Here is a 102,923-nt window from a genome sequence, read left to right as displayed (position 1 = left end):
TCCCTAATCACTCAAGACTCACTGGTCAGAAGGGAGGAAGCATAAGTCCTCCCAACCATAACTACCCACAATTCTGCCTAGGTGCCAGTCTCCCTCTGTCTCCTCAACCTTCCTCCAAGACTCTGTAAAGGAAGGTGCCTTCACCTCACCTGTGGCACTAGATGGAGAAATTTTCAGCCATGTCTTTCTTTGGCCACGGAACTAAAAGCTCTCACTCCCAGGGCTTTAGCAAAAACCACGCGCGAAAGAAAAGAAGATTCTACAATAGTTGATATTGCAAATTAAACAAGGCTGGGTCCATCTTTGAGGTGATCTCTCGATCTCTCTCTCGATCTCTCTCTTTCTCTCTCTCTCTCTCTCTCTCTCTCTCTCTCTTTCTCTCTCTCCCTCTCCCTCTCTCTCTTTCCCTCTCTCTCTCTCCCTACCTTCCGCCATCTCTCCTCTCTCCTTTATGAAGGGGAGGAAAAGAACGAAGGCTTCTATTTGTCCTTAATTTGAATGCGTATGAATAGTAGTAACCAATTGAACGATATTAGTGACCATTTGATTTGTATTATCTTTTCATCCTTGAAGATGGCATTCGGTGAGCCTGCAGAAAGGTAGACTGAGGGACTCATGACTGAGTTAATCTCTGATTATCTGCTACTCCATTTCAAGACTCTTGGGCTCAGCGGGATATTAAAAACTGAGGGCCTAGAAATCTACTCAGTTCCGGTACATCGAGTTTTGCGTCAAGGAGATGACTTCAGCACCGAGGACAGCGTCCGTCGTTAGGGGCTTTACAGGGTGTCCTCTGCAGGTGCTGGGCCAATCCTCCTGCCCCGCCCCAGGCTGCGCCCCACCTTCTTTCCCCTTTGCAAAAAGTGCTGTTTATTTTGCGTGGTGGGGATTGTGGGGTGGAGCCTCTCGCCCACTCCTTTCTTCCCTCCTAAGAATTTGGATGGAAGACAGTTGTCCCTGTCATTTGGATCTTTGGCTTTTGACTCTTCAGAAACAGTATTTGGAACCTATATTTTTGTTTGGGGTTTTCACTGTTTTTAATCTTTATACTCTCAGCGGGGTGGTGTTTAGGAGAATGGGGGTGGAAAAAAGACATCCTCTCTAGGGAATCGAACCGGTGGTAAGGGGTGACCCGGAAAGGTGTGGTATCCGGCCAGCTGTTTCATTCATATTTTGATCTAAGAATTAACGCTTTGAAGACATGGGAAAACAATGCTCTAAGGCACAAAAGGGCGGAGAAATACCCACGGTCGCGTTCTTTCTCCCTCCTCCGGGCGTTGCGGGTGGCAGGCCGCCTGCTCTCTTATTCTGTCTACCAAGGACAAAGTTCCCTAGGTCAACAGTGACAGACACTGACAAACATACTCCGTCCACTGTGCCCTTTCCTCAGGACATTTCAAGATACTCAGAACGTGTGCCGGGGGCCCTGGCTTTTTCGAAAAAGAAAAAAAAAATCTGGTGGGAGGAGCGTTAGGCGTTGAAGAGGTGCCCCAACCGGCTTCCGGGATTCCACCCCCCTTTTTGCTTAAAATATTTTCGGTCAAGGTGAGTACATAAGAAACGTCAACTGATTTTTGACGCACGTCGCCTTGTTAGCTTCCAGGAATAGTGATTTAGAACCGTGATTTTTAGTTCATTTTGCTGGGTCATAAGGGTCTATTTAAAGTATTTACATTATGATTTTTAAAAAAGACTAAGAAAGGAAAAGGAAAAATGGCAGTGCTCGCCTTTAAATGGTTCTTTCAGAAGGAGGGTAGGGAAGCGGTTTTTTGTTTGTTTGTTTGTTTTTGTTTGTTTGTTTTTTTTTTTGAGTCAGACTGCCAGTGCCTTCGCTGTGTGTCCATACTTTAAAGACAGATCTCCGAATCTTTCCGGCTTTCTTTGGAGGGTCCGAGTACACACCCCATCCTAACAGAGAGCAGGCTGGAAAGGGTTAAAAGGGTGCCGGGTAAGCAGAGCTCTAGAGAGGATTCTGGAAATTGCAATGATTTCTCATGCAGATCTGTTTTCTTCAAATAATGCCATTGGCCGTTTCCTTTTTTTGATAATCTGAAACTGAAATCGAACATAAATCGAGCAATCAAGCAGTAGTGGGGGATTTGTATTTTTTTGTGTAAATCTAGAAACGCCCAATTCTCGCCACTCCAAGCAGGCACACTGTGACCAGCAGGGGGCAATAGATCACAATTCCTGAGAACAACAGCCCCAAACAGCTGGGCTTCGAGGAAGCCTGCCAGGCTGTTTCCATTTCTGCCATTTTTTTTTTTTTTTTTTTTTTTAAAAACAAAGCAGAACCTCTTTAAACGCTGAGAAATGCCCCAGATGTGACCCAAAACACCCAGGGCCGTTTGTCCCTTTGATGAAAGAGGACAGACAGCGTGGCACCCGTTTCTTTTCCTTGCCACTGTATCCTAAAGCTGGCCTTAAGGAATCCTTTGATTGTAACCTACAAACAGCTTCGCTGTAAAGCAGATAACACAGAAATCACAGACCCGAATACCGATGGGAAAGAGAGGATTTTATTGTAACCCGAGTTAGTGAAAGGAGACTAAGAAATATTTCATCCATCTCTTTTTATGTTTAAAATATGAGTCATAATCCGTATTTCCAGATTTGCCGGGTCTGGGACTGTTTATGAAGGTTCTGAAATGTTGTGACTTAGTTATGGAGAATCTGGTCATTCAGACTTGTGGGGTCAGGTGTGGCTTCTTCCCAGGCATTGACCAGTACTCAAGGGGAGAGAGAGCCTTAATGGAAGGATTTGTCCCAACTCCAGAAGCTGTCAGTCCCTTTTATGTAAAGGGCTTATATTTAACAGCTCACCCGGCTTACGACGATCATATTGTAGGTTTTCCTAACATAGAAAGGGGGATCCGCCATAGTTCCATTTGGAAGACCAAAATCCTGTTCTCTTCGACCAGGTTAGCCAGGGATCTTTATATCCATTTAGACTGAATTTTTTCGGAGCTCACAAATACAAGGATTAAATAAGAATCATTACCTTCTTACTGGGATTATAGACTTGTTTCAGCTCTATGGTTAAGAACCAAGCCCTGAATGGGAGGAAACTTCAAAGTACTTCACCTCTCCCCCCTGCCTTGGTGTTGGGTTTAGCTTAGGACGTTGGTAACTGACCTTCAAACTTGTGAGTAGTGGGGCTGTGCTATGCCGGTCAGTGTTATGGCTACAGAGGACAGCTATAGTGTTTTACATCAAGAAGGTTAAGGGGAACCAACCTGGGATTTAGAAAAATTTGGCCGGGGTTGAGACAGAAAGGACTGAATTCTCCCTGAGGGTGTTTGGCTAGAGGTTAATCATTATTGATGTTTCTTGAAGAAAATGTTAATTTTGTGGCAAGATCTTTGTCAACACATCTTAATGGTTTTCCATTTTGAAATGCCTAAAGCTGATTTCCCCGAGTCCCAGTACACCCAAAAACATACGGGTTTTCAATGGATTTAAAAGAGGACAGGGAGTGAGGACACAGGCAGGAGTTGTGGCCTTCTCCCCTCTTCAGAGGGCAGCCGGAACAGAAGCTGTGTCTGAGGAGGTTGGACGGAAACCCTGTGTTGACTCCTCAGTTCCCAAGCCCAGCAGGGCTGTGGAAGATTTTGTCTGATCTTGGAGAACAGGCCAGCAGCAACCAGTTTTAGTCATCTTCACTGTAGGGAGAGGAGACCCTTGGGAGAGTCAATGGTGACAGCCCCCACCACTTTACACCTCTCAAGCCCTAGCAGAGAAACTGATTTTCCATCCCCCACTCCCCACCCTCACCACATTGGGATTTCAAAGAGATTTCCTTTCAGTGGGAAGAAACAAAGATCACAGAAGCTGCTGACCTCTAGGGGGTCTTTGCTCTGGTCACAGCACATTCACAAACCCCCAAAGAGCTGCTAAGGGGCCTCACTTTTACCACAATTTCTGATGATCCAGGGCCATTCCACCCACAGTTACAATGGGAGGTCTCTGCAGGTCCTCAATCTAGCCAGGGAGGAGCGCCTCATTCATCAGTGGCACCGGAGTGGGCGGGTCTAGAGGTTTCAGCTCCGGACTGCATACCTAAGCAGAAAGACTGGTTTCTAGAAGTGATATAAGTAGCCCTCTTCTCATTCTGCTCTGAGTAGGTGAATGGCATCATCTGGGCCTCATCCAGGTCACTGTTCACCGTGTGTACTAGGTCCCAATTAACCCCCTTTTGTGTCTACTGACTACTGACTTGTGTCAGGTTTGAGCTGGTTACGGAAGGACAACACCTTAGACTCCCTGCCCAGCACAGCTCTAGGCCTGTAGACAAGACAACATGTGCACACGTTGAAGAGACAGGTGGAGAGCTACAGCTGCACGTGGCAATGGCTGGTGAGCACTGAGGCTCAGACACTAGGGGCTGAGTTCCAGAAGGCTGGCCGTAAGGAGCTATAGCACTAGGGGCAGAGGATCCCAACACTCTCAGAGATGCACACCACTGGCTGGTGCTGGGCCATTACTATTTAAAGCCTAGAGCTGAAGAGTTCTAGATCCCAACAGCAGAAGCAGAGAGACAAGGACACTGAGGAGAGTTGCTTTTTATCTGTGGTTTCTGTCGAAACAGAGCAAAAGATTCCCCCCCCCAACCCCCCTGCTGATTGGTAACAGACTGCCAGGATTGCTTCTGCTTGTTGGCCTGATGGTGGTGAGTAGAGACCTGTGTCTGTCTGTCTGTCCTTCAGTCAGTATGAATGTGAGAATTGCAGTCCTTACATTATAGATGATAAGTCTCACAGAGATTGTGTTCACTGTTTTCACGTTTATTTTTATCTGTTTGAAGCTTGGCCTACCTGTATGTATGTGTACTACATGCATGGCTATTGCCCACAGGATCAGAAGAGCATTTTATCTCATTTAACTAGGGTGTTGGAGACTGAACCTAGGCCTCTGAACATCTCTCCAGCCCCGTTTGTGTGTGTGTGTGTGTGTGTGTGTGTGTGTGTGTGTGTGTGTGATATAGATTCTCATTTAATTACAAAATGTCCTCTGCTTTATACATGAGACAGTTCAAGGCTAGAGAGGTTCTAGGTCTTAGCAGAAAACATACTGGGGGAGAAGTGGGAAGGCAGTTCTCTTTTCCTGCAACCCCAGTGCCCATTCCAGTTCTGTCACTCATAACAATTTGGCCTGGAAAGACTGTTCTCTCAGAGGCTCTGTAAGTAGAGAGTTGCGGTATCAGAGTACACACACGGTTTCATTGATGTGAAATAAACTGTTATGTTTTTGTATATCTTTCCCCCGGGGTAATATTCTCATGTTGTAAAAGTTATTGTCTCTAAGACCTGTTGGGGATCTTAAGGTAACTTCATCTGGAGAGAAAGTCCCTCCCGCAACAAACAAACATAAAATCTCTTTTGTAGCCAGACTTTTGGCTACTTTGTGGGTTCCTTTTTCCCCCCACCATTTTCTACCTCTCTTCCACCATTTCAACCCTCTTACACTTGGAGAGGAAAGAAAGGATAGAGAAGGAAGGGGGAGATGACATCTTTAGATTACTTCCTGCTGATTAGGGGGCCTCTCGAGTTCCTTGGGGGCAAGTTGGATCTTCTTAGTCAGGATATCTATTTTCTTCCTCTCATTTCTTTGCACTTGTGTATGACTGCTTCACAAACTACAATAAACTGTATTCAACTACCAGCCAGTCAACAAGCCTCTTCTTCTATGGGGCTCTAGCATTTATATATCTCTAAAAAGTTCCCAGATGTCACTCACTAGCAAAAGCTTTCTGCAACTGGCAAAATCACTCCCCTGCCAGAGCACAAGGCAAATCATAGTCACCCACTGTGAGGCAACCCCATATCCCACACCTGGGATTAAAACAAAAATACATTTCCATAACATTTCTGTCTTTTTAGGAAACCAAATTTCTCAGCATATTTACTTATATGTGCGTGTGTGTGTGTGTGTGTGTGTGTGTGTACCTGTGGATGCACACACATTTCAGCTCACACATAAAGGTCAGATGACAGAGGACAACTTTTTTGTCCTTTGAGACTGAGTCTCTCTATACAGCCCTGGCTGTCCTTGAACTCTCCATGTCAACCAGGCTGACCTTAAGCTCAGATATCCTCTTGCCTCTGCCTCCTGAGTTCTAGGATTAAAGGCCAACAGACCAACTTTTGATAGTTGTTTCTTTCCTTCATTTATTGTGGGTCCATCTTGGTGGCAAGTATAAGCCATTGTCAGACCTAAAAGTTAAACTTGTAAGCCCCACTCACCCGAGCCGCAGGTAACTTCCTGGAATGCTGGGAGTTGTAGTTGTAAGCCCCACCCACCCAAGGATCAGGTAACTTCCTGGAATGCTGGGAGTTGTGGTTCTTGGAAAATAATAAAGCCACATGGGAAAATATGGTAGCCATATGAGTTTGTCCTTAAAAGTCTCAGCAACACATGTCTTAGGCTACTCAACCAGGAATCCAGGGAGTGGTCCTGACCAAAGCCCATCCTGCTCAGAATTTAATTAAAGCTTGCTCCAAAGTTGGTTCAAAATGGTAGATCTCGTTTTTCTCTGGCAAATTTCAGGCTTAATCCCACTTCACTGGCCTTTGCCTTTGAATCTTGAATTATGTCTTAGCTGCCATTTAATTGCTGTAAGTTGTCTCATCAGTAAACCAGAGGCTAACATCAGTTGCGTGGGCTTCGCTCAGCTGAAGTCGATACACCCCTCTGTCAGTTCGGCAATGCCTGGTTGGTAGCGTTCCTTCGGGCTGATTGCTGCTGCTCCGTCTTTAGTCCGGACTGCATGGCGACCGCTGATGTTTGACAACGTTCCAGATCACAATTCTCCAGCATCCTTTTGCTTTCATTTTTGATGATTATTCCCTGTGTTTCCTTATGCCTTTTTCCTTTGGAAAATTTTTGTATGGGCTTTGGTGGACAATGTGAACGTATACAATGGGAGTCTCTTCCAACAAAATCCTTGAAAAGAATCTCCACCACCGTGGAACCACATAGCATAACTCTGCCTTCTCCTACACAAGAGTCCCCCTATTGTGTCCTCCTGTTTGCACCAAGAATAGAGAACTTAAAGATTTATTAATTGAAAGATGGTGCCAGGAACTCTTAGGCACTTCACACCCGGCGCAGGGATGGAAATACACAACTGAGACAAACAAAGGGGCCGGACTCAGAGTCTGAGGCCTTGGCAGTGGAGGGAAAGAGTTCGGTTAGTAAGTGTAGAACAGTGCCCACGATGGGCTCCCTGGGCATGAGACTTGCAGGACGAGTGGCAAGATCTAATATGCTCCACAAGTGTAGATTCCGTTGAGAAGGTAGAATGTCTTGATCCCCTCTGCCATAAACAGGAGCACACACTGAAGGAATTAGGGTGGCACAGCAGACTGGAGAAGGAGTACGATATCAGGGCCTTCCCTTTGGGGAGTATAGGGTAAGACCAAGCCACACTGGAACACGAAGAGCAAACAGCTCAGTGCTCGTGATGTCACGAGGCGCAAAGGCCGAGTCGTGCCCCTGGAGGAGTGAAAATTGCTCTTACAGGTTTGCTTCTCAGGACTCAATGTCTGTCACCTCCTGAGAGGAGACGTAAAGGGACACGTGGTGGGGCTGCTGAACCTTAGAAAACAGTAAGGACTTAGATGCTCGTGGAACTCATTGCTTCTGTTTCAAAGAAGAACACTGTAATAAAGCGAATGACCTCTAACATTCAGGATGTTGAAAACTAGGGCTAAAATGGGTTTAAAACAATCTGAGAAAAGATCATATGTCTCTTGGAGTCATCAAGTCTGATTTCAATATCACCCATGATTAAGCCACTACGTAAATGTGGAGTATAAAGGTGTAGCCTTTTATCAATAAACACACAAACTGTCCTGATTCACCCTCAGATCCCATCTGTCTCCTTCCCTCTATAATTTTGTACCTCCCCTTTGGGACTTGAACAGGCTGGAGCTGAGCTTGGGCACATTTTGGTTCAAGAGTGGGGTTGATGAACCTCGACACCTCCATCCCTGTCCTCTAAATTTGCCAGCTAAGCTCGTCAGCTACCTTCCAAATTTCAGCAGAGTTGTTGATCATCCACGGATGGTCTGGGCTCCTCTGCTTAGTGATGTAAAGGTTGTGTGACTCACACAGACTTGATTCCTGGAGAAGGCAATATTCTGATGGGGAATCCAGACTCATGTGGGAGGAGAAGGGAGTCCCTAGGAGGAGCTGACACTGTGTAGTTCCAATGCTCCTCCTGCGATTTCATCTAGTCACGTGACTAAATGCTGTTCCCATTTATGAGTATTTATACCTTTGCCCAACATCACAGGTCCATATGCTTCGTGGAGTTTTTCCACTTAGATTTTTAATTACAGGCACTCTAAAGTAGTCCGTTCTTCCCCCAAACGGATTATGACTTTCTGCACCTCAGCAAATAAGAGATATCTCCATCTTTCTAGCTGGCATGAGCAAACATCTTGGAGTTATCCCTGTCTTTGCCCTTTTGAAGGACCCTAGTTCTTACTAAAGTGTAAGAGCTATTAAGAGGCTTGGCCTGGTAGGAAGTAGGTAGGTTATGGGGACACTAGGGTCTTTCGCCAGTTTTACACCCACTGCCTCAGGTCAAGATTAGGCCAAGTACCAGGTCCCTGCCTTGGGTCAAGGATAGGGCAAGTACCATTCTCCACTCACAATTCTCGGGAGGAGCAGGGACATTCTTGAAAATCCTCAGAATGTACTGACTTGTAGTCACCTGCCCTCTGGTCCCAGATAGAGTTTGAATGCATGTCGTATGCTTGCTGGTCAATAGATTCAAAGGTCAATATGCTTAGACAGTAAGTTTAAATAAACTGTAAACTTGCTGATGTAACCTGTACCCCTAAAATGTATAAAAATGCTTGTGATAGCCATTCAGGGTTGCCTTCCAGTCACTCGCTACAAGGGGCTGATTGAAGGTGGACCCTGAGGCGCCAGAAAATAAACTTCTTGTGTTTGCATCGAACTCCATTCTCATGTCTCACTTGGGGAGGGGGGGAGGCTCCCAGTAGTTAAGACTCACTTGGAGCCTTACACTTTCATTTGTGGTAAATCACTGGATCTACCTTTAAACTTCATCCACATCAGATTCTGCTCCTACTGCCCTCATTCTCCTCCCCACAGCCAGCACACTAGGATCCGTGATGGATTTCCTCTATGTGGTGCTCTCTGAGGTCCTTATCTACAGTTTAGGCCCAGGTCTTTGCCTGCCACTGTTCTACTCAAAGCACTTCTAGGGCCCAGTCTTAGTGAAGCCCAGGTCTTCACAGTGCTCCTGTTGTGAGGTATCCATCAGAGAAGACCGCTCGGACATGGGTTCAAGACAATAGAAGGTCTTTATTAGTTGGCCAGTGACTGAACCGGGTGTTCGGGACCAGAGTGCAGTCCCGAGCCTTTCTCAGAGTGAGCTTTTAAATGTAAAAATCACACTCTGGGTTGACATAGCTCAGTTAACAAGAACAGTTAGCCAGAAGTAGAACTACTTAAAAGTAAAAAGGCAAGGTTAGTACACTTAGGGACTTCCCTAGAACTATGGATTTGAATGATTGGGTTTTTGTTTTCATTTTTGGCAGGGCAGTTATGGTATCAGTCATAGGCTCTGTTACATTCCCACTGCTCAGGCACCCCGGATCCTGGACTTACATCTGGAAATGCTGTTTCATGCTGCTCTTTTTGCTGTTTTCCTGACTATTCTAGGGATCCTTCCATCTCAGGGGCTTTGCAATTACCATCGGATTGGAAAGTCCCCCCTCTTATGCACAAAGTTAGTTCCTTCACTGTCATGGTGATATTTAATATTAATGAGGGTTTCTACCCTGCCCTGGATCATTCAGTTCCCAGATAAAAGACACAAACCATTTATATTTACAATAAGCCTTTAAAGCACTAGATCTGGGCAGACACCAACCCTCTGTGCTATTTTGTCTACTTCTTTATCAATAACTCTGTGATATAATTTGCCATGTTCCACCTGGGACGCTCTTCCTCCAACTGGCCAGCCCTCATGGCCATATTTTCATGATTCACTTACCCCATGGCGTCTTTTCCTATTTCCACCTTCTCTCCTCTCCCTCGTGGTCCTGCCTAAGACACCAAGCTCAGGAGTTGAAAACCCACCTACCTCTCTTTTGCCCAGCTACAGGCTGTAGGCATCTTTATTGGCCAATCAGAGATGACTTGGGGGACAAGGATACATAGCACCACCTGGTGTACTTGAGGGTCTCCTTGTCCCTGGGCAATGCCAGGGCTAGTGTTCACATTCACTGCACAGCCAGAGACCAAGCCTCAGCCCTTCACATTCTAGTCTTTTCTCTCATGTGCGTTCCTCAGTGAGACCTCCCACCTTCTATTTAACACCAAGATTCTCCAGGACACTTCTTTCCCCAACCCTTCATACCTCTTAAAAATGTGTTTATTTACATTTTTTAGTATTTGTTCTTCCCACAAAGATAAGCTCTGGGACTAGAGAGTTGGTAAATCAGAAAGACCTGAATTCAAATCCTTAAACTTCACATGGAAAGCTATGGCTGTGTGCACCTGCAACCCTACTACTGACATCGGCACCTCGATGGCCAGACAGTCTAATCAGTTGGTGACCACTGGGTTAAGTCCTGTCTCAAAGAACAAGGTGGGAAGCAATAGAAGAAACCACCCAATATCTACATCTGGCCTACACACACACACACACACACACACACACACACACACACAGACACACACACACACACATTCACAGAGACACACACACACAAACACAGACACACTCACACAAACACACAGGCACACACAGATACACACAGACACACACACAAACACAGATGGAGACACACACAAACAGACACACACAGACAGACACACACACAGACACATACACAGACAGAGACACACACACACAGACACACAGACAGACACACACACAGACACATACACAGACAGACACACACACAGACACATACACAGACAGAGACACACACACAGACACACACACAGACACAGACACAGACAGACACACACACACACACACACACACACACAGTTCTGAGAAACTGACTTATTACTGTCTTGCCATTCTGTCCCAGCACAGAACATTCCTAAAGCACTGTTAACTACTCAATTCCTGTTTTGTTGTTTTGTTTTGTACAACTGAATAGACACATTCCTAAAATCTCCCAGCAGACATCTGTGATTTTGATCAGGGAGGGAAGGCACCTGGTGACTACAGAATGAGTGTGACTGCTTCCTATTGGGCTGTTTATTTTTCTTCTGGATTCTAATGAGAAGGCAGAGGAAGGGAGAGCAAGGAGCTAAGTCCTCCCTCCTAGACCAAAGCCTCCTGGAAGAATCTAAGGGCCATAGTGGACTGCAACATTGTCTAAGCATTGTCTTAGCAGTTGGAAAGAGAGCAAGGTTTAGTAGATTTGGTTTGAGACAAATCTCAGTGCCTTCTTAATTTCACCTAGCAACTTGTTTATTAAATTGCGTTTTTCAAGACATGGTTTCTCTGTGTAGCCTTGGCTATCCTGGAACTTGCTCTGTAGACCTATAGTGTGCCTGCCTCTGCCTCCTGCATGCTGGGATCAAAGGTGTACACTTGCCACCACCGGCTTTAACATTGGATTTTAATGCTTTCACTTTCCCTGGTGGATTTTGACTTAAGAGAAAGTATTTTTGGGATGGTAAAGGGAGTTTATTGTTCCACGTTTGGTTAAATTCTCTCAACACTAAAGGAAACTGATCGTGGTACTTGTTCTGATGGTCAAGATTGCCCTTTGAGCACACTGTGTGGTGGTACATAAGTTAGTCTGAAATGTGTCACCCTAACAGAATGGTAGTTTCCAAGTGATTTGTTTCTTGCAGAGTAATTTTTATTACATAGATGCCTTGTTACAAAATAGATAAAATGTTAAACAGGAGTAAGGAACTCATGAACGTTAACAATTGAAATATACAATTGAAATGAGTGTCTCAGGAGGTAAAGGAAGGAGGATTGATGTAAGTTCAAGACCAGCCTGGACTACAGACTGAGAGGCCTTGCCTCAAAAAAACAACCCCCCCCACATATATGCACATGTTTACACAGTTGACTTTTGACTTCTGTTTGTGGTATGTAATGTATATGTATATGTGTATGTATATGTGTATGTATGCATATATGTATGTGTGCATGTGTGTTTTCACTGCAGAAGTCTTTTATATGTTTATTTCTAAGCATCTTATTTATTTTTGACAAGGTCTCATGTACTTGAGGCTGTTCTCAAACTCCTCACCCCACTACCCTCACCTCCTGAGGACTTAAGGCTGCACCATAATGCCAACAATACCCAGTGTTTTTAAAATGTATGTTAATTTTTGTTTATTCTTCTTTCATACATCCCAGCTGCAGCTTCCCCTCCCCCACTCTTCTCAGTTCACCCCACACCTTCCATCTTCCCCAGATCCATCCCTACCTTGTCTTCCTCTAGGAAAGAGCAGGCCTCCCAGGGACATGAACTCCACATGGTACAAGAAGACACAATAAAAACAGGCCAAACCTTCACATCAAATCTAGGCGAGGTAACCCAGTAGGTGTGAAAGGATTCTAAGAGCCCACAAAAGGATCAGATACACTCCCAATCCACTGTCAGGAGTCCCACCAAACCCCAGGCCAACACCCATAACATATATGCAAAGGGCCTAGCACAGGCTCCTTGATAGCTGCTTTAGTCTCTGTGAGGCCTCACGAGCCTTGCTTTGTTGATTCCATTGGGACATTCTCTTCTCTGTCTTCCCTCTGGCTCCCACGGTTCATCCTTGCCCTCCTTCTCGGGGTTTCCTGAGCTCCAACTGGAGGGACCCAATGGAGAACTCCAACCTGGACTCTCTTTCAGCCTAATGTTTGGCTGTGGCCTCAGCATCCTCTACCAACAGCTGCTGAACTAGGCACCAATCTATGAATATAGATCCCCTTTTTTTACCAGTCATGTTTGGTCCCACCCTTGGTCTCTGGACTATCCAACCTCCAGTTCCCGGTCGTCCAGGCAGTGAAGTCATTGGTGCGCACTCCCACACGTTCTGCACCACTACTGCCCAGCACACCTGGCAGGCAGGACAGATTGTAGGCTGAAATTTGTGTGTCTGGGTTGGTGTCCCAGTCCCATCACCAGAAGGATTGTCTGGTTACAGAACATTGGCTACTACTGTGACAGTGAAACACCATGACTGCCGGTCTGTATATAGGATCCTGTTTGAGGAGCTCTGGTCTGGCAGGGGCAGTCAAGGGGGTTTGAAGGGGAGAGGGGAGTCAGTGTAAAGTGGTGAAATGCTGCACAGAGCCCGTGTGTGCTGGGGGGAGGGCAGGTGGTACAGCTAGGTTGGAGAGGTGATAGGTAGCCCAGGCAGCTTCCAGTTGTGAAAGCCGGGAAGTAAGTACTGTAGCTTATATGACAGAAGATCTCAGATGATCCAAAATGAAGTAGTTCTCACACCTTTATTCCTTCTGGATAGGATCTTATGTACATTATGGGATGGTTGGTGTCTGAAAAAGATGCTTTCTACTGGCTTGCTCTGAGTTGTCAGGGATGCCTCATCTGTATGTGGAGGGGCTTGGGGTGCTGCCCCTATACGACTGTCAGGATCCTCTCCATGGGGTGCTGTGGTCCAGGAGCAGGAGAAGCTCCTACCATCCTCTGGTATGAGCTGCCCGGGCTTCCGAGCACACTCATCCTTACCAAGTTTCCTGGCATAGTCTACAGCCCCATGTATGACAAAAAACAACTCGGGGAGGAAAGGTTGATTTTGCTTTTAAGTTCACTACTAAGAACGTCAGCCATGGGGGAGTCTGCTTATTGGCTTGCTTTGTCTTGCTCAGCCCGTAGCACACAGGCAGGGCTCTCTCTACCCACAGTGATCAAAGGCTCCCACATCACCTATGAGAAAAACGCCCTACAGGCCTGTCAATGGCCAAGGCTATTTTTTTTTTTTCTTTTCTATTTTTCGGGAGCTGGGGACCGAACCCAGGGCCTTGCACTTGCTAGGCAAGCGCTCTACCACTGAGCTAAATCCCCAACCCCCCAAGGTAATTTTTCAATGGAGGTTTCATGCCCTTAGATGACAATAGCTGTGTCAACTTGACATAAAATTAGCTAGCATAGGTCCCCAGAAACTGGAGTTATAGACAGCTGGAAGCTTACCATGTGGGTGCTTGGTACTGAACCTGGGTCCTGTGGAAGAGCAGTCATTTCTCTTAACTGAAGAGATATTGCTCCAGCTTCCATTTAAAAAAATACATTTAAAATAAAATATAACTACTAATTACTTCACACCCCCCCTCCCAGTTGTCCTTACAATACCTCCCATGTACTCTGTCTGCTTTTCTCTCAAAAGTCATGGACTGCCCCCTCGAGTCTCTCTCTCTCTCTCTCTCTCTCTCTCTCTCTCTCTCTCTCTCTCACACACACACACACACACACACACACACACACACACACGTGCAAATGCCTAAATATGTAAATACGACCTGCTCAGCCTTTTTAGAGTTACTTGCTAATAGGCTTGCAGGACTGACCAGTTAGGGAGATTATCCTAAGGGGGAAAAAAATCAGCCTTCCCAATGCTGTGACCCTTTAATACAGTTCCTCAGGTTGTGGTGACCCCCGACCGTAAAGCTATTTTCATTGCTACTTCTTAACTGTCATTTTGTTAGTTATGAAGCGTAAGTATCTGATATGCAGGATGTCTATGAATCCTTTGAAAAAGCTGTTCTAGTCCCTGAAGGGGTCATGACCCGCAGGTTGAGGGCCACTAGGTTGCTCGCACTTCTGCCTACAGGTGAGATGCTGTGAGCCCCGTTCCATGTTGGCACGTCTCACTGCTGGTGACCTCTTCAGGTCTTGTTTAGGCAGCCATATTGCTGAAGCATCATGGGAGTTTCCCTGTCATTTCTGGAAGACACGATCTCATAGCTGATTTCCGGGTCGCCTGGGTCTTACAATCTGTCCCCTCTTCCTCAGGTACAAGCTATTAAAGTTATTGTGAATGAATTTTCCTAATTTCTGTTACAGCATAGTACTAGTATATAAAAAGCTACTCGTTTTGTATATATAGATTTTTAATCCTGCTACTTTGCTGAAAGTGCTCGTAAGACCTGCTTTCTTGTGGAGTCTAATTTGGAGTCTTTTAAGTGGGATCATGTCATCTTAAATTCTGATTTTTTTCTTTCTATTTACCGTCATGACTAAGAATTTAAAAGGAATTAATCAGAGTGGAGAGAGTGTGTACCCATGTCTTCTTCTGGATTTAATACCTTCAGTTTATTCCACATTTGCAAGAGAATTGCCGCTTATAACTTTATTGTGTGGAGGCATGCTCCTTCCACGACTAGCTAATTATCTTCAGGCACTGGAGAAGATGATGAATCTTGTCAAAGTTTTTATCTCTATCTCTCACTACAACCATGGGATCATTATTTGTTCTTGATTCTATTTATATGCCTACTAAATTTATAGATTTGCCCATATTGACTTTTTCTTCCATCATTGGAATGAAATCAAGTTGATGATCTGGCTGTCCTGGAACTTGTTTGACAAGTTGCTTACTTAATTGGTTTTGGTATTACTAAAAAGGTGATCAAATAGTTTTATGAACTACCCCGCTAAGGCTAGTGAGAGTTTGTGGTTATTTTGATATTTACCACAACAGGAAGCTCATATTCTCTTACCATGGGCTCCATGGGAATTTTGGGATAATTTCCTGTTATGACAGATAGAAAAGTCTAAACGAGCTCTTACACTATTGTTTAGCTTCTTTCTAAAAAATTGTTTTAATTTTCATAATGGGTGTGACTTTTGAGTCTTGTTATATTATTTCTCTGGGAGACAATGAAAGATTCAAGCTTTTCTGATTGCAGACTAAAGTACACGGTATTTTGGGAGAAAGGTGTTTTTTTTTTAGAAAAGATGATTAGGCTCTGGACACTGTCCAGAGTCATATGGATAGATTTGATAAAGGGAGATTGCCTGAAGAAGTAGATCCAAAAGAATAAAACAATAACAAAAAACAAAATTTCATCCTAACCAGTCTGTACACCTTATACAGTCTGATTCAATCCATACAGATATCTTGATGATACTAAGGCTTTGTTTGAGATTTGTATGTTACAGAATGTACAGCTTTGGTGAGTTTCATGGTCAGACCTGCTTGAACTCCTGATCCTTAGGATCCAGTCCAAGACAGACATCAAGACTACAACAGTTGCTGGTGTGGCCAGTTTCCTTATCACCCCCCCCCCCCAGATATCTCAATGCCCGTGTACAGCTTGAAGAAGCCATTGAGGAGTTGTCGCCTCAATTCCCTGGACTTTGGGGGGCTGAAGGTGGTTATTCTAAGGCTGTTTTTCTGAGGAATTTAGAAATGGTCATTATTTAGCAGGGAGGAATTATCCCATGATCTCATTATTTAGCAGGGACGAACAGCCATGATCTCATTTGGTAGAAATCCTTGTATTTGTTACTAAGCTAAAGTTATAATCTTTTATAAAGATTATAATCTTTTACATTGGTAAAGAATTTATTTGATACAAGTTTAGATTTTCTTTGATATAAATTTCTAACTGATTTAACATTAATATTGTTACTCTCATGTACAGGCATTGTCCCTATACAGCACATTTAAGCATACAAGGCTTAGACTCAGTCCTTTACTGCTATTAAAAAACTAATCTGACATGATTCAGCATGTGAGTTAAGGGCTAAATAGCAAATTCATAGCTCTAAGTTTATTGTTAGAGTGCTTTCAAGATAATTTATTAAGATAATTAACAGACAACAGTCCAGATTACTTACATAGTTAGATGGCTTTCAAAAACGTCAGAAATCCACAAAATCTACATTTAACGTTATTTACCTTTTGTTGAGACATGTCTGTGTCTAACAGCCCCCCTTTGGTGGATTCAAAGAAGAAATTGAACATCTCTACCTCCAGGTGAGGTGATGTATTGTGGTGAGACAGCCACTAGGTAAGAATTGCCTCAATTCATCTGCAGACTCAATACTGTCCAGAAAAGGACACATTACAGATTGAGTTGATTGATAATTTCTGCCAAGCTAGAGTGATCAGCCCTTCAAAATTCTGTGTTTCAAAAGTCTGTCAGATGATCCTAGGCCAGAAGGCTGAAGGTCTGCTCTCACTTGTTGCTGACAGGGGGCTGTGCAAGTAGAAAATTGTCTCTATAACCTGTCTCAGTTCTAGAAACCATGTTAGGCTTCCTGTCATGCCTATGACATGATATATGTCATGATATATTGGTCATTCTCAGATTTTTGATGGGGTTGAAGACTGATTATAGTCTCATAGCCTACTCAGGCTGTTTAACTTTAAGAATACATATTTAATTATATAGTTATCAAATAGTATACAAACTAGCCAGGGCATAACATAGGTTTTAAGCCTTTCTTAAGCTAAAATAGATAACTAAATGTTCTGTTTAACTGATAAATGTTGGACTGGGTGTTAGGTATATCTTATACTTTTAAATTACAAAATGATAATAGTTGTGCTCAGCTTATATTTGAGAGAAAAGTTTTTTGTTTAATTAGTCAGAAAGGGTGAAGTGTAGGTTCATTATGCAGGTGAAGGTAGACAAGTTAGGTCAAGGCCGTGATTGGACAGTGAAAAAAATAAGGCAGGGACAAAGCTTTTGTAAGGTGGGAGAGGAGGCGGAGAGAGGGGAGTCAAGGTGGAGACAACAGAGTGGGATGATCCAGATCCAGGTGGACTAGGTCAATTTTATCTTGTCTAGGTGGGTGGCTTATATCTTTAGTAATTGGCAGTGAATTTATTGTGTGGATGTATTGCGGATTGATAATTGAACATATAAATCTGATTGTTGGCTTGCAGTTTGTTGAGTCTTGATTTTACCGGGTAGTTGGGAGTTTATATTTTAACTACCAGGGGGAGGTTGCTGGGAGTGTGGGCAGAGTCCGTGTCAGGGAGCCTTGATAGGCCAGCTGCTGCTGGACTTCTAGAACCATGGTTTTACTGGGTAGCTGGAACCAGAGGGTTAATGGCTAGCAGAGAGCCACTGGGGGAGGTGCTAATTTGAGATAAATTAGCTCTAGTTCCAATGGCCCATTGGAGCTGGGATTAGCGACTGCCAGGGTAGGCACAGGAACCAGTTCTGACGTTTTTATTTTTTTACTGTAACATATCACTATTTAATGAATAAGTACTTATAATGGTGGTATCTTCATAGACTGTTTCCCTTTATTTATAGTAGCCTTAAAAATCTCGTTTAATTCCTTTTGGTTTAAAGACTGCTTTGTCAAACATGGGTAGAACTATTCTTTGATTTGGTTTCTGTTTGCTTGAAATACTCTCCATCCTTCCATTTCTATTGTGTTTTTAATCATTAAGTGAATTTCTTGCAGACAGCAAATAGTTGGATTTTGTTTTTTAAACCATTCAACCAGTCTGCATCATTTAATTGGAGAATTAAGACCATTTATTTTTAGGGCTGTTGGACTAAGGATGTAGCTCAGTTGGTAGAATGCTTGCCCAGCATGTACAAAGCCCTGGGGTTGACAACCAGAACTACATAAAACTGGACATGGTAGTACATGCTTGAAATTTTAACACTTGAGAACGTCAGAGTTTAGAGATAATATCCTCCTATATAGTGTGTACACTTTGAGGATAGCCTGGGCAAGAAATTTTGCCTTGAAAATGTATTTCATATGTAATATATATGTATATTTAAGGTTATTATTTAAAGGTGTGTGCTTCCTATTAATCATTTTATAGGTTTGCTGATTTGCCTAATGTTTTCATAATTTCTCTACTCGTCCAGTGAGATTCTTTCCCTAGCTCTGTCTTTCTCTGTGTTGTATTCCCTTGAGTCTCTTTGGTAAAGCTGCTTTAGTGTGAACTGTGCATGTCTGTGAGCTGGTAAAGAGGCTGAGTGGGTAAAGGCACTGACAACATCAAGTTCCATGCCTGGAACACTTGTAAAGGAGAGAACTGATTTCACTAAGTTGTCCTCTGACCTATATGTGTACACCGTGGCAAAATGTGTGTACAGGCATACACATGTGCACCTACATAAATCAAACTTAGTCTTCAGTAACAATTTTGGAGTATTTTGTGAACTATGCTGTATTTTAGATATACCATGGCACTGTAATATCTGAAAAGTTAAAAAAAAAAAGATCTTGCCCTCAATTCAGATTGGCATATTCATGAAGAAATTATTTTGGAATGATTTTTAAAATTTTCTTAATTATCTCACCGCCAATTTAAAAGTGGCAGAAAAATTTCAGACAATACTGAATCCTGGATTTGGAGAGATGGCTCAATGGTTAAGAGCATTGGCTACTCTTGCAAATGACTCCAGTTTGGTTCCCACCACTCATATCAGGTGGTTCATAATCACCTGTAACTCAAGCTCCAGGGGACTCAATGTCCCCTCTGGCCTTCAGAGGCACATATACACACACCTTCAGACATACATGCACACACACATAAACAAAAGAATTGAGAGATCTACCTACCTCTGTTAAACATAGATAATAAACTAGCTGGGTGGGACCCCGACCTGGAATTACCATTCTAATGGTGCCTGGACCTATTCACTCTGTCCAGGGCCGACCTTGAACTCGGGGATCTGCCTGTATTTGTATCTGCCTGCCTTTGTATCTTTCTGACAAGCTGGCTCATAGTGCAGTCACCTCTGTTCCTTTAGGTCTGTGAAGTTCCTTATACAATTCATATCACATCTTTCATTTTTGCATAGTTGAGACATTATATACTTTTGAACTCATGCTCTTAATATTCTTTCCAACATCCTTAAGGGCTATCCTAAAGGTCCCAGTGTTTACTATTTTGCTGAGACATTAGCCACACCTTTGCCTCCCGGACTGATGTTGTCTCTGACTATCATGGAGTCATTAATGTTAACAGGGAGGACAAGGACAATCCTTGGAGGAATGTGAAAATATGTACATTATTATACAAACAAGCCTTACTCCCATAGCAGCCATCGACACTCATGGAGGCCCATACCTGCTGGCCTGTCCCAGGGGCAGAAACCATCATTCTGTCCCTACCAAGGCCATACACACATGCACACACACACACACACACACACACACACACACACACACACACACACAAAACACACATACAAACACACACACACACACTCACACTCACACTAAGAGAGAGACACTCACGCAAAGAGAGATGCACGCACACCAATCTTTATTTTCCAGTTACTTCCGGGTTGCTAGGGATACAATCATGAAGAACACCAAAGTCCTGCTTGAGGAACACAGAGGTTATGTTCTCGGCCAGGGAGGAGAAACTGAACACCACATATACTGACACATGCTACATGAACAGTGAGTTCCATTTTGTTTTAAGGCTTGATGTGGTCATTGAAAGGGGACTGGAAGAACAGATGTTGAGCCATGATGTTACAGAGGCAAATCTAGACACTACAAATAGGAGAAAACTATTTACCCTCACCACCTTGCTTTTCTCACCTGTAAAATGGGGATAGAGCATACTTACTACATAGTGTTGTAAGGCTGTATGAAGTACGTAGAGCGCACTTTATGTTCTACTGTTCTGTGTTCCTGGCACATTCTATCTCCTCCATGCTTCCCTACATGGTCAGCCTTAAACGTGAGCAAGGAGCTCAAACTAGGAATGCGGAACGCTTGAACTCAGCACCGAAGAAGCCACAGTTACGCCACGCGGCAGCTCTCTACGTTATATTTGGATTTGCATGGCATATACTCTGGAAAATAACTCTTGTGATGGCAGCACCCGCTAGGACCCGTCCTCACACTCGTCCGAGCTGTCCTCGCTGCCGTCCTCACTGCTGTCCACCTCGCTCTCGCTGCTGGAGTCCTCGTCACTTTCCTCTTCCTCCTCCTCCTCCTGAGCTTTCTCTGCCACAGAGAGGAGAGAGATGCTAACCATTGCCCCCAGGGCCCCCTCTCTTCCAAAGCTCTTAGATATCTGCTCCCTTTACCACCAAATGTGCATTTTCAGGACTGTGAAAACTGAAATGAACTTGGGGTGGAATTAAAATAGAACAAGGACATCAATGTAGTTATCTTGACTAGATGTTTTGTAGGTTCAAAATTAACTTAAAGCACAGGTCTATAAAAAATGACTCTTACTATTAGCAATGAAATCTTTAAAAAGGCTGGCATGATGTTACATAATCCCAGAACTCAAGAAGCTGAGGCAAGAGGATCATTTCAGGGCTGGCTTTGATAGTCTGTCTTAAAAACAAACTAACCAAAGTTTGTAAAAGGGAAAGGAAAATCTGAAATAGACTAAGGGGAATTGGCTTAGGGGGCTCTAGTGTCACTGGAAATTGTGAGACACATAATACTGTGACACATGGACATGGTGACACATTCTGCTTTTCCATGTTCAAGGGAGCTGGCTTGTGTGGGCAGTTCCATCCCATGGAGAGAATGGGCAGTCACCTCTCTCATTCATAGAAGACAAGCTGATTTTACTTAGCCCTTTTAAACACCCATTTAGACCAGTTGTTCTTAACCTGTGGATCTTGACCCCTTTGGGAGTCAAAACCCTTTCACAGGGAGCATCTGAGTCCATCAGAAAATACAGATATTTATGTTATGATTCATAACAGTAGCAAAATTAGTCATAAAATAGGAACAAAATAATTTTATATTTGGGGGGTCACCACAACATAAAGAACTGTATTAAAAGGTGTCAACGACAGGAAGTTTAAGAATCACTGTTAGACATTCTTCAACATTCCCTGAAGATATATTTTCACAATCTCTCTTAACTTTTTTTAGACACTATTTACAGTTCTATGAAAAAAAAAAGGAATTTTAAAATTTAAAATTACCCTTCAGCAATATTTCTTCAATAAGTGAGAAAAATTCTTTGGCCACAGGATTTTCTGGTTCATAGATTAGGACTGAAAATGGACAAAAGAATACATGTTATTGATATCTAGAGTGTTTCAGCAAACAGCCCCCAATAATGAGATTGCCAGAAGCTGTCAATCAGAGCAGGCGGAAGCACAAAGCAAGAGCTTCCACAACATATCACGTGGTCATCTGAGAACAAAGGAAACTCTCCACTTCTTTCTGGAGTTTTATGGGTTAAATGATGTTCTCCCGAATTTCCTACCTCCTATCTGAAGAACACAACCTCTTCAGCACAGCTTCTTTCCCAGGCCGAGATAGCTCCTCTTTGAGAAGAAATTCTCCAAAGGGCAACAGTCTTGCAAATGACAACTTGAGTGACTGCTAACCCTGCTCCTGCTCCAACGTCACCCACCCAGTGCCTACATAAAGGTCCTGTCTATCCCAAAAGAGTAGCTTTCTCCCTTGTAGCAACCCTTCCATGACAGAAGTGCCAATGTTTCAAATAGGGAAACGATGGTATTTCTTCCTCTTCATTCTGACAGCTTTCACCCCTAGTCTGTACCTGGCCTCTGACACTTCTATGTCCTCTCCTCTCCATGCCCTGCCCCCACTTTTTAAAGTAATATTCCCTTTTGCTGATTCTTGCTGTACCTGTGTCACTTCTGTTGGGCTACTTTCTGGAGGGCTTGTAGACATGCTACCAATATCCTAGAGCCACAGTTCCTTTTCAGAGTCACCCTATACTTTCCAAACTCTATAGATCACCCTCTGTCTCTTTCCCACCGGCCTCGAGGATTATTCCTGATTCTTTCCAGTCACCTCTTCATGCTATGCAGTATCTTGGTGGCCCCCAGGGGGCACTGAAACACCAATCGTGCTATTTGTGTGTGTGTGTGTGTGTGTGTGTGTGTGTGTGTGTGTGTGTGTGTGTGTCTGTCTGTCTGTCTGTCTGTCTGTCTGTGTATATGTGACAGGGATGTGTGAAGCACAGGGATAGCTGATCTCATTCGAGCCCAGGGGATAATCCTGATCCCCACAGGAAAGTTCCTGATGTGTCCTAAGAATTGTTAGCATGCTTCACCAGAAAGGACCCATCATCAAATAAGTTTGGAAAGCCATACTCCAAATACGTGAATGGTTCGGCAAATCCTGTGTTTACTCCTCCATGTAAACTTTACCTCCTCAACTGACCTAGTTGTTGTAGCCGGTAAATGCCGGCTGAGAGCTGGGAAATGTCAAAATCATTAAAGAAATGCTGTAAAGTTGTAAAGTGGAATCTCTGAAATTCTCTCCCTGGATGGTTTTGGCAGCAGACTGGACATGGGGAAGGAGGATATACAACCCCTAAAACAGGTCAACAGAGTACGCCTAAAACAAAGCACAGAACTAAAATGTAAGAATGTACTTATTTTTACCTTATGTGCATGGGTGTTTGCCTGCACGTAAGTCTGTGCGAGGGAGTCTGAGAACCTGGAGCTGAAGTTACAGACAGGTGTGAGCTGCCTTGTGGTTGCTGGGGATTGAACCCGGGTCCTCTGGAAGAGCAGTCCGTGTTTAACTGCTGAATCATCTCTCTAGCCCCCAGATCTAAAGTTTAAAACTCAGGGCCGAGTCAAAGATACATGTTAGGCAGTAGTATTATTATTATTACTATTAAATTATTCATTATTTTATTATTAATTTTGTCTGTTAACTGGAGACCCAAGAAAAGGAGACTGACCAGCTAGGGCAGATATGGTACCAAGAAAATTTTGAACTTGATAAAACTATCAAGCACAGATTTAAGAAAGTCAGCAAAGCACCCATTGCTTAGACATCAAGAAAACCACAATGATTCTGAGTAATTCTAACCACCAAACACCAGCTAGAAAGATGAGGTAGACCCTATCTCTCCTCTGATCAGAAGCTTCCAGTGTTTTCCACCTACCACAGGGTAAACGGTCCTTCATCGGGGAAGGTCGGTGATGCCCTCTCAGCCCATGCCCATGTCATGCCTCTGGCTTGCATGCTAGCACATGCCTCTTGCCCAGTTCGATCCACACTGATTGTGTTGCTGCCTCAGGCCCCTCCGCTCTCGGCACACCCACGGTTCATCCTGCTCTGTGCCTTGTTCCTCCATATGCCTACCTTCTGACTTCCTACATTTCAGTTCTGTGCTCAAGTTCTGAATGAAGCCTTCCAGGCCATCCTATGGAAACTGACCTTCTAGTACCTTCTTCTCCTCTTCCTTACTTTGGCTTTCTCCATAGCACCTATCAGTCATGACACACCATTTACTTATTACTTTATTGTTTGTCCATCACTAGACATGGCTGTGGGGTTGGTTTCGGTAGACTGCTGATTTTCCAGGGTCTCACACAGTGCTGAACATTTGTGGAATAAACACATGTTCAGTTAATATGGACTCCTGGGCCACCTGACTCTACTCTGAAACTAGCAGCATAAAGCGATTTACTGTCTCCTGTCATGAAGATTCTGCTTTCCAGGACGGCATCAGTCTGTCTACATCAATTTAATACACAGAGGTGCTCTAGGAGTCCCAGTGAGTTCACAGATCAACTGAACTCATTTTTGCTAAAGGATCTCTGAGACATTGGCAGAGAATTCACTAGACTGGGATGGTCAAGCCATTTGCATGTTATGGGCTCTGTTCTAGAAGCGAGGGAAGCTGGAGAAGGTAAGAGTGTTTTGTACTTACTCATCTGACATAACTTTTTTGCCAGCTGGTAGTCTCGACCCATTTCTGCTCTCAGGAACTGGAAAACAAATTCTTCAGATAAGCGATTTTAAGACAAAATTTAAACAAACTCCCTTAAAAAATACTGATTAGTGACTAGTTATTCTGCTTTTGTTTTATTTTATTTTATTTTTTGAGACAGGGTTTCTCTGTGTATCCCTAGCTGTCCTGTAACCTGCTCTGTACATCAGGGTGGACTCAAACTCAGAGATCTGCCTTTCTCTGCCTCCGGAGTGACTGGGATCACAGGGAAGTGCCCATCTTACCCTACAGCTATTCTGCTTTTAACATCTGCTCATTTCTCTATGGGTGAGTCTGTAGTCAGTCGACTAACCACTTCTGTATTTTTATATTTTAAGATTTTTGTTTTTATTCATGCACGTGCGTGCCTGCGTGCCTGAGTGCATGCGTGCATGTGTGTGTGTGTGTGTGCGCGCGTGTGTATGTGTGCGTGTGTGTGTGTGTATGTGTGTGTGTGGTGTGTATGCATGTGTGTGTATGTGTGTGTGTGGTGTGTATGCATGTGTGTGTATGTGTGTGTGGTGTGTATGCGTGTGTGTGTATGTGTGTGTGTGGTGTGTATGCGTGTGTGTGTATGTGTGTGTGTGCGTGTGTATGTGTGTGCATGTGTGTGTATGTGTGTGTTCGTGTGTATGTGTGTGTGCGTGTGTGTGTGCGTATGTACCATGTGAATGCCTAGTGCCCACAGAAGAGGGCATCACCCTAGAAGTGGGGTTACAGATGCATCTGAGCAGCCCTGTGGGTGCAGGAAAGTAAACCCAGGTCCTCTGCAGGAACAGCCAATGCTTTTAGTCAAGAAGCCAACAAACTCCTTTCAGGCATTTTTTTTTAGCAACCCCCCCTTTCAGGTATTTTTAAACGTAAATGAGCACATATACACATGTATAACAGTTATGTGTTTATGTATTAAGATCATTCAGAAACTTAAACTGTGATCACTCTCTGGCACTGAATAGTCTACTTGCTATTTGGGAACAGAAGTTGATTCAGGGCCTTATATGGACTGAGCACGTCTTCTACCATCCAGCTGACATCTCTAGACCTGAACAGTCTCTCTTCAAAGTTTTCCTAACTTAGGGTATAATTTTACTAGAATAACATTGTATTGTGTGTTGGTTTGTATATGCTCAGCCTAGGGAATAGCACTATTAGAAGGTGTGGTCCCATTGGAGTAGGTGTATCACTGTGAGTGAGGGATACAAGACTCTCACCCTAGCTGCCTGGAAGTGAGTCTTCCACCAGCAGCCTTAAAATGAAGTTGTAGAACTCTCAGCTCATCCTGTGCTATGCCTGCCTAGATGCTGCCTTGCTCCCGCCTTGATGATACTAGACTGAACCTCTGAACCTGTAAAGCCAGCCCTAATTAAATGTCCTTTATAAGACTTGCCTTGGTCATGGTGTCTGTTCACAACAGTAAAACCCTTTCTTCCCCAACTTGCTTCTTGGTCATGATGTTTTATGCAGGAATAGAAACTCTGACTAAAACAAATTGGTACCAGGAGTGCGGTATTCATGTGTCAACCTGACCATGTTTTGGGGGAGGACTGTAGAAGGGACTTTGGAACTTTGGGCTAGAAGAGCTATTAGGTGTTAAGAGCTCTGTGGAATGATCTATAAGAGCTTGGAAGATAACGTTGAAAACAGTGCAAACGATGGAGGCCTGACTTGTGACATTTCAGAGGGAAGATTAAAGACTCTTATCAGGACCATTGCTGTTTTGATTGTGAAGATTCTGTGATTTTGGTTATCTGGGGCTGAGTAATCAGCTGTGATTAACAAGATATCAGAACTACTAAATGGAAACCTTTGCATTACTGGGACTTTTAATGCTGGTTATCTGTAACTAAGAAATTAGTGGTGATTAAGAAGGGGCCAAAATCATTGAGGTGAAATCTTCTGGGAAGTGTTTTCTGAGAGCAGAAAGAAGCTGTATTCCAGAGATAGCTAAGGTTGTACCTTGTGCTGTGAGTGTACTTGGTAATGTGTAAGAGTCACCCAGGTGGTACTGGTTTGAAGGCATGAAGGGGTCATGAAGAGCCGCTGAGGCTTGGCACTGTGAGAGACCATGGAAGGCCATTGGTGAAGGTGCAGCCTCAGTTAGAATCAATGACCCAAGACTGAAGGGGTTATGCAAAAAAAAGTTGAGGCTTGGCACCATGAAGAGAGCCTATGAGAGGTTATTGGTGAAGCCTAGTGGCAGCAGAAGACAGCAGTGTTTTGGAGATGTCGGCATCATGAGATGAGCACCAAGAGCAGCAGCAGCAGCAGCAGCAGCTGTGGAGGACAGGCAGCTGGAGCCCAGAAGACAAGGTGTGTGCTACAAAAGGCAGAGCTGAAAAAGTGAGCCAAGCTCCTGGAGAAGCCCAGAAAATCGTGGGTGGACCCCAGACATTGGACAGTTAGTTTGATTTTGCTTTTGATTGTGACTGTGCTCTGATATTTTCCCTCTTGAAGGAACAAAGTATTTTAGTGGAGCCCACAGTTAAGAGGCTTTGAATTGAAAATAGACTTTGAATTTTAAAAGAGATTGGATATTTTAAAGGGATTGAAATTTTAATATGTAAGAATTTATAAAGATTGGGACTTTTAAAGTTATTTAGATCTTGGGGATGAAAAAGAAAGTAAGGGTTGAGGCTTAATAGTGATGTGTTTGTGTGCCAAGTTGACCAGGGGTCAATTGTACTGGCTGGGTTTGTGTGTCAACTTGACATAGTTGGAGTTATCACAGAGAAAGGAGCCTCAGCTGAGGAAATGCCTCCATGAAATCTAGTTGTAAGGCAGAACCAATTGTGGGTGGTGCCATCCCTGGGCTGGTGGTCCTGGGTTCTACAAGAAAGTGAGCTGAGCAAGGCAGGGGAAGCAAACAGTAACATCCCTCCATGGCTTCTGCATCAGTTCCTGCTTCCTGACCTGCTTGAGTTCCAGTCCTGACTTTCTTTGATGATGTGGAAATGTAAGCTGAATAAACCCTTTCCTCCCCAACTTGCTTCTTGGTCATGATGTTTTGTGCAGGAATAGAAACCCTGACTAAGACAAATTGAGATATTTAAACTGGAAGCTGTAACATTGAAGTTGCCTTGGAGACCCCAAGATGTTCTAGATGCCAGAGCTGTGGGCTATTTGCTCATGGGAGTGGAACCAGTGCAGGGGAAAGAAGTTTGTTGCAGTCAACAAAGATGAAAAAGAAGTTGGAGATCTGAAGACTGCTTTGCCATCGGACATGGAGATGCAGAGTGTGGAGTTTGCTCAGCTGGTTTCCTGTCTTGCTTTGGGGATAACAGTTAAGTGATTGGATGAATCTCAGAAGACATTTTGAACTTTGGATTTTTAACATTGTTGAGATAGACTATGGGGACTTTGGAAGTTGGACTAAATGTATTTTGCATTTTGCTATGTTTAGGTATGGCCCCCATAGACTCATATGTTTGACCAAGCCTATGGGGGCCAGGGAGTGGAATGTGATGGTTTGTATATGCTCAGTCTAGGGAGTGGCACTATTAGAAGGTGTGGCCCCACTGGAGCAGGTGTGTCACTGTGGGTGTTGGCTACAAGACCCTCACCCTAGCTGCCTGGAGGTGAGTCTTTCTCTAGCTGCCTTCAGATGAAGAGGTAGAACTCTCAGCTCCTCCTGTACTATGCCTGCCTGGATGCTGCCATGATCCTGCCTTGATGATACTGGACTGAACCTCTGAACCTGTAAGCCAGTCCTAATTAAATGTCCTTTATAAGACTTGCCTTGGTCATGGTGTCTGTTCACAGCAGTAAAACCCTCTCCTCCCCAACTTGTTTCTTGGTCATGATGTTTTGTGCAGGAATAGAAACCCTAACTAAGACATATTGTTAGCTCTTTAATTTGCTTCTAATACACAAAACACCCTACTATCTGATGGCAGTCTTTCTTTGTGTAAGACAGCTTTTGAACTATATACAAGCACAGGGTTCTATCTACAAGAGTGAAGTCCCCTGCACAATGAGAAGATATCTTCCTCTCACTCCCACACTTGGGAAAAAGAACCATTTACCAATTTAGGAAGTAGGTCTTTAACGTTTTTCTCAGGTTCTAACCTAAGGTTTATAAACACTTCTTTCCTGGGCTGGTGATATGGCTACCCGGCTGGTTAAGGTGCTTGTTACCAAGACTGATGGTCTGAGTTCAGACCCCAGGACCCACATGTGCGTGCTGAAACAGACACACCCACCTCCCACTAAGCAAATAAAAGAAAAATGTAATTAAAAGCTTTGCTTAATGTAAACAGAACTCATTGAGAAATGTTTCTGCTGCTTATTAATTCAAGTCCTTCTTTCCTTACATATTAACAAATGGCATAACTACTTAAAAAAATCTCTATTCTTGTCCAAGGTTTAGATTTTAATTTAATTTTGCACTTATTTTATTATGTGAGTGCCTGCATGTACATATGAGTTTCATGTGTGCATCAGATGTCCATAGAGGCCGGAACTGGGTATCAGAGACCCTGCAAGTCACAGGCAGTTGTGAGCTGTCAGAAAGGTGAGCACACGCAGGATCCAAACTCAGGTCTGCAGCAAGAGCAGTCAGTGCTTCAGCTGCTGAGCCCTCCAGCCCCACTATTTTTAATTTCCTTTCCTTTTTATAGCTACACTTTATTTTAAAATGTACTTTATTTCCCTTTCTCCCTTTCCTTCCTTCCTTCCTTCCTTCCTTCCTTCCTTCCTTCTTTCCTTCCTTTCTCTTTCTTTTTCCTTTCCATTCCATTCTCTCTCTCTCTCTCTCTCTCTCTCTCTCTCTCTCTCTCTCTCTCTCCCCTCCGTCCTTCTCTCTCCCTCTCTCTCTCTCTCTCTCTCTCTCTCTCTCTCTCTCTCTCTCTCTCTCTCTCTCTCTCTGACACAAGGTCTCGAGTATCCCAGGCTGGCCTCAAACTCTAGCTAAGGATGACTCTGAACCTTTTGTTCTACCCCACCCCCCAACCCCACCACCATGGGGATCATAGGTGTGTGCTACTAGGCCTACAATTTTCTGCCTTGTCTTTAATTATGATATACATTGGTTTATCTGCCCATTTTCAAATATCTAGCACTTGATCTATTAACTTTTCTTTCAATTTGATTTTAAGTCAATTCTTCAGTTCTTGCCTGTAATTTTTCCAGTTTCTGATGTTAATATTTAATGAACACTTTTAATTGCCAATAAGCCATTTGGAACTAAGTTCTGAGGGCTGGACAGAGGGTTCAGTGTAGCTTCATAGTTATATGGACCAGAATTCTGATCCAAGCACTTGTAAAACCAGCCATGAGTTCTGTCCACACCCGAGACCCTGGCTCTTGGTCTGGTTGGGGTAAGATGGAGACAGAAGGATTTTTAGGGCTTGCTGGCTTCCAGCTAAATCAAGATAATTTAAGTCCCAGGTTTAGGGAAGGTTGTGCCACAAAATAATAGGCTAATTTTAAAATAATTAATACGTATGGATTCATCTCCTCTAGCTGAGAAGACTGTGTCCTGTTTAACCATCTCAGTGTGTATGCCTCCAGTTACAATGCACATGCACAGACTTACTTCTGCCATTAGCTCCAGTGGGGCTCGAGTCTCCTTCTTAGCGGGGCCTTCGTCGTCTTCGTTGTTGCTGTCCTCTTCGCCATCACCATCCGTTGAGTCTGACAAGTTCTCCTCAATGTCTTCAAGGCAATACTCACTATTTTTCTCTTGCTTTGCAAGGACCAAATCCTTGTTCACTTCACCTTAAACGAAACACGCATAACCAACAAACAATGGAAAGTTTAGGTGTTAAACTGGACCAGATCCTATGAGCATCTGTGAGACTGACATGTTAATAAAAACAGTCGGCGCACAAAATAATCATCACTCCTCCCGTCTATATGCATATTAGGTCTTTACTTCTATCAACTTCCCAATGAGATAATTAGTGTTTCTTGTATTTACTTAAATTTTAATATGGGGGTTATTCAGACAAGGTTTCTTTAAAATCTTTTAAATTTAATTTAATCTTATGTGCACTGGTGTTCTGCCTGCACCTATATTCGTGTGAGGATGTCTGACCCGTGAAACTGTAGTTACAGTCGTGAGATGCTCTGTGGGTGCTGGGAATTGAACCCAAGTCCTCTGCAGGAACAGTTAAGAGCCAGTGCTCTTTACTGCTGAGCACCGCTCCGGCTGGGTAGTGTTTCTGTCCCTATTTACTGATGAAGAGACTGGGGGCACAGAAACCAAACACCACCATATTAAATGGCAACCTCATCAGTCTGGGAGTAAGTCTGGCTGGAGTTAATACCCCTATTGACATTCTATATTATTCTTTCCTAAAGTACATTAAAATGTACTATTAGGGCAATTTAAAAGAATATTTACTTTGTTTCTTCTAATGTGGGCCTCTGGGAAGCAGTATGAAATGTGCCTTTGAGAGAAACTAGAAGCAATCCCACTAAAATCAGGGACTAGACAAGGCTGCCCACTCTCTCCCTACTTATTCAATATAGTTCTTGAAGTTCTAGCCAGAGCAATCAGACAACAAAAGGAGGTCAAGGGGATACAGATCGGAAAAGAAGAAGTCAAAACATCACTTTTTGCAGATGATATGATAGTATATTTAAGTGATCCCAAAAGTTCCACCAGAGAACTACTAAAGCTGATAGACAACTTCAGCAAAGTGGCTGGGTATAAAATTAACTCAAATAAATCAGTAGCCTTCCTCTACACAAAAGAGAAACAAGCAGAGAAAGAAATTAGGGAAACGACACCCTTCATAATAGACCCAAATAATATAAAGTACCTCGGTGTGACTTTAACCAAGCAAGTAAAAGATTTGTACAATGACTCTGAAGAAAGAAATTGAAGAAGTCCTCAGAAGATGGAAAGATCTCCCATGCTCATGGATTGGCAGGATTAATATAGTAAAAATGGCCATTTTACCAAAAGCGATCTACAGATTCAATGCAATCCCTATCAAAATACCAATCCAATTCTTCAAAGAGTTAGACAGAACAATTTGCAAATTCATCTAGAATAACAAAAAACCCAGGATAGCTAAAATTATCCTCAACAATAAAAGGACTTCAGGGGAATCACTATCCCTGAACTCAAGCACTATTACAGAGCAATAGTGATAAAAACTGCATGGTATTGGTACAGAGACAGACAGATAGACCAATGGAACAGAATTGAAGACCCAGAAATGAACCCACACACCTATGGGCACTTGATTTTTGACAAAGGAGCCAAAACCATCAAATGGAAAAAAGATAGCATTTTCAGCAAATGGTGCTGGTTCAACTGGAGGTCAACATGTAGAAGAATGCAGATCGATCCATGCTTATCACCCTGTACAAAGCTTAAGTCCAAGTGGATCAAGGACCTCCACATCAAACCAGATACACTCAAACTAATAGAAGAAAAACTAGGGAAGCATTTGGAACACATGGGCACTGGAAAAAATTTCCTGAACAAAACACCAATGGCTTATGCTCTAAGATCAAGAATCGACAAATGGGATCTCATAAAACTACAAAGCTTCTGTAAGGCAAAGGACACGGTGGTTAGGACAAAACGGCAACCAACAGATTGGGAAAAGATCTTTACCAATCCTACAACAGATAGAGGCCTTATATCCAAAATATACAAAGAACTCAAGAAGTTAGACCGCACGGAGACAAATAACCCTATTAAAAAATGGGGTTCAGAGCTAAACAAAGAATTCACAGCTGAGGAATGCCGAATGGCTGAGAAACACCTAAAGAAATGTTCAACATCTTTAGTCATAAGGGAAACGCAAATCAAAACAACCCTGAGATTTCACCTCACACCAGTGAGAATGGCTAAGATCAAAAACTCAGGTGACAGCAGATGCTGGCGAGGTTGCAGAGAAAGAGGAACACTCCTCCATTGTTGGTGGGATTGCAGACTGGTACAACCATTCTGGAAATCAGTCTGGAGGTTCCTCAGAAAAATGGACTTGAACTGCCTGAGGATCCAGCTATACCTCTCTTGGGCATATACCCAAAAGATGCCCCAACATATAAAAAAGTCACGTGCTCCACTATGTTCATCGCAGCCTTATTTATAGTAGCCAGAAGCTGGAAAGAACCCAGATGCCCTTCAACAGAGGAATGGATACAGAAAATGTGGTACATCTACACAATGGAATATTACTCAGCTATGAAAAACAATGACTTTATGAAATTCGTAGGCAAATGGTCAGAACTAGAAAATATCATCCTGAGTGAGGTAGCCCAATCACAGAAAAACACACATGGTATGCACTCACTGATAAGTGGCTATTAGCCCAAATGCTTGAATTACCCTAGATGCCTAGAACAAATGAAACTCAAGACGGATGATCAAAATGTGAATGCTTCACTCCTTCTTTAAAAGGGGAACAAGAATACCCTTGGCAGGGAAGAGAGAGGCAAAGATTAAAACAGACACAGAAGGAACACCCATTCAGAGCCTGCCCCACATGTGGCCCATGCATATACAGCCATCCAATTAGACAAGATGGATGAAGCAAAGAAGTGCAGGCCGACAGTGTTGATCTCTCTGAGAGACACAGCCAGAATACAGCAAACACAGAGGCGTATGCCAGCAGCAAACCACTGAACTGAGAACAGGACCCCTGTTGAAGGAATCAGAGAAAGAACTGGAAGAGCTTGAAGGGGCTCGAGACTCCATATGTACAACAATGCCAAGCAACCAGAGCTTCCAGGGACTAAGCCACTACCTAAAGACTATACATGGACTGACCCTGGACTCTGACCTCATAGGTAGCAATGAATATTCTAGTAAGAGCACCAGTGGAAGGGGAAGCCCTGGGTCCTGCTAAGACTGAACCCCCAGTGAACTGGATTGTTGGGGGGAGGGTGACAAGGGGGGGAGGATGTGGAGGGGAACACCCATAAAGAAGGGGAGGGGGGAGGGGGATGTTTGCCCGGAAACCGGGAAAGGGAATAACACTCGAGATGTATATAAGAAATACTCAAGTTAATAAAAAAAAAAAAAAGAAAGAAATGTGCCTTTGGCTTTGTGTAGTCCTTCATACTGAACTCATTAGACACAGCCCCTTTTCAGAGGATTCTGAGTGTCTATAAAGTCTCTTCTTCAATGGGATCATGGCCATGAGGTACGATAAATGACATATAAACACGTATATGAAAAAGAAAAAGAAGACACTCAGGGGAGAGCACCAGAGAAGACAGGCTGGGAAAACATGGACAAGGGGGTGAGGGGGAGGAAAGTCACTCTAAACTGAATGCCCTTTGTGAAAGTGGAGAGTGGATCTTAAGGGTCCCATCTACCTGCTTTTGTCTCGTCCACAGTCTCCATGTAATCACGCCCTCCTGAACCTCCAAAGTGCACCTGGCCTGTGCGCCACCTCACCATATTGATGTCATCAGGGGAAGGGTCATAATAGGTGATTAAGAACACCCTGTGACATCACAAGGATGGTCTCATTCGATGCAGACACTCAGCATTGTGAGGAAGCTTTCTGATCTCTGCAGCCAAAGCACTCTCTCCTGGGTGCTGCTAATGTCACCGTCGCCCTCTTACACCCTCAAATTATCTTTCTTGGTGGTGGTTTATATCACTGTTTAAAATTTTTATTTTTAAAGTGATTGATAATAATTTCATCTATTCAGCTGAGTGGTGGTGGCACACACTTTTGAATCTAGCACTCGAGAGGCAGAGGGGCAGAGGGGAGAGAGGGGCAGAGAGGGGAAGAGAGGGGCAGAGGGGCAGAGAGGGGCAGAGAGGGGCAGAAGGGCAGAGAGGGGCAGAGAGGGGCAGAGAAGGGCAGAGAGGGACAGAGAGGCAGAGGGGCAGAGAGAGGCAGAGGCAGGTGGATCTCTGAGTTCAAGGTCAGCCTGGTCTAGAGAGTAGGTTCCAGGACCGTCAGAGCTCTACAGAAAGACCCTGTCATGGAAAAAAATGCATGTATCTAAGGAGTACCATGTAATGTTTTGATGAATGCATAAATTTTGTAATGTTTAAAGCAGGTTAAATACGCCTCATCAAATGTATCACTTCCTCATGGCAAAAACAAACTCCATCTGTCTAATTTTTTGAAACAGTATATTTTTCTTGTCTCTAGTCATCCTACTGTTTAACAACACATCAGATTTCTAACTCCTATATCTAACCTGCACTGGCTGTTTTCCTCAGCTCTCCTTTCTCCCTGCTCTCTGCCTAGTCTCTGGTTACCACCTCTCCAGTCTTTTAACTTTTGGTCCCACTAATAAGAGCCCTTTGGCAAGGTCTTTCTCCGCGTGTCTTGTTTCGTGAAATGTAAAAATCTCCAGTTACATCATGTGGTAAGACAAGATTTCCTTTATCTTTAACACTCGACAGTATTTTTCTCCTTTGTATCTATTCTTCAACGCTTACTTTGTAAGAACCATCTCTGTCTAGGGGATGAACATCCTAAGAGAAAGGTCAGTGTCTGTTTGACAACTGGATCCGGTTTTTAGGCTGGTATCTAGTATGACAGCTTGTTAAGTTTTCATATTATTTTAATCCATTCTAGGATTTAACACCCTGTAATGTTTATCTTATATAATATATAGCCACAGATGTCCTATCTGGTTGTATATCAAATAATCCAGTATATTACACATCGTGCTTCCTTTGACCTTAGAGCAACAGCGCTGTCAACTCATGTCCATAGGTCGTGGACAGTGAGCTGAAATAGAAGCCACAATTACTCAGTTCAGTAAGCTCCTGCTATTTGCTACCTGAGCTTTCTTTTAGGAAGGAAGATGACCAGAGGTCGAACTGCCGGTTTGTTTCAATACTCCTTGAAGAAGGTCTGTTTTCACTGCTTTTCAAAGAGACTTTATCTTCAATCTTCTTTGAAGAGGTTTCTTTTCTAACCATTAAAGCAGACAGTAAAATGTCTTAGTTGTGGTGATCTTCATGTTTTATAAAGGTTCTCAAAACACACACATGCATACTAGGTCTCAAAGAAAATCAGAATATAATATACCAAAAACATAGACTTAAATAGAATGTTGGCTCTTTGGAAAAGCATAATTTTTATTGCTTATAAAAAACCATTTCTGCTAGGTATTTATTGTCATTTAACAAGTCATAGAATCTTTTTAGAGTTCCAACACACAGCACATATGAGTATCATTTAGGAAAATATTTATGGTTCGTCATGATGTGGTGACAGAAAACCAAAAACCTGGTCTCGAATGGCTTTTGAAGTTTGTAAATAGATGCCTGCTCTTGCTAAATGCTATATTCGTAGTAAGGTTCCAACACTAATATTAACCCTACAGTCATAAAACAGCTTAGCTTTCACATTGGAAATTTCATCTCAATAAATGGCACATGGAGAAAAAGCGTCCTGGATACAGCACTCCAGTCTCAGGGAAACCCAGCTATGGTTGTGAGAATGATCCAAACCCCTTTTCAGAGAGTTAAGGATCTTTCAGTGTCAGCCAGGTATGGGCCATACACCTTTAGTCCCAGCACTTGGGAGGCAGAGGCAGTTGGGTCTCTGCGAGTTCGAGGCCAGCCTGGTCTACAGTTTGAGTTCCAGGACAGGAAGGGCTACACAGAGAAACCCTGTTTTAAAACAAACAAACAACAAACAAACACAACAATAACCCAATGTTTTATTGTGTCTCTTTTGAAAAAAATCAGCTTCTAGTTTCATAAAAAGATACAAAATGATAAAATTATGGTGGTTTTGCCCTTTCAAAGAAGAGTAAAGTCTAAATAATCACCATCATCAGCCATCTCGGGTTCTGCTGTTTTCCTTCTTTTTATATTCCTTTCTTTTGGGTGTTAGTGTGTGGTCATGTGTCATGTCATGTATGTGGAGGTCAGAGGACAATAGTTTTAGAAGCTGGTTCTCTCCACCATTTAAGTCTTGGAGATCAAACTAAAGAAATCAGACTGGGTGGCAAGCTCCTTTTGCCTTCTGCTCCCTCTTGCTAGCCCTTGGATTTTGACTTTACAAATGAGCCAACCAGCTTGTTATATTCCTTTGTAGAGACAATAATGGAGCTTTTGTTTCCCTAGAACATTTGACTAAGCTATCCCATTCTTGGTTGTCCATCCCGAAAAGTTTAAGCCAACATATCCCAATAAACAAACTTGACATCCATGTTTGTTTATTACTGGACTATTCTTCAAAGCTAGAAGTAGAACCAGTCTAATGTTCATCCATGGATATGTGATGGTTTGAATGATAGTCCCCACAGATCCAACGATTTGAAAGTTTGGTTCCCATTTGGTGCAACTGTTTATAAGAAGGATTAGGAGGCGTGGCTTATTAGAGTAGGTCTGGCCTTGCAGGGAGAGCTGTGTCACTGGGGGTCGGTTTTGAGGTTTCAGCCTTGTTCTCTCTCTGCCTAAAACTTGTAGGTCAGATGTGAGCTCTCAACTCCAGGACTATGTGTCCTTCCTGCTGCCATATTCCTCACTCCTATGGACTCACTCTCTGAAACTGTAAGCCAGTCCCTCAGTTAAATGCTTCTTTCCTAAGTTGCTCTCATCATGGTGTCTCTTCACAGCAACAGTAGACCTATCTAAGATGGATATGTGAAGAAAATACATGGTGCATACACTCAATGAGATGTTATACACCATCAAGCTGGATGTGATGTGTGCAGCTTTAATCCCAGCACTCAGAAGGCAGAGGCAGGTGATTCTTTGAGTTGGAGGTCAACCTGATCTATACAGTGAGTTCCAGGACAGCCTGGCTACATGGGAAACTCTGTCTCAAAGCCAAAAGAAAAACAAAACTTGTGCACCATTCAAGAAAATAAAATGGATGTATTGAAAATCATTGTGTGAAGAAAAATAAGCCCAAGACAGTGTATGTTTTCTTAAATATTGTGGTGGTTTGAATATGATTGACCCATGGGAAATGGCACTATTAGGAAGTATGTCCTTATTAGAGTAAGTATGTCCTTGTTGGAGGAAGTGTGTCATTGCTAGGGTGGGCTTTGAGATCCTAATCAGAATAGAGCCTCCTTATGGCTGATTTTGGATCAAGATACAAAACTCTTGGTTCCTCCAGTGCCATGTCTGCTTTCATAATGCTATGCTTCCCATCATGACAATAATAGAACTGTAACTGTAATTATAAGCCAGTCCCAATTAAATGTTGTCCTTTTTAAGAGTTGCCTTGGTCATGGTGTCTGTTCACAGTAATGAAACCCAACTTAGATAGATACAGAACCCAAATTTAAAATTGTATGTATGTGTGTGTATATGTATGCGTGTATATGTATGTGTGTTTATACATGTGTTTATAGATTATGAAACTAGAAGGGAGCAAAGCAGTTCAAGAATGGTAGGAAACAGGGTAATAGAATACATGGAAAAGAGAAGTGGAAAGGGAAGCTGACTGGGGAAAGGGAGGAAGCAAGCTGCAAGGGGTGAGAGGGGAGGGGACTCACAGAACAACATATGACACGCATGTGAAGATGGCATGATGAAACCTCATACTTTGTGCACCTAGCCCCCCCTTTTAAAGATATGAAAATGACAGCAGGAACCAACCCACATACCCCTTCTCTGCACATAAAGAAGGCACATGAGATGATTTATGTTCTGACCCTTTGGTCTTCTAGTTGTGTCAGAGGAACTTGACATTCAGAGTTCAGAATCCTCAATTGCTTGGGACGGCAGGACTACAGTTAGGCTGCCATAGAATCACTTGCCAAAACTTACATATGGTCATATCAACTCTAGGAAAAGGGCTCTCATGCCTTTCTCTTCACTAAATGACAGAATTTTGTTGACTTTTAGATGCCAATAATATAAGACATTGTTCCATGTACTGCATTGCTAAAGCCGGCATAACTAAAGTCACTATGGTATGGTATGGTATGGTATGGTATGGTATGGTATGGTATGGTATGGTACTCTGTGAACTAGGATATCTGCAGATCCATTAACTTATATCCCTAAATAGGGGAGTTAGCCAGAACACTTCCGAGGATTGGAGTAGTTGAAAATGTTCTGATTAACTCTAAACACATGGAGGCAGGTGACAAGTTCACTGTCCTCTGGAAGGACATAACTAGCTATTGTTGCAAGCTGCAACCAAGAATACCCATGACCAAAGTCTACCTGAGGGCTGACCCAATCAGTTAACAGTAAAGCACAAAGCCCTTTTCTTCTCACTTTCTGTACAGTCTACAATGTAGACACTAAGAATCATAAGCCATACACTCAACCTTTTCTCCAACTAAAAACTGCTTTAGCAGGATGTGGTGGCTCGTGTCTGTAATCCCAGCACTTGGGAGGCAGAAGCAGATGGATCTCTGTGAGTTAGAGGCCAGCCTGAATTACAGAGTGAGTTCCTGGACGACCCAGGCTACCTAGTGAGACCCTGTCTCCAGCCCTTCTTCTAAAAACAAAACAAAACAAAAAAACCCCACTAACTTCCTTTTGAGATGGTGATGTTCTAACTCTTAGCTACTTAAGAAATCAGTGAAGAGACTCATTGCTTTCACAACAGCGAGAATGGAGGGAAGATAGCAAATTTTACTGTATGTACCAACATCTTGGATGTGAAGGTATTAAATTAAGTAGTTTTGGAAGCTACGAAATTACTCAGATTAGATAGTCTGGCAGAATGTGGCTATGCTGAAGAGTAAATATCCTAGAATTTAGTATTTTTCTTAGTTTTAAAGACTCTATCTGGCAGATTTAGAAAATGTCCCCCAATTGCTATTAGAATTAGTGGTATTTTCAGAAAACTTACAATTTAGATTTCATCTTAAATGACTTATATTAATCAACTATAGGTCAGAACCCAAAACGGTTGAAATCTTACCTTGCTGAGAACACAGTAGCTCCACCCGGGATCTGTGTTGGAGAAGTACAAAGCTTGCTGGACAATCTTGGTCTCCGTCCAAAGGAGGATTTCCTTAAAAGTGAAGTAGAAATGAGAAAGCAGCTTAGCATTCACTTTAGAAAAGGTGGTATAGCACACACACCATCAATCATATAACAAAACCCCAGGATACGGTTCCTTCAACTTTGGTCAAATAACTGTGGATTTGCTTCGATCATTTCCACTGTAGCTGGGACAGGAGTGAAGACTCAGAACAAGGGGGGTGAGGTGGAGAGAGACAGAGATACACACACACACACACACACAGAGAGAAAGAGAGAAAGAGAGAAAGAGAGAAAGAGAGAGAGAGAGAGAGAGAGAGAGAGAGAGACAGAGAGACAGAGAGACAGAGAGACAGAGACACTAGTGTTCTTTAACCTAGCACAGGTAGGGTCTTTACCTAACCAAACTGGACCTCCCAGCCAGCAGGTGGAGCCAACAGTGAGATGAGCTTGTATGGGAGGCTCCACTGAGAAATTCACTGACTTTGAATGAGTTCATCTCTGAATTTTGATCCCTACAGTTTTCCATTTTTACTGTGATGACCTGTTGTCAAAAATTAACCTCATTTACTTTTAACTTTCTTTCGGTAAGGGACCTGGGATGGACACACCACACGCCTGTGAGGCTCACCGGGTACATTTACCAGCCTTGCTCTTGTCTCTGCATGAGCAGCACAGGGACACCTGACCACAGTGTTCCTGCAAAGGTAGTTTCAGTCCGATGCAGCCAGTACTGAGCAGGGGAATGACTGTCCCTCCGTTCCTCTGTCCATGTCCAGGCTGCACTGACTTCCTGGGCTATGTCTCCCTTGGGATGTGGATCACCCCTACTTCAGGCCCAGCCCTGCTTAGCATCATCTACAAACACTGGCTATGAGGATTAGTTCCCATTACTGTCTACAACCATACCAGGCCTAAGCTACACGATCTCCTCTGGTTGTCAATTTGACAGGGTCTAGATCACTTAGGAGACACTGCTCTGGGCTTACTTAGGGAAGAGTTTCTTGATTGAGATGCCTAAAGTGAAAGAAGCTATTAATGAGCAACACCGTTCTGTGGGTGGGACCTTGGCTTAATGATGAGTACTGCGTCCATCTCCCACGCCCAGAGTGTGACTCGCCACCTTGTACTCCTGCCATCATGCCTCCTTCTCAGCCACAATGTGGTGTATTCTATGACCCGAAACAAACCTCCTCACTGAAGTTGCTCTGTCAGGCATTTAGTTACAGCAACGAGAGGTGCGACTGGGCATATTGACAGCTGGGTATACTGACACAACAGTCACTCATTTCTGTTGATGGCCTGTTAACTTCCATTAGTACTGGAAGAATCACAAGCCATAAAAAGCTACTCGCTTTAACAGGATGTGGTAGCTCATGCCTTTAATCCCAGCACTTGGGAGGCAGAAGCCTGAACATTAGTCCTGGACAGTGTATCTCTTTTGGAGTGTGCTTTCAACGGTGTGATAACTGGATACATAGAAGTACGTGTAGGTAGATGGATATACTTCATACAGGATTTTTTTTCTGGTGGACTATAACTTGAAACAAATGTAAATCCTCTGACATTGATCTGTTACTTAATACTTTCTCTTTGATGCATACTGGTGTGTGTGTGTGTGTGTGTGTGTGTGTGTGTGTGTGTGTGTGAGAGAGAGAGAGAGAGAGAGAGAGAGAGAGAGAGAGAGAGGAGTTGGTAAAGGCAGTTGCTGCCAAGCCTGGTGAATTGAGTTTGAGCCCCAAGGCCTCAATGACAGAAAGAAAACATCAACTACTGGAAGCTGTCTCCTGACCTTCACATATGTGACTCATGCCTAATACAAGTTCTTTTTTCTCTTTCTTTCTTTCTTTCTCTCTCTCTCTCTTTCTTTCTTTCTTTCCTTCTTTCTTTTTTGTTTTTTTTTGACAGAGTTTCTCTATGCAGCCCTGGCTATCCTGGAACCAGCTCTGTAGACCAGACTGGCCTTGAACTCAAGAGATTTGACTATCTCTGTATCCCAAGTACTCTCCCAAGTAAAGGTGGGTGTCAACAATGCCTGGCTACAAGGGTTTTTTTTTTTTAAGTATTATATTTATATGATGTATAAAGTTTGCAGCAAACATGAAGATGAGGAGGGGGGACCCTCCAGGATGTACCAGAAACCTGGGAGGTGAGAGACTCTCAGAACTTAAAGGGAGGAACCTTAGATGAAATTGCCAATAGTGGAGAGAGGGAACTTGTAGAGTCCACATCCAATAGAAAGACAGGGCACCAAGTAGAGGGATGGGGTTGCCATGCACAGTCAAAAACTCTGACCCAGAATTGTTCCTGTTTAAAAGAACTGCAGGGACAAAAATGGAGAAGAGACTGAGGGAAAGGCAGTCCAGTGACAGGCCCAAAGTGGGATCCTTCTCAAGGGGAGGCTCCAAGACCTGACACTATTACTGATGCTATAGTGTACTTACAGACAGGAGCCTAGCATGGCTGCCCTCCGAGGGGCCCAACAAGCAGCATACTGAGACTTACACCCAACCCGTGGACTGAAGTGGGGACCCCTGTGGTTGAACTGGGTAAAAGCTGGAGGAAGTTGAGGAGGAAGGCAACCCCATGGGAAGGCCAGCAGTCTCAACTAACCTGGACCCCTGAGATAGTGCAGATACTAAACCACCAACCGGGCAGCATACATCATCTGATATGAGGTCCCGGACACATTTACAACAGAGGACTGCCTGGTCTGGCCTCAGTGAGAGAAAAGATACCTAACCCTGAAGAGGGAGTGGGGAGGCCTGGCGGGGTGGGGTAGGGTGATTAGGAACATCCCCTTGGAGACAGGGACAGGGGAGGGGGCGAATGGTATGAGGGTGGACCAGGAGAGGGATAATGACTGGACTGTAAAAAAAGATTAAACATAATTTTAAAAAGTAAAGATGAGGGCTGGGGATTTAGCTCAGCAGTAGAGTGCTTGCCTAGGAAGCGCAAGGCCCTGGGTTCGGTCCCCAGCTCCGAAAAAAAGAACCAAAAAAAAAAAAAAAAAAAGTAAAGATGAATATATTTAGCTATTACAGTGTGGAAATTAATATATATATTTCATAGAGTAGAATTTTTCTCAGCCAATAGTATTCAAAATGATCCAGGATGGCATGATAGACAATGTATCTTGAGCTCCCAAGAGCTATAATTATACGCACACAGACATGCACGCTGCATGCACATGCATGCATGCACGCACACACACACACACACACACGCACTCACATGGTCAGGCCTGGCACTGGCACCTTTCCTTTTCTCATTTGATGTGTATATGTGCATGTGCCTGTGCACAATATGTGTGGAATGCCGAAAAAGACCAGAAGAGAGCACTGTATTCCCTGAGACTGGTGTTAGGTTATCATGAGCCACCATGTATCAAACTTGGTCCTTAGGAAGGGGTGCTTCACTGCTATGCCATATCTCCAGCCCTAGGAATTTGTTCTAAGGTCAATATTAAAACTAATCTTTCATAGAAAAAAAATCCTATTTCCCCTCCCAAAAGGTAGGAGACCACTGTATTGTAAAGGACTTTAAGCAAGCACTGGAATTGATGCTATCAGTGGAGCTAACACCTCATTGTCAGGATTCTATTGATCTACACTGCGATTTTCAAATACCAGCCTCTTGGACTATTCAAGGTGATTGTTTTTCTTTATGTAGGACTATGATGCATGTTAAATGAGCTGGAATACTAGTTTTACAGAAAGTGTTCACTTACAGAGATGTTCTAGAGAAGGGAGCAGCGTCAGAGGGAAATGGGAAAGAGGAGAGGAAATTAAGCAAATAAAAGGCAGAGTAGCCAGAGCGCTATGTTTAAGCACTGGAGGCAGAAGCGAGCTTCACACCTATTCCACTGTTCCACAGTTTCATTTTCACCTTAGACGTCCCTCTATTCTAACAACAGAAGCCACCCACGCATGGCTGCCTTGGCAGGTTTAATTAGGTGATACGTGGTTTGCGTTATCTACTTCTAATTACTTAAAAGGCCAAAGACGTTTTCTTACTGTGGCTTTTCTTTATTGGAGCCGCTCATCAGTTTCTCTGAAAGAGAAAAAAAACTTAATATTTTTTCAACAGTGCTATACCTGACATAAAATTTTAATTGAGAAATAGCTAAGTTTTTTTTAAAGATCAAAACACAGAACGTAACTGTTTAGTTATACAACGACATCCAACCATTCCAATAATCTTAATTAATATTCAGAACAGGATCGTGGTCAAACACAGTCTAAGTAATAAGTCACTTACCCTTTGGATCACACAGTAGCAACCTGCCATTCTGTCTGCTTTTGGGTGCCTAAAACAGAAGTAGGAATAAAAACTACAATTATTATTTTAGTTTGAAGGATTTTGAAAACATATTTCTATTGTATAATATGTACTAAAGTCAACTGTTTCTAAACCTTATAAATGGATGGTAAATCTGACCAAAGCATTCTAAAAACAACCACAACAGCAAGAACGAAACCTCCAGCAATGCACATTTTATTTCCTTTCTTTTGAGACAAGGCTTCTTTATGCCCTCATGGCTGGCCTTGATCCTACTATGTAGCCGTGGGTGACCCTGAACTTATTTATTTATTTATTTATTTATTTATTTATTTATTTATTTATTTGCTTTGCCCTCCCAAGTATTAGGACTGAGGTGGAGAAACGGCTTAACCAGGACAAGGGTAGGCTCATAAGCCAGAGTGACCAAGGACATGGATGACAGGCACGTGCAACAGTGCCAGTCTGTCCAGGCTGGGTGGATACCAGGGCTTCCTGTGTGCATGCTAGGCAGGCACTGTACAAACTGAACTCTGCCCCCAGCTCCTTTACCTTTACAACTTCGGTCTTGTCTAGGTAGTTGCTGAAAAACAAACAAGGAATCTTTACTTCATAAACGTCTCAACACCGGTACAGATGTAAATGAAACAAAGCACAGTACTAGGAGCAGGCTGTCAAGCATGGGCTAAGAAGCCATATTATAAAACCTAGAGCAGTGGTTCCCAACCCCCCAACCTGGGGGCATGACCCTGTTGGGGGGGCCGTCAAATGATCCCTTCACAGGGTCACAGATGTCCATCAGAAAATACAGATATTTAGATTATGATTCTTAACAGTAACAAAGTTACAGTTGCGAAGTAGCAACAGGAATGATTTTATGGTTGGGGGTCACCACCACACGAGGGTTTCAGCATTAGGAAGGTTCAGAACCACTGCTCTAGAGAAACCAACTTTCTTCTCTCTTACCTTGAGGTCCACCTAAATAGAGCTGCAGGGACGATTCTGCACGGGACAGTAGTAATGTCTTGAACGATCCACTAGTTCTGCTATCTCCTCACTTCATTATCTTGGACTCTAGGTCTAGACTAAAATACAATCCACAGCAGGCCCTAGGAAACCCTTTCCACTGAGCTGACTCTGGAAATCACAGATACACGTCTCTCTCCAGCTTCAACAAACTGAATGATAAACGCCACTGTCCAGTTTGCTGGTGCCATCAAAGATAACTTTTAGAGAAAACTGGAGCCAGCGGAAGGTGGAAGCTTCCACATTTAGGATATGGGGTTTTATTCAAGTATTATTTAAATGTATACATGTACAAATCGATCTTTTATTTAATCCAATGAAGCGTTCTCCAAGTCTTTGTTGCTTTCTAGGCTCTCCAGTTATGGGACTGACTTCCCTCACAATGGAGTCCACTCTATATCCGGATAAGTCATCTAGTTGTTTTTTTTTTTTTTAAACAACAATTCACTTGTCCCTCCACTTGGCTCCACGGCCCAGGGCAGAGAGGATTGTTTCTGAGATAGGGTCTTACTTTGTAGCTCTGTCTGACCTAGAACTCACTACACAGAGCAAACTGGATTTGAACTCACAAAGATTCACCTGCCTCCCAAGGGCTGGGATTACAGATGTGTACCATCATGCCCAGGCCTCAAACCAGACTTATAAAATGGTTATTACCACATACCTGGGAATTTCAGGAATACAAAACTCAGGGACAAGACTGTGAACAACAAAGCAGAAAGGCGTTACTTGGTACACTCCCTTTTCAAATGGCTCTCGTTGATAATGGTTCTAAAGCTTTGTCTTAACGCGGCCCCCAAGAGCTGTCCTTCCAGACACTGAGAGTCCCCGTCCCCAGCTGGCTTTGACTGGTAATAAAGAATTGCTGTGGGCTGGGGATTTAGCTCAGTGGTAGAGCGCTTGCCTAGGAAGCGCAAGGCCCTGGGTTCGGTCCCCAGCTCCGAAAAAAAGAACGGGGGTGGGGGGTGGGGGGGAGAATTGCTGTGCAGCCAATGGCTGGGCAAGGAGATGGGGTGGGACTTTCAGACTACACAGGCAAGGGACTGAGGGACAGAGGAGAATCCCCATGACTCAGAAGCAGAGAGATCAGATTTAAAAGCTGCAAGAGAGAAATCATCCAGCAATGTAGGTGTAAAGGGAAAGCAGCCCCATGGGAGGGCTGTCCAGAAGGTAACAGGGCAGCAAAGATAAAATATAGATTTAGGGGGCTGGAGAGATGGCTCAGTGGTTAAGAGCACCGACTGCTCTTTCAGAGGTCCTGAGTTCAAATCCCAGCAACCACATGGTGGTTCACAACCATCTGTAATGGTATCTGATGCCCTCTTTTGGTGCATCTGAAGACAGCTACAGTGTACTTATATATAGTAAATAAATAAATCTTTAATATATATACATATATATATATATATATATATATATATATATATTTAGAAGGTATTAACTCAGGAATACAGGAGGGGAGTGTGTGCTAGCCACGGGGAGGTTTGGAACTGCACAGACATTGAGCTAGTCAAGGCATATCAAAATTAACTAATGTGTGTATGTCTGTCTGTCTGTCTTTCATTCTTGAATCCAGAGCTCTTGGGCTGGTGCAGATTAACTATTCACCACTACAGTCTCTCTCACACAGACTCTCTGTCTTGAGCAAAGCAGAGACTTTCGCCCAGGGCTTTGCATTCTGGGAACTCTGACCAAGACAGACATGAAATAGGTTATTGATTTGACTCTCCATTGTGGAGCTGATGGAGAGCTACAGTGTATCAGAATAACAAGGATCTTTGGAGGGAAACCAGTTGTGGAAAACTCTAGGCAAACAGTAGGATAAATGCAAATATTTTTCTCTGGTTCTCTAGGCCAGGATGAGACAGTGCGACAATGAAATAAAGAGGCTCCATGGATTGCTGTAGTCTTGTGGACACACTGTGTACATTCTGGTAAGATAGGCAGAGCCTTAGAGCCCTCTCCTCCTCTCCAGCTTCAGATCTGCATGGACTTTGACCCTTATTTGGATCGCACTATCAGACATAGCATTCTCTTCCCATTTCGGGAGAAATGGAACAGCCAGAGCTCAGATCTTGATGGAGACCCAGACTGTCTTCAGTCCGGCCTTTACCATTTCAAGGAGATGTCTGTCCACCGGCCCTGTCTCATCCTAACACTGAGTTCCTTACGAGTCTGTAATATTCAGGAGCCTGAGCTCTTGGTAAGAGGCTGGATTCAAAGCTGATTCTCCACTACTTGGGTGAGTTGGGAAAGTGACTTCATTTCTTTAAGCTTCAGCTCTTTCACTTCAAAAAATGGGGATTTTCAATGGGGCTGACTTAGCTGGATAAATATTATGTGGGGTGAACTATATGAAGGGTTTAGTGCAGAGACTGGCACATAGGATGGACAGCTACAAAACAAACAAAAAACCTTCACACACACACAAGACCAACAAACAAGCAAATACACACACGGGGCTAGAGAGATGGCTCAGGAGTTAAGAGCACTGATTGTTTTTCCCAAGGTCCTGAGTTCAATTCCCAGCAACCACATGGTGGCTCATAACCATCTACAATGAGATCTGGTGTCCTCTTCTGGCACGCAGGCAAAATGCTGTGTAAATAATAAATACATCTTTAAAAACAAACAAAATATGTCCTTTGTGATAAGATTGTTTGGGGAAGCAAAATACAAGCCGTGATTGTGACAAGCAGACTAGCTGAGTGGTGGTGGCCTGAGCCTTTAATCCCAGCACCGGAGGGTCAGAGGCAGGTGGAACTCTGAGACTGTGGCCAGGCTGGTCTACAGAGTGAATTCCAGAACAGCCAGGTCTACATAGAGAAACCCTGTCTTAAAAAGACAAAACAACAAAAAGATGCAGACTAACTCTGAAGATTTTTTAATTAACTTACAAAGCCACCTCAGCCCTGGAGTACTGATACATGTTAACACAGATCACGGGCTTCTGGAGAATGCCGTAATGCTGAACATGGAAGCCCTGAGCACCCTCTGGATTCTGGAATAAGGGTTGAGCTTATTCACGTCTGTCAACAGCCCCTTTGGCAATGGGAATAATTATGACTGTTTCCAATTCACATGTAACATTCAACATCTATTTAAAACAAAAATTTGGGCTGGTTTGTAGTTTAGGGGAAGAGTGTACTATGTAGTTAGTATGTGCAAGGTGCTGGGTTTCATCCTCAGCACGAAAACGGAAATGAAAACCTTCAAGTCTGTGCTAAGTTGGGGAGACACAAGGATGAGGATTTCCTGCCCTTGAGAGCTAGCATCTCAAGGCAGAAACAGGTTCTTCCTCCTGTCCAGGCTTCAGAGTGCTCTACCCAGGCTTCTGAGAGGCTTCAGTGCAATTTTTCTGTACTGTTCAATTTGAGATGATAGTGAAGACTGGATCAATCAATCTCTTTGAGCACACAGACAAGAGGTGATGTGCAAGAGGAGGCTGCACATCGCTTCAAGGCCTTTTGGCTAAGGGCAAGTGAAGAGGAGGCTGCATGCAGTGGAGGCATGAGTGGGGGCAGAGGAAGAGCATTAGTGGGCTGTGCCTAAACCACGCTCTGGTGCCACAATCCAGACACAGCACCTCTGTTTCCTGCCTTCCTTCCATAACCGTATTTTCTACAAGAATCTATGAACAATGTACTATATAATCTGTCCCCAGATTTTTGGAAAGATCTAGCTGCCCAACTACAAAGGTCATGGCGCTGTTCCCGAGCAGACCCACTGTGCTGGCTGGTTTTATGTCAGCTGGACATGAGCTAGAGTCATCTGAGGGGAGGGAACAACTGAGAAAATGCCTCCATAAGATCTGGGTGTAGGTAAGCATGTTGAGTATTTTCTTAATTAGTGATTGATGGGGAGGGTCCAGGACATTGTGGTTGGTGCCAGCTTTGAACTGGTGGTCCTGGGTGTTTCAAGAAAGCAGGGTTAGCAAGCCATAAGGAGCAAGCCAGTAAGCAGCACCTTTCCATGGCCTCTGCATCAGCTCCTATCTCCAGGTTCCTGCCCTATTTGAATTCTGGCTCTAACTAACCTCAGGGAAGGACTGTGATATGAAAGTGTAATAGGCCCTTTTCCTCCCCAAATTGCTTTGGTCATTGTCTTAGAGTTCTACTGCTACGAACAGACACTATGACCAAGGCAACTCTTGTAAGGACAACATTCAATTGGGGGCTAGCTTACAGGTAAAGAGGTTCAGTCCATTATCATCAAGGTGGGAGCATGGCAGAGTCTAGGCAGGCATGGTGCAAAAGTAACTAAGAGTTCTACATTTTCATCTGAAGGCTGCTAGCAGAACACTGGCTTCCAGGCAGCTAGGATGAGGGTCTTAAAGCCCACACCCATGATGACACACCTACTCCAGCAAGGCCACACCTACTCCAACAGGGCCACACTTAATAGTGCCACCCTCTGGGCCAATCATATTCAAACCACAACAGTCAAGGTGTTTCATCACAGCAATACTAACTCTAACTTGGACACTCACTGTGGTAATTCATAAGCTAACAGTGACAGGCCTAGTCATGTGTCTGTGACCCAAGTTTAATTTGTCACAGTATTTCCCATAGGCTTTCCAAGTAGGACTGTCATAAAGTTAGGATCATGTGAGTCTAGAACTCCAGGATGCGAAATAAGGAAAGGAAGAAAGGTTGGTCAAGGGGGATGAGGAAGAGAATGAGAGGGAGCAGAAGGGAGAGAGAGAATAAGCACAAATATAAGAGGCATACACATACATCTCTAATGCTATCTGAGTTCCTGATCCACTCAATCTCTTTCCCTACTATGGGTTAGACAGTTAATTTCTCATTTTATACCTGAAACAAATCTGAGTTATGGGGATTTTGTTTTTGTTATTTGAAACCAAAAGAAACCTTGACTGCCAAGGTTCTTTTTTTTTTTTTTCCTTTTGGTATCCTGTGATAAGAGCTTTGATAAGAGAAGTAGCATAGCCTCTGAGCATGTCAAGTCAGAAGTGTTCAATCTATCTGCCAACTTTGAATACATGGAAAGAATCCCAGCCACAAGCTTGTAACATTTAAGGTTGGATCCTTTCCCATAGGATGCCCCTGAGTCAAGCTTCACTGTGAAGGTGACATTTATCCAAATTGGGACCACAGTCAGGTAGTAATAGCAATTGTCCAGTCCAGAGCTGGAGAGTGTCCGCTGAAGAAGTTAGAAAGGTTTGTGGGAATCAAACAGTAGTGTCAATAGTTGCCAGATTGCTAAGGAGTTAGGGTTGTAACTATTGCACAGTGCAAACCAAATTCAAGGCTTTGAAGAAGACCGGAAGATTAAATTGATCACAGAAATTTGGTGGAGGGTAAATTTGAGAGAGAACAGTCAAGAAGACCAGATAAGAGTTCAGAGAAGTTGCTGGCCTGTTGGTGATTCACTGCCTAAGTCTGTGAACAGAAGTGAACAAGGCTACATCATCCATGTAGAACGAGAGAAGCTCAAGGATAGAATCATGGTTCATAACATCCAGGAAGCAGATAAGAAGACATACCAATATGTACACCCCCACTGTGGAGACATGGCTAGAGAATCCAGGAAGGATCTTGAGAAAGGAAACTGGTTCTTAGCCCAGCACAGTGTCAAAATACCTATAAGTGCAGGGGGGCCGAGGCAGGAGGGCTGCAAATACCAGGCCAGCCTGGGCTATACAGCCAAGTTTAAGGCTAGCCTGGACAACTTTGCATCTGTCTGAAACACAAATGTTCGGTGGTAGGTCATTTGCCTAGCGTTTGCAAGATCCTGTGTTCATTCAGTATGAGAGAAGAAGAGAAACAGAGAGAAATTGTTTCTTAGTTATAAACGTGTATCCTACATCAGCTTAAAAGCATCATGTCATCAGGTACTGCCTAGACTGGACTCCAGCACCACCAAACGAACAAACAAGCTCCCTTGATGGCTAGGTATGGGGTGTGTGCCAACAATCCCAGTAGGCGGAGGCAGGAGTATGTTGACCATGAGGGCCAGGCCAGCCTGTGCTAAATATTTACACTAAAGGAGGAGGAGGAGGGAGGAGGAAGAAGAGGAAGAGAAGTAAGAAAGACAAAGTAAAAGAAAAATGGAGGTCTAGAGGTCTTCCTAGAGCTCATCATAGTTTCATCCACTTATTCTTTCTTTGTCTTCTTACTAGATGGAGTTTCGTAGAAGGGACTTCATGTATCTGCCTATTTCTAGGGTCTACTGCACTCCATACCACATGATCTGATGTCTAGTAAACATTTTCTGAATGAGTAGAACTGGAAAGAAACAGAGAACACAACATATAAACTGGAGTTTAGCTGTTCAACATGGCAGCCACTAGTCTCGTGGAGGACTTGGAACACCCCATTTAGAAGTCTAGATTTAGAAGACAATAGTACCCAAAACTGAGGTAAGATTATCTCACATACACACATCCCTAGGTATAAGCCGCTAACCAGCAGCCAGTGGGGTCACTCAGGCTGCAAAGTCCAAACAGGCTTTAACCAAATGAGTTGTTAACACTGAAGATTCAGATTCCCAAAGAGTCTCATTTAGGTTTCTCTTCTAATAATGGAAGACATGACATTTTTCTTCATTGTATTTATGGAACTATCCTACTCTTTAAGATTTATTTATTTATTAAGTACACTGTAGCTGTCTTCAGACACACCAGAAGAGGGCATCAGATCCCGTTACAGATGGTTGTGAGCCACCATGTGGTTGCTGGGATTTGAACTCAGGACCTCTGGAAGAGCAGTCAGTGCTCTTAACCACTGAGCCATCTCTCCAGCCCTATCCTACTCTTTATTCTATTTGTTTTCATAAGCAACCTTATGCTCTAACTGGCAGAGAACGGATGAAATGACAGATGGGTGTATATGTTCTGTCCTGGAAACTGTGGTGAAGTGCGGTGGGGGGCAGAGCACAACCCAGGCACATTTTACTGTACAGCCCCAAATGCATATAAAATGATCATCCATCACTACTGTGGTTTGCTCTGCTGCTAGGTACTGTAATGCTAAGTGCAGGCTCGAGATCCGGTTGCCCCACAGACAAGAAAGTCTGCATGTAGACCCAAGAGACACTGTGTGACCTTGCCCATTAAGTTATTTCCGATTGGTGAATAAAGATGCCTACAGCTTATAGCTGGGCAGAAGAGGCATAGGTGGTGCTTGATGTTCCCAGCCTGGGGTTTGGGGAAGTCCACGAAGAGAAGGAGAAAGGGAGGAGGAGGGGGAGGAGGAAGACACCATGGGTTAAGAGTCAAAAAGCAAACAAAACAAAGCAAAAAACAAAAACATGGCCCTGAGAGCTGGCCAATTGGAGTTAAGAGCAGCCCAGATAAAATATAGTAAGTAATAACCTGGATTTATTAATAAAAAAGTATATTTTAATAACATAGAGGGGCGATATCTGCCCAGCTCTACAATAAGCTCTAAGGCTTATTATAAATATAAAGGCTGGATATGTGCTTTGTTTGAAAACTGAATGGTTAAAAGTGGGATAAAAACCCCAAGTTAAAATTAAAAATACAGCATATTGGTGCCCAATATGGGGCAAAAACTCACTTTAAAATTTTTAAATTTCAGATCAAATAAAAAGCACATGCTGTCCCTTTAAGACTATGGAGACCTAGTTTCTTAACAAAGTTGTTTTTTTTTTCCCCAAGCCATGCAGGGTTCAGAACTACGGCTAACATCTATCCTGATTTGGTATACATGATTCTGGGGTTTGCACCCTAGACAGACACAATGCCAACATGCAAAGTCCTAAACCAAACCAACACTCCAAGCAACAGGCTCAAACTCCAGCCTGGGGTCTTCCCTGACGCTGCTCTATGCTGCCTTGGAGAGGCAACTTAACCGCACAGGTGCTAGAAGACCCTGGTATGCAATGAAGCTGGCAAAATCCTGCTGCTCAGAGAACAAAAAGCAAGGCTGCATGCCTCCCACGATTAAAAAAATTATAAAAAATAAATAAATTAAGATGTTATGCTACCTTAAGCAACTGGTTTCCTTCAACGTGGCCTCTAGGGGAATACTGGGACTTCTTGTCCTAGCATGACATATGATGGCTTGAAAATACGCTCATTCAGTAATAGAAGGGAATTTAAATAAAGTTAAATAAAAGGATATTAATCTCTACAAAGAGAAAGGGGGTATATTTATTCACAGAGATATTACTCTCCAAAGGGAGAAAGAAATAAAAATTAAAATGTTTTCAAGTATACATAGATAAATAAACAAATCCAGGCCTTTGATCTCAATACTTAGAGGACAAAGGCAAGGGCAGATAGGTTTCTTATGAGTTCGAGGACAAACAGTGGTGGCACATGCCTTTAATGTCAACACTTGGGAGACAGAGACAGGCAGATCTCTGAATTCAAGACCTGTCTGATCTGGAGAGTGAACTTTAGGACCCTCCCCCCCAAAAAAAAACAAAAACAAAAACACCACAAAAAAATATACAAAACTATTTTATGGTCATAATCTTACATTAATAAAAAATTAAGGTTATATTTTGTTACATTAATACAAAATTTTATATATTAATACAGGTTTAAGGTTTTCATTGATATAAATCTTTGTATATTAATACAAAATTTAAGATTAATTTTGTTACTCTTGGATAAACATTATGCCTATAAAACTCATATAAAAATACAAGGCTTAATCCCAACCCCTTTAATAACTGCTGTTACAAATTGTTTAAAATAATTAAGTAATACGAGTTAACAGTCAGTCAAACTCATAGTCATATTAGGTACTACTTTAAATTATCACAAAAAATAAATCCTGGGTTATACATATAATAAATAGCTAAAATCAAACGGTTTATTCATTTATTCATTTATTCAAGTACGCTATAAATAGATAAATGGTCTTCAAAAATGTCAAAGATCCACAAATTATGACATTTAAAATCATCCCATTATTAAAAAAAAATCTTTTGACTATGAGACAAATTTGCTACTAACAGTAACCCCATTTCACTTCAATAAAGATACTAAGCATCAATAATTACAAAGAAAGTTGCTTCCATTGTGGCAGGCTAACCACTAGATAGAGGGAAAAAAAAGCCCTAACTTTATCTGTAGACAAAATGCTGTCCGAAAAGGACAGATAGATTCAAAACAATCAACTCCTAAGCTCTGCCAAACAAGGTAAGCTAGTCCTTCATAATTCCTGCTTCCCTTAAAGTCTGTCAGATGTTCTGGGCCAGAAGGCTAGAGACAGAGGCACCAATGTTGTAAGAGATAGCGGAGACTCCCCAAGTGATAAGCTATCTGTCATTTCTATAATTTTTAAAAACTGCATTCCTGCATACTCAAATAATACTTATTCCTTCTCAAATCTATGATGTGGTTAAAGACTAACTACAAATCTCTTGGTTTGAAATAAACAAACGTTCTAGGTCTAAAAAATGTTTTAAAAATGATATGAGTTAAAATAATAATGTCTATACATTACATATGTATATACATATACAATAATGAGTAAAATAATGTATATACAAATTTCTAACTCACTAAAATAAGATAAATGATGAAGAAACTTTATCTAAATTGCCAAACATAATGGACTGGATGTTGTAAATATATATGAGACTTTATAATTTTCATAACTATTATAATTATATTCAATTCATATTTTTTAAAAAGCCTTTTTAATTAGACAAAAAAATTGTTGAGGTTTGGTCTGTTGATATGTATTGTAATGTTAAGTGTGGGTCCCCAAGACTTAGTTGCCCCAGAGACAAGAGAGTCTGCGTAGATCTAAGTGACACCATGTGACCTTACCCCCAAGCTATTTCTGATTGGTGAATAAAGATGTCTACAGCCTATAGCGGGACAGAAGACACATAGGTGGTGCTTGATGTTCCCAGCCTCGGGGCTGAGGGAGGCTATGAAGAGAAGGAGAAGGGAGGAAGGAGGAGGAAGACACCATGGGTTAAGTGTCAAAAAGCACAGCCCTGAGGGCTGGCCAATTGGAGTAAAGAGCAGCCCAGATAAAACATAGTAAATAATAACAGGATTATTAATCAAAAATAAGTTTTAATAACATAGAGGGTAGATTTCTGTCCAGCTGCAGTGCTTATTAAGGCTTATTATAAATATAAAAAGGCTGTGTGTGTGTGTGTGTGTGTGTGTGTGTGTGTGTGTGTGTGTGTGTTGTCTGCAAACTAAATGGTTAAAAAGGCGGGATTAAAAATCCCAGGTTAAAATTGAAAATTTCTACCACACATCACTTATACCCAGAAGTACTTAAAATATAAACTGTGTCTTTCCTCCTTGACAGGATGGTAGCTTGCTGGAGGCAGCCTGTGTTCAAATTTCGACAGATCTTGTAATTTTGAGTCAATCCCTTACCCCGTGACTTCTGTTCAGGGGAACATACAACAGAGCTTAACTGGGAATACAGGTAAACGCCTCAACTCCTCCTTATGTTGTCAGTACCCATCGCTTGGCCTTGAAAGGAGAGTCGTGAACCATGTACTCGGAAACGAAACCAGTTCTACTGGGCCTACTTGGACACGGAAGCAGGGGGCACAGCTAAAGTACACAGCTTTACTGCCATGCATGGGTGAGAGAATGGAACTGTGGGGAGGGTACAGTGGGAATCCCTAGAGTTTGGGGATTGAGCTCTGGAAACTCAACAGAGATTTTTTCTGCTGAGGTGCTTTGCTTTCTGGAGATCAAAACAAACCCCCAAACCCTAGAAACAGACAAGTGTTTGTATTTGGGAGCCAAGTATTTGACTTTGGTTGTTAGGAGAATGAAACAACGTAGTTTTTTGTTTTTTCCTTTTTTTCCAGATCTCCTTTTAAAAAGCAACGTTCTTGGGATAAGAACAAACTTGCTTCAGCAAGTAAGTCACCTTACAGTACCGGTGCCACCGTGATACTTAATATTTAAATGCTATTGGTGTGTGGTGCAGAGTGGTTCAAGGAGTCAAAAGTCAAAATCTTGATTTTTGGATATTTCAAGTCATCCGGATTGGATTTAGGGGCAGTTTGTAGTGCGAACTTTTCTCCTGGGAGATCCAGGAGGGCCAAAGTTCACAGTGCCAAATGAGTTACAGGTAGAGGGCAAGCCTAGGTATATGCTCGTCTCTATAAACCATTAAGTTGTTTGCAAAAGTAAGTAAAAGAATCGTGAGCAACGGGGGCGGAGCTGGAGGCCCTAGGATGGAAGGGAAGGTTCTCATTTTGCGATAGGGTGAGATAACCCTACACAGGCAGACTTTCCCTCCTCTCAACCTAGCATCCTACCTTCTCTGCGGGTGCTTCGACAGCCGAGGGGTTCCAGAGGCCCAACCTGGAGTGGTAGATAAAATTTCAGGATTAGGTGCTGTTCGAAGGTGCAGGTTGGGACCCGCCACTTCTGGGGGTGCGGGGAAGTTACTCACGGTCATTACTGCGCTGCTTACCCTCTGGCCGCCCAGCCAAGGAGTTTCCGCGAAGGCCAGACCAGGAAGGCCAGCCCCGCTCCGCACTTGAGCTGGGTTCCGAGCCGCGAGCCTGGGACGCCGAGTCGCCATGGAGACAGGACGGGCTGCAGCAGGAGGCCCGGGAACCACGGGAGCTGCCCAGCGACTGGACCACCCGACGCAGCGGCGGGGCGAGCGGGGCGGAGCGCGGCGGGCCCGGGGCGGGGCGAAGAGCGCGGGGCGGGGGCGGGGCGGGAGCCGTTCCAGCTGCAGGAACCACGTGAAGGGCGGAGCGGGCGGCGCGGGTGGCCCAGCGCCCCGAGGTACTGGGGGTTACGCTGCGGGGCAAGTTGGGGGCACACACCCTGGGGCAGGCTTGACCACGTACCCTGGTTACTTTGAGAAAGGCTGGAGACAGGGAGACTGGAAAGTCGGTGTCCATACCTGATCCTGACTCTAGGTGGCGGAGGGAAAGGGGCGAGGTGGCTTCATTGGGGGGTTACAACTTGTGGAAGAAAAGATGCCTTGAGTTGGGAGGGATGGATGCCTCTGGATATGAATGAACAAAAATCCCCTGCACCTGAGATCGCCCCGAGAAGATTATGGGTTTCCTGGGGATCTCGACATCAGTTCTCCTAGGGATCCGGTTCAGATGTTTAGAACCAGGCTCGCCTTTCCCACCCAGCCCGGGGCCAAGTCTGGGTTCCCTTTTGCGCCGCCCGGGCTGCTACTGAGGCACCTCAGCCAGTTGGAGGTCTTATGCTTCACTGCTTCGGTCACAAAAGAGGGTGGGAGGACACTGTTAGAAAATTTCAATAGTCTCTCAAGCTTATCTTCTAGGGGGGGAATGGGTAACCTCTCTTCTTGGACACAGAGAACTTGTTGCTAGGCAACAAGTTTTGAAGGGGACACGTTTGTTGGAATCAAACCTGGATTCGAATTTCACATAGTGGCCAGAATATAAGATAAATAATAACTATCTTTAAGGGCCCTCTGGGGACATGCATTTTACGTGATGGTGAAAATATATACGTTTTAATGTATAGAAACGGACTTAATTACGACATTTTTATAAAAATAGAACCAGCCAAATCACTATGAACCAAGAGTACAGAAAGTTTGCATTATTATCCTTTTTAAAGCTAGAATGCAAGTTTACGGAACTCAATGAAATCATTGACAAATGCAGGCCTTGTTTGATAAGGACCCAGCAAGCCCGGACTTCTGCTATTGCAGGGACCGGAACACTATACATATCAGATATCTTAAGTTTTACCCAAGTTCGTTCTCCATAAAAGGCAGAGGGAAAGAGTAATCTTAATCATGTTTAAAACCCTCAGTTTTGTTAAATTGCTTGGTATTGCTAAATAGGTAATGGCACCGTTGCTCCATACATTGTCCTACTGTAAGGAAGTGCAAGACAGTATCAAACCGACCTGATTAAAAGGTCTCTGCCCCCTACAGCGCAAAGGATTCGCCCAAGCCAGTTTATACCCTGCAGGGTTTTCAAGGTGTGTCTGTGGTTTCTATTTCTCAGAACAGGGAGAGAGAAACTCTTTACAGACTAAATGACGACTGACAGGTGACTCAGGTAATTATTATGCATCTAAATAAAATAGCCAACTTTCGGGGTGACAGAACAAAGGTCATTCCAGTAGAGCACCTGGCCCAGTGCCTGTTAAACTCCACAATGGTCGTTATATTTCACTATGATGAAAAAGCGTTAAATTTCGTCTTCATTTGCATAACATCAGAAATAATTCACTCTATAACCTCCAAGCAGAAGTTGGGTTGGGTTTTTTTTTTTTTTTTGATACAGTGCTCAAATATAAAGCAAAGTTTAGCTCTAACCTGTGCTTTTAGACACTGAATCTAAAGGATCTGCCTAGTGAAGAGTTGTTCTAAAATGAAGAGGAAATGCTCATGAAGATACTACGTCTTCCACTGCAGCTACTATTACACTCCATGGTGCTTTGGGTTTTGGTGGTCCTAGGAACTGGATCCCGGACTTTATACCTTAGGCAAGCGGTCGGAGCTACAATCGGAGCCCTATCGCCAGGATTTTTTTTTTTTCCTTTTCTTTTTTTTCGGAGCTGGGGACCGAACCCAGGGCCTTGCGCTTGCTAGGCAAGTGCTCTACCATTGAGCCAAATCCCCAACCCCTATCGCCAGGATTTTTAGTGGGTAATTTTTTTTTAAATTACCGATCTGAATGTTAGCAGAGTATGATAAAAAAAACACGTTTAAATAACATCTAGCGTTTTTTATTGTTTAGCGTTGATATTTTAGCTAATATCAGGATTGTAGGTTGGCTATGAAGAACTTGCCTATCACACTGCTGCCCTGGGCACTGAAAACAAAAAACAATCTCTCTTGCAAACAAAAGCCCAGGGTCACTCTCATGATGGACAGTTTTCAACCTACCAAACCCCACAACCGTAAAAATGTAAACTACCCAGGATTCTACTGCCCAGTAGTAACCTCTGTCATTAATTCTTATTTTTTATTTCTAGCCCTCTTTTGTGCACATGTTAACTTTTACTTTTGGGCACACGTTTACTTACTGACATTTGTTGGTCTCTGTTGTTGGTACCCTTTTTTTGTTTAACATTTTCTCTCGAATGTTTCACAATGTGTTTAGCCTTCAAAATATTTTAATGGCAAATATATGATATATATTACAACTTACTTAATTTGTTCAGACAGTCCCTGATTTGGAAATTTCTAACTTTTCTTCTGCTAATTCATTGTTTCTGAACATCTTTGTTGGAAGCTGAGAGTGAGGCTATACTCTGGCCATGAGATGCAAGAGTTGAACAGTAATTGTAAGAAAGAAGGTTTGGGCTGTGTTAGGGCCTTTAGACCCAGCACCCGGGAGGAAGTGCAGGCGGACCTCTGGGAGTTCAAGGGCAGCCCAGTCTACAGTGTTCCAGGACAGCAAGGGCTACACAGAGAAACCCCGTCTCCTGTCTCAAAAAACAACCCTGTCTCAGGAGATAAAGAAGGAAGGAAGGAAGGAAGGAAGGGAGGGAGGGAGGGAGGGAGGGAGGGAGGGAGGGAGAGAGAGAGAGAGAGAGAGAGAGAGAGAGAGAGAGAGAGAGAGAGAAGACAGGTTTTGATGACCATCTTTGTAAATAAATCTTTGATGGCATCTTTCATTCTCAGATCAGATTCCTAGGTCTATGAAAACATAACTTCAAAAAGGCATTCTTTGAGCTTCAAAGGCAGTCTTAAACTAAAATTCCGAACTGTAAAATATTAACTTTTTGGAACAGTACCAACAACGGACTTAATATTTATTTTGTGCAAAGTGTGAACCAGCAGAAGATGCTTTCTTGCTAGTTGCTGGGAAACACCGAGGGGGTTTGAAGTGTATTGACTTTGGCTTTTCTCTCTAATTCTTTCCAGGATTTGCTGGTTTGCTCAATAGTTGTGAGATTGTTTGAAGTCTATGCAAATCACCCCACTTCCTCTTCTCACAGCTAAAGTGCTAAGGATGCTGTTTAATTTCCAGCTTCCCTCTTGTAAACACAGGGCGGCTGAGCTTCGCTCCCATTTCCCTTCTCATGGGAGACACTTTGCATCTTTACCCTAACCTCAAGCGTACTTCTCAACAAAATTATCACACACTCACTCCTGCATGGCACTTGACTTAACACTTTCCGCAGTTGGTTCTAGTTAAGAAGTGTCAGTGGATGACTGCAGTTAGAGAGTTTCATTATAGAGAGTTTTTACAATAGCCACCGCTGATGACACAGTTGTGTGTTGTCATTGGTGGATAAGAATTGGTTAAAGAGTAGCATATATATTGTATATAGTAGCATATATATATTGTATATTGTAGCATATATATTGTATATAGTAGCATATATATTGTATATAGTAGCATATATATGTATATTGTAGCATATATATTGTATATAGTAGCATATATTGTATATAGTTAGTATATATATTGTATATTGTAGCATATATATATTGTATATTGTAGCATATATATATTGTATATTGTAGCATATATATATTGTATATTGTAGCATATATATATTGTATATTGTAGCATATATATATATTGTATATAGTTCTGCCTATACAGGTACTTTTCAAAGCAGTTTATATTTTCACCCATCTTCAAGTGTTGAGCTTCCTGCTCCTCCTATTAAGGATCACCTTTGTTCCCGCGCAAGCTCCTTTGCCTTGGCTTCCATATTTTGAGTCTAGTCAGGAGATGCCCGTGAAGTGTTCTTTATTATTCTGGAATCAGTAGAGGGAGCCTGGTGCTGAAAGATTATGACTGCAGACATACGAATCATGGTTGTCTTCAGTTCTTGATGTGTGGATGAGTTTAAACACTGATGTATATGTAAAACAATGATGATTTTTAAAGTCGACTTGCGTATACAATCTCTCCTTTAAAGACCAGAAAGTGACCGGCTGCTAGTGCTAGCTAGGCCTCTTAACCGTCTCAGTGAGACCGTCGAGAATTCCACTGTCCTGACTTTCCTCAGTGATCCCCTCGCTGATATTCCACTGGGGTCAACTGTGTACAACACTTACTCCTTTCTCAGTGCACAATGTAGGTTGCCCTTCCACTTCTTTGGGCACACCATCACGACTCTTAGCTTTGTCAGAACCTTAAAGTAAGTGACCACTTCCGATCCAGTGTCTTCATACCGGTGTCTCAAGTGCACCGTGCTACAGTGTGGTTGGATTGCTCCCCCAGACACGCAGGGAAGCCCTGTCATCCCACGGAGAGCTCACAGAATTCTAGGAGGACGCCTAACACACCACCACGCCTTTCGCAGACTAGCGATTCTCTTTCCTGTTAAAGATGCCTCCTGCTCATACCACAGCTTGATAGAGAGTACCTTGTACATTTGTGTCTTGCTGGGCTCTTCTCAGCCCAAGGCAGCGGCCGCTTCTCACACGTGACATGTCTGTGTGTCACACACAAAGGGAAGACAGTCCCTTTGTGCTACGCCATAGTTCTATTTTTTAAAAATTGCATTTCTTCATTTAGTATGTGTGTGTGCCAACATGTGTGTGTGAGTGTGCTATGGTGCTACGTGGAGGTTATACTGTAATAGGTTATTTGCTGCAGTTGGGCCTTTTCCAGGGATTGAACTCAAGTCAGGATTGAGCTTGGCAGCAAGCATCTTGAGCAGTCTTTCCGGCTACTTAGTTTGTATTTGTTTAATATTGCCTTAGGCTGGGTAGTATTAGAACATGCCTTTAATCCCAGCACTCAGGAGGCAGAGGCAGTCAGATCTCTGAGTTCGAGACCAGCGTGGTCTACAAATGAGTTCCAGGACAGCCAGGGCGGGCGACACAGAGAAATTTTGTCCTGAGGGCGAGTTCCCTAGAGCTTATTACAAATAGCAGCCACTCTCCTATATGGCAATCTCACCTTTTCTGGCATCTCGTCTGAACAGCACTTTCTCAGCTCAGTCTCCCCTGAGGAGACTCACAGCTCACACGTTTTCAGCCCTATCAGACTTTTAACCCATCGATGTGGTCACCTTTCCTTTGAGGATCCCCATCCTACCCCAGGCCCCCACAGTTCATCTTATTTCTTACCTGTCATATGCCGTCATCGCACCCTCCACCCCAAACCCCCGGCCCCGGCCGTGCCCCTCCCCCAGCTCTTCATCTCCCTTACCTTTCTGTGTAGGTAAGAAACTCATCAGGAGTTATGAGAAACCCTCTCCAAGAGTGAGATTCAGGAGCTGTCTTAGGAAAGTGTGTGAGGCTGTCTTACAGGACACAGGAGCAGCGAGTTCATATCCAACCTCTCCCCATGGTCCGTACCTGCTCCACACGGTTCCTGTTCAGCTGTCAGCTGCATTCACTCCTTCCCTGGTGTTCCCGTCTGAAGGATATGCCTTTCAAGAAGAAAATCGATTCCTGTAACTGGCTACCCATCCTCCACATCTGTATGGATTCTTACCCGCACACACCACCGCCACCCGACACTGTGCCGGTATTCACAGTGCGCATGTTCAGTATCCACAGTGCGCATGTTCTTTTCTCACTGCATAGAAGGGATCATCTCCAATCACAGAAGTGGCCCTAGGGTTAAATGCCTCCTGGGATAGCCAAAACACACTTCCTTCTCAGGATTCATCAAGACAACATGAGCATTCACACTAACCGTTTCTAAGTATACTTTCCTTAAAGTGACGCTAAGTCACTGGTCACCGTGAGATGTCCTCAGTCCTCATGCAGGGTAGAGTGGGAAGACAGGAGACATGACAAGTTTTGTTGAAAGATCCAGTTTTTTCCATCTTTAATTTTTTTTTGGTTAGGAACCACATTTTTCTTGGAGAGTCCAGGAGAACAAAGAAAAGATTAATGAGGATTATCGGGGAGTGTGGGGATGGGTAAGGTAGTTACTATCGATGATAAAAGGGGCTTTTGGATGTACCTAAACAGCAAGTGTGCTTAGCTCTTCTCAGGACTCATCCTTAAAACCATGTCGGTAGCGAGAATGAAGCAAATACTGAACAGAAAGTCAGTGTAACTGAATGGCACTTAATAAAATTTTTTGTAAAATTTCTTTTACATTTTGTATATAAATGTTTTGCCTTCGTGTGCGTCTGTGTGTGCAATATGTGTGTGTCTGGTGCCCCTGGATGTCAGAAGAGGGTACTAGATCCCCTAAAACTGGAGTTGAGTGACTATATCATGTGGGTGCTGGGAATCAAACCCAGGAAGAGCAGCCAGAGCTCTTCAGTCCTGAGTTATCTCTCCTGCCCACGTCACCGATTCTTTAATGTGCTTGGAATTTCCAGGATTGCTTGTTTTTAATAAGTTACTGAAGCTTCTGTGTGATGTCTTTCAGGCTGGACATACGTTATTAGCTAATGTAATCAGTACTTTTTTTATTAATATAATGAGCTATGAATTTTAGCAAATCAATCCCTGTTTTAGAGAATGTTAAATATTTCTTACCTCCTATTAAAAAGTGGCTTCTGTCTTCAAATTAATGCTTTTAACTGGCTGTTAATTTTTCTCTGTGACTTCTACCTCTCTGCTGGCTACTTCCATTTTCCCTTCCTTTTTCCTTGATTTTGCGTATCAAAATATTGTGTCAACCAGTGGTTGGGTGTGAAAGGGCAGTCTAACTCTGCCCGAGCTGGGATGTTGAGTTTCCAGACAGCCTTCTTAGGACCCAGGTGTACAGCAGAAGTTATGCATGCCATTTTTAAAAAAAAAAATTGTTGTTTTGAGAGAAGGTCTCTCTGCATAGCTCTTGCTGTCCTAGAACTGACTGCGTAGACCAGGCTTCTCAAACTCACAGAGATCAACCTGCCTCTGCCTCCCAAGTGCTGGGATTTAAGGGATGATGCAGCGGCTGGTAGGTTTCCAAGGAAATCAGAATATAAACATCAGGGCACCTGTCCACAAAGAGGCTCAGAGGTCATCAGTCAGTCACTAGGGCTTCCAAGGAATTGCCTTCAGAAACTCTGGAAATTCACCCCAGTTAGAGATTTGTAAACTGATCTCAGAAAATGTCATTTCTGTTTTTTTAACATGGCTGTCTTGCCCCAGTGGAGCTCAGAAACAGAATCTCCAAGAATCAAAAAACTGAGTTCAGTCTTCCCCACAGAAGTCTTATCTATGGTAACTGAATACTAAGCTCATTGCTATTCACAGTGCATTTTCCCATCACAAATTTAGACTATGCAGATAGCAACAATAAAATGGAGCATTGAGATCACATTTAAAGGATGTTCAATGGAGCAGGCGAATCTTCCCAGGAATGCTGATTTAAATGGCTAGAAAGGGGAAGGAGTCTAACACGTTGCTGATGCTGTACTCTGCAGAGAAAAAGAAAATAATGTTGCAAAGGAGGAGTGCAGGAATTCCACTTTTAAAGTCGGGGGAGATTGTTTGCCTAGTATAAAGAAGTTAAGAAGTATTGAGTCCCAGCGGGGAGCTGAAAATATGAATTACAATGAACTATTTGTTTTAAAGCTAGGACTATGCTTTGTTTCTGTTTCTTGAGTGATCTTTTTAGTTCTTCATATTTAAGGCAGAGAAATGATTTAACTAAATGCAGAGACGGAAAACACAAATGTAAAATTATCTAAGGTAAAGGGTTGATTAGTTTCAACCTTGATCTTAACCACTTTGAGATTGTTGATTCTTTTAGAATTCCATTATTAGTTTACCTTCTTTAAAAATGTTCACATTAGGTGCTGGAGAGATGGCTCAGCAGTTAGAAGCACTGGATGTTCTTCCAGAGGTCCCGAGTTCAATTCCCAGCAACCACATGGTGGCTCACAACCATCTGTAATGGGATCTGATTCCCTCTGATTATATACATACGTGCATGCGTGTGTGCGTGCATGCATGTGTGTAATCTTTTGTAATCTATTTCATATTGAATTTTTTCATATATCCTAGTAATTCTGAACTGCTATAGATGGAAATGTCCCCATAGCTCTGGAGGGTTAGTGGGTGGCACCTTTTGGATGGCAGTCCAGATGCATCATCATCTTTTGCCCCATCACTTTTGTACCCTGATGGGAGGTACACTCAGCCTGCTGCTGCTGTGGCCCCTGCCCACTGCATTCCTTCAGTGATATCAGAACTCAGCTTCTTCAGCCTTCCAAGTGGACTGAGGGTCAGCAGCTCGCCAGGGACCCACTAGGGCTTTCAGCACTAGACTGAGCTTGCCGGGGAGGCATTCAGCCCTGAGGGCTGAGGAACTGCCAGGCGCTCTGCTAATGCACTGTGCAGACAGCTGTGGCTGGTGCCCAGCTCAAACAGTGTAAGCCAATTTAGTATCCCTGTTTGACACACTTCTTCTTCCTATAAGGTTCTGTTTCTCTGGGGAGCCCCGGCTGCAGGCTCTCCTCTGAGGAGACTTATCTCATTTATGAAGACTCCATGCTCACAGTCTTATCATGTCCCCAAATGCCCCCACTCGATGCTCCCATAGTGGGTATCACGATTCCAATGTGTGACACAAACATTTTGTTCATAAAGACATACATGGACTCCATGTATGTGAAACTCTGGGCTAAATATGACATAAATTTCAAGTGGATACAAAAGTTAAAAATTAACTTCATGTATGTTTTAAAATGAAAATTAGAGCAGTATTGTTGAAAGGGTTCAAAATTTATACCACAAAATAGTACTGTATCAATTAATATATTATTTTTTAAAGGAAATAATTTATTTTATAAAATAATTGCTTACTACCAGTACCCAGTTCTCATATCACTTTTTAAAGTTTGGTTTAATTTATATTCTCTAATTTAATCCCAGCAGTACCCCTCCCTATAAGCTGGGTACTATTATACCCATTTTGAAAATAAGGAAACTGAGTCTCTAGTAGGTAAGGTGCCTGAAATCACACAGTGAGGTATAATAGAGGCATAATGCAAAATGAGGAGCACACACACAGACACACGCAGACACACACACACACACACACACACACACACACACACACACACACACTCCCATAGTGGAACCATATGAGATAAGAATTGAGCGTACTTTGTTTTCAGAAGACCTGGGCAATTTATAAAGAACATATATATTCTGCTGGTTGGGACTTCCAAGCAGGGAATTGGCATCTGTCAAGGAAAGTTCTTGCTGAAGGCAAGAACACAGGAGAGAGACAGGGCAACAAGGCCGAACACACTTTATAATAAACCTCTTTGACAAAAACAAGCTTGCTTCTGCTATGACATTAATCCCTGTTAGGCCAGATTTCTCATTACCCAATAACCTATCTTTCTCTGTCTAAGGCAGGATTCTATTAAGTCAGCTAGGCTAGCTTCAGACTCACTATGTAGCTCAGGTTAGCTTCAGACTCACTATGTAGCTCAGGCTAGCTTCAGACTCACTAGGTAGCTCAGGCTAGCTTCAGACTTACTAGGTAGCTCAGGCTAGCTTCAGACTCACTAGGTAGCTCTGGTTAGCTTCAAACTCACAATTCTCTTGACCAACTTTGCAAGTGCTGGGATTAAAGCATGCAACACCAAATCCTGCTTGCCTGGTGACATCTAAGTTACCTAGTGACTTGTTTGAAAGTCCCATCTCGTACACAGTGACTTTGGGCACTACATTTTTGACCTTGAAGTTTGGGGGACATGTTGAAACCGAACTGTGGTACAACCTTATCTGGCATATCTAGCTTTCAGCACAGGTCCCCACCACACCCTATGTGAAGTCAAAAAACGAAGGTTTTTTTGTGTGTGAATGTCCTAATGTTCACAGAAGTTCTTGATGAGGGGTAAGGATAATGTCACTGTCTTTATGGCTCTTGTGTTTATTTGAATTTTATGAAAATCATGATATTATTTTATATTATTTATTATTTTAAGATAATCACCACTGCACTGTTAACAGGCCACCATCTGCTGTGTTTCTTCTGTGCGTTCTGGAGTATCTATGCCATCGGTTTTCACTGAAGGCTTGTGAGTGGAGGTGACCTATCTCCCTCATTTAGAGGGAGTTATGTATGACACGGCATGCCATCTCTTTTTTGGCTACTAGTGGAACCCTAAGATATTCAGGAATATGAGTGACACTCAGTTTTCCCATGAGATCTTGGTGGACACAAGGGTGAGGCTTGTGTCCGTCTCTCCTTCATGGCTGTTTTTCTCATGCCTAACACAGTGAGGACTCATGAGAAGAGCCCTAATATGTGGCATGGATGAAGAATTGAATGCAGTCTCTCCGGCTGGTTTTGTGTGTCAACTTGGCACATGTTAAAGTCATCAGAGAGGAAGGAGACTCAGTTGAGGAAATGCCTGCATGATATCCAGCCATAGGCCATTTTCTCATTTAGGGAGGGCCCAGCCCATGGTGGATGGGGCATCCCTGGGCTGGTGGTCCTGAGTTCTGTAAGAGAACAGGCTGAGCAAGCCATAGGAAGCAACCCAGAAAGCAGTACTTCTCCATGGCTGTACCGGCCCTGCTCCCAGGTTCAGCTCTGCTTGAGTTCCTGTCTTGACTTCCTCCAATGATAAAGTATGATCTGGAAGTGTGGACTGGATAAACCCTTTCCTTCCAACTTGCTTTTTTGTTTTTTTTGTCATGGTGTTTCATCTGCACCAATAGAAGCCCTCACTCAGACAGGCACCTTAGCATGAGCAAAGGCTGAAGCAACGCTGTTTTGCGCAGCCTCATCCCGAAAGGACATGCTTGGGTGGGGAGGGAGATGAGAACTGAGTTAAGGATGCAGCCAGCCTAGGACTTGAAAGGAGGTAACAAGTACTATCAAACCAGCTTCCTGAAAGGGTGCAATTTACAGCTGCCCCAGGAGACTCAGCAGGAGCCCTGCTAATAGCTGCTGCCCTAGAAATGCCATGGGATCTCCCAGTTAGGGTGTTTAGTTACTGTAACAGACACCACACAGCGAGGCTTAACAAGACAGTGTAGCTCTCGCAGAGGCTGGGGGATGTTGCAGAATGCTTGCCCCACCGAGAATGGAAACTTCCTGGGAAGAAGCTTTGTCTGTGGCTGATTGGTTAGAACTTCTGTAACATGCAAACTTGGATTCACTATTTGATGTCCTATATAATTTATAATAGAAAAACTCTTGTAGACACGGCCAGAGGGCAACCTGGTTGCCAAGTGTCATGGATCCTGTGACCGATGAAGAGTGCAGAGACGAGAGCTTCTCCTGGACACCTGCTCGCTGACCTGTGCTGACGGCACCTCTGCTTCCCTGATGAGCATGGGCATTCACATCGACAGTGAAGAGTTTCAGTTTGGTGGACTCTGGCATCACTTTAATCATAAATCTTGATAACTTCTTGATTTGACAAGTCAGAAAGATTTATGTCTAGAACACGTGCATTTGATCAACTTTCGTGACTCCTGTTGAGGATGTATTGGATTTGGGTTGGGCACTGAGCCACAGAAGTGGCCATTTGGTGTCCTAATTCTCACATTCCGAGAGAGAAAGGCTCATGATTGGACAGCACTGGGCAATGGTATACTGATAGGAGAAAGCTTCTAGCATCTTCCCCCCTCTTCAGCAGCACCTCTTATTTTGGGTCTCAGCACATTGGCTGTGGGCTTTTACTGTTTTAATTCCACACGTATGACTATTTGCCTCGTGTATGTTTGCATGTGCACCCCGTGTATGCCTGGGGTGCATAGAGGTCAGAAGAGGGTGTCAAATCCCTTGGAACTGGTGTTACAGGCAATTGTGAGCCACTGTCTAGGTGGTAGAAATGCAGTCCAGTTCTTCTGCAAGAGCGGCAAGCACTATTAACCTCGGAGCTATCCTTCCAGTCTCCCCCGTACCCCAATGCTCCCTTCACACTGTGGACTTTAAAAAGATTCCATAATGGATGGTCGTGCACCCGCAGCTCTGCGCACCTGCCAGGAATCTCCTCACCTAGTAGACACCTCCTCTGTAGGAGTTAAAAGTGTGAGATCACTGGGGAGATGGTTATAATGAAGCCAGCCCTGGCCTCAGCTGTAGGGTCATAACTCAAGACCTGCAGTTAAATAAGTATGGCTGACCATTTTCCTTCACATAAAAAGCCAGCATCACTGTGCCCAGGCCCTTGGCAGTGTCAGGTCAAACCTCTCACTGACTTTTGAGTGTCTCCTGGTCTCTGTCTCCAGTGACCTTGCTCCCTTTTCTTGGCTGCTGGGTTTCTAGTAGGATGCTTGCTCTCAGGGCATCACAGACTTGTGCGGCTGCTTCTGGTCCAGCATGCTGTTTTCTATGCTTGCCTATTGAGAATGTCTAATTAATGGTTCTCAATATCGCCAATCCCAATCTGTTAAGTTAACCAACCAGAATTGATGGTCAGTTATCTAGTCGTGGACAGATCTCTCAGGATTCTGGGGAGTGTGTGTGTGTGTGTGTGTGTGTGTGTGTGTGTGTGTGTGTGTGTTCGTATGTCTGTGTGTGATACGACCTAGACAGCCTCAACATCCCTTTTGTCATTTACTGGGGTTCTTCTTAAGAACCTCTAGTGGACTGAAGAGATGGCTCAGAGGCTAAGAGCACTGACTGCTCTTCCAGAGGTCCTGAGTTCAATTCCCAGCAACCACATGGTGGCTCACAACCATCTGTAATGAGATCTGATGCCCTCTTCTGGTGTGTCTGAAGATAGCAACAGCATATTCATATACATAAAATAAGTAATTCTATAAGAAAGAAAGAAAGAAAGAAAGAAAGAAGGAAAGAAAGAAAGAAAGAAAGAAAGGAAGGAAGGAAGGAAGGAAGAAAGAAAGAAAGAAAGCAAGCAAGCTTTAGTCAATGGTAATTGAGTAATTTAGCCTAAGGACAGAGAGAGGGACCCAAGTACTGGAAACAACAAACAAAAAATTGACTCTGGTAATTCCCTGAGACTTTTTGTTGTTTCCAAGGTCAAAAATAAGCTCTTTTTCAAAGAACTTTTACTCAACTGTGCATTGATCTTTGATCGAGAAAATAGGCCTGAGATAGATAGCTCTTGCAAAAAAGACTTCATGGGAAAGAGAGGCTAATGTGGGCTGGGATAACAGTGGATGGAGTGAAGTGTCTGGGTTTGGCCAAGTATCTACGAGATCACCGCATGTTTTTTGTTTGTTCTAGAGAGCCCTGGTCTCAGAGCTCCCTTGGGTGGCTTTTAAAAGCTATTGAGCAGGGCTGGAGAGATGGCTCAGCGGTTAAGAGCACCCGACTGCTCTTCCAGAGGTCATGAGCTCAATTCCCAGCAACCACATGGTGGCTCACAACCATCTGTAAAGAGATCTGATTCTCTCTTCTGGTGTATCTGAAGACAGCTACAGTGTACTTATATATAATAAATGAATAAATCTTAAAAAAAAAAAGCTATTGAGCAAACTAGAGGCTCCCAGTGGTGATGATCTTTCTGTATGCCACCTAGTTCTGCGGCATGGGACAAGCGTGTGGTTTCTACTCTTAGTGGTGGAGCTAATGTGTGCCCTGTGGTTCTTAGCTATTAATTATCCAGTGACATTGAGTTAGATGAATTGGCTAGGATTCCTTTAGAGAAAACAGATGTTGCTACAAAGTCCTACTCCACTTTATGAAGAAAGTGCCACTAATATGTCAAATATGTGACTTTATACAGTTATAATGAAAGGAAAGAAGAAATAAGACACGAAATACATGATTTATAACTTAAAATCTAACCTTGACTGGCATTAAATACTATAAAAGGACTGTCTATGTAATTGCATATCGTGCTCATAGGAACCATTTTTTGATTAAGACTTTTATTACTGTCTTCTCATTGGCAGCCCTTCCCAATTGTCTTAGTTAAGGGGACATTTCAGCCAAGTGGGTCCTTCGTTTTCCATTCCCAAAGTAACTTGTGAGAAATGTGTTAGGCTAGTTTCTGGTTCCTTTCCACGGACTTCCTTTCTTACACTGGTTGAAATAAGTGACTTCCAAGGCTTAAGCAAGTTAGCACGCTTGGAGGGTTTGCCAAGACACACGGGCTGTCAGTAAGTCTTGGGGACTGGATCTATGGATTTGGATTCGCCTTTTCATTCTTTCTCTCATCTTCGAGACAAGATTTCATTAGCCCAGGCTATCCTCAGATTCACTAGGTAGCAGAGGATGACTCTGAACTTCTTAGTCTCTCACCTCCACTCCAAGTGCTGAAATCACAGGCATGCTCTGTGATGCCTGGCTTCCTGTAGCCCTAGGGAGGGAATAGAACCCAGAACCTTGTATATATGCTGGGCATGTAACCTGCCAAGCTGTGCCCCCAGCCCCTGGATTTGCATTTCTAGCATACGAGCCCACTGATGTTTTTGCTGGGGCATGGGAACCAGTCAATCCTGAGCTGTCATCTCTGGGTAATCGTTGAATTATATTCTGAATCCTGAAGGTGTAGCTTGTGGAGTGTTCTTCCAAGCAGAATATCCATTCATAGACTAAATCAGCTCATTGTTATTGCCTGAGGCCATTTCCCTTTCTCTTGTTTTGGTTGAGGAATTTTGTTTGTATTTGGAGGCTGCTTTTGGCAGACCTTAGTCCCGTATTCTGGTCATCTGTGCATGCAGTTTCTCTCTTTTGGCACACAGAGTTCTTAAAAGATTTCCTTCACCTTTGAGCCTTCATTGTACCTTATACCCTAATTGCAGACATTATCTCATCGTTTGCTAAATTACAGACAACATTATATCATTACTTGCTAAATTGAATTTAGCTGTGTTTGTATGTTTTGAGTTTGCTTTGGGCCTGGTTTCTCTAAATCTAAAATTAAAGACTACACATACAGAATTAAATTAAGCATACAGCTCACATATTGTTAATTGAACATACTGACTTGCCTGACTTTAAGGGTTTGGGAAAAGATAGTTTCTTTAAGTGAGCGCCAGTGCTTTCAAATCTAATTATAGCCACTTATGTTTTATTGAGACATTTATTGAGACAGATTTCTGTACCTCTTTATGGGTTACATTATGGTAATCTGATAACTGTATACAGTGGGTAATAATCATACCAAGGCAACGAGACCTTAAACATTAATCATTTTTATGTGCTGAAAATTTTGTCACTTTGTAACATACCATAAATTCTTTTAACTAGCATTTATGCTACATGCTATAAAAAAGCAAACAAACAAACAAACAAAACAAACAACAAAACCAAACAACAAAAACTAAACTAATTCTCCCTGTGTTGGCAGGCCTTAAAGAATTTCTTCCTAGCTCCTTACCCCTTCCTTACTCTTCCCAGGCTCTAAGGGCTATCATTTTTATCTTCTGTGGGAATTACCAGTTTCTATGAACAGATGAGAGTGTGTGATATTTGTCTACTCCCGGCTTATTTCACTTAGCACAGTGACCTCCAAATGACAGGACTTCATTCTCTTTATAGCTGAATAACAGTCCATTGTGTGTACACATCATGGTTTCTCTATCCCCTAGTTCACTGCTGAGCATCTAGTTTGAGCCTGTGTTTTAGCTTCCCTGAGCGGTGCTGGCATAAAGCGGGGATAAAGGTGCCTCCTTGATATAATTTCACCTCCTTTGGATTGGTACTTAGTGATAGAATTGCTGATGGGTTGGGTGGTTGTCGTTCGTTCGTTCCTTCTTTCCTTCTTCCTTCCTTCCTTCCTTCCTTCTTCCTTTTCTCTCTCCCTTCTTCCCTTCCTCCCTCCCTCCTTTCCTTCATCTTTAGTTTAGAGGCATCCATCCATACTGCTTTCTATATCTCTGTACTAATTCACATTCCCACCAACAGTGAGTTCTCATGTCTCCACATCTTTGCCAGTATTTACTGCCTTTTGTCTTTTTGGTAATAGCCGTTTTGTCTGGGGTGGTGTGAGGTGGTAAAGGGGTGTAGATGATAGGATGGTGGGGGGTGTAGATGATAGGATGGTGGGGGGTGTAGATGATAGGATGGTGGGGTGTGTGTGGATGATAGTCCATTGAGGATTTGATTTGCATTACTTCACCAGTTGGTGACATTGAGCTCCCCTCACCCATGTGCCTGTTAGCCAATTATGTCTTCTTATAAGAAGTGTCTACTTCTTTAGTCTATTAAAAAAGTGTGTTTCTTGGGTGCTCAACTTTTTGAGTTCTTCATTAATTTCTGTCAAATAATGAGTTTGCAAACATTTTCTTTCAATTTATAGCTTATCTTTTAAAAATATTAATTGATTATATATATATTCGTATATATGTCTATGCACAACTTGTGTACCTAGTACCCAGCGAGGTTGGAAGAGGGTCTTCTAGGACTGGAGGGAGACAGGGGAGTGGGGAGAGAAAGAAAGGACATGTGTAGAGAGAGAAACAGAGAGACAGAGACAGAGACAGACAGAGAGACAGAGAGAGAACCAAAATGTCTGGATTAGGGCTGGAGAGATGGCTCAGTGGTTAAGAGCACCAACTGCTCTTCTAGAGGTCCTGAGTTCAATCCCCAGCAACCATATGGTGGTTCACAACCATCTGTAATGGGATCCGATGCCCTCTTCTGATGTGTCTGAAGAGAGCAATAGTGTACTCATAAACATAAGATAAATAAATAAATCTTAAAAAATAAAATAAAGTGTTAAAAATGTATGGATTATATAGTGAAGAGCCTCTAGGGCAGAGGAGCCCCTGGGCTAGAAAGTTCAGGTAGGGACTCAGCAATGCTGGGAGAAACTGGAGGACACTTCTGCTTTGTTATGTTATGCTAGTCCTGGGTCTGAATCCCAATAAAAGGTCTGTGCCTTTGAGGATCTTGGTTTAAAAAAAATCAATGTCTGACACCATTGCCTTGACGTGTGCCCCCCATGTTTGTTCATTTTTGGTTTTGGTTTTGTTTTGTCTTTGTTGTTGTTTTTGGTAGTAATTTCATAGTTTAAAGCTTCATATTTATGTCCGTGAAGAGACAGATGATTATGTGTGTGTGAAAAGAACAAGGTAGCGTCATTTTTCTGTATTTAGTTCAGTTTGCCCAATCTCTCTCCCATGGATGTTTTAACTCTAAAGCACGTGTTTGTCCTATGTGGTTCTGGGGTTGTTGGGCTTGTATGGGATGGCCTCCAGGTCCTAGGAGGGAGGCTGTCATTGAAAGGAGGATCGTAAAATATGTTGGTACAATGTGGGAGATGAAACACATGTATTAGTCAGGGCTTCTATTGCTGCAATAAAACTCCATGACCAAGAAGCAAGTTGGGGAGGAAAGGATTTATTCAGCTTACACATCCACATTGCTGTTCATCACCAAAGGAAGTCAAGACAGGAACTCACACAGGGCAGGAACCTGGAGGCAGGAACTGATGCCGAGGCCATGGAGGGATGTTATTTACTGTCTTGCTTCCCCTGGTTTGCTCAGCTTGCTTTCTGATAGAACCAAGGACCACCAGCCTAGGGTATGGCACCACCCACAATGGGCCCTCCCACCCTTGATCACCTAATTGAGAAAATGCCTCACAGCTGGATCTCATGGAGGCATTTCCTCTCGGGAGGCTCCTTTCTCTGTGACAACTCCAGCTTGTGTCAAGTTGACATGCAAAACCAGCCAGTACACACACGTATGAGACCTTCCTCTGTTTCCCCAGAGCAAGCTTATGTGACAGCAGCAGATGCATTCTGAAGATCATGGGTTGGGAAGGAGACTGTCCCTAATTCTGCCACGTGAGTGTTGCGGTGCTGAGGTTAGACCTGCTGGTAACTGCCTCCTTGGAGGGGTCAGACACTAACAGGACCTTTTCCAGTTCCCAGGGAGGAGCACAGGGGATGGAAGCACTTTGCGTCAGTGGCTACAGCTTAAGGATTGAGAAGGAAACCTCCCTCACTTGTCACCAGGGAAGTTCAGATGGGGGTAGGCTTGTTAGGTGCATTCAGAGCTCCCAGGGACTGGTATGGGCGGGGCTGTCATGTTGTGATCGTAGCCCCAAAAGCATTGTTGTCAGTAGATGATACCTTCTCCAGTTCCTGTGATTTGAGCAAGGGGAGGTGTTGAAATTAAATCCCAGGTCTGCCTCCCAGCCTCATGCTCCCAGAAATGAGACTCAGACTCAAATTATGTTTACAAATACCTTGGCCATATTAGGCTCTACTCTGACTAGATCAAGACTAAAGACACCTGTTTATTTCTAAGCTATATTTTGCCATGCGGCTGGTTGCTGTGTTCAGGTACCATGGGCGTGCTTCTCCTAACCTCTCTGTGGGCTCCTCCCCCGCCTCCTCCTCTCCCAGAATTCTTTCTCCTCTTAATGCCCCTTTCTCTATTTCCTGCCTAGGCCCTAGGCCGTGGGCTTTTTAATTGACAGTGAGACATCCATACCATACACAGAGTGATCTCTCTACAGGGAGGGGTCGGGCTTGAAGCCGTGACGCTGAAGTGGCAGGCTGCTGAACTCCCGCCTTCTATCATGTGTCCTTTTCTGATCGTGTGAGGCCATCCATCTGGGAAGTCAGTCGAAGTTATAATTTACTTTATTCGTTTCTTTAGGTTGGCTGGGTCAGCAGTTAAGAGCACATACTACCTTCCTGTGACGGTTTGCATACGCTCGGCCCAGGGAGTGGCACTATTAGAAGGTGTGGCCTTGTTGGAGGAAGTGTGACACTGTTGGAGTGGGCTTGGAGACCCTCCTAGCTGCCTGAGGATGCTCTGTCTGTTCCTGGCTTCCTTAGGATGAAGATGTAGAACTCTCAGCTCCTCCTGCACCATGCCTGCCTGGATGCTACCATGCTCCCACCTTGATGAAAATGGACTGAACCTCCGAACTGTAAGCCAGCCCCAATTAGATGTTGTCCTTTGTAAGAGTTGCATTGATCATGGTGTCTGTTCACAGCAATAAAACCCTAATTAAGACACTTCCCTAGGATCCAAGTTCAGTTCCCAGCACCTACTGGTGACTCAGAACTGCCTATAACTCCAGCTCTTGGGGATCCATAGGCACTGGAGTTCCCCTGGACACACCTCCACAGAGGTAGACACATACATATAATTTAATATTAAATAAGTCTTCTGAAAAGTCAAGGTGTGGACAGACCCGGGCTCCTCCAGGCGCTCTGCTCATGAGTACTTTTGTTTGGAACTAACCCTTGAAGAATGGAGGCAGCCGGCCAGTCTGCTCAATGCAGCAATGGTATCACACTTCAAAACCCTTGGGCTGAGCTAACTCCCCACACAATGAAACCTGAGCTCTGTGAAGAGGCAAGCCACATGGCAACTCCTCCCTCCCCCTCCTCCGCATTGCCCTACCAACAGATCAGGCTGACAGCTCTGGGTTTAACAGCACCCACCTTCTTCACCTGTTGGCCACAAAATAAACGTCTTCCCCATTTCAAAAATCCCAGTGAGATAGTATTAGTGTCTGCCCATATTGGGCCGTGGACCCTTGTTTCAGAACAATTTCTGGCAACCAGATGGGACCGCGAGTCTCTTTCTACCTTCCTAATGCTCTGGGTTCCTCAGCTGGACCTGGCCCTGGTTGCTGACCATCAGTGGCCACATCGGCCCAGGCTGGTCTGGGATCTGAGCAGCCCGAACCTTCTCCACTGTGGCACTTCTGACTTCCATCCTGCAGAAAGAAACTTCACGGGGTCTGAGCGAGGAAGCCAGTTCAAATCAGAGGTGCCCTCAGGCTTAGAGACATAAATTGTCTCTCCAATTTAGTACCTAAACTGTCCCTCAGCGTTTGAACTTCAGGGCTAAAGCAATCCCTTTGTGATTCCCGGCATAGACAGTCCTCCTGCCCCTGGGTTCTCAGGCAGAACCGTGCTTCCCTCACAGACTGTTTATCTGTCATTCCATCTGGGGTGGCCTGCACTGTTCTCTGATTTAAAGTAATTTTTTAAAATGCTTTCTAGGATCTGCTTGTGTTTTATTAGCCTGTGTTATGATGACTGACAGAAGCTAAGGAATTTAGAGGCTGTAGCAATAGTCCTGTTAGAAATTAATTTCAATGATGGTCTTTTGATCCTAGAAAGAGAGAGAGAGAGAAAGAGAGAGAGAGAGAGAGAGAGAGAGAGAGAGAGAGAGAGAGAGAGAGAGAGAGAGAGAGAGAGAGGAGAGAGACTAAAGCTCCCTCTGGCTCCCTCTAAGCACCCCCAGGTGACTAAGTCTTGATGGGAGCATCAAAGAAGACACTTCTCAAGATATGAAGCAGTTTTACAGGGAAACAGCCAAGAGCACACTCTGCTCCAGAGGTGGAAAGGTCTGAAACGACTCATCTGGGAGATTTGCATTGCGAGTGGTCACCCCACACCTGCACTACCTCCCACCTGAGCTGCCCCACACCTGAGTCATCCCACACCCAAGCCACTCTACACCTGTGCTAGTCACCCCACACCTGGAGCTACCTCCCACCTGAGTGCCCCACACCTGAGCCCACACCTGGATTTGGGGGTTTTCCAAGTCATATAAAATGGTTTATCTGCCCTACTAATACCTCCTAGGGAAGGAATCACCTTAACAGCATTCCTTACCCACACATCCATACCTACTCCTTGCAGAAGTCATTTCTCTCTTTCTAAGGTGTGGCTCCCTACTGCTATCACAAGAGTTCCAGGGACCTCAGGCTTAGCAGAAAATGCCTTTGCCTGCCGAACCATCTAAAAGACAAGTGTTGCAAAAAGAAAACTGATTAGTGATCAAATTAGCTGAAATTAGAAAGCGATATACATTGTTTTCTTAAAACAAACTAAAGGGGTTGGGGATTTAGCTCAGTGGTAGAGCACTTGCCTAGGAAGCGCAAGGCCCTGGGTCCCCAGCTCCGAAAAAAAAGAACCAAAAAAAAAAAAAAAAAAAAAAAAACTGAAGTCTTTATACACCCAACAACAAAGAATTCATGAAATTTTAACCTATTAGAAAAGGTGTGAAAGCCTAATGGTCCTAACATATCGCTGGCAATCAAGTATGTTGTTTTAATTTTTTTTTTTTTTGGTTCTTTTTTTTCGGAGCTGGGGACCGAACCCAGGGCCTTGCGCTTCCTAGGCAAGCGCTCTACCACTGAGCTAAATCCCCAACCCCGTTGTTTTAATTTTTATGTGCATGAATGTTCTGTCTGTATATGTGTCTGTGCGCAGTGTGTGTGTGTGTGTGTGTGTGTGTGTGTGCGTGTGTGTGTGTTTGGTACCTTGGGAGACAGAAGAGGCCATGGATCTCCTGGAACTGCACTTACAGCATTTGTTAGCCACCATGTTGGTGTTGGAGACAAACCAGGGTTTTTTTGTTTGTTTATTTTGTTTTGTTTGTTTGTTTGAAGAACAACAAGTGCTCTTAATTTCTGAGCCATCAGAATAACGAATTTCTTTCACTGGTGGCTAGGATGAATTCTCATCTAAATTTAAGCAAGATCCTTATGTCTCAGCTATCAGTTTGGGCTGGTTTCCAATGCATTTGTGAACAAACTTATGGGCACTTTCTGACAAAACTAACCCCAGTTTGGACAGTAAGAGGGCTCAGAAGGTAAAGGTGCCTGCTATCAAGGCCGACCACATGGGTGCCTTCCCGGGAACCACATGGTGGAAGAAAAGAATTTCTTCCACAGCTGTCCCCTGGCCTCTGCATAGGTACTGTGGCACATGTGCCACCAACTTCTGTCACTTAGTAAGTAAATAAGTTAAAAGCTCAGTTAATAAGCAAATTTATTTATTTTTTACTATCTTTGGTAATGATTGGTGGAACTTTAGAAAATTATGCTTCTTGCTTTGAAACTTACGGAAAGTGGGTTTTTTCTGCTTTTATTAGTTTGGTTTTATATTTCCCATGTACAACTGTTGCCTGTCAAAATGTGCACAATTCCTAAGAATAAAAAAAATAAATGCTGGTAGTCCAGTGCTTCAAAATGATAGCTTTCCTTTCTATATTTTCTTCAGAAAATATAAAATTGAACTTAACAGTGGACTCCAGGTGCTGTGTGGTTCCCAAAGGCCTTTAATCTCATCATCTGGGAGGCAAAGGCGGGTGGATCTCTGGCTTCAAGGCCAGGCTGGTCTACAGAGCGGGTTCTAGGATAGCCAGGGGTACACAGAGAAAACACACACACACACGCACACGCACACGCACACGCACACACACACACACACACACACACACACAAAACATGCACATGTGCAATCAACCAACTAAAACAAAACACTCCTCCAAAAGAAAACAATCAAGCAAACAAACAAACAATACAGTTCAAGTGAGATGAGCGGGAGGCCATTCCTTCTAAAAGCTGTGTGTTGTTCAAATGTGGCTGAGAAGTTACTGTGCTGTGTTATTTTTCTGTTGCTGTGATTGAACAGTACAACCAAAGGCAACGTAAGTAGGAAACGACTTATTATGGCTCTCAGCTCTAGGAGAATAGGAGTCCCTCATGGTGGAGGAGAAGCCTGGTGACAAGTGGAGGACAGTCTGAGAGGAACAGGAAGCTGAAAGGTCATATCTCACAGCAGGCATGAAGCAGAGCGTGAACTGGAAGTTCCCGAGGCTCACCCCTATTCACACAGATCCCTCAGCAAGGCCGCACCTCTGCAATTTCTCCCCAAACAGCATCACTCGCTGGGGACCAAGTGTTCAATGCCTGAACCCCTGGGAGCCATTTCCCACTCAAACCACAAGCAGTGACTGCTGGGGTTTGGTTTGTTGCGGTGCCTTACAATGCTAACTTCTGCGCCTGAAGGTTGAGGCCTAACAGTGACCTCACAAGTTTACCAGCCGTTTTGTACAAACCTTGCTGCTTAATTTAAAACTATTGGTAGAATAAAGATGCCTACAGCCTATAGCCGGGCAGGAGGTAGGTAGGTGGAGCTTTGATTTCGGAGCTTGGATCTGAGAAGACTATGAGGAAGGAGAGGAGAAAAGATGAAGAGAGGAGAAGATGCTGTGGGATAAGCCATTGTAAGAACTGGCCGTGCGGGCTGGCCAGTCAGAGTAAGAGTGGCCCACATAGAACATGGGAAGTCGTATCTGGATAGACATAATAGCATAGACATATTAGCATAGCAGTGGCTATCTGCCCAGTTCTAGGACTTTAAAGGCTTATTATAAGAGTAAAAATTGTGCATCTCTTATCTGGGAACTGAATGATCAGAGGCAGGGTAGAAACCCCTGATTGAGATTAAATAGTTATTACTGTAAATGATTCCAAATAATCAATGACTTTCCCTCCATTGTCAAGCCAGATCAGACCTGCCACCAGGTCAGGTCCATCCTGGCAATGAGGGATAATCAACCACCAGCAATGTTTTGAGAGAAAGAGAGCAATGGGTAAATGTGGAAACACTGTTAGAATTAAGATGGAGTCATGTGTTTTAACTTGGACAAAAAGTAAAGTTGTTCTGGGAATTATGAAGAAAGAGGTCTTACACATGATTGCTCTATAAGATGACAATCACAAAAGACTCTTCTGGCTCCAAACATTCACGAGTCGTTTCACAGAGAGTAACCACAAGTACTCAGTACTCTTGACTGCTGCCAGTGAATATTAGTAATTATGGCCAAGTATTATTGCCTAGGGATCTGATAGAATCCTTGCTTTCTCCTTCAAAGCTTTGACTTGCCCACATATTTTTTTTTTTAAAAAAATATTATTAGGTATGTGCATGTAGTTTGAATATGCTTGACCAGGGAGTAGCACTATTAGGAAGTGTGGCCTTGTTGGAGTAGGTGTGGCCTTGTTGGAGTAGGTGTGGCCTTGTTGGAGGAAGTGGGGATGGGCAATGAGACTCTCCTTCTAACCAAGTGGGAGAGAGTCTTCTCTGTGGAGAGCCCTCCTCTGGCCACTGTCAGGAATTTGCCAGGAATTTGACTAGGACAAGGAAGTAGGCTCAAGACCTGAAAACCACAGGACTTTATTGCCTTGTTTGTGCCTTGACCTAGAACTGACCTTATTCTTTGCATGTACTTAGAATGGCATAAAAGCAGACAGAAAAAAAATAATAAACCCATTTCAGCTTCAGCATTGGCTGCAGTTGTTATAGCGTTGTCCAATTGTCTTTCTCTTTTCAGTCCTCACTCCCTCCCTTGAGACCCTGTTGACTGACTGAGTTAGCTTGGTCACTTCTCCCAGCCGCTTTTGGAACAAGAGGTAGAACTTTCAGCAATTCCAGCCCCATGTCTGTCAGGACGCTGCCATGCTCCCGCCTTGATGATAATGAACTGAAACACTGGACCTGTAAGCCAGCCCCAACTAAATGTTCTTTATAAGAATTGCTTTGGTCATGGTATCTGTTCACAGCAGTAAAACCCTAATAAGACAGATGGGGTAGACATTGGGGTAGGCCGACTCTGAGCCCTGAATCTGGGTCTGGGCGGCAGCTGAGTTGGTCAGCTGCTGGCTCTCCCACTCATGCTAGCAGGGCTGGCTCTCCTGTACCTGTTACCAGGGGCCCCTCTACTGTGCTGCCCAGGTATGGTGCAGGGCCTGCTCTCCCTAGTGCTGCACCCTGCAAGGGACAGGGCCAGTTGCAGGTTCTGCAGTCAGGGGGGGTCATCTCACCTGTACCCATGCCACCCCATGGCCAGTAAGAGGCAGGCCAGCTTTCCCAATCTCATGCCCTTGGGGCTGGCTCACCTGCAACCCCCACACCAGGGCCAGCACTTCTGTACTGCCTAGAACTAGATGCAGCCTGCTCTCCCGGAGTGATGCAGCCAATGAGGGGTGGGGCCACCGCTTCGAAGCCCTAAGATATCAACAAGGCCCCAGATGGCGACCCAGACCAGGGATGTCTGCACGGCCTTGAGGGTTAACACGTGCTCTGGATATGGACCCAGACCCCCACTGCTACACGGCCACAGGCCCAGACAAGATCCAGTTCTGCCTCTCTTCATTGTGCACACATCATTCTTCTCTTTCCATCACTTACTTGCTTGTCTTAATGGTGCTGGGCCTCTGGGCATCTTCGGCCCAGCCTGTTCTTCGAGGCAGGGGGTCAGGATCTAGTTGCTAAGACTTTAAAGTGAGAAAAGTTGGTCACAGGTCCATGCCCTGGCCCCTTGGATTGCCCTCTCTTCTCATTTTTAGTTATCTTCAATTGATCTCTAACAGACCCGGTTAACCTTTCTATATTCTCCAGGCAACACACTTGCCTGTTTAGATTGACCAGACAAATGGTTGCCTCCCATTAATGATTGTTACCCTAGCTTACAGACCCATCCCTCAACCCAAAACAGATCAACAGGATATAGCTTGTAATCAATTCTCTGAGACTTATGACTCAGCAAGGACAAAGAGGGCACTGAAATTGGTTAAGGCTTCAACATAGACAGAAATCCCCTACACAGAAGGGTGTGAAGGGGTACAGCAGCAATCTAGTACTTGGGAGGCAGAGCCAGGCTAACCTTGAGCCAAGCTATGTGGTGAAGCCCCACAATAAAAAACTAAGTATGGGGAAGAATGTAGCAAAGTGGTGGGGAGCTTGCCTGTCATGGGCAAGGGCCTGGGTTCAAATCACAGCAAGGAAAAACAACCCTTATATTTTTGGTTGTGAGCCTAGCCTTTAACGGCTGAGCCATCTCTCCAGCCCGGAAAAACAACCCTTAATAACAAAGTCTTTAATTATTATTCAGAAAAAGCCTTTCTTACAGTTTGAAATTCATATTTCAAGAATGGAGATAAGTGGAAAAAGTCAGCTTGGCCAATATATCCCAAGTTCAAAAACTCATGCAGAACTCCTATCGCCCCCATAAACAATGTGTCCTGTCTAAAGGCAAGCCACCCAACCAGTATGTGACTTCCCCTTCTTTTTATGAATTACCCTGATAGCAACTGGTCTTGGTGGCAGATTTGATTTTATAGTCCCTGTGGAGAGCTCTTGGGGCTGTTTCTAGGAATTTGATATTGGGCTAGGACAAGGACATAGGCTCAAGTTCTTGATCATCTTAATAAATCCCTGAATACCATGGGACTTTGTTTATTGCCTTGACCTAGAACTAACCTTATTTTTTGCATGTACTTAGAATGGTAAAAAAGCAGACTGGAGAAAAATAAACCCGCTTCAGCCTCAGCATTGGCTGGAGTTGTTATAGTGTTGTCTAATTGTCCTTTTCTTTTCAATCCTCCCTCCTTCCCTTGAGACCCTGTTGACTGACTGAGCCGGCTTGGTCAGGTCACTGATCTATTTGTTGGAATGTAATAAAGTTTTCATTTTTTTTTCAAACAAATACCTATTGTCATAGCATTGGTTCCCAAACATGATAGGCAGCTGGCCTCTGTTCACAGTGTTCTGTTTCCTCTGCTGACAGTGTCCATGTTCTATCCTTGCTCATTCCCGGGCCTCTCCCTCAATCTGTCTGAAAATTCAACTCTTCCTTTTATATCTGGCTCTCTGTGGAGCTAGGTATGGGACTCCTATTTTCAGCTCTGTTAGCTGCACTCTGCTAATTACTAAGCTTGCTGGAAGGCTGCTGCTGTGATTTGAATGTGAATGGCCCCTGAAGACTCTTATATTTGAGTACTTGGTCCTTAGTAGGTGGAACTATTTGAGAAGGATGAGGAGGTGTGGCCTTGTTGGAGAAGATGTGTCCCTGGGGGTGGGCTTTGAGGTTTCAAAAGGTTTTCTCTGTTTCCTACTAGCAGGTCAAAATGTAAGCTCTCACCTATAGCTCAAACACCATGCCTGTTTGCTTGGGGTTTGCTCCCTGTCATGGTGGTCATGGACTCTAATCCTCTCAAACTGTAAGCCCCAAATCTTCTGTCTACAAGTTGCTTTGTCATAATGTCTCTTCACAGCAATAGGAAAGTAACTAAGATGCCTAAACTTTTCACTTCTCCCCTCTCCTTGTGAGGTATCTATAAATAGCGACAGGCCTTGAGGGTATGTAATGGTACAGCAGTTATAAACCGCCGGGAGGTGCCACTAAACTCTCCTCAGCTCTACGGGCTCGGAGTACCAGAAAGCACCTTTATCTCCTTTCGATGCTTTTAACCACAGAAACGAACCCTTTTGTTGTCGTTGTTACTTTTTAATCAAGATTTTTGCCATCAGAAGATAAGAGCCAAGGTCTTCACACTACACTGTTAACAGCTGTAAGCTGTGTTGAGTATTTTCATTCACAGGTTTTAGTTTTTGAAGCATCCCAACTTGGGGAAAGACCAGCAGCTCAACGACCAAGTCTGAGTGTCCTCAGTAAAGCCCCAAGGCTATAATTTGCACTAACCTTCTGTTTGAAAAAAAAATTCAGAATTTTTTGAGTAAGGGGAAAACTTACCTCCTCGGGGATTTACGTCTGAGAAGGTGCTGATATTTCACCCCAGATCTCCGACCAAGGACCCCATTCCAACTCCTTTCGTACTTGCCTGTATAGCTCAGAAGCCTGTTGGGCTCCACATTATAGGATCCAGGTCAAATAATGGGTCTAGGACAAGACCACCATATAAGGTTTCATGCCAGAGAGGGACATGGATATGTTGTCTGTTTGACTCCAATGATCTGTTTCCCTCTTCCTACTTCTAGATCTGCCTCAGAGAGAGGCAGGAGAGGCCGTGACAACACCACAGGTTCTAGATAAGGGTGGTTCAGGACCCTTATCCGGAACACAGGCTCACTCTTGGTAACTGTGAGCTGTGACTGAAGAGGAGCTCTTTCCATGCAACAGATAATTTGGTGTCTCTGTACCTCAAGCCCAGACTCAGCACAGATGGTTTCTGCAATGGTTTTCTTATCAGCTGTATAGTGTTAAGAGATGGATAGCGTGGACTCCATCAAGAATCAAAGTGAAAAAGTCTCTAACTGCAACCTCCATGAGAAATTTAAATGAGCGAATGCTTACAGTCTCAGTTCACATCCCCACTTGAAAAGTTTAGTCAAATAAAAGACTGTGCATATAGATTTCAGTAATCTACCCTCCCCACCCCACCCCCATTTTTTTTTTTTGGAGACAGGATTTTATGTAGCCAAGGCTAGCCTCCAGCAAACTCTCTCTATAGCTGAGGATGACCTTAAAGCCCTAATCCTCCAGCCTCTATGTTCTGAATGTTAGGATATACACTGCACCTCCCAGCCTTTTGTGGTAGTAGACACAGGACACTGAACCCAGTGTATTCTGGGTATACAGCCCTCACTCTTTTCGTCTAATTCTTAATCAGTTAAAAAAAATCCATCCAGACTGGGATTATCTCAATCCTCTATTATATTTACAATTTTCCTCCCTATTGCTATGTGAATATTCTCATTGACATCATAAACTCATAAAAGCATCAGCAAACACTATATAAATAAAATATGACTTGAAGTAGACATGTCTATCTGCACCTATCTGTAAAACTGATCTCCAGGGATATAAATATCTATTAAGGACACAATGAACTGATTTATCCAGGTGTGGTGGCACATGACTAAAACTAGCTACTCAGGAACAGGGTTGAAGGTTCAAGCACAGGACTAGGGGATTCGGATCAGTAGTAGAGCACTTAGTTGAACGACTATTGGATTCAATTCCCAGCACTGAAAATCCAAACAAAACACAGCTTAAAATAATTGTAGTTGGGGGCTGGAGAGATGGCTCAGTGGTTAAGAGCGCTCACTGCTCTTCCAGAGGTCCTGAGTTCAATTCCCAGCAACCACATGATGGCTCACAACCATCTGTAACGGGATCTGATGCCCTCTTCTGGTGTGTCTGAAGACAGCTACAGTGTACTTATATGTAGTAAATAAATAAATCTTTAAAAAAATAATTGTAGTTTAGAAGCCAGTTGGGTTCTGCTCTGCAGGGAGCTAAGTAAGTTTCATGACAGAGATGGACGTGGATATATAGACATTTGCCTTCTTCCAGGCACAGAATGGATAAAGTGGTGCATGGGATGTGAGACTGACATTCGCGTGAACAAGAGACACAGCCTTCCCAGGATTTTGTGCAGACTTTTAGGATGCTGTCTCCAAATACATTCAAAATGAGGACACATTTCCTAATCTTAAGCATAAGTGAGGATGCAGGCCTGATGCTTGCCTTGGAAATTGGATCAGATAGATGTTTTCCCTTTGAGTTTTAGATCGTACTGGCCACATCATGGCAAGAACTGTTTAACCTCACAGTCAAAGAACTCACATGCCACGAAGACTCCTCAAGGTATCTTACACATTTTTAGTGTGCTTCTTGTGTCAGAGGTGTGACTAATTTTACCATAAATAAATTTTAAATGAGTTTACTATAAATCAGACTTATGTTTCATAGTTAACAGTCTCCATCATCATAAAGCTGAATTGACTTTTCAAAAGGTAGAAGCCATAGATTTCCCATTTTTATCAAACTGAGAACTAGATATGATTTCCTCGTTTCGACTTTTGAAAACCAGCCTGTGCTTTAGGATAGTAATGTGTTGGGTAAAACATACTGAAGCCCACATTTGTGGACCAAATCATGGAGTAACTGTCAACCATCCAGTTGAGAACTGTTCTAGAGAACGGCTAAGGACCAGACAGAAAAGCATACAGCCCAGAAAAAGAGTTAAAAGGCTAGTTGCAGTGGTGAGAGGGTCTAGAGAGCTACGACGGGCTGGAGCTGTTAGACTGCATCTCTGTTGAACTACTGTCACTCAAGACAGTCAGGGACACGATGGAAGTTGTCACATAGTGTCCATAAATTAAATAGAAAGACTTCTGTGATTCTTTAAAAAAATTGATATCAAGATATTTATGCCAAGATGTAGAATCTTACTATACCAGAAAAAACTTTTAAGTTACCTATATAGTGTAGAGAGAATATCTGATGTATTGTATGGATGCATTATGTCTCAATTTAAAAGACCTGTGGCCTATAGGAAAGGGTAAAATAGAAGGTGGGACATCCGGGAGGCAGAAAGAATTCTGGGATAGAGCCAGGCAGGGGAGATTCTCCCAAGAAGATGTGAGGAAATGAACTCAAGGTACCTGAGCACAGGTAGCCAGCCACGTGGCAGAATGTAGGTTACATTAAATGGGTTATTGTAAATTATGATCTAGTCAGAGAAGACCCTACCTATATGGCTAAGGTATTTGTAAATATATTCTGAGTCTGAGTCTTATTTCTGGGAGCTGGGAGGGAGAACCAGGATCAGCAACTTGTACAATATAGAATATTATATGAATCGGATTATGACTATAATGGCACATCACTTTGGCATATTAACATAAATACAGCTTATCGTAAACACGTATATGCCTAGATATTTTCCTTATTTTTCTGTACTTTATCACACAATGTTAGCAACACATTTCCCTATTTTTGGATACGGTATTGCAACATAGTATGGTCTTGCTTAGTAGTTTGTGCTGGCCCTCAAACTCACTATATAACCTGTACTGAACACTGACAATTCCTCTGCTTGGCCCTTCTTCCTGGATTCAAGGTGTGGCACCCACATTTCAAAGGTGCCCCAGGTCTCATAGTCTTTTAAAATTCCTCTCTCTATCACGTAGACAGGAGAAAGCAGTGATAGTTAATTGGGTCCAGTAGTGAACTGTAGTTGTTTACCAGACATCAAAGTTTAAATCTGATTCCTCACTACAGCTAGCCCTAGTTCCTACCCCAGAGCTGCTGGTTGGCTCTCTTGTGTAAAACAAGAAGCAAAGGTAAGCAAACTTGTTTTCCAGCTCTAGAGTCTCACAGGAACCAGTGTCATCCACACCAGTGTTTAAAAGAGAAGGAATTTGCAGCCACTTCTATAACAGCATCCTATCACACTCTCCCAGCAGGACCAAGCTGAAGACGTCACTTTCAATGGATTCCTTCAAAGCCTACTCACTGCACACACTGGGGTAAAAACCTGCCTTTTAACAGATGCCATCAAAATAAGTTTTTACTGGAAGCAACCTCAACAAGATTGTATTTTTTAGTAGTGTGTTATATTTTACCGAATTAAGTCAAATTATTAAAACTTACTTAGCTCTGGTAAATTTAGGGATGTCGAAATTGATTTTTAATAACACTTGCGTTTTCTTTGGCAAATTCACCAGACCCATTATAGAAATATCTTCCTAGTGTTCTCTGGAGAAAAGCAGAAAACTGTATTGTTAAATTCAGAAACACAAAATTCTAAATTAGCTAATTTAAACATTATTCAATTTCTCTGTTTCTAAATTCTTGACCCATACGGTTCATTTATTCATTGATTGTACACTTTAAGATGTCAGCGATTTGGAATTTAATATATACTCTATTTCTATTCTGCCCAAACCAGTTTCTTAAAAAAACCAACTTAATGCCATGAGAGAATCATTATCATTTAAATCAAAACCATTTCAGTTTTAAAATAAATGTGTGCTGAAGCCTTAAATTAAACATTGTGAAAAGTTGGCAGATTAAACTCACTTTTTGGTTTTGGCAAACTCCAATTCAAAATAACGTGTAGCTAACATTTAGTGTTAATTTACTTTTAAGCCTTTCATTTTAATTCCGTTATATTTTCTGCTATAAGTAATATGTTAAGTTTGTGCCTAAGTCACACATCATTTTTGCATACTGGTGTTCCAAAATAAATTCTAATTTAATAAATTATAATGGTACTTTGGTTGCAGACTTATTAAACAAAATGAAATAACTCAAATCTCCACAGCTAGTATACTTGAACACTGCTTATTATATTAGCTTATTTTTTCAGCATACACGCAGAATGCCTTCCCATACCTGGATATTATTATTACTGTGACTTGAGTGTCTTCTTCAAGAATGACATTAATTCTTTTTCTAAGGTAACTGAGAGAGCTGTAGGAATGCAAAGAATGGTCAATAGTTACCATGTTGCAGTGAATAGCCAGTAGTTACCATGTATCAAATTAAGCCAAAGGCTGCTTTTCAATCAGGCAGTCTCAATTAAACAGTTCTAAGAAAGTTAATTTTGTCACCTCATAGCTTTGTTCTATTTTTAATGTTATATAACTTTATATATACCTTATTCTGGTAAACTCCACATAATTGACTTAGTTCTTCACTTAACCTCAAAGCTCTGAGAATACTCCTTCACTATCCCTGTTTAATTTTCAATCTCACATTTTTCTGCATGTAAAAGGTTCATTTTCTCCTCATCTCTTTGAAAGTTAAAGGATTTTATCTGCTGGTCATCACAGGTGTGTTTAAAAAAAAAGAAAGAAAGAGAAAGTGGCAATTTTGAAGCTTTGATTTAAATGAATCAAAGCTATCCTTATGTGACATAACCCCTTCAAATATCCTGAGTCCAAAGTCCTCATCTCCTGCCATGAAACCTTTCCTGAGTCTGAAGTTTATCGCAGGCCATGGCTCATGAGTGACTGAAAACTTTGTGCAACTTTTCTAGGTCCACTATATGTTCAGTGTCTATGTAGTGTACTAGATCTAAATCAAGACGACATTACTGAAGAACTACAGTGGATTTCGGTTAAGAGTGCAGGTTTAGGTGTGTATTTGCAGCACTATCTTGCAACTCTATTCTGATTGCTTGCAAACCAGCCACAGCCTTAGAAATTTATCTCTCTCTTCTGAAGTTAAGGAGCAGGATGGCTAGCATTCAAGTTTATTAAATAGATCAAACTCTCTAAAGAGGGCAAGTGGGTTTGAGGCATGCATGCTTTGTCAAGAAATCTAACATACATTTGTGGTCATCTCACATTATACAATAAAACTATTTCTTATGATTATAAAAAAGTTATTCTCACTTCAATTAGGTTAATGTTTGTGTTTTATTTACATAACTTTCGAGAACAACCTACAATTGCATTTAAAATTTTTGCCCTTTAGTTTGACTTCAAGCAAAAATGAAGGGCAGGTTTGTAGGTTGTGAAATATTATAAATACATACACACAATTCTGTGGTGAAAAGATCATTCACTGCATTTTGTCGTTAAAACAGTAACAAAATTTAAATTTCATTTTGAGTTTTGCTGACTCTAAATGAAAAAATTTAGCTGCTAGGTAACAATACAGATGAGTTGAAACACTTGAGAAAAAAAAGACTTCGAACTTTAAAAAGTTAGAGAAAGGTGAGAATCCTGCCTTTCCTACATTTTCCTACATTTCTAGGATCTGAGTAAGCTTTTCTGGTTCTTCCCTGAGAAAAATCTGGCTGGCTGGGTGATTCAAAAGAAAATCCAAGTTACAAGAAGAATTAAAATTTCCTGGCCTGTGGGAAAGGGCTTGTTAAGATTAGCAAACAAGTTGTGGATGGCCAGGCTGGACCGAGGCAAGAGTGACAGCTACCTTTTTGGTGTTACCCTGGCACAGGCTACTCTATGTAAGAGCCACCAACTTGTCTATTTAACTCTAAAAATCTCATCTGGGAGAAGGCCCTGAGAAAACTTAGCTCCTCCGGGACCCAAGAATACCAACAACTGTAAAACAGCGAGGAATTGGCCTTAGTCTTTGTGCAGGAGGTTATCAAATTTATAAAGCAAACAACACAGTAAGTCTTGCAGTCGCACAGAAACCTAAACTGGAAATGCCAAGTCCTGCCTTAGCCTCTTTACCAGAAAACTGACTACCTAGCGCCTGCCCATGCATCCAGTACGTGCTTGCCCAAACTTAGAAACCAAAGACTCCTGTGACACAGGCAGCACACAGGAAAGAACCATCAGATCTCTGGTGAAACCTGACCTCTCAGCAAGGACTCCAGGAAGAAAAGATCAGAGGAGACCAGCTCTGCGGGGGTCTTCCCGAGGAGACCCTGACGTATTTATTTTCACGCTGCAACTGCTGATCGCTTTACAGAAACGTACCATGACCATGCTGTAGCTCTGCGTGGAGCTGAGAACAGAAACATTTATTAACGTTATAATTATAATTACTCTTTGACAAAGCTATTATTAAATAACCTGTACAAAGTCCGAATCGGGCCTAGCGAAAACTTAAGCCCTGTTTTTAAATCTCTGAAGGTCCTTCTGGTTTTTGTTTGTTTTGTTTTTAATTTCAGCAGCGGCTCCCACAAGCAAAGCCAGCCCTGGGTAGAATCCCCTAATGTAAGTCTCCCAGGCAGGGATGGCTCCGACTTTGGAATCCTCCTGGGGTAAGTCGGGGTTCTCAACTATGACCTAGTTTCCAGCCCTGCCTGCCCTGCCCTCCGCTCTAGGGCCGGGCGGCAGGACTTCGCTTCGGGAGGAGGACAATAAAAAGTTCATTTTTAAAGTTTCCTCTCTGTCAGCTACCTCGATGGCAAGTACCCGAGCGTGCCTGCAATGGTGCTGGGACGGATGTCTTGGGTGGGAGTGGCCTCGGAAGTGCCCCGGTGCGCTCATAGGTCCCGCGGGTTCTCCCGCTTCACCCCGGCCTCGGCGACTTTGAGCTTCTTATTTTGGTGCGTCTTCACGTGCTTGGCGAGGTGGTCGCTTCGCATGAAGCGTTTGCCGCACTCGGGACAGGCGAAGCGCTTCTCGCCCGTGTGAGTCCGGAGGTGCCGCTGCAGCTCGTCGGAGCGCGTGAAGCTCTTGCCGCAGAAGAGCCAATTGCACACGAAGGGACGCTCGCCCGTGTGCCAGCGCAGGTGCGCCTTCAGGTGCGACGTCTTGCCGTACACCTTGCCGCAGCCTGGCACGTGGCACACGTGTTGCTTCTTTTTGCCCGGCTCCGCCTCGGGGGCACCGCCAGCTGCCTGGCAGTTGGGGCAGCGGCAGCGGCGGCACCTCCTGGCCGTGGCCGCCAGGGGGGCCTTGGTCTGCAGCAGCGCGGCGATCTGGCTCTGGTACTGTGCAAAGTCCGACGGGCCCAACACTAGGCCCCGTTGCAGGGCAGCAGCCGCTGCTGCAGCAGCCGCAGCCGAGGCGGGAAAGCGGGGAGCGTGGGGAGGCCCGGCACAGGCGCTGGAGAGGCTGGTCCCTGGAACCCCGGAGCTCCCCGGCCCAGCACCCGATTGCGGGATGCTCCACCAGGGGAGGTCGTCCGGGGCCGGGGCGGGGGACAACTGGCGGCAGGTGGGCGGTGGAGGCGGTGGTGGCGGCGGGGGTAGCAGGTTGGAGTAGCCCGGGGGCAACGCGGCTTGGGCAGCGTAGGGCACGTATGCCGGCGCGCAGCTGGCTGGCAGAGCCGCCATGCTCGAGGGCAGCATCTTGACGGGCGAGAACTCGTAAGGGTAGGACGGATCCGCGGGGGGAGTGAGCGGGAGCTCGTGAGCTGCCCCGAAGGATGGCTGCAGGTGTGTTTTCTGTGGCGTCAGCCCCAGGCTGGGGTGTGGGGGCGGCAGGGCTCCTGGCGAGTGCGCGGGCATGTCGGCAGTCCACGGGTGGAAAAGCCTGGAGGGTGAACCCAGAGCTGGGTCATAGGGCACCTGAAGGAAGTCGGGTGCCGCCGCAGCGCCCGGCTGGCCGATCCGGCTACAGGTGGCGGCCAGCAGTGCCAGGGGCGAGTGCTTGCCCAGGTCCGGGGAGGCGCTGGGGGTGCGGTCCTGCATGGGCGGCGGCGAGGGAGGGCGGAAGAGACAAAAGGTTAGCGTTCTAAGCGCGGACTCTGGGCAGGGCCGCCACCCCCACTATTATACTCCGGCCCCTCCTCTGCCGGGCCGTCCCTCCCCCAGACCTCACAGCATCCCGCGCGCGCACCCAGCGGTCCCAGGAAACTTTCAGCGCCAGTGCTACCTGAACCCCTGGAGCGCCGTCTCTTCCCGCTAAACTACTTGGTTCAAAGAGATGCTAAGCATCCTTTAAGGGAAGTGCAAAAGAGGCAGAGGGACCAGACTGGTTAAGAACACCTAGAAACAACCACAGTGGGGCTGTGGGCTCGTCTACGCTAGTATTTTATAAGCTCTTTTCCTAGTAACTACTGCGTTCCTTCGTAGTCGGTCCTAGCCTGAAGTCAGCAGGAGAACCCAGCAAGGTGAACTTAATTTCCTGCCATTCTGACATCCACAAACCCGCGAAGGACGGACGGACGGACGGACACACACACACACACACACACACACACACACACACACACACGGTATCAAGTTGGCGTGAGTGCGCCTAGGTCCGATTCAGTCGTACTCTTAAGCAAGATCGTCCTTTTGAGATTTAAGGTTCTCAAAGTAACCGCCTAGACCCGACTACGCCATTCCCACCTGCTCCCGCCCGCTCCGGCCCGGCCCTGACCTGGAGGAAGGCCTGCAGTGAGTCGTTCCGGAGGACAGCCACAGCGGCCATGGCTACTGCTTGAAGGCCGCTCGCTGTGGAGCGGGACGCGGCCGCCGCCGAGGCATGGACACCCGAGGACGAACGGCCGCCCAGCGTGCCTCCGAGTCCTCCCCACCCGCGCCCCGCTTGCTCGCCCCGCTCGCGGTCTGAGCGCTTCAGGATCACCTCCAAGAATTTGATAAGGGCTTTGCTGGGCCGCCAGCCAGTCAGAGGAAAGATTTATGGCTTTGAAGTTTGCCGCTACCCAATCATCAAAGAATAGCGGCTCTTTCAGAAGCGAAAGCAAATCCTTTGAATCCACAAAGCTCCTATGGTGTGTTTGTTGGTCTGGATAAAAGAACTGATTATTAGGGGGGATGGGAAGGGAGGAGATAAAGGCGGGACAATTAATGAAGTAATCACTATGTGGGAAATGTATATACACAAATAATTGGATTTTCCTGATCAAAGGGGGCCTTGCCGCCTAGAGACTCGCGCTTGGGTTGCTCGGGACACTCGATCCCCCACCCCCACTTGCAATTAAAGATTTGCACCAAGGCAGCGCGCAAAGTGACAAAGTGTCTTTGTTATCTCTAGAAAAAAATCTGCCTTCAGCTTTCAGGCACAGTACTTTGAGACTGGGATGAGGGTAACTTCCCCATACTTCTGCACCCTCACACTGCGGACTAAAGCGAGCTCCTAGGGCGGGGCGTGGGACTGACCAAACCCGGTCGGCCGCGTGTCCCACACCCCTGCTCGCCCGCGGAGACGCAGGCGGCGCTGTGACCCTGGGCCAGGCTGGGCGGCCTCCCAGGGCGGCAGTGGGTGGCGCACACGCTCCAGGCCCACCCGCTTGACAAGTCGCTTGAAGCTCCCACTGGTGATCTGGAAGTTTTCCTCGGGCTATAACTTTTGCAGAGTGAAAAAAAAAAGTTCGCACCGCGCTTACTGCTTCCTCCCATAACCGAGCTTGGCAGGACACCAGAACAACCCGGAACATACACTTGGGGCGGTGGGCGCCAAGTGTGTGTGTGTTTGTGGGAGGGGGATTGGACTGTACTTTCCAGACAAACAGTTCTGTGTGTTGAGCAGGACCGGGCAAGCGTCCCACTGGTTAGGCTCCATGAGATTCGCCAGCGATGCTTGTAACTTCTCTTAGTATCAACAAATGTGCACGATGTCACAAGCTGGACAGCAAGGCTTGGGTGCTGCTTCGCAGTATCCTTTCACTTCCGACCTCTCCCCCGTGGCTTGAGAAACCGCAGATTTTTTGGGAGGAGGTCGCTGGAGGGGAAGGAAAAGTCAAAGCAAACTTGTTCTTGTCCTCGTTGAAAAGGAGCTCATCCACTGGAGTGCTTTGTCGCTGGTATTGAAGTCTTCTCCAGGGTGTGTCCTCCCTCTTCAAAACTTCATTGGTAGTTGTTGGCTGGTCCGGCAGGGTCAGTCGGTCTCCTGCGTGCCTTCCGCCCTCCTCTAGTAGTTCCGGGAGCCAAAAGTGATAGACCAGAGGCTGTCAGGGCGACACCGGGCCTTCACCGCTTTGGGGGCCCGGAGTCCAGCCAGCGACCTGGCAGAGGTAGCTCAGGTGAAGCAGAGAGAAGTGATTTGCCTGAGGTTGACTTAGCCTGATTCTTCTCCGTCCACTCTGTTTACTGAATTTTCAGTCTCCGAGGTCGCCAGTCTCTCTGGAAACCCAGAACCAGGTCAGCTCGTGCCGAGTGTTTATGCACCGCCCAGAGACCACCATGCGATCGGGACAGATGTTCGAGGACCCGGTGGCCTAACTCCCAAAGCAGCACCAAAGGCTAGTAGAGGGCTTGCTACTTCAGACTCTGCGCTGCACATAGGTGTGCTTCACAAGCCCATCAAGAGCCCTGGCACTGCGCTGTTAAGAAGACCCAGATTCTCCCAGGTAACGGATGTGCCTTCCAAGTGGAAATTACTAACAGGCCGCACATTAACATCTCTTTTTACCCAACGAGGTGTCACTCCCGAGCCAGTTAACAGCCACCTCACAGATCAACCCACGGAACACATCCTCCTGAACAGGGGTTTCAGTGCTGTGGAGGCGGGAAAGGGAGATGACTCTGTGGTTTGCCCTGAGGCCTGGCTGACCGGCTCCTTCTCATGCCCAATTGCAAGGACACAGCTCTGGAGAAACCTGGGACCAGAAGCAGACATTACAAAACGTGTGCATCTGAAGCCAATGAGCCCACCCAGGGCAACCTGGAAGGCAGGCTGTCTGGTTCCTTTCCCTTTCTGAGCCTTTCCAACCTGACTTTCTCAGGAGGCAGAAAAGCAAGCTGGGAGTATCCTTTTTGGCCAAATGTATTAGCTATTTCATCAAAAAGGCAAGAAGAGTCAATTCGCACCTCCATAGTTATAGGGCTTAACTTTTCCGCTAAGACAGTCATCTCTTTATGCAATTAAGCCGCCACCGGTGCCAAGCAGAGCTGTTAAGGGCTCAAACTTTGAAGCCAGGTTTTCTGAGAATCCTGGTAAGTATGCCTCTGTTTGCCCATCTGTAAAATGTGCTGCCTCAGTAGAATGCGTGTGGGCTTAAAAGAGTGCGTGAGCGCAGACTATAGGCGCACAGTACACTCTGTATGGATCACCATAGTCGCTTCGCCACCGGATTTGTTGAAACAGTTTCAGCCTTCCCAGGCCCAACCAAGAGTTTGGAGAGAGACTTGGAAGAACTGCGCTTTAACTCCCCCCCAACCCCCCTTTCCCATGGAGCTCCAAAAAGAAAGAAAAAAAAAATTCTTCCTAATGAAGTAATGTTTGGAGCGTCCATTAAAAATGCAGTGCGGGGAGATCAAAGCACAATATTTATTTCAGAAATTTGTTGCAATCACCAAGAGATACAGGTATCAAGGCCAAATGTCAGTTCCGTTACACAAAGCCCCCGCGCGGGGTAAGAGCGCGTGGCTGCTGTGCCATAATGTAAAGAGACTTCAAAGACCAAGCGGGCAGCAAAAGTGCGCAGCCGGGAGGGAGGGAGCGAGCCCGGGAGGGCCGGCGCGCCCCAAACGGCTCCGGGGCTGCGGGGCGGGGGTCAGTTCAAAGAGGTATCCGCGGGGGCGAGTTCACAGGAGGGAAGGTTTAATGGGCTTTCCTTTGTTGATGAGTGTATTTGTGGAGCGCGGACCCGGGAACTCCTACGCGGTCTTGACGCCTAGGGGTGGAGGTGGGGGAGCGGCGAAGTGGGAGCAAACTTTCACCGCGGCGGGGGGCGGGGAGGTTGAATACTAGTCTCTCCAGGCGGGCGGCTTGTGGGGCTGAGCAGTAATCCAAACTGCTCCCGGAGCAGCAGGGTTTCGAGACTGAGAAGTTTCTTCGCAGGCTGGCAGACAGCAGGAGTCGTCCCGGTGCGGGCGAGCAGAAGCGAGAGATGACCTACACCGGTACTTGTGCAAAGGGCGGCCCTGATCTCGGGTTGTCTCTTCTACAATCCTGAGGTGTGGCTGTATCAGGCCTGTCCTGAGACTTTCCCAGAGCTTTTATTTTCCGCTACTTTCAATATAAACCCACCCCTCCCTGGTTTTTTTAATTTCCTACTTTATTGGCAAACATTTTCATAAAATATATTTTGATTATATTTTCCTCCTCCCCCCAATTCTATCCTGATACCCCCACTTTCCTACCCATCTAACTTTATGTTCTGTCTCTTTCCCTCTTTCAAATTAAAAAAAAAAAATCTGTGCACTTTGTGGGTCATCTCAACACATTCTTATCTCATTGGGTTTTTATAGAACTCTCGTTTTTTTTTCCCAACTGGATCTGACCTGGTCTCTTCAAGGCTCGACCTTCCAGTTGCTTGAATGGGCTTGGTTAGTAAAGGCTCTGGGATGGAAAGGGGATGGATTTTCCTGTGCTAATGGGCACCGGGCCTCAGGAGGATGCCTGTGCGTTGCTTCAGTCATTACAACCAGGCATTTTCTGAGCGGTCCCTCAGCGGCCTTTTGAAGTCGCGCTACCACAGAAAGCTGCTATTGTTCTCAGAGCTCAACGTGGAAGAGATCAAACTTTGCTTCTTCAATTGAAACTTTTTTTTTTTCCTTAAAACGTGGTTGTGGTCTGGAGGGGCCGCAGTCAGATACTCTTCTAAATTAACCTTCAGGATTCGGAGCGGTCTTACTGTTTAAGCTGCAGACCAAACCACAGATACCCTAAAAGCTACAACAAAATGAGACAGAAGGGCTCTTCGTCCTTAGTGTGGTGGTTTCAGTTACCAAGCAGCTGTCATGCTGGGAGCACGGCTTACAGACCAAACCTTTCCCTTCCCTTGAGATTTTTCCTTTCCCTTGAAATGTTTGCTTGGCTGAAAACTTCAAGTTAACTTGGATTTTAAGTTTCCAAATGGAGTCAGCAGTAACAGGCAGAACACTAGGAGACCTATTTTTTTTTTAAAATCTCCTTGATAGGATAGCACTTCTGTGACCTGTCAATCAAAGTGCTGTGTGTTCCAGAGATGTTTAATAACTCAGTGTTGTTGGGAGGCGGGTTCGAACTGTGTGGCAAATGTCACACAGAACGTACAAACAGGAGGAGCCCACAGTAGAGGATGAGGGGATCCTTTGTTTTACTCCAGGGGAATCAGGGAATCTTAAACTTCTTCCACTCATGACTCCCTTTCTCCATGTGATCTGAGGTATATATGCCTAGAAAATAGGCATTCAAACAAAACAGTTCAATAAATCATGAAGTATTTTACGATAATTTCCATTTATTTTACCATTAACTAAAGATGAAGTCAGATTTGCATACTGATGAGGTATATGTGCTTGTCATTTGGTTTTTGTGTTTGTTTTGCAGATGGGGGTCTTACTATGAAATAGCCCTGGCTGGCCTAGAACTCACACTTCAGACCCACCAGTCTGCGACCTTGGACACACAGAGATCCCCTTGCCCCCGTCTTCTAAGTGCTGGGATTAAATTGTATGCCATCATGGCTAGCTTTGCTTTTTATTTTATCATAAGGAGTTAAGCCTTTGTTGTTTATTGATAATTCAAGGGCAGAGAGCATCTTCAATGTTTTCCAGAGTTGAATGATACTTTGATTATATAACTGTCAACATTAAGATTGCTACTTCAAATAAATATATAGTATAAAATGAAAGAAATGGGGCTGGACAGATGGCTCAGAAGTTAAGAGCACTGACTGCTCTTCCAGAGGTCCCGAGTTCAATTCCTATTCCTAACAACCATACAGTGACTGGCTCACAACCATCTGCAATAGGATTCGATGCCTTCTGAGGACAGCTACAATGTACTCATACAAATAAATAAATATGTAAATAAATAAATCTAAAAAAATAGAAATGTATTAGGGCAATTTCAAAAGTTGTTGAAAATTCCATCCTACCCCTAAGCCAAAATTCACACACACACACACATACACACACACACACACACACACACACACACTGAAACTCACACTAGCAATATTAAAGATGAAACTTCTTAATACAATGGATATTCATAGCAATGCAAATCAGGTACTTCTATGGCGAGGAATGACAATATTAAGACGGTCTCTGTTTTTTTCCTGATTCTATCATGTTTCTATAAGATCAAGAGACTCTGTGCAGTAAGAACACTGTAGTTCATCACATACAATAGTCTCAACTTTGACCTTTGTCTCAGGCAGCATCCCTTGGCATCGCATGGTGTAATGACACGTTCGACTCAAAGTGTGCATGTTGTGTGTTCTGTACTAAGACGGCCGCTGCAAGCAGGGAGGAGCACATGTCCTCATTCAGATTCACATACACTGGAGTTCGAATTAGTTCTGGATCCCTGCACCACCAAAACTTCTTACCGTTGCTAATTTTGTTTGCACTCCTCACATTCAGTTATGTAACCCCATAACGAGTTGCAACTCAGAGTTTAAACTGTGGTGTGACTAGGTGGGGACAGATTAGAGAAGTCAGGGAGAGTTCTTTGTCCTGGCTTACATGTTAGAAATTTATTCTGGGCTCTGATGCAGCTCTGTGTCTGAGAGCTGCTTCTCCAGGGAGCCTGGCTAGGTAGAGAGTCCAAAAGGATAGGTGTAGACACACCCATATCCTAGTTACCTAGGGCTGAGATGAGGAAGGTTTGATAAGGAACTGGTGAAAGTGTGACCCAGAGTCTTAAGAGAAAACCCAAAGCAGGTTAGAATAAGAACAAACAAATACCAACAACAAACAGACAACGCAATCAACTAACTCAACAGCAACCATAAAAGAGTCCGATTCTGAGCCAGGCGTGGTGACGTAAGCCTTTAATCCCAGCACTTGGGAAGCAGAGGCAGGCAGATCTCTGAGTTCAGGGCTAGCCTGGTCTACTAAGTGAGTTCCAGGCCAGCCAGGAATTTACAGAGAAGCCTGTCTCAAAAAACAAACAAACAAAAGACTCCTATTTTGAACCAATGGTAGTAGGACAATTGTATATCCAATTTTCCAATGTAAAGAAGGATAAATGAATAAGTAAAAAAGGGATAAATGGATTAAGAGAGTAAAAAAATGTAATATGCCCATAGCATAAAAAAGGATTGAGAGTCTGACATTTATAGTAATATGGATGAGTCTGGAAAACATTATGGTAGATAGAATTATTTAGGCAAATACATTGTGTTCTCATATGTAGAAGTTAAAAGTTGGCCCTAAGATATGTAGAGATAGAATGGTGGTTGCTGGAGGTCAGGAAGGGCTGTGGAAGGGGAAGGGAAGCTGGTTCATGGATGTGCATAAAATTACAGTCAGAAAGAAGGTTCTGGTGTTCTAAGGCATAGTGGGGTGACCATGATCAGCAATAATTTAATATGTATTTCAAAATAGCTGGAAGAGAAGATTTCGGACATTCATAATACAAGTAAATAATGTTTGAGGCAATGCATATGCCAATTGTCTGTATATTTAATCTTTATACAGTATGTATGTTAAAATATTGCACTGTAATCCATATATACATAAGTAAAGATTATCTATTAAAATGTGAATAAAATATTATTTAAAAGCTAGAAGGTTATATTTCTTTATGATATATACAAAAATATCTCCAGATTGAACATAGTCTTAAGTGTAACGGTTAAATTCTAAAATTCTTAAAGGCACAGAGGAGCATTCTCTTGACCTAGATTAGGCAGAGAGGTCTTAGATGGATGTAGTATCATATGGACAAGTGACAAAAGAAATTGAATTTCATCAAAATATAAAACCTCTGTGTTTCAAAGGATACCGTTAAGAAAATGGAAGACTGGCTGGAGAGATGGCTCATCAGAATTAAGAACACTTGCAACTTTTGCAGAGGACCAGGGTTCAGTTCTCAGTACCCTTATGGTGGCTTGAACCCGTCTGTAAATCCAGGTTCTGGGGATTTGACATCATCTTTTAGACTCTGAAGGCACTACATATCTGTGGTGTACACACATATGTGCAAGCAAAAACACTCATACACATAAATAAAAATTCTTTAAAAAATCCCTAAAGTGGAAGAGCCAACCCACACAATAGGAAGAATTGTTTGCAAGTTCCAGATCTAATAAGAAATTTGAGTTGATAGTGTGTGAAGAACGCCTGCAACTCAGAAATAGAGCTGGTAAGATTGCTCATGAGGTGAGGGCGTCTGCTGTGCAAACTTGATGACCTCCACTAGCCATCATTAGCTATCCTTGAAATGCACAACAGAAACTTACTACATTGACTAGGTTGCAACAATGATAATGCAGTTGACTAGACTGCAACAAAGATAACAAAGTGGTTCACACTTATTAAATTGAGTAGATGGCAACAAAGATAATAAAGAACTTTTTAAAAAGATGTGCCCCAGCTGGAACCCTCATTCAGTCCTGGGAGGATAGAAAATGGTCCTTTGGAAAGTAATTTGGCAGTTTGTCAAAAAGTTAGCATGGAATTAGGGTTGCACTTCTGTATATAGCAAAGAGAACTGAAAGCGTGCATTTGCTTAAACTTGTTTGTAGACGTTCACAGAAGCACCATTCTTATTGCCCCAAATGGAAACAATGTAAATCCACCATCTGACGAATGACAAAATGTAATCTAGTTATGCAAATGAAGCACTGCTGCGTGCCACCGCATAGGTGAACTTTGAAAACATTATACTGAGTGAGGAAACCCTTCCGAGATCATAAACCCTGGGATTTTATTTACATAAAATGCCCAGAATAGAAAAAAATCCATAAAGCAAGAAGCAAATTAAGAGTCACTAGGAACTAGGAGGATTAGGGGATTATTGGTATAACTTTTGTGGTAGAGAAGAAAATGTTCTCAAGTTGAGCATATGGGTGATTATCACAAGTCTGAAGATGCTGAGAAACCCTGAATGGAACATAGCATCACTTGAATCTTAACTCTTTTAAAAGCTCCCACTGAAGGCTTAGTCCTACTGGTTCAGAGATAGGAGCTTTTAGGAAGTGACTGAATCATGAAGGCTTTAACCTTGTCGATGAGTTAATGGGGGATGTTATAATTTAATATTTATAATTGTAATCCAATAAGGGATGGCGGAAATGTTGGAAACAGGTGCTTAGTTGGAGTAGGATCCCAGGAGTCTGCTGCTGAAGTCTGCTGTGATCTTGTCCCCAGTGTCATAGAAAACTCCCAAGTTTTCTGTGCTGTGGTGAGCATCTTTAAGAGCAGTACCATGTGTTTCCATATGATATGATAAGTTTGCCATGCCACTGGCCCAGAGTCAATGGCCAACTCACCATGGACTGAACTTGAAGATGATATTCTCAGGCATTTTGCCACAATGACAAAGTTAACTAGCAAAGTACAGCGTGAGTGGATGAGCTAGAGGGTCCTTGATGGTGCCCAGCTGTTTCCTCTGAGTTGGATATAACTATTGTCCCCTTGAATCAGAGCCATTGTGACTCTGTGCAAGAGAGAGAGAGGGGAAGAAGGAGAGAGGGAGAGAGAGAGAGAGAGAGAGAGAGACAGAGACAGAGACAGAGATAGAGACACAGAGAGAGACAGAGACAGAGACAGACAGAGAGACAGAGAGGGAGAGGGAGAGAGAGAGAGAGCCACTTGTGGAAGGGTGTGCGGGTTGGCTCACAGAGCTTACAGGCTTTCCTCTCACCTTCCTTAGATAAGGCAGCTAAATGGATGATTCTGGTAGTGAGTCTGCCTCAAGTTTTCCAAAGGACTATTCAGAGGTGCCATGTTTCATAGCCGGTACGACTGTCTGTAAGTAAGTCACCCAGGGACTCCAAGTGCTATAGCTGCTTTTGACTCACCCGTGCTCCTGTAAGCAATATGCTCAGTTCAGAAATCTGAGCAAAGACAGGAACTTTAGTGAGAGTGGGCAGTGAGTTGTGTGTGTGTGTGTGTGTGTGTGTGTGTGTGTGTGTGTGTGTAAGATTTTGAGAAACACAAACCCCAGGAGGAAGCACAGTACCTTCTGTGGCAGGAATAGATAGATGACAGTGGTGGTTGGGGTTGGGAAGATAGGGTTTGGGAGGATGGTACTTACCTCAGAAACATGAATATCTGAGTTCAAGCCTTAGAACCCAAGTTAAAAAGCTGGGTGTGGTGGCAGGCACAGATGTCCCAGCCCGAGGAGGTGGAAGCTAGAAGTCATGGCAGGCACCCGAGGAAGCTCAAAGTTCAGCCCAGAGCCGGAATCCCACCATGATTTCTAGGCACCAGGAAGCCAGCCTTCATTAGTGGCTGTGCAGGAGTGTCCAAGTGGGCACAGGGTCATATGTGGGTAGGATCCAGGGGCAAAGAACCCCTGCTTTCCCCTCAGGGAATTTGTAATCTAGAGCTGAGCAGAATGGAGATTGGAGGAAGACACAGTCGGATCCTAGGATCATAAAACAAGAAACTAAAGGCTAGAAGGAACTGGTGATTTCTTTCCGTTGAGTGAGTGGGAGCCCAAGGAAGTGGTATTGCTTCCTGGCTTTGCAGAGAACATACTTTTCAAATGATGATAAAGGACATGAACAAGTTCCTCACAGAGGAAAGGTGTCCAATGTCCTCTTCCTCATTTGTAGGGCATTTGTTCCCTGAAAGGAGATGAAAGTGTCAAGCCTTTCTTTGAAGCTAAGCAAGGACTTGCACATAAAAGGTTCTTGAAATTTGATTTGGACGTAGTAATAAAATAAAAACATGCATTAATATGTAGGAAAATGACTTTGGATGAGAGTCTAATGAAAATTTAATGAAAAAAAATGTCCTTTGTGTCACGAGCTGCACATGCCAAGTCAGGGTCCTTCCTTTGCAGTCCTTTGAGGCCAGGGCCACTGACTGGAGAGGTTGGTCTGGCTAACACAGGAAAGAGAAAGCTATGGTATC

The 102,923-nt window shown here is 43.9% G+C and overlaps 2 protein-coding genes and 2 long non-coding RNA genes across 8 annotated transcripts; 2 read left to right on the top strand and 2 right to left on the bottom strand.

Moving 5' to 3' along the window:
* Positions 1 to 20,215: 20,215 nt before the first annotated feature.
* On the bottom strand, positions 20,216 to 57,090 carry Erich2 (glutamate-rich 2). 4 transcript variants are annotated; one of them, XM_006234340.5, is made up of 12 exons: positions 56,191 to 57,067; positions 56,054 to 56,099; positions 45,471 to 45,506; positions 44,333 to 44,363; positions 43,760 to 43,808; positions 43,516 to 43,552; positions 39,438 to 39,530; positions 35,371 to 35,504; positions 30,188 to 30,369; positions 24,595 to 24,652; positions 21,872 to 21,943; positions 20,216 to 20,927 (listed from the first exon to the last, which is right to left on the bottom strand). In XM_006234340.5, exons 1-12 carry the CDS (start codon positions 56,651 to 56,653, stop codon positions 20,806 to 20,808), a joined length of 1,323 nt encoding a protein of 440 aa, XP_006234402.1. In that variant the 5' UTR covers positions 56,654 to 57,067; the 3' UTR covers positions 20,216 to 20,805. The 4 variants fall into 4 exon arrangements, with proteins under 4 accessions (XP_006234402.1, XP_063140426.1, NP_001019482.1 ...); NM_001024311.1 differs by having other exon boundaries at positions 20,733 to 20,927; positions 56,212 to 56,931; XM_039105672.2 differs by lacking the exons at positions 20,216 to 20,927; positions 21,872 to 21,943; positions 24,595 to 24,652; positions 35,371 to 35,504 and having other exon boundaries at positions 30,245 to 30,369; positions 56,191 to 57,090.
* Positions 35,500 to 56,216, top strand: LOC134486380 (uncharacterized). The gene is made up of 3 exons (XR_010065219.1): positions 35,500 to 41,517; positions 43,014 to 43,149; positions 46,660 to 56,216. It is a non-coding gene; the product is annotated as an uncharacterized LOC134486380 (long non-coding RNA).
* Positions 56,489 to 82,628, top strand: LOC120101561 (uncharacterized). 2 transcript variants are annotated; one of them, XR_010065218.1, is made up of 5 exons: positions 56,489 to 56,534; positions 74,217 to 74,292; positions 75,113 to 75,198; positions 75,295 to 75,389; positions 80,606 to 82,628. It is a non-coding gene; the product is annotated as an uncharacterized LOC120101561 (long non-coding RNA). The 2 variants fall into 2 exon arrangements; XR_005502188.2 differs by having other exon boundaries at positions 75,113 to 75,389.
* Positions 82,629 to 90,183: 7,555 nt separating this feature from the next.
* Positions 90,184 to 92,986, bottom strand: Sp5 (Sp5 transcription factor). The gene is made up of 2 exons (NM_001106552.1): positions 92,599 to 92,986; positions 90,184 to 91,916 (listed from the first exon to the last, which is right to left on the bottom strand). Exons 1-2 carry the CDS (start codon positions 92,647 to 92,649, stop codon positions 90,771 to 90,773), a joined length of 1,197 nt encoding a protein of 398 aa, NP_001100022.1. The 5' UTR covers positions 92,650 to 92,986; the 3' UTR covers positions 90,184 to 90,770.
* Positions 92,987 to 102,923: the final 9,937 nt, after the last annotated feature.

This window comes from Rattus norvegicus, chromosome 3 (genome assembly GCF_036323735.1).
Source record: "Rattus norvegicus strain BN/NHsdMcwi chromosome 3, GRCr8, whole genome shotgun sequence".
NCBI classification, from domain to species: Eukaryota; Metazoa; Chordata; class Mammalia; order Rodentia; family Muridae; genus Rattus; species Rattus norvegicus.
This window is presented reverse-complemented; position numbering and strand designations above follow the sequence as displayed.

Excerpts from the sequence above, each read along its gene's own strand:
- Erich2 (XM_006234340.5), bottom strand. The coding sequence starts at position 56,653 with ATGGACACCGACTTTCCAGTCTCCCTGTCTCCAGCCTTTCTCAAAGTA. Across the intron at positions 35,505-39,437 it reads GCTACTGTGTTCTCAGCAAG|AAAAGAAACCTCTTCAAAGA; the intron begins GTAAGATTTCAA and ends TTTAATGGTTAG. Across the intron at positions 21,944-24,594 it reads AAAAAAGTTATGTCAGATGA|TCCTAATCTATGAACCAGAA; the intron begins GTAAGTACAAAA and ends GTCCATTTTCAG.
- Sp5 (NM_001106552.1), bottom strand. The coding sequence starts at position 92,649 with ATGGCCGCTGTGGCTGTCCTCCGGAACGACTCACTGCAGGCCTTCCTC. Across the intron at positions 91,917-92,598 it reads CACTGCAGGCCTTCCTCCAG|GACCGCACCCCCAGCGCCTC; the intron begins GTCAGGGCCGGG and ends CCGCCCATGCAG.